General features: G+C 43.5%; 2 protein-coding genes across 3 annotated transcripts; one reads left to right on the plus strand and one right to left on the minus strand.

Annotated features, from left to right (window-relative positions):
- The first annotated feature begins 17,677 nt into the window (after nt 1–17,677).
- Nucleotides 17,678–101,529, plus strand: DNAAF9 (dynein axonemal assembly factor 9). 2 transcript variants are annotated; one of them, XM_074904261.1, is made up of 37 exons: nt 17,678–17,776; nt 28,405–28,484; nt 35,059–35,178; nt 36,786–36,910; nt 40,512–40,608; nt 41,839–41,945; nt 44,407–44,484; nt 46,677–46,775; nt 47,419–47,474; nt 48,636–48,771; nt 50,427–50,508; nt 51,555–51,591; nt 54,231–54,318; nt 54,726–54,802; nt 55,095–55,139; nt 55,608–55,653; nt 55,987–56,098; nt 56,983–57,053; nt 57,830–57,880; nt 58,704–58,791; nt 62,667–62,770; nt 66,185–66,331; nt 70,141–70,229; nt 70,456–70,554; nt 70,821–70,938; nt 76,192–76,280; nt 77,574–77,732; nt 82,784–82,909; nt 84,881–84,918; nt 89,809–89,944; nt 90,306–90,392; nt 91,512–91,618; nt 92,311–92,385; nt 92,547–92,749; nt 94,426–94,491; nt 95,084–95,177; nt 96,710–101,529. In XM_074904261.1, exons 1-37 carry the CDS (start codon nt 17,691–17,693, stop codon nt 96,820–96,822), a joined length of 3,531 nt encoding a protein of 1,176 aa, XP_074760362.1. In that variant the 5' UTR covers nt 17,678–17,690; the 3' UTR covers nt 96,823–101,529. The 2 variants fall into 2 exon arrangements, 1 of the variants encoding a protein (XP_074760362.1); XR_012633522.1 differs by lacking the exons at nt 94,426–94,491; nt 95,084–95,177; nt 96,710–101,529 and adding an exon at nt 92,053–92,093 and having other exon boundaries at nt 92,547–92,579.
- A 14,887-nt stretch (nt 101,530–116,416) lies between these two features.
- LOC141959891 (kyphoscoliosis peptidase-like) lies at nt 116,417–135,516 on the minus strand. The gene is made up of 7 exons (XM_074904262.1): nt 135,494–135,516; nt 131,747–132,423; nt 128,889–129,006; nt 128,101–128,218; nt 127,513–127,704; nt 126,045–126,235; nt 116,417–121,349 (listed from the first exon to the last, which is right to left on the minus strand). The coding sequence occupies exons 2-7, from the start codon at nt 132,383–132,385 to the stop codon at nt 120,031–120,033; spliced, it is 2,577 nt and encodes an 858-aa protein (XP_074760363.1). The 5' UTR covers nt 132,386–132,423; nt 135,494–135,516; the 3' UTR covers nt 116,417–120,030.
- Nucleotides 135,517–137,710: the final 2,194 nt, after the last annotated feature.

Genomic DNA, 137,710 nt, shown 5'->3' on the forward strand with positions numbered 1-137,710 from the left:
TCTCATCCAGGTTTGTGACACCCCGTTTTGGCTGGGATTGCCCTTTCTCCATGCAGGTGGAGACCCCCATCACAAATGCGGTGATCACTCCCCGGGGATCCCAGCCCAAGGACCCCAGCCCAGCACCCAGACCTGCAGCACGAGAGTTCATGCTGCAGGCAACACGTGGCACAAGGCATCGTCGTATGGCTCCTGCTGCATGACCAGCCCTTCCAGAGGAGAGAGCCTCATTAAATATGCACCTCGAAATAAATACAAGAACCAAACTCAGTGTAGCCACCTCCTTTTGTAAGTCCCAGATTTCACCAGTGGTTCAGAAACAACCTTGGAAGTCGAGCTGAACTTACAGTGATGTCTGCCTGCAGACTGAGGGAGGTCACCTCTTGGCTTTCACGTTTGCCGCTTTGCCTTACCAAGGACAAGCTGTTTCCCACCCAGAAATATGGCAAACATCAGATTATGTCCATCCAGCACCACGTTTCTGGACATCTAGCTGAGATGCAAAGGTGTGCATTCCTCTAGAAGCTCCGCTCACTGATTATCAAACCACTGTGATCATTTCTGGAGAGGGTGGTCACCACATCATGATGTTGAATTTTGATGTGCAAATGGGACGGCTCAGTTATATCTATTCCAGTGACAAATTTTAGGACTAACTGCGTGCCAGAGGAGCATCCTAGAGAATCTTGTCAGCCCCGACACCTCGGAGGTCTGTCCAGAAGGGTATGACACAATAGGGACACTGGAGAAGCAATAAAAACATAGATAAGCTGATTTATTGTGACATTTCAGGGGGCATAGCTGTTTTCCTGCATCATTTTCAAATCCAGCCAAGCCATGAAATATCCACAGCGGGTTTTCTTGGTCAATAAGAGAAGAGGCTGCAAGGCTGGAAGCACTGTGCGCATCTCGGTGACCTTCTGCACCAGACCCGGGGGTGAGAGCCCTCCACCAACTGCAGGGACAGGCGGTGGAACTGGAGAACCTGTGGTTGGAGGCATCTCAGTGCACAGAACCGGTGCTGCAATATCCCCGCCTACCCCTCAGCAACATGTTCAGGTAGTGAATCTGCTTTGCTGTTTAAAAAAAAAAAAATAAAAATTAAACCCCCTTTTTATTTCCCATGTAAATATTGCTTCATTAATTTCTGACTATCGAGTGTTGGTGGTCTCTTTCTCTGGCATATGGAAGAGCTGTGTAGTTCAAAGATCTGCTGTGCAGGTAATCCATACGCCTGATCCAACGCAGCATTTCTGCAGTGCCTGGGTCTGCCGTACCAAAATTTATATCCCTTATGAGGAAGTTTTGAAGAAAATAATCTGGCGGTGTAAGTGAGTTCACTCTGCTGAAGATGGGCATGCCTTTTCTCTATGGCAGTCTCTCAAGAATCCTGTTTTGCCAGCCGGGTTCAGATTCGCCCTTTTGGTTTTTCACTACAACTGGGTGATTCTTTGGCATGGGGAGGAGGCAGGAAAAATGTTTTCCCGACGTAGCAGAGAGAATTAATCACTGAGTCCCCACAGTGTTGCCACCCTCCAGAAACGACCACGTCTTGCTTTGCGGATGCAGCCGTCACAGGAAGGTGATTTGGCCCCAGGGATTTCTCCTGCTGCACCCGTATTTTGCTGGCCCTGGTGATTCCTTTGCACAGACTCCTTATCCCTTGACTTTAGGACAAGAGGGAATGGCCTCAAGCTGCCCAGGGCAGGGTCAGGCTGGCTCTGAGGAAGGATTTCTGTGCAGAAGGGGCTGTTGGGCGTTGGAATGGGCTGCCCAGGGCAGGGGGGAGTCCCCGGGATCCCTGGAGGGGTTGAAGAGTCGGGCTGAGCCAGCGCTGAGGGATCTGGGGGAGTTGGGAACGGTCAGGGGGAGGGTCATGCTTGGGCTGGAGGAGCTGCAAGGGCTTTTCCAACCAAGACAATTATGTGATTCTGTGATACTGTGACTTGATTTGGGTGTTTCTCCTCTGTGATTGCCCGCTCTGGAATTTTCGAGGATGGCACTGGTATTTGTCTGCTCAGCCCAGAGAGAGCTCTTCAGCCCGTTTCCAAGCACCCGCTGGCAGGAGGCTTTGGGAGAAAGAAGGGCACTTTGTGTGTGCCTGTTGCAGACGGACACTGGCTGATGGGACCTTCCCCAGTCCAGTGCAGCCATTCTTGCATTCCTAAGAGAAAATCACAGACCCCACAGTACACCAAATCCCCACATTTTAAGGCACTGAGTGACACAACAGCCACTGTATTTGGTACCCCCAGAAGCGAGCTCCATGTCTGTGCAGGAGCCAGGAGGGCAATTACTTTCCTGAAGAGTTTCCAGCCCTGGCACCAAGGTGCAGGCTCCTGTCAGGATGTGGCTGCCAGTAAAAACAAATGTCAGCTTTTGCCTGGAGGTAAAGGGAAAGGACAGGGTGAGCCAGCAAAACTCTGCAGGCCCAGAAAGAAGAAGCTGCTGCAATTAAAACCAGGAACGTGGAGGTGGCGCATTTTGCTACTTCCCCAGCTGTGCAACAGCGATAGGAGGCAAAGAGACAGCCAAGATATATTTTGGGTTTGGCTTTGCACCTTTATTGTGTATTTGCTGCCTCCTGGTGCCTGCAAAGCAATGAGCCAGAGCAGCACTTCTCTGCACAGGCAGTTCTGGCACCACGGCAGCCAAGGCAAGAGGCACGAAGCTGCTGGAGATACAGAAACATCAGCTCATGAACCAACGCGCAACCAGCCTCAAACGTTTTATGCTATTTGATAGCAAATTTGGGCCAGTCTCCACTGTGGGTGTTCCCAGAAGAAGGGAGCGTACCCACCCGTGTACGTATTGGTGCACCTACAGAGAGAGAGGATTTTTTTATAAATTCAAAAAGTGGGAGGCAAAACCTTCCCAGTGCTGAGAAGTTCCTGTATGAGCAAAGTTTTCTCAGGTGTGTAAAAAATTCTGTGGTGTTATTTAAGTTAATAATAATGTGATATATTTAAGTTAGTTTGAATGTTAATTCCAGCAGCCTTTAGTAGATCATCTAATGGGAGCCCTCATCCCTCTCTGCAGCTCCTGCCAGGACATTGCAGAGAGGCTGGGGCTGGGCTCTGCTCCCAGGGGATCAGGGACAGGACAAGAGGGAACCGCTGGAAACTGCCACAGGGGAGGGTCAGGCTGGGCAGGAGGAGAAAATGTTTCCCAGCAAGAGTGGTCCGAGAGTGGAAGAGGCTGCCCAGGGAGGGGGGAGTCCCCATCCCTGGGGGGGTTTCAGGGCCGTTGGGATGAGCTGTGGGGGATGTGGGGTAGGGGAGAACTTTGCAGAGTCGGGCTGAGGGTTGGACTCGGTGATCCCAAGGGGCTTTTCCAACCTGAGTGATTCTGTGATCTAGGGAGAAAATACACCCAGCTCAAGGGAGGGTTTTGCACGTGAAATGGGCGCTCAAGTCTCACCCTGCTGACTTGTCATCTGCCCTTTCCTATGCTTTGGCTCAATCTTCTTCAGATCATAAACATGGTCAAGAAATGACCACTCACCGGCTTCAAAACTCCTGATATTTAAAGGCACATCCCCCAGAGGTGTGGGGTTTGTGCGTGACATTTATGTCTGTGCTCGAGCGGACGGGCACCGACTGCTGGGCTCGTGTTGCAGCAGCGTTAACAGAGAGACCTCATGCACTGCAGAAGGGGAAATGTAAATTTAGAGAGACAAGAAATCTTGCTTCCTGTTACATGGAGGAACAGCCAGCCAGTGTAATCTGCTCCTGAAAGCCTCTCTGCATCCTCTGTGTCTGCTCTCAGACGCCCCATTGTGCCACCAGCTTGTCCTCACCTCTCACTGCTGTAATCCCCTCTCTGTTGTTCATGGTTTCTCTTGGGACTTCTTCCTAAGAAAATCCTTAAAAGTATAAAACATTTTTTCCTTTTTTTTTTTAATTAAAGGAGAGTTTTCTAACTATTTTGATTACCAGGAGGAATTAGAAGGTGCTGTTTGTGGCTGTTTGATTTCAGGAAGATTTATGATGCAATGGCAAAGCTAGTGACGTTGCCCTTGAATAGTTTTAACTCATCTGCATCAGGAGTTTTACAAAGGCTGACAAGTCTTCTTTGCATTTTATGATGGGATAAGCGAGGTGTGGTGATTTCATGGCTTTTTCCCTGAAATGAGATGTTAGGGGTGAAATCCCATCCCCTTTGGACCTGCTCCTCTGCCTGAGCTCAGCAATAGCAGTGAGATCTTCCAATATGAAAGGAAGACTAGATTTAAGGAAGAATTTTTTTACAATGAGGGTGGTGAAACACTGGCACAGGCTGCCCAGAGAGGTGGTAGATGCCCCCTCCCTGGAAGGGTTCAAGGCCAGGTTGGACGGGGCTTTGGGCAACCTGGGCTAGTGGAAGGTGGCCCTGCCCGGGGCAGGGGGGTGGGACCAGATGACCTTTAAAGGTCCCTTCCAGCCCAAACTATTCCCTGAATTCTATGGATTCGATGAAACTATGGATTCTTTTTCTCTTTCTGGTTCATTTCTTAAACCCATGACAGTAAAGTTATCTTGACCAACTCTGGCAAAGGTTTATTCCAGGATGGCACAGCAAAGGCAAAGCTCCAGGCCTTAAAAACCTCAAAGGGTTTTCTAAGTGAGTGGATATTTTTGCACCAAGTGACCTCACTTGCTCCCACTAGCTCATCCTAAAGCTCTCATGGAGACATGGCCACTGCCTTCTCCTTCATGGAGAAGGTCAGTTCCAATGACATGGTTGAAGCCTGCTTGGCTCTAGTTGTCACAAGGAGACACGGGATGATGCGGAGCTCACTCCTACTGCCCGTGGAGGTGCTGCAGAGGTAAGTGTAAGGTTTGTGTTAAAAATTAAATGAGTTTCATGAAATGTCCCCTTTCCCAAGCTATTATCTAGAGTACATCTCGCGGGCTTTTGGTTTCATAGTGAGTTTTGAGCTGCTGGGGTTTTGTAGCAAGCTAGAATTTCAACACAGGTTTCCTAGATGTTGTCATAGTTTTAATGAAAGGGGAAAAAAATGCTGTGATTTGTACTGAAAGGAGACATAAAGTCCCAGTGGAGGCAGGGCAGAGGCAGGTACCTCTGCACCGAACATCAGTGTGACGTGAATGTTGGTCTTCCTCACCCATGGGGCTATACACAGCTCTGTGATGATAGAAGCTAACTCCAATGAGCCATCTGATTGGAAAAACACCCCCTTTGACAAAAAAATAGGATATTTGGCCTTTGCAAGATTCTATATTGTTTGCCTTCAGAGTGTCTCCGTGCCGTCAGGCGGTGGCAGACAAAGGGCTGTGCCTTTTGAGCACGTTTGCTAATGAGATCAGTGGTTTGTTTTCATTTAAGGGGCAGCAAGAGAGCACTTTGCTGAAGGGCTGTGCTTGAAATTAGTGTTGCCAGGAGGCCGTTGTGTAAAAGGCGAACTCTTTTGTTTCCGATGTGGGTGACAGCTATAAATTGCCATTGAACTTGACGGCTCTGTTCCTATTGTTCCTTTTTAAAGATCAAGCAAGGTAAAGCCCTAGATGAAAAGCTCAGGATAACACAAGGGAGAAGGCAGACAAGGTCAAAGTCAAGGTCAAAGATGGGAGATTCCTCACGCCCTTCTCTTGACAATGGGGAAATTTTATTTCTGTGCTGTCAGAGGAGGACACTGGTTTATATCCTAATTTTAGCTTCCCTTTAGCTAGTAAACAGTGAATATTATCGTGCTGGCTAAATAGGAATTGTATTCACACAAATCCCGCTTGCATTTTGCAGATACTTCCTATTCAATGCACAATCCTGTTTCCTCATGTTATTATTTTGCAGTTGGGAAAACAAGCAGCAGTGAAATCTCATTTTGTATCACCGGACCTCAGACCTTCTCTTGTTTTATTATATTGCCAGCACAGCACAGAGGAGCATCATGCTGTTTGCTCCCAAGTGTGGAAAAAAAGGACAGAGCATCAACACCAAGGGCTTTGCAGACGCTTCCGCAGATGCTATGGCAGCAGTGATCCCCCCTCCTCCCTTTTAGCTCTCGTCTTGCTTTTAGGCAGTCCCCTCCTTGGCATAAAGCCCTTCTCGACTTGAAATCTCTCCCAGCTGGTCAAGGAATAGTTTCTGATCATTGTCCCCAGATCTGTCATGCAAACACAGCGTCTGTGCCATGCCAGGCGAGCAGCACGCTCCTCCTTCCCCTCGCCCAGTGCTCTCCAGAAAAACAGAGAATATTTTGAAGGTATTTCAAAGACAATAATCTGGCCATTTTCCTGACTCTGGGGCCAGAATGGACCATTTGTAATTATCCGTGATTGCATCTTAAGTGTCCCGTTTCGTGCAGGACGACATCAGATTTCCTCAATTTTTGCTGTTTAGGAAAAAAGCTTTTCCTTTGTCTCCCATAGAACAAAGAAATGCGAACAAGCCATTTAAACAGTGAGGGCTAAGCCCATCCCCAGGGTAAAGGCGCTGCCTTAATGGGGTTACATGCAGAAGAAATTTGGCTTGGAGTGTGTAATCACTGCCTGAATTAATGAAAAAAGGGTTTCTTTGGAGTAGGCTGAATAGCCCAGCTGCAGCAATTATCTCGTCACTCATCAGAATGACGACAAAATTAGTTCCAGATATAAAACCGGACAAGGGAGGCGAGACACCTAGTGTGTATTTATTTTCCCAGTTAATGACACTTGAGGTTGTTTTTCTGTCCCCATGTTTTGGGCAGCCTGTGCCGCACGCCTGCGGCTCGCAGCAAAGCGCTGGGGGTTCACGCAAGGTGAGACGGGGACCTGGACGTGGGGTTGTGCAAAAATGGGCTCCTTTTTCAGGAATCTGCGATCTGCGGCAGCTCCATCTCAGCTGTCCTGGCCTGTCCCCAGCTCATGACCTCTGCAGGCAGGTCCCACCTTTAAAGCGGAGATCCCAGTCTGGCTGAGCCCCGTCGCTGGGGATACAGGGAGCAGCATCGCCAAACCAGATGTGCACAGGTTTTCTCCATCAGTCAGGGGCCCACATCTCTCTTGTGGCTTCTAGGTGCCACCACAGTGCCAGTAACAGCCAAGATGGGCAACTGGGGAAGCCAAACAGGGGACTTTCCTCTCTGGACCTGAGGGGGTTGAGCCTGCTGCTTTGGTTATCATCTCTTCCTAAAAATCTGGGACTCAGCCAGTTCACATGGCTGTGATTCATGTCTTGTGGTGAGTGTTGAAGCAAAGAAGTCCAGTTTAGGGTGAAGAGGAAACAGGGACATCATTTGCTAATAGCTCTGTGGCTTACGGTTGCTGCCCAACCTCCCCGTGGGTCTCGGGGCCAGCAGACATTCGCAAAGGACTCGTGTTCCACCTCTTGTGAGTGCGGAAGGAGAAAAACAGAAAGACTAAGAAATTTCATTACATATTTCACAGGATTACGGACTAAACAACCCTTCAGTGCTGCCTGCTGAGGGCTATTGGCAAGAAGGTTTATTGCTGAGGGAACTGGCAGCAAAGCTGGAAAGACAGGAGCTTCAAAAAGCTGTTTTTGACTCAAGGGAGCAAGCTACAGAGGTCCAACAGGGAAACATAGTGTATGGGGGTATTGTTTTCCACCCAAAACCTGTTACCAGCCCCTCTGCTTGAGCATCCAGAGTCTTTTGCATAAGAGCATCAGGACTCTCACATCCCTGCTGTGCTCTCACGATGGATTTTGCTTCTTGACCCACCTGATGTTGTGTCTGTGATCTGGCACACAGGCATCTTCTTTCTATCTTCCCACCCTGTCTTTAACATGTCCGCATAATCTTGGCCAGGTTTTCCCACGGGGTCAGTGCAGGGTGACCCCCATAGGTGCTTTCGCAGCACAAGTCTCCCTTATGTATTCAGTACTTGCATAGGCAGCTCCAAGCCTAAAATTGCTAATAAAGGCTTTATTCTGCGTTTTGGGGGGACTTTTCACTGGTGCACGCACGCTGGCATGTTACACCTTAGATACAGCAGCACTGGATGGTGGAAAAAACCCAAAGACTGGTAGATTAACTTTGTTTTTTCATTTAAAATATCTGCAGAAATGAAAGTTTTTACGTGAGGAAAGATTATAACAGCCGCAGTTGACTCGCTGCACTCTCCCATTGAAGGAAGCTCCTGACACGCTGGAAAGAAAAGCATGTGATTTTTTTTTAAAAGAGGATGGTTTTGTTTTTTGTTTCTCTCCTGTCATTTGGAGGCATGCACAGCCCTTGCTTAAACGGGAGCTGTGACTTCAGTTTTGCTTGTGTGCCCTGCATCCCTGCGCGAGCAGCTACTTAGAGACCATTTTGTGTATTGTATTTCCAGCTGACAAGCAGAGCTACATAAATAACGCAGCTGCTGCTACCGGGTGTCACACATGACTTCCAGGAAAGGGGCTGACAATGCCCCTTCCCCGAGGAAAGCTGGCAAGTGTGAGCCGAAGCGGTGGGAAAACCCCTTGGGAAGAGGCTGCCCAGCTGGCTCAGCGCTGCGTTTCTCGGGGAACAGGAAAACCAGCCGCCTCCTTTCCACGCCGCCCGTCAAACCCAGTGACCTTAGGTGAGAGCGACAAGCGTAGGCGCTCCCTGGGATGGAACCAGCCCTCTCAGACCGCATGTGGGCGATGAGATGGATGCGGTCTTTGGGGTGAAGTACAAAGAGACATCACCGTGTGGTTAAAGAACTGGTGACACCACTTCTCAGCGAGCCTGTTAGCCATTCGCCAGCTGACTGAGCTCTGGGAAGCTTTCTCTGCCTGTGCACTGGGTGTTTTAATCTCTCTGCTGTTGTATTACTACTATTACTACTAATGATAATCAATAAATTATGGCCTATGGGATTCCCCACTGAGATACCACTCCGTTGCATCTAGCACTTTACAAACACCCGCTGAGAAAGTTGTTCCTGCTCAAATCGCTGTTGTGCCGGCTGGGACAGCCCTCAGGGTAGATAGAAAGTTATAAATCATGGTCTTGTAGAGGCTGGTGTCGGTTTAGTGCAAGGGATAAAGAGCCCACAAAGGCTTTTGTGCTCTGGGTTAGTGACACAGTTTCTGCCTGTGCCTGGGGATGAGAAATCAGGGCTGCTGTCCCTATGGAATCAGAGTTTTTTTTCTTGTTGAAGACACAGGTTTGATCTTTGAACTTGGCCCACGGTGTGTTCAACAACATGGTGAGGTTGGCAAAGGTGAAACAAGCTGAAATAATCCTCTGCCCGAGTGCTTCACGTGTGTCCTGCAGCACGGACCAGCAGCTCTCCCTGCAGTAATTTGGGTAGAAAACTGATGGGCACTGCTGAAGGAAGGTGGGGTGATGCAAGACCAAAAGGTTCTTGAGTCATGAGGAAGTCAGCTCCAGCAAATCCCAACCTCTCCAACACTCAGTGTTCAGCCCTGCAGTGGAGACCAGCCAAAAATCAGATTTTTGGGCCGTTATTCCCTAAAACGTGGGGCCAAAGCATAGCTAATAGCAACTGCCTGTGCATAATGTCAATGCTGTGTCTTCCCCGTAAGCTCTTTGCAGCTGGGTCTTACTTCTAGATGCTTTCCCTTAAGTCTCTTAAGATTCTTTAGCTCATAAAACACAATAAAGGTTGCTCGCTGGTGTTGGAAGAGAGTTTCTCTGAAGCCTGCCTGCCAGCTCTGATTTTCAGTGGAGATTTTCCCAGCATGTTAATCAACAGGCTGTAGCGTCTCACTTTCCAGCTGTAACTGTCCTAGAGGTAGGGAGAGATAAGTTTATTAGTAAACCAAGATTTATGGCTGGTTATGCCTTTGTGCTTTCCCAAGCTGTGTGTTTCACAAGAATAATTGGGAATGGGGAAGCTCTCAGCAGCTTTCCTTCCCAAGGCTGGGTTTTAGACTCTGCTTGTTTCGTAAATGAGTGGTTTTGTTTTTCTTGCTTGCCGATGTGAAAATGCTGCACTCCAAAGGGCAGCAAATTGACCGAATACTACATTTTTCCCTTCGCGTTTCCTTCCAAATCTCTGTAATCATGTATTTGATTTGCAAAGGATCCTTTTACTAGTGGCTTCAAAGCTGACCCAGTCAGGGCAAGCCATAAAATGAACTGTATTCCTCTAATTTGTCTTGGTAACAGAGGGACATGACGGCTCGTGAGCCCTGAATGCTGCCACGCAGAGATGCTTGCTGAGCCCAGCCCAGCCTGCCGACGGCGTGCGCCCGGTAGAGCACCAGGATCCGTGCCGAACATCAAATCCATGAATAAACGGCTCGAGAGGACAATGCCTTCATCCCCATCCGTCACTGAACAAAACCTGGGAGCTGAGCCCGGAGCCGTGCTTCGGCTGCTGGCTTTGTCCCACCCGCGGGTCCCCGACGGTTCCCACGGCCCCTTCACCAAACGGGGCTGTGCCTGCCAGCTCAGCCTTCCTCCCTCTGGACTGCGGCGGGATGGAGGAGGAGGATGGAGTGCTGCTGGTTTTAATTATCACCTTCGTTTCCATGGATGAGCGCAAATCAGTTCAATTTCTCACAGAGAGTGAAGGCGACTGCCGTTCGGTGTTTGCTGATCGGGCTCCTGGCTTTCCGCTGGGCAAGCCAAATCAGAATAAAACAGCTTTCCAAATGATGTCACGGCTGTCTCCTTCCGCTGGATCCAACAAGCAGAGTGTACAGTGAAGTAGTCAGCAAGGTAAAGCTTCATCAGAGATCCAGGAATCTCTGCAGGAAACTTGGCCAGGAGCTGCATTTTGCCATGAAAAAGGTTCAAAAGGAGATTGAAGGCAGCGATCACTCCATGGCATAGAAATTAGTGAAGGAGTCTGAGGACATAAATGTCATTCTGTGGAGAAAAAGGAGGGAAATGGGTTAAGAGGAGTTAGGTCCCTATTCCCACTGCACCCTTGGTGGTTCCTCCTCTTGCAAAAGGAGGTGAAGAGCGCTGGGCTGAGCATGGAGGAGGGTGGGAGCTGTTGAAGATGTTGGCATCGGCAGCATGAATATCTCACTTGAAGGAAAAGGCAAAAGAAGATGAAAAACTTAGGTGGATTTTCTCTCCCTGACATCCGCAGCCTTGTTAGCTCACAACCTTCCTGAGCCAGAAACCACTGCAAGCTGGAAACAGGGAATCCAAGACTGCAAACCTCCAGATAAGGAAAACATCTTGTGGGTTTCTGGGAAAAGTGGTGGGCGAAAGATGGAGAGAGAGAAACAGATTCTGGAAGTCTGCTTAGGAGAGGAAAACTGAGAGGAGAGGTGCACCAGCACAGCACGGCTCATTCATATCTTCACAGAGCCTCTAAAAATTGTCCAGTGTGATGCAATGGAGTTAAAGTGAATATATGCGGGCTGGCAAATTTGCTTTCTTAGTCACCTTCTGTGCTCCCCTTTGGAGGGGCCCAGAGCTCTCCAGGACCACCAGCTGAGGAGCCATGGCAAATGTGAAGAGGCTCAGAGATGCTCTTCACTTACACATCCAGCCTTTGAAGATGTTGCATTGCCTGAAGTTGCAGCCTCTCCCCAGCCTGATGGTTGAATCCAGCAGGTAGAGACTTGAGAGTGAGCTGGAGAGCTGTAAAATCAGATGCTGTTGGCTTAACTCCTGTTTTAAGAAGTGTATCCCCAGGCAGCATTGAGAGGAGGCTCCTGGAAGACTGGAGTACAGTGAGGGGAGGGATTTGAGCCCCGGAGGAAGTGAGATGGGAGAGGTGGGAGGCTGTTTCTGGAGATAACAAGACACAGGGGAGGCCACACAGCAAGCACTGTAGGTCCTGGATTCCTCTTTTCATCTGAGGCTGAAACAACTATGTCAAAGGGAGGGAAAAAAGATGGGTGTAGGGCTGGTTGCCTTCAAGAGTTGGTGGCCACCCAGTGGGAGGACAGCTGTAGAGCTGAGGGTGGGTAGGTGGTGGCTGTGGGCAAGCACTGGAGAGGGGCAGGTCCCAGGGAAATCTTTGAGGTTTGGGGTACAGGGCCCAGGGAGGTTGCACTGTCTCCATCCTTGGAGGACCCTGAGCAACCTGGTCTGACCTCATGGCTGACCCTGCTTTGAGCAGGAGATTGGAGTAGAGACCTCCTGAGGTTCCTTCCAACCTGAACTTCCCTAGATTCCTAAGACATATCCAGACTTTTGCCCCTTGGAAGAGCCTCTCCAGAGCATCCAGGGGGTTAGAGGAGAGATGCCAGCACATCACTCCAGACAACTATTTCCTGTCTTTCATCGGACAAAATCCCACACTCGTAAATGTGATGTTGCCAAACGGCTTTAGAAAATGCTGCTTTAACCTCCAGGGTCACACTGTGAGTGGGTAGCTGAGCTCTGAGTTTTATTCCATGGAGGCAGAGTAACACCATGGAAATGATTCCAGGCAGAAGTTTAGAAAATAATGTTTCTTTTTTCATCAAGGAGTGTTATACCTAGAGATGTTTAAGACCATGTTGGGATTAAGAAGCCGGACATTAAATTATCCTCAGGAATGGCGGTTCCTCCATCTGGCAGCAAACACCTCTCTGCTGCAATCACCACTGAAGAAGTCAACGGCAACTTCAACAATGACCACCAACAGCACCAAATTCCCTGCTTGCATGGAGGAACTTTTGCAGACAGAACGTCTAATAAACCCCTTCTCGTTCATCATCACCCTCAGCCTCATCTCTTAGCTAAACTCTTAATTTACAAAGAGCAGTGACTATAAGAAAAAAAAATAATCTCTGGGTAGCTCCGGGTCAGCACTGCTATTTTTGTGATGTTTCCTGTGCTTGCAGAATCTCAGTGTGTCGTGTGTCCGTCCTCTCCTGCATCTCCACCCACCCTCTGTTTCACAGGTGCACGGTGCTGGATTCATGGTGGTATAAACATGCAGACCTCAGCTTGATGGAGAGCTAACTTGTCTTTTTATTTTCTTTGACTTGGGGGCTGCCTTTTGCAATGAGAATAAAGCAATAATTTAAAGGTAGAGGAAATCTTAATATTTCTCCTCCCAAAATAGCACTTGAGAAGAAGTAAACTTTTTAGCCCGAAGAACTTGGATAAATGAGTAGGAGGTTTTTTTTTTTTTTATCACCATCATAACTTACTATTTAATTTTTCCTCCCAAGGTAAAAAGTGGGAAACTTTTGTTACAGCCTTGTTTTATCCCTGTCTGGTGCTATTCATAAATTTTGCTTGAAGAGCTCTGTAGGCAGCAAGTTTGTTCTTGGTATGAACATTCGCTGCTCTCAGGGTGCTGCCTGGAGGGTGGACTCTGCTGAAACATTTATGGGATCCCATAAATGCATCAGGGTCCCATAAATCTGAACAGAAGGGAGGAAAAACAAGTCTTATGAAACACAGCTGAGGACTGCCTTGCTTGTTTACCACGCAAGTGTGGCACGCTTCATTTTTTTTCTCTCTGAGAAATCTGAATTATTTCCTTAAAAGCGCTGTTTCAGTGGGGAAATGGCTCCTTGTATTCTTGATGCTGCACGGGGATAAGAAAAGAAAATAAATTTGAAAGCCCCGAAAGATGGACCCTTGGCTCATAGGAAGCTGGAAGCTGACTCTGGGATTTGTGTGAGCCATAGAACTTTTCTGTTTGTTTTTATTTGTAGCTGTTGTGCTGTGGCTGCTCCCAGTTCCCACCCGCACCTCAGCTGTGCCTGGCACCATCACGAGAGCAGGAGCTGGAGCTGTGACCTCTGGTTCTAGTTCTGGGGTTGCCTCTGCCCGATTGAACACAAGGCATGGAGACACAGGTTTTCCTGCTGGTAAACTGGGGTTCCACCATCCTGGAAAATCCTCCGGGATGGCTCGTGGATGGCTCCTTGGCAAGAACCAGGACATTAAAGCCTTCCTGCAGGCGACAAACCCAGCAGCCCACGCCTTTTGCAGGGAAGGGTCGTGCACGTGTCGGTAGTGTGAGATATATGAATTAATTTTTAAATAAAATGCAGCCTCCAGCCTCCCGAGCAGCCACCAGCCCGGGGTGAGAAGTTTAGGCATTCCTCATGGGCGGGGGAATGGAGAACCTCTCCAGGTGCATGTCTCGGGGTGAACAACAGCTATTTTTGGCCTCTCTATATCCAACATTGTTTTCTCTGTTGGTGCAGCAGGGATTTACTAAAAATAAACGGGTATTCATGGGAGAGGGTGCGAAGGCAGCTGTTGCCATAGGCAGATGCCAGTGTTGAGGTACCCAAGCTGAACGCACAGCGAGAGAGAGCCCTGTCAGGTCAAGTGAACAGAGACTTAACCCAGATTTGGTGGTTTACTGTTGGACAAGATCTAGGTCAGGAGGACCCACCAAGGAACATCATCATCAGCTTTCCCCCTTTTCCAAAGCACTCTGCTTTCCTCTTCCTTTCTTTGGCAATTGTTATGGATTTCATTCAGCTTTTTCAGCCTTCAAACCATGGAACAATAGTGGGACAGTGAAGCTCAGGAAGCTGGGGAGCAGGAACAATAGTTGACGTCCTTTCCCAGCCGTGCTGCCAGACACCCCTTCCCCTTCCACATCACTCCTTCGCCAGGAAGTCTGACCTCCCTGTCGAGTCTTTTCCAGATGTTGATCTGCTTTTGTGTCGCCCTGCACCCAAGGGAAATGCAAGGCTGCAGGTAACAGCCTGGTGCAATGCACCAGTGGTGTATTGTGTCTTCCTTTGTTGGGTGAAAGAAGAGCCTTGGGAGCAGAACTGCATTAACCTCTGTCCTGAGGAGGTCCCTGTCCCCTCTCCTCTCCTCCCTCACCAAGGTCGTGCTGTGTTTCTGGGGCTCTGGAGCTCTGCACGCCCCTGAGCAGGCACGTGAACACCCCTATGGTGATGGGTCAAGGCCATCAGGGTCTTGGTTGCCTGGCAAGAAGATGGAGGGAGCCAACACAGCACCCACATGTTAAGGACGGTGCTTGTTGCAGGGAAAGGCCAGCAAGGACGCACTGTTAGGACATGTCCCCTTCCTCACAGGAGCTCTGGATGTGGAGGCAGCCTGGGGAACACTTTTGGAGACTGGGGGTCCACAGACTAGGATGGGGAAAACCAGCAGGAGCTCTGCAGGAGACTGTCCCATTCATACCATGAGAGAGACAGGAGGGACGCGGTTTAGGGGCTTTCTGGAGGGAAGCCAAAGGGGTTTTAGAAACGCTGGCAAACAGCAAAATATCTGTTTTACCTTGCAGTGCTTCAGTTCCCACTGCTGATGTTGCCGTAGCATGCTCATTTCAAAGGGAGAGCTGAGGATGGAGATGATGGCAACTCCCCTTCAGCACACAAGCCAGGGCTGGGTGGTGTGACCCATAGCTTCGGGACATCTGTACATCGAACCCACCCGAGCTTTATCCGTGAGGCCAGCTAAAACGCTTCCCAGTTGCCCCAGGGCAGCTGGGTCATGGCCCAGCATATTTATCTTGTCTGTTCTGTTCCACGGCAGTGAGCAAAGTCCGATTTGGTTTCGGGAGGGGAAAAAAGAAATAACACTATGGAACGTGTTCTCACCTGAGTTAAGAGCGAGGTGTTCATGGGGCGCAGAGCCCTCGGTCGCTCCCTGTGTGCTCCCCATTTTCACTGGGGTCCCGTTGCCCAGGGCAGGGGGGAGTCCCCGGGATCCCTGGAGGGGTTGAAGAGTCGGGCTGAGCCAGCGCTGAGGGATCTGGGGGAGTTGGGAACGGTCAGGGGGAGGGTCATGGTTGGGCTGGAGGAGCTGCAAGGGCTTTTCCAACCCAGATGATTCTGGGATTCTGTGGAAAAGGAGTTCGCTCTTAGCAGCCTGCGTCTCCATCCCACCCAACGGCTGCAGATTTAGGGCTTTACGCTCCGCAAATAACTAGCACAATGAAAACACGACGCAGACGAGTGGTCTTATCTCGCTCTCCACCGGGGATGAGGATCCGGGGTGATTAACAAGGAGCACGGAGAGCTCAGCCCTCGCAGATTAACGCTGGGCTTTCTCAGGGGCTGGGCGAGGGGGAAGCACCACATGGGGGGATGAGAGCAGCGACAGCAAATTCAGTTTTCCTTAATGCTTACTCAACCCCTTGTCATGCCATGGGGCGGCTTTCCTCTCCTCCAGGCTACGATGACGAGGCAGGAGGGTGCAGGATTTGTCCCCCGCAGCCTGAGGATGCGTGATGAATAGGTTTCATGCCACGCACGCTGCACAGGTCGTTAAACCCCAGCTCCAAATCCTTCCCCGCATCACGTTGACCTCAGTCCTTTCATTATAGATACTTGGGGGTGTCTGTGTGCGGGACCTAAAATCCGGCAGCACGGTGCTGGATCTGCTGTTTTTTTGTGTTGTTTTTTTTTGGTTTTTTTTTTTTTTTTTTTTTTTTTTTATTTTGTGTTGGTTTTTTGTTTGGTTGGTTGGTTTTTTTGGCGATGATGCAACACACAAGCCCAAGGGCCGGTGGAAAGACGCAGTAACAGTAAAATGGGAAAGACTGGGGAAGAGGGGGGGGTGTCAAAGTCCAGAGCCTGTGGCGAGGCTGGCAGCTCTGAGCGGGGCAGGACAAGGCAGGATGGAGGGAGGTTAAGCTAGGCTTTGTTTGGGGGCGGAGGCTGGGGGTCTGCTCTCCTCACCCCCCGAATTTCTGGTGTAAAGCAATAAAAGGTGTCAGTGAGGGCGCTTGTGCTGGTACCAGGACCTGGCCAGCACAGACAGGGCCTTGTGCACATGATGCTGCTTGGCAAGGGGGGGTATTTTTTTGGGGGGGGGGAACAAGAGAGGGACTGTGGGAGACAGTGGGAGTGCTGGTGACTCACCCCAGAGGGTGCCCGGGTGGGGCTGATGCAGTTTTGGGTGTGGAAATGGGGAGTGGGGGGGGTTTCATGGGGTGCTGCAGGCGGGGGGGGCAATGCTTTGGGGGAGGTCAAGGCACATCACCACACGGGGCTCTGTGGGGTCCGTGTCACACCACCCCACGGGCCTCTGGGGGGTCCGAGGGGTCCATGTCACCATCCCGTGGGGCTCCGTGGGGGGGTCTGTGCCACACGGCCCCTCGGGGCTCCAGGGGGTCCGTGTCAGATCGCCCCGTGGAATTCCGGGGGGTCCTTGTCACCGCCCTTCAGAGCTCGGGGGGGTCCGTGGGGTCCGTGTCACCGCCCCCATAGATCGGGGGGGTCCGTGGGGTCACTGTCACCACCCCCATAGATCGGGGGGGTCCGTAGGGTCTGTGTCACCGCCCCCCATAGCTCGGGGGGGTCCGTGGGGTCCGTGTCACCGCCCCCCATATCTCGGGGGGGTCCGTGGGGTCCCTGTCACCGCCCCCCATAGCTCGGGGGGGTCCGTGGGGTCCGTGTCACCGCCCCCCATATCTCGGGGGGGTCCGTGGGGTCCCTGTCACCGCCCCCCATAGCTCGGGGGGGTCCGTGGGGTCCCTGTCACCGCCCCGCTGGGCTCCGGGGGGTCGGATGAGCCCACGCCACAGCAGGGGGGTGTCTGTGGTGGGGTCGGGCGCTCCCACGAGCGGTGGGGGGGTGCAACGAGCGCAGGGAGGAGGGTGGGGGTGCGGGCAGGAGTCGGACGATCCCATTCCTGGCAGGGGGGGACGACACCCCCCCCATCCCCGCTGTATTTACACCCCGCCATTTGCCGGCGGTCCAATCCTCCCCGCCGCGGCTCCGTGTGAATAGAGGAGCCATTCGGGCTGGGGGAGGCGACAGGAGATGCAGGGGGGGTGTTTGGGGACACACGGTGGCGCCCGTGGTCCCCCCCCCCGCGGCGGGGGGCGCAGTGGTGCGCGCGGGGCGGGGCGGGGCGCAGCGGCCGCGCTGTACCGGCCGCCTCGTCCGCCGGGCGCGTCGCCGTCGCCATGGCGCTGTGCGGCCGCTCCGCGCTCCTCCTGCCGCCTCCGCGCCCCGCACCGCGCCGCGCCCGCGCCGCCGGGGCCTTCGTCAGGTAACCGGGGCTTGGGGGGGGGAAACCGGCGGGGAAGGGCCTTGAGAGTGAAGGGGGGCGGTGGTGAGGAGCTGACAGGGCGGGGCCGGGGTTCGGGCTGCGCTGCGGGGGGTGGCGCGGTGGGGCCGGGTGTTGGGGGGCTCTGAGGGGCCGGGGGTGTTGGGGGGCTCTGAGGGGACGGGGGTGTTGGGGGGGCTGGCCGGAGCCGGGGGTGGGGTGTTAAGGGCGAGTGGTGCGGAGGTTTTGGGGGGAGGTGCTGGGGAGGGGTTGGGGGCGTTAAGGAGTCTGGTGGAGGGGGGGGGGGGGTGTTCAGGGAGCTGGGGGGCTGCCTGGGGAGAAAATAGGGTGTTAAGGGTGTTGGGGTGGGTTGGTGGAAGGATGAGGGGGGGTTAAAGGGTTTGGGGAGGGCTGAGGTCGGCCAGAATGGAGGGGGTGGGGACACTGAGGTGAGGTTTTGTGGCCTTGGGGAGGGGGTGTCAAGGAGTTTTGGGGGGTGTTGCAGGGGGGTTCGGAGCCGTGAGGGAGGCTGAGGTGACTGGGGGGGGCTGGAGCGTTAGGAGCAGCGTTTGAGGGGCTGGGGCTATGGGGAGAAGGAAGGGGGCGTCCTGGGGGGGGGGCAGGCGAATTTTGCAGGTGGCTACTGGGAGAGAGGCGTTGATGGCCTTGACAGGATGGCAGGCAGGGGCCTCACTTGACCTTGTGGGTGCGGGGACTGGCAAATCCTGACCCCCGCCGGAGGAGGGGCTGTGGGGTGGGCTGGGGGCAGGGGGACAAAGAGGGGGGTTTGGGGGAACTCGCAGAGGGGCTGGATGGGAGAGAGGGGGCTTGGGGCTGTGGGGACCTGAGCCTGGGTCTGGTCTGGGAGGGGATGGCTGTGGGGCTGCCGTGGAAGTAGGAAAGAAAGGCCTGTCAGAGGTAGGAAAGGGGAATTAGGATGGGGATAGCAGAGATGTGGGAGGGGCCGCGGGACTGTGTATTTGTGGGGGCACTTGCTGGGTGGCTTGTGGACACCCGCTTGAGGGTGCGAAGGCGACAACATGCTCTGAGCTTCAGAAATAGGGGGGATAGAGCTTGGCAAGAGATGGGGTGTGGGGACATGTTAGATGATCACGTTGGCTCCGTGGGAGCTCGGGTGTCGGCTCAGCTTTGTTAGGTTGCTAGAGCTCTGTTTCCTCTTGAAGATTTAAGGAGCACTCCTCTGTGTGTGTTAGGCCACAGTGTATTGTCTGAATGCATCTGCAGAGAGGAAACGGCCTCAAGTTGCACCAGGGGAGGTTTAGGTTGGATATTAAGAAGAGTTTCTTCACAGAAAAGGTTGTCAAGCACTGGAAGAGGCTGCCCAGGGAAGCAGTGGAGTCACCAACCCTGTGGGTATTTAAAAGACGTGTAGATGTGGCACTGAGGGAAATGGTTTAGTGGTGGCCTGGGCAGCGTTGGGGTAACGGTTGGACTCGATGATCTTAAGGGTCTTTTCCAACCTGAACGATTCTGTGATTCTGTTATCAGAAAGAGCAACCCAGGAACTGAAGTGCTTGATGCTTTCAGTACTCACAGCACAATACATGGAAGTATTCACCAGTGTGGAGGCAGATAATAGAGGAACTGGGACACTGCACGCAAATGGCAGACAAACAGCTGGTCAAGCTACCTGAGTATTACAGTGGGTCTATGTTTGCTGTAGATTTTCAATTAAAAAAAAAATAAAATTAAATCTTCTGTGCGAGAAAGGAGTGAAAGTGTTGCCACTTCTCAGACAATATGCCTGTGAAATGAGAAATTCTGCACTGTGAGAGAGAAATGGAGGTCGTTCTGCTTGTTTGAAATACATGAACATGGCTGTTCTCTGATGGTTATGTTCCCTCTCTGCCTGCAGTTAGAAACTGAATTAATCATGAGGAAGGGAAAAGTGACCTTTACAAATATTTTTTTTTTTCACTGAATGAATTCATCTTATTTGTTTAGAAAGGGCTTAGTATTTGTTTATAGCTGGAAAATATCTAAACATTCATGATCAGCAACACAATACCAAGATGGTAGAAAAAAAAAAAAAAGCAAGCTGAAAGAGAAAATGGTTTCCACCGAAGCCTCTCTCTTTATGAGTGATTTTTGTAATCTGAGATCCTGTTTTAGAGTTGTCATGAGAACATTCAGGCTCTCTGTGAACATCTGCAAGCTTTTGAGCTCCACTGGGAGATCCAGACAGCATCTGTAATTTGGCGTGTTTGTAGGAGGCGTGTCATCCGTTAATTTTTTTCCTCTTCAACATTTGTTCTTGTGCAGCTTTTTTTTTTTTTTTTTTTCAGGCCAGATGGAGGCAGGGAGGCCAGTGTTTGCAATAAATTTCCCAAGCAGTCACCAGATACTAGGCAGTTAATAAAAATAACTTAAAACAATCCGTTACCCTCCTCCCTCCTGCCCCCAAGTCCCAAACAGGAATGGAAAAATTCTTAAGACTATATAAAGAATAGAGAAACGGCCAGAGATAATTCTTGGAGTTCTTCCACATACTTCAGAGTTTTGGTTTGCAGTATGGTGTGTTGGCAGCTGGCATTTACCACGGCGACCCTCGGCGTTGTAACAACAAAAGCAAGTAAAGAATGGTTTTGTAAATAAAAAGGAAAAAAAAAATAAATCCATTAGCTAAGAGTATTGCCCAAAAAAGTGTTTGTCGTTTTAGAAGGTGATGTCATGTTTTCCTTAAGAATACATGAGTTTATGAACAAAATTTGTATTAAATGCTTTTGTTAAATATCACCCTCTAAAATCAGTGCAAATTTGTTGTATTTGGTAGTGCTCTGGACCCACCCAGTTTTGCATTAACTTTATGTAAAACAGAGTGGGCAAATCCTCGTTATTAACTACCCATGTTTGTAACATAATACAGATTGCTTCTCGCTGTGTCTATGTGGGGAAATGCAAAATGAGTACTTGGATTAATTTTTTACATTCTCTGTGCCTATATGCCTACTACTATCACCCTCTAAAACCATTCTGGTTTTAATTGCATCATGGTTTAGTATGCGGCTTTTTTTCCTACAGCTTCAGAGGAGCAGTCAGTGGGGTGTTTGGGAGCGTGGCGGTGTGGGGATGGAAGAGTTGTTGTGGTTTCCCAACCAGTTTTAGCAGGGGATGTGTGTGTTGAAAGATTTAGCAGTTTGTATCCATGTGCTCCTTATGTAATTATGCTGAGGTTCAGGATTTTGTAATAGCACTGTTTCACCATTTTTTTTTTTTTTTTTTTTAAGGAATGCACTGTATTTTAGCTATGTGAAGAGGCAGCTCATTTAACTTGCTGAAGTACAGGAGGAAGAAAAAAAAAAAAAGAGAGAGAAACAAACCCCATTCCTTGCATATGGATGGGTTTCTACCAGGTTAGGGAAGGTGGCTTGGGGTCTGCTGAGTGCTGAGCTGCAGCCAAAGTTAAGAGGGATGTGGGACTGTGTGGTTGATATGGACAGGAAGATAGAATCAGTGCTTGGGAAGGAAAAAGTTGCCAAGGAGGGGAGCAGAGCTGTTGCGTTAACTTGGCTGCCTGTGGAGATTCAGCCAAAGTTACCCCTTTGTGCTTGTTCAGCTTGAACTGGTGGCAAAGCATCTGGCTTGGTGCTTTGTGGCTGCAGTGCTTGTGGCCCAGGAATGGGCTCTGAAAGTCCGTTTAGTCTTAAGGCACTGTCCCTTAACTTCTGATTTCTGCTGAAGGGCTGGACGCTTGCCTTGTCCTTCTGATCAGAGATTAACTGATGGCAGAAGAATTACAACGGAGCTGCTCATCTTTCCTACTTCTTCAAATATTGTCATTTTGTCAGGTGACAGTGTCTTTTCAGGGGGAATAGTTGGTGTCCTCGATAACACGCTGCAATGTAAGAAAGTGAAAATACAGACTTGGTGTTCGTATATCAGCCCATTCAACACAGAATGAATCAAGGCTGGATGTCTAACTGGCTTGGATGTGTGTGTAGGTGATGGGCAACTTGCCATTTGATTGCACCCATGGAAGAACATCCCTTCGTTTCCAGCCCTTGAGCTGATGTTGAGTTCCAACCTGTGAGTTGCTGACAGTAAACAAGTATGTCAGCAGGCTGCACTGTCCTGTGTGCTCACAGAAAATACCACTATGAATTCTGATGTGCTTTCTTAATAAATAGTGTTCCTGTTCAGGTGTGCTGAAGTGCCAAAGATCCTGAACAAGCTTGTCACTTGTAAATGGCATCAGGTAGTGCCAAACGCTTGGTAAGGAGAGATTCATGCTTGTTCCTCGGTGCTTTGAGGTCTCTGAATTACAGAATTGAATATTACTGTCCATTTAAAGTCAAGAAGCAGGGGAATTGGTCCTGTAAAATGCACACAGTTGAAATTTCTTTCTTTACGTCTAATTTTAACATTTGCTCCTTGCTCAACATGCAGAGTGTTTTTAAAGTTGCTAGGCATCCTATTTACAGTCAAGTTCCCTGTGTTTGTTGAGGGGAAATTTTGAAAATAGATGGAAAGTTGTCATGTATTTTAGGGTGGGTGAATGCCATTGTCTTTTGCCGAGCAGTAAAACAGAGTTATTTTGTTGAGCTAAGAATAAAACAGCGGAGAAGTCATATTATTGTTGAACTAGATGGCAAATTTCAAATGCACTGCTTTGGAAATTAATGAAATTCTGGGAGTATTTGACTCAGTCTGACTTCTGGATTCTGTTTGCACAAATATATTTGAGCTGGTCATAATGTCAGACTGTGGGAAATCCAGGGAAATCTTGTACTGTGATATAAGCAGACAATAATAATATTTCTGGTAGAAATTGTGAGGTCAACAAAAGACCCATGAAAAAGAAACTTGATTATTTTTTTTTTTTTGGGGGGGGGGGGGGTAGAGTGGAAACAGATGGTGGTAGCAGCAAGTTAACAAGATTTGGAAAACAATAAACTGCTTTATCTTTCCATTTCATTTATTTATTTATTTTAAATCAAGTATTTAAGGTTAAAACCGGAGTCTGTCTTAGGTAGACAACGTGAATCTTTTCAAGCCATTCCCTGAAGATGAGCCTTGCTAACGTGATTTGCGGGAGCTTGCCAGGCGTGTCTCGGTTTTTCCCCCGTTGTTCGCTGCTATCTTAAAAACCACGTGTGGCTTTTTAGGACTGCCCGGCCTTTGTGGGGGAGGAGCGTAACATCTGCCAATATGAAGCAAAACATACCGAACACGGTGAAATCACATCCTTTGTCAGCTGAATTTGCACGTTGATCACAGCTGTGGCTGTCCCAGCCGTATGGAAAACCAGCCTCTGGGAATCAATCAGGGATCAATGCTAAGATCCTTGCTGCACTAGTAGCACTGGATTACAAGGTCAAGAAAAGGAAGCTTGAGCGTAGAATAAATCCAGCCAGCAGCAAGGGGCGCAGAAAAAAAAGGAACGCGTTGTGGAAACATAAATAAAATACTGTCAGGCATTACTTAAAAAAATCTATTTGTTCCTTCTGATGGAGAAAGGCACCGTTGTTAATATTCTCTTTATTTGCCAACATTCATGGCTTGCAGCGCCGTGTCTGTTACCAAGTTGTGACAGGCTAGACTGTTGTAAAGCAAGGTACTTTGCATAATTAGTATGAAGACATGTGAACAGATGAGCACTAATTCTTAGAAGTTAATGATTGTCAATTATCTTCCCCTTTTTTATTTGGATCTAGTCCAAGATTAGCAGAATATCAAGTACCTCAACGCATAGTTTCTTAATTGGCCCAAGTGTACTTTATTGCCAGATGCCACACCAAAATGTGGCTTTGCCTTCTGACCTGCTTCCAGCAGCAGTCAGATCAGCTTGTTGATGTTTGAAAGTTGTTTTGATTTTTTTTTTTTTTTTTAAAATTCCCGGGATGGAGTTTGTTTGGATCTGTAAACCAACCCGACTTGACTCGTGGCTTCAAGATTGTTAGTGTAGATACAAAGGCGGTGAGAAGGGCGAGACCATCCCTTGCAGCACCGTGGGCTCTTATACTGGCTTAAGAGGATGTCGAAATCGCACCTTCTGTTCACAGGAAAAACTCTCAGTTCACCTACTTCAACTTCTTATCCACTTCTAAAGCAACCTGGTTATCTGTGGTTGTCTCAGATGAGCTTGCTTGCAGCTCATGTCTCATTCAAGTCACCCCAAAGTCCATGAATTTGGGGTTTTCTTAGAAGGGCTTCATGGAGTTGTGCTGTTGAACGCACCTAATGCTGATTTTTTTTGAGCAGCAAGCTACTGTAAAATTTAGTTGTGGTTATGTACGTGGGTGGATCCAGAACCACCATCTTCCAGGAGATCATCCAGAAGCCCAGAGGGTTACGCCGTTGTGCGGAGGTTGTTCTTCGTTCTTTTTGTTTGAAATTGTGTTACTGGGGTAAACTAAAAAGGAGCAAAAAGTCAGTACCCTTGCTAGGGCGCTCGCTTTGGAAGCGGGAAAAGTCATGGATTTTTGTTCCCAGGACAGTTTCTTTGTTTTTGTCAGATGATTTGTTTAATGTGAAATGCAAGAAAACTCTTATTTTCTTGCTCTGACTTGATACACAGTTTAGCCTGTATTGTTTAAAAGCATGTAGTAAGAATTCTAATTATTCTCTTCACTATTTCTGAATAACCTCTTTCTTCAGACACAGAAGTCTTCTGTTTTTAATGTCAGGCTGTGAATGTAATGATTTATACACACTTGAAATGCCACTGAAAATATTTCTGTGAAGAACCTTTTTCAAAGATTTCTTTCATAGAAACCACTTCTTTAAATGAGGCAAGGGAAAATATCCTGCTGAAGGCTGTTTAATATTAAGATCGAAATAAACATCTTTATGGTCATACATCTTATTAGGAAATAATGAACATAGAATTTTCCCTACGCTTTTTCCTATTATGTCAGGACTATCTCCTGAAGGAAATGTAGTGCTGACGTTCAACTTTACTTGGCAGAAATTTTTTGGCAGCTTAATCTCAGAACTTTACAATTTTTAAGGAGTGCACCAAAGTCATAATTTCTGTGAAAAACACTGAAAGTCATTCTAGGAGAGTAAAATCCTAACTCTAAATCAAAACTTAAGGAGGGAAAGAAATAGCCAACCCAGCACAAACATGCAGGAACATTCTTCCCCCAGTTCCTCTTCTCCTTTTCCTCCCATCGCAGAACATATCAGAAAATACTTTCACAGAGCTCAAAAAGAGGAAAAACGTGATGTATTTTGCTTTGCTCTGCTCTGGCCTCGTTGCACAGGCTCCTAACCCGACTTTTTCTTTATCATTTAAAACATGTTTGATCAGGTTTCCCTTTTGTTGAAGCTGTTAGTGGGAAATTAAAATTTAAAGGTCTTAGGAATAACTTGCCTTGTATCATGTAATGATGTTTCTTAATAAATGGGGGTATCTTTCCCCACGAGTTTCGTACAAGGAGTTTCCATACTTGTGTTTTGTCAAATTGAGTTCTAACCGTTTCTGTCTTTTAGAAGTGGTCAGTATAGGGGGAAATATGATTGTAAAATCAAGGTATGTATTCATGCTATGTTTAGAATGTATAAAAGGTTTTTAAAGTATTTCACGATCCTGCAAAACCTGTCTTTGGAGAATTACTTAAATTTGCCATGAGAGCGAATGTTGAACACAAATAGAGGGATTTTTGCATCTTATTTCTGAGAGAAGTTGACTGAAAATCTACCTCTTGTGCCTTCTGATTGGAAGCATTCCTAATATTTTTTTTCTGATGACAGTTTCTTTTCTCACTCTGAGGAGAAGCAGGAAGATGCATCCTCTGATATGGTAAATATTTTTAATAAAAGCCAGCCTGGAAGCTGCTTTTTGTGTCATTGCAGAAGCCCTTGAGCATGCTTTCTCACGGTCCTTTCCATCTGTCCTTCAGAGTCTCCGGAGCTTGGGTTTCTCTTAGACCGTCCTTTGCAAATAGGTTGAGAAACATTTTTGTTCTCATGTGGACTTTATACATAAAGTTGCTTCCATTTTCTTGTGTTTTACAGAGGCGCTAGCAAGTCTGCTTGCAGCTTGTCCTTAAATGATTGCTAGACTTATTGCTGTGGGTACAGTTGTGTTGTTTTTTTTTTTTTGATCTTGTGACATGGGAAGTATAAAAATGCGAGCACTGTATAGTGTGTCACAGCGGATCATCTTTCACCTAGTGGGTCTGGGGTCCTGTTTAATGATGGGATGAAAATCTTCCAGAATAAGATACAAAACTTTAAGCTTGGATAGCTGTGAAATTCTGTTTTAGGTTAGGTTTCAAAGAACTAATAATTAGAAGTTACTAAAATGTGCAGCATCAAGTTCCGTGTTTCTGTTGTGGACAAACTGCGCCAGGGCAGGGTCAGGCTGGCTCTGAGGAAGGATTTCTGTGCAGAAGGGGCTGTTGGGCGTTGGAATGGGCTGCCCAGGGCAGGGGGGAGTCCCCGGGATCCCTGGAGGGGTTGAAGAGTCGGGCTGAGCCAGCGCTGAGGGATCTGGGGGAGTTGGGAACTGTCAGGGGGAGGGTCATGGTTGGGCTGGAGGAGCTGCAAGGGCTTTTCCAACCAAGATGATTCTGCGTGTGATTTTGTAGCATCACCTACGTGGGCAACAGGATCTCATAGTACCCGATGAGGTGTCTTTTTGGTGTCATCAGTGGCTCTAATTTCTGTTTCAGCATCTACAAGTGGATCATAATCTCTATTCATACACACAGCGGACTGTGATACAGTACAGCATATAGTCTGAATTGGGCAGTTTCAGGCAGAAAGAAAAGTTAGGGGATTCGGAACTCAAATAGGGAACCTAAAAAGGGGAAAAAAAAACCCTGCAGTTGTTTGCACTGATTTTGAACTCACGAAAGTGTCTTCAACTGTTGTCTGTCCTTCACTGTGGGTGTTCGAATTGCGCTTAGATTAGCTATATTGTAAACTTTGCATGTCCGTTCCGTCTTTCAGAGAAAGTAGAGCATGAGAATTGTAGTATTACTGAAAAAAATCTGTTTGCTTTTTACTTGGCTTGAAATACTATGAAAACACAAATATTTGACCTTACTTTCTTGTTTATTTGAGCTGATTGTAAATTTAGCTCGAAGTGTTTCTGTAAGAGACATTTGTTTCCTAGAGCTGAGCAGCTCAGAGTTACATAAACAAGACTATAAACAAGAAAACACATCCAGTAATATCAGCAGTGAAATTTCTTGCCTTCTATCTGTATTAAAACAAGCTCACAAAATGTTGCCTAGAAGCACAATTTATGTTGCTTTCTGCCTTTTGTAGCTGAATTTTTTTGCCTGACTTAAAGATGCATAGTGGACAACCAAATTAATTATATAAACACTTTGTTTTAATTATGAAAATCTTGGCAAGACTTGGTGTTGTTTGATTTCCTTTTAATGTGGATTATAAAGGATTATACTTTAGGCTTATAATTTTCCCTAACTTCATTTTTAGAGAAATTTCATGGTTTTAATACAGCAGTGGTGAGAGAGGTAACATGCATCTTCTGAAAATGATCTAGATATTTCTTTGGGTTAGAAGAGAAGTTCCAGCTTCTGTGACTGCATGAAGTATTATTCATCTGGAGTTGTTCTGAGTGGTGGTTTGCTTTCTGACTGGAAACCCACTAGTACGAGTTCAATTTGTTAATTTGTTTGGCAGAAAAAAAAATCCTACTTAAAAAGTGACAGTCATCTGGAGCTCAGCTTTTGTTATCTTAAACGAGAGTATTTGCTGTATATTTTTCCATTTACTGACTAAATAAAATTATAGAGAGTAATGCCAGATGCAAGGCAGAACTGTAGCACCTGAAGCTTATTAAGAGAAAATCCCCTGGTCAGGAGCTGTCGAGAATGCTCACTAAAATTGCTTTCTCTTTTCTGTCTGAAAGTTCCCTTGGTTCCACATTTCTGCTTATGCGTGTGCTTGTAAGAATGACTGGGTGACCCGTTTGAGTCTTCGTGACAGCCATAAGCAAAAGCATCACCAGGACACGGCAGCTGGCGTGATGCTGATTATTTTATTAACAGAGGACATGAATGAGGCCCTGCAGGTCTGTGAGCGGAGGCAGAGTTCTCTGTGCCTTCCTCCCTTCTCCCCCACACAAATATCATGCTGTTGGATCTTGTGAGAAGTCTGGGACGTGTCCGTGTTACGTAGTTACACAGAGTGGAAGCGATGTGATGGTGCTGGAGGTGCTGAAACTCAGCTTTTGCCAACTCCTCTTGAGGTGACGGAGCTACTGCAGTCCCTTCCTTTATCAGCTTCCCACTTAGGCATCACCTGCCCCATGTTGCTTGGCTCCGTGTTGCTTTGCTCTCTACTTCTTTGGTAGAGAAAGGAGTGTTGCTGGCTTAGTGAGAGGAAACTTGAGCAAAAATTTTCACTAGAGGTTATAGAGGTTAACAGGGCGCTTGGTTAGAAGGGTTAGTTACGGGTTCTAGTCCTCTATCAGGGCTGTGTACTTCATCTTTTAGTGGAAGACAAAAATTAATAATCCGGGGATAGCTTGATATGAGGTCTAAATGTATTTCAAACAAAAGATACCCAAGCTGAAGCATGTCCACTTAGCTTTTTTTCTTTATTATAGAAGCTATGTCAACTCTTTAGCCCACCAAATTTGAGCACTTCAAAACACTGACCTTAAAGACGAATTCTCTTTTCTTTTGCAGCTGCAGCCGCCTTCGAAACATTCAGAGCATCCTGACACAGAGCAGCAAATCTCAGCCTGATGGAATCCTTTGCATTTTAGGTTAGTTTTATTTTTTTTTTCCTCTCCTCTTTTTTTCTCACTGTACTGTTAAAGATACCATGAGTTTCAGGAAGGTGAAGATGTTCCTTTCCCAAGCCCCAGCCCTGCTTCCCAGTCAAAGCACAGCGGTCTGATTATTACACTCTTTTCTCCCTAAGTAATTCTTAAACTTGTTTACTAATTTTAGGCAAACTTGCTACAAAAGTAATAATATCAACGTTCTTGCAAGTCTTATGGAAATTTGGTGGCTGGAGGGAAGAGAGAGTCTTTGTTAATGTCCAAATTGAAGGAAGGGTGGAAAGAATTTAATCCGTATGTATATGGAGTGAACATTCAGCTGTCCAGGCAGTGCTGGTGCTTGGCTTAAAAGCTCGAGTTTGTGTGTTGTGGCTGATTTCTCTGTGGAGGGGGGTAAGTGGAAGGGATTAGGAGGTGCTGAGGTTAAGGGAGTGGAGAAGAGCAGAGGAGCACCAAGGTTGGGGATTGTGATATGCAGAGCGATGACGGGTGGTGGTTGAGACTTGGCTTAGAGATGTGGGGAGAATAATCAGAAAACTGACAGAATTAATAAAACCTGAATTTAGGAGGAGGGAGGTCTTGCCTCAGGTGAAGTAATTCAAAATGCATTTAAAGAGTCGCATGAGAAACCCGGGAAGCAGTTACGACTTAATTGGTGGCATATAAACAGCATGTAGTTTCAGTGCTTTATTTCTTCTGGGGTTGGGAGAAAAGAGCGATAGGAAATAAAGCTGCATGTGCAAGTATGCTGTAGGAGAGTAACAGGGTTTTTGTAGTGCTTTAACATAATTTCTGTACGTAATCATATCAAGATCTTAAAGGAAACATTGCGGAATGATGATCGAAATTCCTTAGAGAAAAGGCCTAAGGAATGGTTGATTAAATAATGTATTGCAGTTAAAGATGGAGAAATCTAATGTAGCCCTAAAGAAGTTATGTGTAGTAATGGGATTGCATTAAGAAATGATACAACAGTCTGGTTCTTTAGGGTTTTATTTTGGTTTTGGCGTTATTTTTTTTTTAACAATGTAGCAAGAAAACTTGAAGAAGCTCATTCTCCCAACAATCGCAAAAAGTTGTAAATTGTATAAGCTAGTTCTCTTTTGGTCTGTTGCTGGCTGTGTAACATGACTCTTCCTACTCATTCTCTACGGTAACAGTGTAAGAATTCTTTGGCTAAGTAGTAACTGTACAGCTACAAGGTCTGTAAGGTTACTGTGTCAACCTTCAATGAAACTTAATCATACAGGATAAAGTAGTTATTTTTTGCCTTTGATGCTAGTCTAATTTCGTGAAATATGTCACTGTGCCACCTCACCATTAACACTGTAGTATTTCTTAACTGTGTTGGCTCTGAAGCTGCAGTAAGTCCCAAGCAAATAATAGTCACTCAAACATTGTAGGGCTTTAGGGAAAGCATTACAGGCAAAAGAAATTGCTTTGTGTAATCCTCAGTGTCATGTGAAGTAGTTAAGTCCATGCATAAGACCATGCCTCTTAATAAATAAGCATTTCTGCTATGGAAATATAGGAAGTGTGCTTTGTTACTGGACTTGTGCTTTGCACTAATCTCTTTCAGCACCCACAATGGGACCTGTTGTCTCATGTGACCTGTCTAAGGTAGCCTGCAGGATTTCTCTCATAACTTCTGACTAAGTAGGCATGTCACTCTGTTATAAATGTGTTAAATCTGTCTTCAAATACATGCTTCAGATGACAAAAAATATATAGTCTTACATTTTGAGTACTGTTGACGTCTGTGGCAAGCAGATGCTCATAACAATGTTTTTTTTACGGTCAGTTCATGTTATATTTCACTTGGCTGTCTTTAATGACCTAGAGTTAATGCATTTCCCTCACCCCAACTTTAATTTACATACTGGGTTGTGAGGTAAAAATAATAGAAATTTCATATTTACATATAGAAGTTTATATAATATATAAATAGAAGCAATACAGACTTCACGTAGATTAGTATTTATACTGACATTAAAACCAGCATTGTGAGATTCCAAAGAGGGATGTGAACTGACTGATTATTGACACAATTATTTAAATATAGGTACAGCTGATTTTTTTTTTAAAAAAAGAATCCTGTCATCTTATTTTCAAGTAGTTGAACGGTAGCATTCCTGCAACGTTTGCTGTGGAGAAGAGGCATCACAGCTGACAGGAAAAAGGAATTTGGAGGTTGACATGTCATCTTTAAAAAGCTGTGATGTCTCAGCTGGAGTGTGTTGCTGTTAAAGTTGCTAAGAAAACAGTATATCAAACTCCTTAAATTATACTCTGAACTATTTTTTTTTTTTTAACAGTGGTGTTTCTTGTGTCTTACCTTTCAAGAGAGATTTTCAGCTCATGGTTAAGTTGATCTGATTTCTGAGGAGATGTGTTTAGATTCGGGAGGGTATGTCTGTAAACCTGACTGTGGTTGTAGCTGTTTTGATTGTAGATCAAACTGCTTCACAGTTCAGCACAGCTAACCTAAATTTTTAGACTTTGATATTTACTTTTTATCCTTCCTGAAGAGGATAGGAATACTTCAGAGGCTGTACCAGTAAATCTTTAAGTTTATTTTAGCTTGGTTCTGTTCATGTATTACTACTTCTTTAGATTTTTTTTTTTTTTTTTTCCCATTATGTCCATCCTACACAGAGCTCTTGCTCTTAGGACATGGGAGACACCTTCCCAGCATTTAGTACATTGCACTGATAGTTCATCCCATTCCTTTTCCAAATAGAGACTCTTTTAATGATGATTGGAACTGCTGTCAGAAGTGGCACACAACTGTGTGTTGGTTTTGGGTGAATGTCTAAACGTGATCTCTTCATTCTCTCCAGCCTCATCTGGAAGGTTTAGACTAGATGTTAGGAAGGATTTCTGTGCAGAAGGGGCTGTTGGGCGTTGGAATGGGCTGCCCAGGGCAGGGGGGAGTCCCCGGGATCCCTGGAGGGGTTGAAGAGTCGGGCTGAGCCAGCGCTGAGGGATCTGGGGGAGTTGGGAACGGTCAGGGGGAGGGTCATGGTTGGACTGGAGGAGCTGCAAGGGCTTTTCCAACCTAGACAATTCTGTGATTCCTGCTGCCTCCCTGGTGTCCCTAGAGCTCACGGGGCAATTTAACATGTTATGGAGCAACCATTTATTTTGATACGCAAAGATATGTCAGAAATACATGTCTGGGATAAAAAGCAGGACTTTTTTTACCTGTAGGCCATGTTTGTGTCAGCTTAGCAACTGTAAAATCAGATATGGATGATGCCTTAGCTGAATATTTTTTGCTGTGCAGAAGGGGACTCTGCCTGCCCCTGGACTGCTTCTCTTTCCTTTCCTCCCCACATGTGTTTGGGGTCAGTGCTGGTGGTTGTTTGATATCTTCAACCTGCTTCATCTTACTGAGCAGACAGATATTTTTTTTTTTTTTTATTTCCCCTTCACCCTGTATTTGCCCAGACTAGTTTTCTGCCAATTTAGCAAACTGAATCGGCGTGCTCCGAGGTCAGATGAGCACTGGCTGCAGGAGAAGGAGCAGGACTGGCTCTTTGGGCAGCAGTGAGCTGTTAGACTGAGTCATTGTCTAACTGCACCCTTGTGATGAGTTGGGAACAGGCTGGGAGTTACTGAACTCCCAGCTCAGCTGGAGACAGGCGTGGGGGTTTCCTAATTAATAGCTTGCCCCATTGTTCTGTCGAGGACTCCTAATATGCTTTCTGGAGGTATCTTATCTTTGTCATTGTTTCATTTCCTGTTTATTTTCCGCCAGCTATATCGGTTCATTTAACTCCATATGTTTCTGTAGAATAGTATTAAAGCCCCAGTATGAAAGCTTCTGTCTGTACTGGATACTAAAACCAAGACCAAAACCACCAAAAACAATTATTCTGCAGAGTTAATTCTTTTATGGTAAGCTAATTTCTTCCCTGCTAGCCTGTCAGTGTTCTGCAAGCAATAAATTCACCCTTGTCCTCTATTATAAGAGTTAAGCTTATCAGCTGCCCCTCTCATTAACATCTTTTTTGTCTGCTCTTCTCCTCCTCCTGTCATTAACCGAAAAAACAGGGGTTTGGTCTTTAGCTTTGAAGATCTTCAAGCCTGGAGAAGAGCTGATGTACCCAGATAAAACCTCAAACTCTTCAAGTGATGGCAACATCTTAACTTTTAATGAGGATGGTTTCTCTCTTTTTTTTTTTTTTTTTTTTTTTTTTTTTTTCCCCCTGACCTTCCAGACTTTATAATCATCTGTTCCGTTTTCTGCTTTACTAAATGTTAAGTCTGTTAGCCAGCCCCTGAGCACACCACCTTGGCTGGTTAGCCTTTGGAAACCCTGGCAATGAGCCTGATAGGAAAAAGTGCAAATGCCACGGCCGCTTGCAGCCATGCTCTCGGGCCTGTAGTTGTACCTCCCTACATTACCATTTGATGGGATAGGGGATGTTTGCTTGTGAAACATCAGTAATGCTGCTTACAGAACTACTGATCTAACAGCTTGCTGCCACCGAAAGGGGCTACCCTAACTCCTACTATTGCTCAATCTGATCGCCTTCAAAAGTTGCCTCAGTTAGGCAAGTAATCAGGAAAACAGCTTATCTTCAGGACATTGTGTGTGCTAGCTGCCTAAGGCCACAGCTGATTTCAAGGAGACTGATTATATTTAAATGGGGTGCCCTAGAACAATGGGACCCTTGCTTCATGGAAGAACAGAGTCTCCCACTTGATTATAACTAAAATCCCACCTAAAGACAGGGGCTTCAGCATGGTAGTGTGTTGAGTCTCACCGAATTCTAGATTACATTGGTACGGCTGCTTTCGTGGGGCTGGAAATGTAAATAAAAGAAAAGGAAGCATGCCTTCTCCTTCTTCTTTTGTGCTCGCTCTCTGAGTTCTCAGATCTGGGGCAGTCTGGGTGTGCAGAAAATTATTGGCACAGCAAAGACGGAACATTGCAGCGGAGGTGTAAATGAGTAACCGTGTCTGAGCATCCTTTAGCTGAATCTTATCGATGCCATGACTTGAGCTCCAGATTGACTGCTAAGGCTCTTGATACTCCCTTTGTCACGGGATGCCTCTGAACACACGAAGTTGTGACTCGTTTTAAAAAGAGCACGCTTCAAGGATGCACGTAAATGAATGGGAGCTGGGTAGCAGTGGCATGAGGATGCAAAGATTGCATCAAGAAGGGTTTTTTGAGGGCTGAGAAAGCTGGGACAGGTGTGATGCAGGTTCCCCCCTTCCCAGCACAGTTCAGGGAATGCTGTAGTCCGTTACTGGCGCTGATGACCATGAAGCCATGAACAAGGAGCAGGACTACAGAGGTTCAGAGCTTCAGCAAGATTTGAAGGGATTGAATTTGTCTCTTCTGTAGCCATAAACCAAATACCTGATACCTCGGAATATACGTGAGCTATCCAAAGGCCATTTACTAAACAGACAAGGGGGTTTATTAAGATGTGGGATTCAGTAGCTGGATGTGGGCATGGCATCTGGTTAGTGCTTTAAAGCTGAAGCATAACATTAAAAAAAAGGAACATAACTAGGAGAACCAAGGGTTTATTGCACTTTCTGGTAAGTTCATGAGACTCTTCAGTTTGGTTTCCAGTGCGAGTCCTGAAAGCCAGACATCCAGGCTGTGTTGTTATGTTATCAGTGTACAGATCTGTCCTTTGGACAGTGGTAACAATCTTGATTTGTTGGCAGGCACCCTAGTGTATCCTAATATAACTTGGTAGGAAAGCTTGACATTGGTGTTTGTGAAAAATTTTGTAGCAGTCAAGATGGGTGACCTCTATCAAGTGTGGATGTTCAGGATGCTGCTTCATGCATGATTTTACTTGTGGAGAAATCTTGATTTATTACAGTAGAATTAAGAATTATGAAAGACTCTGATTGTCTTCCAGAGAGATGAAAATAATTCCTACATCTGTGGCCTGTTTCCTTTCCTCTTGTATTTATCTTTTATCTCTTCATGCTCCAGATCTTCAATTGTTTTATTTTCCCAAGGACCAGAAAAGGCTTTCTTTGGAAGCAGTTTGTATACCATATGTTTTGTCAAAATATCTTCACGATTTGTCAGAAGTCCACACTGTCTTTTTGGTGACTCAGGGATTGCACTATAATACTGACAAGATAACATTTAATCATGTATTCTAAAGCAGGAGATTTAGGTCACAGGATTAGTTTGTTAGGAAGCTTCAATCAAGAACATACTAATTAGAAAGCATACTGCATCCGGACAGATGTTTAAGTTCAGTTACTGGTTAAAATTGAACTTTTGTTGATGCAGAGCACTACTGAAAATTAGAGTGACTTCAATTTTTTTTGAGCAATGCCTGTGGATTTAAGTCAAGAGTGGAATGTCAGTATGTAGCAATGAACTTGTGAAACTCCTTTTTCCCTACCCTGTGTTCCCAGTATGTTCAATGGGCATAAGTGCCCACTGACTGTGTGAGGGAGTTGAGTTAATACTCCTGTTTTAAAGTTTTCTTACTAGGGAAGAAGACAGCCTTTTCAGGTGTACAGTATCACGACACATAACCCTTTGCATATGGTTTTGCTTTTGCAGGAATAGATAGTCGATACAATGAAGGTTGCCGGGAACTGGCAAACTATCTGCTTTTTGGCTTGTATAACCAGAGTAACAACGACTTTGAAAGAACTGGGTTTCCTGAAGAAGTTCTTGATGGTGAGTAGCGTCTTCCAACATTTTTACCTATTCTGCAGTCTTTCTGGAGCCAGAAAAAGGGGCATACTTCAAAAAACCAGAAAGGCAGTAAATGTCTAATCGTGTATGTACGCCTGAAAAACTGCTCTTAAAAAAAATCTGCTGGAGAACTCTTGTTTTTAAACACGTCCCCTCCGTACATTCCCTGAGTGTTCTAAACCTGGACAAACACAGCCCGTTATAAGAAGTCCTAGTTCAGTCATGGTACGTATGTCAATGTGTTAATTGTTGTGTTATTAATTATTGTGTGATCACACCTCCGGAGTCGTAAAACTTGAGTTCTGTTTTACTTTAACGTATTAACTCACTTCTGTAATATTTGAAAGGTGGCCAGTCGCCATGATTGTAGATTATTATTCCTTTATTTGCATGAAACTTTGCGTATCTACCCCATAGGCTGTAGTGCTGTAGTTTTTCTTTGGAGCAACCTTCTGATGTAATATTAGGCAAGAGCAGCTGTAGTTTACAGTTCTGTAAGTGCTCTGCTGGGACTCATCACTGACACTCTTGGCTTTTCAGAGGACGGGCTGATGCAAGTTCTGTGCAAGACTTCAGAATAAACCCACAATTGTTCTGAAATGTCTAAACACTAAGAAGTACTATATATGGCTGTCAACTGTTTCTTTTTTAAAGAAGCAGGGAATGATTTTGTGTTCAAATAGTTTAAAAATTTTCTTTTAATGAGGTACATAGAATCTCAGACTGGTTTGGGTTGGAAGGGACTTTAAAGATCACCCAGTGCCACCCCCCTGCCCTGGGCAGGGCCACCTTCCACTAGACCAGGTTGCCCAAAGCCCCGTCCAACCTGGCCTTGAACCCTTCCAGGGAGGGGGCAGCCACAGCTTCTCTGGGCAGCCTGTGCCAGGGCCTCACCCCCCTCACAGGGAACAATTTCTGCCTTAGATCTGATCTAAATCTCCCCTCTGTCAGTTTAACCCGTTCCCCGTCCTGTCCCTCCCCCCTTTCCCGCAGCCCCTTTCAGCCCTGGGGGGCCGCTCTAAGGTCTCCCCGGAGCCTTCTCTTCTCCAGCTGAACCCCCCAACTCTCCCAGCCTGTCCTCACAGGGGGGCTCCAGCCCCCCCAGCATCTCCGTGGCCTCCTCTGGCCCCACTCCAGCAGGTCCGTGTCCTTCTGCTGTTGGTGCCCCAGAGCTGGACCCAGCCCTGCAGGGGGGTCTCAGGAGAGCAGAGTACAGGGGGAGAATCCCTCCCCTCCCCCTGCTGCCCACCCTGCTCGGGGTGCAGCCAGCACATGGGTGGCTTTCTGGGCACATTGCTGGCTCACAGTCAGTTTTCCATCCACCAACAGCCCCAAGTCCTTCTCCTTGGGGCTGCTCTCAACCCACTCCTCGCCCAGCCTGGATTTGTGCCTGGGATTGCCCCAGCCCATGTGCAGGACCTTGCCCTTGGCCTTGCTGAACTCCGTGAGGTTTGCATGAGCTCATCTCTTTCCCATTATAGGAAAAATATTTTCTGTTCAGTTTCAGTGGGAGGGGTGGTTTGTGCCCATAGAGGTCTTCTGTGTATGGAGTCTTGGTGGTAGAATAATATTTGTTGTGCTTATTGCAGATATAATCATATTAATAAAACCTGACAGTGTCCATCTGTACTGTAACCCTGTGAATTATAATCATCTTCTGCCGTATGTGGCATACTGGAGGAACTTGCATTTTCACTGTCTAACTGAAAATGAGGTAAGTGGAAAAAGAATGGAGATGAGAATTGCAAATGAGCTGATATTCAAAGTGGAACTTTTTTTTTTTTTAACGTTCCTTCCAGAAGTCTTTTTTTCTTTTTCAGACTCAGCAGGGGTACGATCTGCATATATATGGGTATTAATAATTTTGCTAATGTGTGCAAGGAGAATATGTTTTCAATACTTTGTATTTATTGGAGCGTGAAGACAAATTGCTCCTTTCTCCTGCTAATTATTATTGTTTTGACATGAGTCAATGATCTTTTAATGAAGAAAAACATGTGGGTTGTGAAAAATGCAGAATCTGAATCAAGGACCACAGTCGGCACTGAGATTTTTAGTGATAGCCTTATTTTCTACCAAAGCAGGGTAGGCCAGTAGTTTTAGAATATTAGAAGAGATTGGCTTATTAAGCCATTTAAAACCAAGAGATTTTATTATGTGTTTTCATTTCAACTTTAAACTTTTCCTTTCAAGAGTCATTACCCTCACTTTCACTGGGCTATGAGTTTCACCTTGTATTTACACGTCAAGGTGTCCTTAGGAAAGTTATGTTTGTCATACTGAAGCACTGTTAGAGGAGTAAAAAATGAAAATACTGTTTGTCTACACGTAGAAGAACCACCTTTTTATGCCAGTTGAGACTGGAAGTGCTTCTTCTTAAACGCCATCATGGGAAGCTTCCCCCCAGTTCGGTTCTGTGTGGTTCCTTTTCTTAATTAGAATTGTGCTGAAATCTGAAGGGAGCGGGTTCGGAGCCTGTGTTGTCAGTGGGTGACGCTGGAGGAAGAATGGATGGGGAGGTCAGGGAGAGAAACCTTTTGTTCCCTTGAGTTTCCAGCTTGAAAGTGATGGCGCTTATGATAGATGGTGTTTTTACGTGGCTGGCCCGTAGTTTAGATCACAGAATTATGAAATAATTCAGGTTAGAAGGGACCTCTGGAGATCACCGCGTTCAGCCTCCTGCTTCAGGCAGGGTTAGCGATGAGATCAGGTTACTCAAGGGGTTTTTTTTGCAGTTGGATGTTGAAAGCATCCAAGGATGCTGACTGCAGAACTTCTCTTGGTTGTGTGCTCCATTACCTGACTGTCGTAACGGTGAAAAGGTGTTTCCTTTTATCCAGTCTGAACCTCTTTTGATTTTTTGCATCCTGCAACTGCAGACCGCTGCTAACTGGCTTCACCACCTCAAGAAGGTTTTTTTGTGCGTGTTGGAAGGCAGCAGTGAGCTCCAGCCCATTGCTCCTCTGGGCTCAATGAGCCTGGGACGTTCCTTGTGGGACAACTGCTCCAACCCATGGATCACCGTGGTGGCCCACCACTGAACTTGCTTCAGTTTGTCCATGTCTTTCTTGTACGGGTCCCAAAACTGGACGCAGCGTTCTGGATGGAGTCCCCCGAGTGCTGCATGGAGGGGATAACTACTACTTGTTAAGATGTAAACAGCTGAGCTACAGGTTAAAGCATGCCATAACAAAATCTAAAGCCTGACAGAAAGGGCAAATTTTGAAGCATACCTGATGGTGGTAAAACATGTGCATTTTTGGAATTAGGAATGGAGAAATTTTTGAAGTTTTTAACACACTGTTGTTAGCACAACTGCAATCTCAGCTATGGAATTTTAAGCTGCATCTACTTATGGGCTTTTATGTGATTTATTGTGCTAAGTAGTAACCTTAATCACACAGTACCGGCTTGAAATAATGGTGGAACTAGAAAGGTAAACCATATGCCTTGCTATTTGTGGAAATGAATGCAGAAGTTTGATTTCTGAGGCTGCAAATGCCAAGTTTACTTCATTGCTGTTTCATGCGAATGAGCTGAGCGATGCACTTCCAGTCACATTTCTGATGTATAAGAATTGCCAGTTTCCTAGATTACTTCTGAAAGAGAAACACAAAAACGTTGCTGTGTCAGGCTTTAAGTGCATCCTGTTTACAGGAGGAATGCCTGTAGTACAGGCTTTTAAGCATTTTTTCTTTCAGCGACAGAAATAACTTCTGCTTGCTTTTATAAAAATGAAACCAAAAAAAGAAAAAAACCAACCCTCAGGAGTTTTAGAAGTAAAGAAAGCAATGCTGTGCCTGCGTCTGTGCAGCTCTTGATGAATCTGACAAAACCTATAGGCTCTCCTTCCTTTCTTCCTTCCTCCTTGCTGTTAACGAGACCATAGGAATTTAAGTGAATATCCTAGTTAGTGGAAGTAAAAATGTATTATTAAAGAATGCCCATTTTCAAAGTGGCCAAATAAGATAAAGTACTGAAACCTGATGCGTGCTGTATAAGCTTTCTGGGTGTCATGACTGGACAGTTTCTGGAATGGGCTGTTATTTATACGTGCAATAGCAGAGAGCGAGCAAACCTTTAGCACCCTGCCAAAACCCAAGTTCTTACTCTAACGGCGTTTTCAGTCTTGAGAAACTGGCAGTTGTTTGGGGCTTGGCTTTGAACTGAAACTTTGATCTGCTTTCCTGGGATTGAAGAAAGAACACATCGTGGAGGAACTTGGGCTGCATCTTAAATTCAGGCTTGTTTTAAAAGAACTTGTTCTTAAAATAAATTTGTTGGGTGTAGCCTGAAGCTCACAAGAGCTTTATACAAAAAGTTCATAATTATGTAATTTGCCTTGATATCAAGTTCAGAGCACTGTACATTAAAAAAAAAAATAAAAATAGTCAAAACACTACTGCCTTCTGATCTTGCTCCAGAAAGCAAGTGACTCTTGAAGTACCCAGCAGGGCTAGGCCTGTTGGTTTCAGGTTTGCTGCTAAACTGAACTTTTTCAGATAAAAATCAGCTTTTTAATGGTTTTGTTCTGTTCTAAAAATGATTATTTTTTTGGCGTGATTGGTCTCTTCAGTCTAGTTTTTATGCTTTTCTGAGCCGTAAGTATGATATTTGTTCTTCACTCCGCTTCTCGAGTCTGCTGAAGTCTTCAGACAGCTTCAGTCTGCTACTAGTGCGAAACAGCAGGAGTGTGGCATGCTGGTGTCTCCTCTTCTTTCCTCCCCTCTCCTTTTCTTACATACACCTCTCCTGCAGACAGCAGGTGGTTCTCAGTGCTTGTTCTGTGACCTGAGACATATCTGGTCAGTTGGCTTTCCTGGTTTAGTGTTGTTAAGCTGGTAATACTCTTTTTTTTTTTTTTATTTTTTTTTTTTTTACCCCCTCACTGGCATGTTTGTTTGTTTTTTGAGAATACCAACATCAGTTGGTACTCTCAAAATATCTTTTATTGTTTAAAAATTGTCCAGAATCTAGTAGATAATATTGAAAGACTTCACTGAAAGCTGAAAACAAAGTATATCATTATGTCTTCATATAACTTTATTAAAACCTTGTTTTGAAGTTTGATTTTTTTTTTTTTTTTTTTTTAAATAATTTCCATTGGGTTGAATACATCACTGCCATGATAGAATTTTCAAAATATAGAGACTAAGAGGTTCTTTAACTTTTGGAAGCTGTAGGTAATATTTCAGTGCTTACATGATATTTTTGCTATGGAATTAAAACAGTAGAATACATACCCTCTTTAGTGCAAAACGAACAACAGAATTAGGCATGCCTAATCAGATTTTATTTTAAATGATTTCTTTCAGTATGAAGATGAAGAAGCTGCAGAGGAATTCAAAATTTCCAGCTTTGTAGACATGGTTCGAGATTGCAGTCGCATTGGTATTCCGTACAGCTGCCAAGGTAGGTTAGCTTGTTTTGTGCTTACAGCCTAAGTGTTTTGCAGCATGCAAGTCATGCACTTCAGGGAATGAAGATTTCCTTGCCCTTGGTAAGAAATAAGGATTATTATGTCAATAGTTTCCTTTTAGCCTCTTTTTACTTGAGATTTCTTTCTGAAAAATGTAAGCCCTTAGACTTCATCTGAAGAGTGAATGCTCACAGCGTGAGGCAAAGAAATAATTTGCATTCAGAGAAGTGGGTTCTGCTGCCACAGAAGTTCTCTGTTCAGATGGGAGCTCCAGATAAATACTTCTTTATGTAAGGAAAGAATAAACATTTCGTTATGCAAGTTTCCTTTTTTAGCACTGAAAAAAACCTGGGCTGCATGACTTCCTGTTATGATCTGTAGCCCTGAACAGTGTAATCTTACTTTATTCAGCGAAGTGTCCTCTGCAGTGTCCCCAGCAGTGAATAATGCAAAAGCAACACAGTGCACATACCTCCCTCCGTACCATGAACATGGGGGGGGGGTTGATCCATACTACAGTAGGTGAGAAGCATACAAAAAATAACTGCTTTCTCTTTTTGAACCATGTAAGCTCAAACCTAGAGAATTCAGATTTGTTTTGTTGAGGTTTTTTCATTTATTCCTAATTCTTCGTTGCTTGTCTTGAGAGAGGATGATATGCTCTGACTACCTGCAGAACCATTAATGGGTCAGGGTACGGGGGGAGGATGGCAGTTCTTTGTTGGGACGTATCTAAAGGATAAAGGTGTGTAGCTTAAGGATAATAATCACACTTCAAGTCAGATGGCTTATAGCTTCACTGATGAGTACCAGGCTGATTAGTCTTCCTCTCCCCTGACTTAAAAATCTGATTAATAGGGGGCTGATGTTGACAGTGTTTTACTTAAGGCCAAATATTTGTGGAAATTGAAGTAGGCAAAACTCCCTTTTTAATTATCTCAAATTTTAACGGACACAGTTTTGCTAATGCTCTTGGAATGAAAGGAGACATAATACCTATTACTGGACCGATAGCTGGAAAAAAGGGACCAAATTCGGGCTGTAGAGAAAGAAGTTTCTCAAAGCTTCGCAAAAAACCATTTTTCAATTACAGATTTTCAATTGTACAAAGGCAGGATCGTTGAGGTCCTTTATTAGAACCTCAGAACAATTCTTAGATCTCACAGGAAGTTAAGCTGCCGGTATTTGTGAGAAAATGTTTCTGTGAAACATTTCTTTTGCAGGTCATCTACAGATATTTGATATGTTCATTGTTGAAAAGTGGCCAATAGTGCAGGCTTTTGCACTGGAAGGAATTGGGGGTGATGGCTTCTTTACAATGAAATATGAAGTGAGTAGTTACATTTCTCTTTTTTTTTTTTTTTTTTTCCACTTTCATTCTGAAGCAGAAATTGAATCATGGAATTACTTCAGTTAGTAAGTACCTTTTGAGATCATCTAGTCCTGACTCACCACTCAAGGGAGCTTGTAAGCTGGATGAAGCTTTTGAGGGTCTTGTGAAGCCGAGTTTTGAATGTGCAAGGGTGGTGACACCACAGCTACACAGCTCACTGTCCTGGATAAACCATGATTGTTTGGTGCCCTCCTAGCTCCCTGTTGTGATTTAGAACTTTTTTTCCTTATCTTCTAGAACTGCTTCTACCAATAATAGAAAACACTTTTTTAAACTCTGCTAGGTGGATACAGATCTCCAAGAGCAGTGCAAGAGAAACTGGTTAGTGACAAATGGCTTGAAATGAACTGGGAAAATAAGAAGTGACTGTATTTCTTAGATCACTGGTTTTGACACAAGAGATGCATCTACTTTTCTCACCAACATAATATAATCTTGGGTCATCATAGCCTGCTGAATAGGGTAACAGTCAAGTTTTAATAATGATTTGCTGTTCCACTCTGAGTAACGTGTCATTTGATTTGCCTGTTTATTAAATATACTCTAACAGCGTCTTCAGAGGACAGCTTTGTGTTTATGTACTTATTTAAGCTTCTTTTATTTAATTTTCTTGGACCTCTGCCACAGAAATGCAGATGTCCTATTTTTCTTGTCACTCCTCCGTTTTTACAGCCAGAATGTTCTTTGTCTGATTTCTGACAACTGGAAAACCCCAAGGAATTAGTAGTACCATTGTTAAAGTCTAGTCACATGTAGTATTGTACACGCTTGCTCAAAAATCTATTATGTAAGTTCAAGTGTGGCTTTCTCTGAGCACTGTACTCTCCGCTGACACCTTTCTTCATGCTCTTTTTTTTTTTTTTTTACTTGATTCCATCACTAGTACTGTAATCATCTTGTTGTGTGAAGCTGTCAAAACCATTAAATACGAAGTGCAAATAGATGAGCATCCTTGTGGAGGTCTGCCTAAGTATCAATAGCCCTTCTTGGTGTCTGAAATCAGTCAATGAAAATTTGACTGTGAATTCAGGAGGCTTTTTTTGGCCTTCAATTACCCTTGCCAATTCGTTTAATCAATTTGGAGAGGCTTTGAGAAAACTTGGAGACACGGCGTGGCAGTGACTTTGTAAAGACAGAGCCTCTGCTGTTTCATTGTGGGAGTTGATACTGTCTTTACAGTGCTCCTACAGACTTAAATAGGAGCAATGAAAATTCTCAGTATCTCTTTTAGAGTGTGTTATCTCTGGTGGTTCAGCCAGTTGCAGCTTGAGTTCTTGCTTTCTTCCTCCTTGAAGTCATAAGGGGATTTCAAGTGGGAAGTGGCATTCTTAACTTTTTACGTAGCTGTTTATGCATGGTTATCTGTTAGGCAGCTGCTGTCTGTCACAGACGGGTAGGAAAAACCAATCTATGGGAGGAAGTCCATTTGGGATCGCTGTAAATGATCTATAAATCATCTAAGTACTTCTACCATTATTAAAAGGGGGGGGGGCTCTAGGTGTATTTTTAGCTTCTCAGACTGACTTTCCCTCTGTTCATTCTATGCTGTTAGATTTGAAGATAATCTAATGATGATAATTTAGTCATTTTTTTTCTCAGTATTTCAAGGGCAGTTGCTTTTTTACTACAGAAATCAGAGTTGCTCAAGATGCTGTAATCCAGAGAATTTACTGTACATACAGGTGAATGGAAGTGATGTCATTATTGCCATATCTAAATACTATAAGTAACTGGAATAACTGTAACACAGTGGTTTAAGAAAATTCCAGTCAGTGTTGCATTTCTAAAGAAGTGGGTGGTGGGAAACCACCTCCATGCAGCAATTATTTGGTTACATTCAGTATTCGGTAAGTGCAGAAGTTATTCAGTTACAAGTGTCCCTTAAGAATATATTTTTGAATAGCGTTCTCATACCCGTCACCTTACTACTTGGACAAAGTTATTGCTAATTGTGAAGTTAAATAAGCTGAGCCTAAATTTACATTATGTTTACAGCAGGAATGGGCTGGTGAGTAGGATGAGTAACTTTGGAATCTGCTTCTTGTCTGTCTTGTCTCAGAAGACTGATCTTTCCCTTTTACTTACATCAGCTGATGGGAATCTTTGCTATTAGGTCAGTTTGAAAAGGTTTGTCAAATAATTTGTTTGAAAGACAAGCAAAACTTTGTCCATACTTTAAACCATCACTTGAGGAGATAAGTCTCTGAAGCATCCAGAACAACATGCATCTAGTAAATTCTTTTGTAACCAGGAGTGTAAAAATACTTCTGACTTCAGAGTTAAGGAGGACTGTTAGACTGGGCAGCATGCTGCAAGTCTGTTTCAGTGCAGCTCAAACCTGAATCAGTGGCATTCTTCATGGTGTTCTTCACAGAAGTGTGTTTAAAATCTTTTTCAGTTGATGGATGTCAGTGTTGATTTGTGGAAGACATACAGTAAAATGGATCCCGTTTCCTTGGAGGACTTGCTCTTTGAGGTAATGCAGGTGAAATATTCTGAATCGACTAGTCTGTTAGTGTAGCCGCAGAACAAAATTATTATTATTTTCGTTTTTATAGTGCTTATGGACTTAATCTGCTGGCCCTGTTGTTCGCAGAGTCTCTTTCCTTTCCTCAAATCTACCGCAAAGTCCCCAAAACATTAAAATAGCTTGTCTTGGGTTCCTTAAATTTCTTCATTTGCCTAAAATTCTCTTAAAAGTTTTTCTGAATGGTGTGACTATTCTTCAAGTCATAGGATGATGTACAAAGTACAGAAAGTTGGTAAGTTTGTGTGTGTTAATCCTCCTTTTTCAGCAAGGAGAGGACAAAAGAAAAATAAACATCCACTTTTAACGTACAGCCATTCTTGCAGGAAAAAACACTTTCAGGATTGCTTTGTAACTATTTTAAGTGGGTAACAGTGACACACAGTGGTGGCCCTGATGCTTTATGAATCACAAATATACAGTGTGAAGTGATTCCTCATTTCAGGGTGATCTCAATGCTGGAGAAGAGGGCAATGTAGGAGTATTAGTATATATTATTTTGTGGTTCATTTTTTATCAGTTTCTAGCTTGGCAGCAAAGTAGGCTTTTAATATGTAGCAAGTTCAGCAATAAGTATCATTTGTTAATAAAGTATTGGTAGTTCACACCAGTTTGGTTGTTTAATCAACTGCTATAATGAAAATTAAATGTCATATGGTTGTCATCAGTCTAAAGTGTCACTCCCTGATATTTTACTTTCCCTTTCCGTGGAAGTGAGATAAATGTTTGGGGCTTTTCTTGTACCTGGTAAGTCTACCCTGAAACAGACTTATTTATCCTATTTTGAAGTTTTAAAGCTGAAAGTTGTTAAATTGACTTCACGTTTTCTGAAGAAAAAAAAAAAAGTGTTCATACAACTCTGGTTGCATGGAAACTGGTGATTTAAAAAATGATGAATTTTCTCAGGATGAAATTTAGATAATCTTAAAGAGCATTTGAAGCTGGGATATGCTTATACTTGTTTAAGTTTTTGTTAACACAGCTTTGAATTCATAAAGTTCTAATTTGACATCTACTTGGGATTTAAAAGAATGTTCTGTACAATATTGGCATGTTCCAAAAAACTGACAAAAGCACTTTTTGGTTCTTAGCTTCTATAAAAAGCTTATTTAATACTGGAATGTTCTCCAACGATAGTTTCTCCCTCTAAATGTAAAGCTTCATTTTAAACCTATTACAGTCTGTATTAGTATTTTGGAAGGCTGGTAAGATTTCATCAATGTTCACTCCCTAAATTTCAGTCATTGCTGCATTAATGAAGTGGCTGAAGTAAAATACTGTATAATGCTTATAGCACTACTGAAATTATAGTTCTGGTTTTGCCCGTTACATACCTGAAATACTCCACTTTCTACAGTCGGGACGTCTCTCATCTTCCAAGTTAGTATGTGGCAAGTAACTAGAAGTAATAATTTTAAAATTGCCTAATTCTGTAAGGTTCCTGCTTTACCAGCATGGCACACACTTTTCTTTTTATTGATTCTCTGACTTTTTTAATTAATTTGAATGCAGCACTTTAAGTCAAGTGTCACTTCAAAGTCGTAATTTTCCTTTTTTATTCTGCTTTAGTGAGGTGTTACTGATACTTCCTTTTCCACTTACCTTTTTTTTTTTTTACAAATGTAGATAAATAAATGTCTGCCACTTGCCTATCATGAACTTCCCAAATTCCCCACCCTGTTCTTCATTTTCTACCCATAAGCTTACTTAGTGTCAGATACAAATTACTGCAGAACCATTTACCGATTTAAAAACTGAAAATTAGATCTGTCCAAGTGTTCTTTTTGGATGTCTTAGGGGAAATAGGAGGTCTGAGTTATGAGTGACCTCAAACCAGCATATTTGCCTAGGTTAAAAGCAGATAATGCCAGGCTCTGGTGCTTTTCCCTCTCCTGCATCTTCTCTCTCCGAAAAAAACCCAACAAACATAAAACCACACACCCAAGAAAGATCCCCTAAAATCCAGCAGAAAGTTTGTATCTTTTATTTTCTTTGTTTCATTGGGCAGGCTGTATTATATACTGCATCATGAAATGTAATCCTTGTTGTTCTGAAGTGATTTGGGTTCATTTGGTACAATCCGTGACTTCCTTTCTCTGGTATAATACTCGCCTTAGTAACGTTAAATATTTTTCTTCTAGGATTTAATGATTTTTGAACACCAGTGGACCAACTTTTTTGCCAATTTTGATACTGAAATTCCCTTCATTCTGGAACTATCAGAATCTCAGGCAGGGGAGGTATGCCTGCTTCTGTAGTCCTTTGAAATGCTAGTGTCATCCATGCAGAAGTAATAAGTATTCAGCATTGTTTTTTGGTTTTGTGCGTTCTTCTTTGGTTGGTTGGTTGTTTTTTTTTCCCCTATGTTGTCCCACCTTTCATGTTTGGGGAGTAGAAACCTATTGGTTATTTTTTTTTTTTAAGTTCACCACCCACCTTACCTATCCATGGTATGAGGGCTTAGGACTGCCTGGTGTCATTCAGTTGAGTGTTTCTTCCCTGATAAATGAGCTTAGTTGATTTATGTCTGCACAGCAGGTCCCAGTTTGCAGGTAGATTGACTTCCATTTTGGTGGGAGCTCCAGGATGTGCCCTTCCTCACAAGCTGAGGTCCCACATGTCGGATCTCAGACGTAACTGATGGTAACATACAGCACGGGTGAAAATAGCATGCTACATTCTGATAGTGGCTGTTGTTTTTCAAGCATGTTTCAGACTTAACGGTGTTTGGCTTTGTTTATGGAGGTTGGAAGTAGTTTTTGAGGAGTTTGAGATGGATAAGTCACATTTGCTCGTAATGATAGTGAGGATATATCACCCTTTTTGTTCATTTACTTGTTAAAAAGGTGGTTTGCTTTTTTTTTTTTTTTTAATTCTTCACAGCCTTTCAGAAGTTACTTCAGTCATGGAATGATCTCAAGCCATATAACAGATAACAGGTATTACTCATTATTCCCCGTGACACTGTGGTGTCACTAGTACTTGAATATGTTATTTCCATACCTCTGATGCCATAATGCTTATAATCCCTTTTGGGACCATCTCAATATATCACACCTCATCTTGGCACATTTAAAAAAAAACGTGCAAAAGCTCTTCTGAGATGACTAAGCCAAATTTTCAGGGAATTTAATGCTGTAGTTATTACATATACAGTGTCAATATGTTTGAAACCATCCACTTTATGCATTCTATCATAACTAATTTCTTTACGGTCAGATACCTAAACAAATTCATGAACCTATTCATGAACCTAGCACAGCTATGATTGAAAATGTTGGTCCTATTTATATGATACTCAAAACCAATTACAACATGGAGGTTGAAGAAGTCAGTATAATTTTGTGAGTCACAACATGTACAAGGACATTTAAAGCAGGACAGTTAAAACCCCAAATCTTAGCCAATATAAGCTGGGCAATACAGGCCAGCTTTGCTTTATTTCGGTGCAGAATTTTAACTGAGAGAGGAAGGTTGTTTGTCATGTGTTGCAAAACCAAGCCTTCTGCTGTTTTGAGCTAAATAAAGGTTGCTTAGCTACTTGAATGTCTCTGCAGCTTCTTTATTTGGAATTAAACAGTGGAGTTCAATGTCCTTTATTGTTTTCAGCATCCTATGTTGTTTGCATTTAAATAATGAAAAGAAAACCCTTGACCTTTCCAGTTGAGTCTTGGGCCCAAAGCCAGAACTAAAACCAAAATAGTTTTTGTTTAATTTCAATACAGTAATTTTGGAATTTTCAAGACGGTAAATTTTAAACTAGTCAGCTTTTCAAGGCAATTTACTTTTAAAAAGAGGAAAAAAAAAAAAAGCCTAATAGCATTTGGGAAACAGCCATGAGATATGTTGTTGTATACGAAAGAAATTATAGTCTTGTTAATTCAAGTAAGTTTTGGGTTGGTGGTTTGGTTTGGTTTTTTTTGAACTTGGTCTTTTCAATGGGAAGCTTTCTGCAGCTGTAGTAAATTTTATTTTTTGTCCTACTCTTTTAGTGAGAAATTCAATAGTTGGTCCATCAGACTTGAAAGGTTTGATTTCGTTTGTTGTTTGTTTGTTGTTGTTTCAAGTATTTTGGTGCTGATACCCTCTTTTCTCCTTAGCCCAAGCCGGCAGCCCTTTGTTCTCTTCGGGAGCCACTCAACTAAGGAAAACTTGAACTCGGGTAACTTTAATTTTCCATCAGAAGGACATCTTGTTCGAAACACTGGCCTTGGTGGAAGCACTGCTAAGCATATGGTAAGGCTTTTAAGAAATTATCTGATATTGTGAAGCTGTTTATATTTTCTTTGTATATTATTTTTTGTGCCCTTAAAATGCTTACCTTCCATGAGGTAAATACCCAATTCTCTTAACATATAAAAACATATGTTACCTTAACAATCAGCCACTTTAAGTAACAAATTTCCTTTTTCTTTCTCTTTCCAAGTCAAACTATACTGGATATTTAATCAGGGACTGCTGAATGGCTTAAAATGTGTTTTCCCCTCTAAAAAGACAATTTTTTAAACAGTTGTGGTGCTGTAAATGTGTGGGGTGGGGAAGAGGGAAACGCTTTTTGTGAGGACATTTGTCTTAGCCATGAAGTGAAAATCTTCCCGATGGTAGCATATGATGTACTTAACCGACACACAGATTTTGTTTTAATCGGAATTGTTTAGCCATTTCTTAAAAAAAAAAAAAAAAAAAAAAAAGGAAAGACACCTTTTTTTTGATAATGACTTTGTGCATAGACACAGGATACTTAACGCGTATCCAAATTTCAGTGTATGCTTCAGCAGCTGAACAGTTCGTGAAACTCTGAAAAATCTTTCTGGTGTTCAAAGAATGTTAAGATCAAGTTGTAAGATTAACTTGTTTCCATTTTCAAGTAAAAGCTTAGTTTTAAAACATATGATGAGGTCGATGGCTTGTTGCACCGCCGCGCAGGGGACGTAACTGGGGAAGCGACCCCAGGGAATTCAGATCCTCTGCCTGGCTGGGCTGGGTGCATCAAGAAGGTAACTCACAGCGGAGGAGGAGAGGTAGAGTGCAGCTTGCGTTGTGTAGTTCTCCCTGCTGGCCCATTCCCGTGGGCTCAGGGAGTGTCCGTCAGTGGTGCGAGTCCAGAGTCTGTGCTGCTGAGGAGATGATGGATGTGTTGGAGTACAGGTCATCGTGGAGTGAAAGTATGACTGAGGGAATGAGTTGGAGCTTGTCATGACAACATTTCATGCATAAGTTGCCTTAGGGATGGATGGACGTGGGTATTCTGGACACGCTGCGTATGTGTCAAAAGCCTGAGAAAGGATTGTTTTAGCCTCCCGGTGAAATCTCATCCTCCGTTTGCTACTCTGTCTAACCCTATTTCTGTAAAAAACACTTCCAATTTTGTTTTTTCTTCCCTTGTTATCGTTCCCATTGAGCCCATTCGGTATCTTTCGAAAGACAAGTACGATTTTGTTCTGCTGTACTTGCTCCATCTGTTGTCCTCAGATTCTGACATTGTTCTTAAAAAGGTGGTTTATTTACAGGTACAGGTGATACTGTTTTAATAGGGTGTCATGAAAATAGTAAATAAGACCAAGTGCAAGCATAGTTATGGGAACCTGACACACTTTCCTCTTCATGAAAAGAGCAGTTGACATAGGAAATTGAAAACAGATGCTTAACGCTTATGGAAGTCAGAGCTCGTCTCCTTTCCAAAGTCTTTCAACCATTCAGGTCAAGTCAAAAGTGAAATATACCTTTGAAAACGTAAGTTGCTCTTTTAAAATCCAGTTAAGTCTGTGTTGTACACTTCCTGTAGTACGTCAGTGGTTAGAAGGCTTAAGGGGAACTTAGCTTATTGTTAATTATTGCACCTGTATTTTTTTACTAAGGTCTTTTTGTATCTCATTAATACTGACAACTAGGTAGTGCAGTGTGTGTCTCCAAAGGGACCTCTGGCTTGTTCAAGGACCTATTTTTTTGGAACCACTCACATTCCTTTCCTGGGTAAGTTTATTAAAAATACCAAGCAGTAATTTAAGGCAGTTATTCTCTTAGATTATTTAAAACTTGTAGTGATTTAAAAGATGGCTTTGATTCCTTTATAAGAATTAGGCTATGGAGGGGTAGATACTGTGTACTTCTGTAGCCACGAAGTCATAGCAGAATATTGTTCTGTTACACATCCTGCCTTCACGTGTGAAAACCTGTCAGATATTTGCAAAGGATGATTCAAACGTCGACAGGTATATTTGTGTTTGCATCAGAATGCAGTGTGAAGGTAGAGGCACCTGAGTGTGCAGGCCTTTGCAAGTTTTAGATAAATATTTAAGTCTGTTCCGTACAAATTGATAGAAAAACAGTCCCCAAAAATATAGTCATTCAAAGTGGTAGTTTTCAAATAAACAAAGTGGTAGTTTTCAAATAAACCTGCTTTGCTTTTTTTTAACGAATAATTGAGGGTTTTTGAAAGGATAGAGAAAATTATCTGACTTTCATCCTTTATCCTCTGGTCGGGGTCCAATATAGTGTACTGCAACAGCTGTATTCCCTGACAAAACCAAGCCACGTGTGTTTTTTTTTTTTTCAAAACAATTTTCTTAACCTATTTTCAATGGCCGCATGAGTCCGTGGATAAAATCATTCTCCTCAAGGTTACTATATTACCTTGAAACTATATTCAGCTCAGAAATATATCTGAAGAGGAGATGGTTTGAGTCTTGCAAAATGGAAGCAATTATAGCATATGTTTGTTCCTGGTTGTGCCTTTTCCTGGGCATCTGGGGGTGGCCACTTTGGGACACAGGATACAGTGGGAGAGGGGTCTTTGTTCTGACCCGACGCAGGTCTTAGTCTTGGCTGTAGATTATACTGGCTGTACTGATACCAGTTAACCTGTGATTTCCTCTTTATTAAATCTGCAAGCAAACCACAGTTATATAAAATACTAGATAAATGTCATGTAAGATACGCAGCAGTAATGTTATGCCCAAGAAGTTCTGTGTGAATGCTCCTGAAAGTGCTTAAAACAAACATTTTTGTTTTTAATCCAGGAAATGACAATGAGATGCACAAGCAAGCTGAACAAGTGTAAGCTGTCAACTTTTTATTATTCCTTAACCCCTCACTCCTTCTACCTTGTGGCAGTAGGTCAAAACCCCTTTTAGTCAGCAGTGGCTGTTGAATTTGCAGAGCTACATTTTTATTTAGAATAACGTGAATGTGAGAGGGTTTCATGCAAATTGCTCATCGAGCAATTGAGTTTCAGTGGGCAAACTAGGAATTGTTAGTGTGACATCCATTCTGCTGTACCCCGAAGTATGAGAGGAAGTATTAGTACGTTTTGCTTAAATTTTAATAAAACTTTTTTTATCTTAACGCTTATTTGAATTGCTTTAAAACGTAATTCATGTACACTGTCAGGGAAAGTATCTATGACTGAATGGGAGCCTGTTCCACAGGTAGAAGTAAAAGTAATTCTTAGATTAGTTTCATGATATTAAACAATACATAAGACTTACACTACTTAGTGAAAATGCCAACAGGGAGCACTCAGACTTGCAAAGAAATTTAACTATGCGAAATGATAGATGAAAGTTCACTTCTGAATTGTTTTGTTAGTAAGCTACAAAGCTTCTGCACATTTTGACCTTCACAAAATAAGACTTTGTTTATCCACGTTGATCTCCCCTTCTCTGCATGTTGTAGATACCTGTCAAGCTTTTAAGTACATGGTAGATAATCTGCTTTGGTACTGCTCTCACTCTTGGTAAACCAGACCTTTCTGTAGAGATTTTGTCCTCCTTGCTAGTTAGGATAATTTTAAGACGCTGTTCTTGCTTGTGCAGCAGAGCAGTTTGCAAGCCTGTGCAACATGTTAGCAAGATACTGAAGATGTGTCAGAGGAGCCAGTAGTGGTGACCTTTTATGTGAAATACTGTTGACTTTTGGTAGCTGTGATATGGTCCTCAAAGACCTAAAAGTGAAGTTACTAGACTGAGCAGCAGATTTTCTTATTATTTTTTTTTTTTATAGTAAAGTTAACTTTGACAAGTAATTTTGCTTATATAGATGTTCTGCTCAAACATACAAAATATTTCTTGTCCTACTTCTGAAAGACTTTGTACTAAATACAGTTCTAACTGAGATGGCTAGAGAAGCTCTAAGCAAAGCAGGGTCAGTTGATAGAGGCAGTATTTTTTTATAAGAACATATTTTTCTTGGAAGTGTCCCTGTATTGGATCAAATAATGTAGTTTCAACAACAGCAGCAAAATTAGCTTTTCTGGCAAACCTGACCTCATGATTTTAGAATAAGTTTGCAGGAGTCCTGTAACTGGTTCTTATATCTGTCAGTGTTTTCTAATGAAATAAAAAGTGGAAAAAAACTATTTTGTAAGCACTTTTCAGTTCAAATGTGGCTGTATTTAGGAAGCGGAACTGCAGCTGAGAGTACAGATTGGCTGGAGTGCATAAACTTGACTGTGTAACTTCAAGTATCCATGGGATAGACTTTGTATTTTTATTTTCTGAAGAAGATGCCATTTTCTGTTTTGCCTTGTTAGTGTTAAAATTTTAAATGGGAGGAGTAGAAAGGTAACTATAGCATTTTAGTGTAAAGCACAGCCCCCTGTGAGGTGGTTTTTTGTTGGGTTTTTTTTGGCAAATATATGTGAATTTGAAAATAAGAATGGTTACAGAGTTAGGAAGAATTACACACGTTTCCTGTAATGAAGGTGTACTGAAAAGATAAGTTAAATGCTTGTGTTAGTACATGAAATAACATCAAAGACACCTCAAAAAGTAGTAAGAAGGTTCGATATTAAAATCTTACTGCTACTGGGGATGAAGTCCAAAGACAAGCATTGGTGCACTTTGAGGTTCCTCCGCGTTGGGCCGTATTGGGGAGTTTCAGATGCTTTTTTTTCCCATCCTTCGGGAATGCTCTGCCTATAGCTTAAATGCTGTAGCCTTCTCTATCCTCCCCTCTTCCCTCCCTCAACATCTAGCAGTTGCAGAGGAGTAAGGAGAGGAATGAGTTTGGGGAAACAGGACTGTTTTGTCAATCAGCTTACCTTTCTGTTCCAGCTGAGCAGGAAGACAGAGGCCGATGTTTCATAGTTGGGCACAGTTGGGTGGATTTTTACAATAGTTCTGGAGCTGTCAGTAGCTGTAAGTTGCTTCTGGCTTATTTTATTCCTGTACAATTTTTTCAGTTCCCTTCTAAGAAGGGAATTGGAGTAAGCTGTGATGTAGATGTGCTCAAAAGGTTGTGGTGTTTGGTTTGGTTTTGTATCTTTTTTCTTTTTTTTTCCTCCAGAACAAGTCAGTCTCAGAAGTCGGTTCACTCTGTTTTCCAGTTTTGCTTTGGCAGAACATGGGGCTGCTGTTCTCTTCTTGTTGAGATATTTAGGATGTGATCCTTAACACAACTGCAGTGGAAGTCAATAAAACTTTTTTTGTTTTTTTTCTTCCTTGACTGATGAGAGCAGGGATACATTTGTGCCAAGTGGTTTCTTCCCAAGACAGACTGTAATTCGAGCAACTGACTTGCTCTAATTTATTTTTATAAACTGAAAGGTTAAATATAAAGCTATTTCTACACTTATTTGACCAAGGACCCTTTTCATCTGAGGGAGTTGTATTACGAGTGGAAAAACTGCTCCTTTAAACAGAGGAGGAAGAAAACTCTATCTGTCTAGTAAATGTTGTGTTTGTATTTCTCTTCAGTACGCTGTTGTCGCAAATATATACTGCTGTTGTAGAGGCTGTGCTTGCTGGCATTGAGTGCTATGCTAAAACTTCCACTGAATCCAAGGTAAATGAAGCACCGATTCTGCACGCTGTAATTGTTGATTTGGATTGCTTGCAATGTAAGATTACACGCAAACCAAAATGAAAAAAAAATAAATGTTTCGGTCAACTGCGTAACGTAATGAAGTTAACACCGTGGCCTCCAACCAGTCGCTCTGAATTCTGTTTAAAAAAAGAGAAATTTCAGAGTAGATCTAATCTCACCCATCTACCAATGTTTTTCCATCTTTCATGAATTTTCCTAAACCTCATAGTAAGGAAAATCAAATATGCGAAAGAACAAATTTTAGCCTGGTGCATCAGTGTGTTATTGTTTAGTGTATGGTCTCTTGTTTATCTCGTGGGTGCTGCTGTAGTTGCTGGGATTTGTAAGTATGGAAGAAGATAATTTCTTCTCTTCTCCTTTTTCAGGCAAAGGAGGTAGCAGAGCAGGTGCTCATGTCTGCATTAGACACCCTTCATTTAACACAGCTTAAAACTGCATTACGGTATGTGTTTCAAATACTTACTGGTTGGTGTGTTGTGTCAACGCATGAGCTGCTTTGGGGAGAAAATAGGTCAAATGTTAATTTTCAAATGAACTTGCATAACTGCCAGATTCCAAGACTTCATAATGCATTCAGACTTTTAAAATCATCATCATTATTTCATTTTTCTTTTCCTGCTTTTGTTTTTTTTAAATCACTTGAGCAGATATTTTGCTTTAAATCTATGATTGTTTCCTTTTTACATGTAGAAGTATAAACCCCGTTTTTCACCAGTACAATTTCTGTTCTACAGCTCCAGAATTGCTTTTCAAATCCAGGCTGTGAATAATCATGGAAGGTTTGTATCACTGTCTTTACATTAATTAATAAAAAGAAGTGTATCTAATACACTACTAAGTTTATTTCTCTTGTCTTGGAACTTCTGAGAGAACACTGCCTTTGATTATTTCATACAAGATACGTTAAATGCTTCTGTGTACGTGACAGTTTTAATGATTTCATATCTGTAATTCTGTGGAATCTTAAAAACATTTTTAAAAAAATCTAAAAGAACTGGCCAGACCAATTTTATTAACTGTTAGTGAATAGAAACAGCATGAGACCATTAAGAGTTTCCTTTTAAAACTGTGCTTTTAACTTAGTTGATATCACAAGCTCGTGCTTTTCTAATTCCCATGCTGTCTAATTGACTGAAATGGTCTACACAAATAAAGGTTTATTTTAAAATTAAATAGCTTTTTTGGCTGCTATGAAGTCACTCAAAATGATCTAACCTTTAAATTTTTAATTACAATTGTTGTTCTAGAATTACTCCATTAGATAATGAGGATAGCCTGAGTTTGATTAAAACGGTAAGTAAGCTCTTCAGTATTCTGATTCTATTTTCTAATAAAATGTATAGCTAGAGGGCTGCTTTATCTGTGGGGCGTGCTGAGATTTTTATTTATGTGAAAACAAATGTAAGGGGAGAGATGAGATAGATTTCAGTTGCTGAAAGCGAGGTAAGATTGACTTTTAACATGAAGTCCGACAGTGGAATTTGGGATAAAACATTGAGTTACAATCTCAGACTTGCCACCACAAGACAGAAGCGTTGTTTTAGGAGGTTTAAAACATACAGATTTTGCTGCTTCCATTAAAATGTCTCAACTTCTGCTTTCTCTTTGTCCAACTGTTTGCTGTAGGCATCTATGATGGTATTTGACATTCCAGACTTGCTCACAGGAAGAGGATGCTTGGGATCTGTTGTCTTTTCAGAGTCCTTTCTAACATCACAGATACAAGTAAAAGAAAAAGGTAACTTTTAAATTCTAAGGCCAACGTTGTTGTTCTGTTAGCTTTGGTGTCATGGAAGAACAAAAGGGCTTCCAATGGATGTTATTACTATTACTGTTTTTAAGCTTTTGGGTTAATTAAGACCTAAATGTTTTAGTTTGCTAGTAATGAATACCTTAAGTGTCAAGTTACTTTAATCTCACTAAAAAGACTTTGGGTTTTATGACTGCCTTGTGATACAGCAGGGCTGAGGCATAAAAAAAATCAAGTGTAATAGTCCCCTTCCTAAATTTTCTTCAATCTTAGTGAGTGTTTTCTATTGTATGAGGAAATTCGGACAGCTCTGTTCCATCGCTTTCGTAACACACATTTTATACAATATGTTTTAATTTCAGTTGCTCTTTGGGAGAGATGAAACGAAACTCAAAAAGGATATGATTTTTAGAAAGCTTGTTTTTGGAACAGTCTTACATTTAAAATACAGGATACGGGGTAATTTCCATAACTTTAGAGAAGTGCATATTTTCCAGATTGTTTACATGTGACAAAGATAGATGGTTATTGAGGTTGTCTGAACAATATTTATGAACTCGTCTATCCAGACAGGCTGTGGGTTTTTAACCGTGGGAGTTGGAACACTTTTGGTGGGGAGGAGAGCAAAGGAAGAAGCCATGTACTAAGACCAGAATAAAAGCAGGGTTTCTTTGGCATTGTATAGCAGCTCTGTCTGTGCTACAGCACAAGAAGACTGGGAGCTAGTCTGCTGTGAAAGCTTCACTTAAACACTAATAAGTCCTTAAAATAATTTCCTGAAGAAATTTCAAGTCATAAAAGTAACTTATTGAACAGTCTGAAGTATAATGGATGGTATTACACTGCTTTGCTTTCCATTTACTTCCCTGCAGATGGCAGCATTAATTCAGAAACCAGCCACATAATACTGACTGCAGCTATCCCAAGATACACTTCTTGGCTGGTTAGTACACAAAAACTTATTTGAGTTTTTCCTATACATACAGATTCACCATGAAAACTTGTAAAAATATGGATGCATGAGGAAAAAGTATGGAACTTGGATATTGAAACAATATTAATATATTAATACTCTTCTGGTTTGTTTTTTTTTTTTAATTTGGACACGAAGTGAAAAAAATTAGTAAGTGAAAATGCTGATGGTTCCGTTCAAAACACGAGTTTTAAATTATTTAATTTTCACTGCTTCAGTTTTTAGCTGTGTAAAGGCCTGGCTGTTTTTCAAGTACAAAGCATGACTTTTGAAAATTCTGTCTGTGGTGGGGCACTTCAGACCAGTTGGACATCCACCCTGACAGAAAGAAAGGTCTGCTTCCAGACCTCTGATGTACTGCTCTGTGTTAGAGGTATAATTCTAATGAGTGTTAAGAATTTGGACAACGCTATGCCCTTTGGCAATCCATACTTCTTAAACACTTTAACGATAATAAACAGTAAGACTGAATGGGATACACTAGTTTGTGTCTATACAATACTATTTTAGTCTATAAAACAAATTAATGGGGAGTATACCCTTGAACGTGTTTCAGGGAACTCTTTCAGTCCCATGGTAACACAGTATTGAAGGGCACAAAGCTGTCCTTGAAGTACTCTGCTCTCAGGACTTTATCTGTGATACCTGAGTTCTTTTTTGCCTTCTATCTTCTTTAATGATTTTTATTTAATGTTAGACTTGCTTTATCTACTAACAATACAAATGGAAACTGTTTCTGGCTACAGGTTGAAGATAGTGATGTGAAACTGTCTGAAAAGGCACAGCATATATTGAAGGTAAAATTAAATGTTTTTGTTAAAAGTATAGAAGTCTCTAAAACCAGTATTCAAAAAAATCTTAACTGCTAGTAAAACTGGCTTTTATTATGTTTGTTACTCCTCTTCTATGAAAGACTTGCTTGTTCTACCCTGTCTCTTTCAAACTTTGACCTACAAAAAAACCTACATTGTGTGAAATAAAGAAAGCCTCAAACTTTTACGAAGAACAACAGGACCCAAGAGCAAAAAGAGTTCTAATAAAGCTACAATTTCATGGAAGTCTCACTATGTATTACCCATGGAGCTTATGTGTTTCAAAAAAACCCCCCAAAACTCAATGCCACTCTACATGCAACTTTCTTTTAACTTAATTAGCATGCTAAATGTCTAAAGGAAAACACTTCAAGCACTGTGAAAAAGAAAAGAATTTGGGATCTGGGAACATCTTAAACCACATGAGTTTCACATTTGTGGTTTAATTTGTGGTTACCAGAAATCTTCATTATAAATAGATTTATTTTCCTGTAATATACTTTTAGTTCAGTAGATTGACAATCTAAAACCAAAAAGCTATGCCTTGCGGTTGTGACAATAACTTGTAATTTAATAGCTGCTGGCAAAACCAAAATGGGGGAGAAGTGCTTTAAAAATTTATACCCTTGTCATGCTGTCTTTCACTAGTTCTTCTGTATAAATGCAGTTTAAAATTCTTCAAAGTTCTGACAGATACTGTTAAAAAAAAAAAATCTATTGTCTTGAAGCAAAAGCATGAGAAAATAGCCTTGCCTGGATTACAGTCCTTGATCCAGTCTGTGATCTACTGTTTGTTTTTCCTGTTTAGGAAGACAAATCTTTTCTGGGCACTTTACTCACTGGAGGCGATGGAGCGTATATTTATTCTAGCAGTCCACAGGCCATGCCTACAGAAGGTGAGATGTGGTTTGTTTTTTTTTTTCATTTGCTTATAGATTTGGTCCACTTCTTGGGGGGTTTTTTGTTTGGTTTTTAAACATGAGATGCACGGTTTCTGGGGTTTACACATTTGGTGAGCCTACCTATACTGTTACCTGAAGCTTTCTTTCCATTTGCCTTTACAACTCTATCTTCTTAAACTCCATGCCTTTGTTTTGTTTTTTTTGTCCCCAACCTCTGCTGGAAACTCCTGGTCCTAGAAGAATGATTCCTACCAGAGCCATAAGCTTGCTTTTGAGGCACGCGGGACTCATATTGACAGTGAGGCTTTGCAGACCCGGGAGGTGGCTTTTTTTCCTTAGTTAACGTTCAAAAGCTGCTTCTGTCCTTTAAGAGATGATGTGCCATACGTCTTCTGCCTTTTCTGTATCTCTATGAACATTAGGTTGGAAAGATTGGGCATTACGGTAGTGACAGGATGCAATGGGCTTCCAGCTCAAGAACTGAAGGCAAATATGCACCTTTTGGGTGATGTGATGTGCTTCCTTTGATGTAGGAGGGGATTGGAATGGTTTGCTTCTAAATTTATTTACAGCCTTGTGTTCTTTGCGCCTACTGAAGCCTCCTCCTGGAGTTGACATGCCGTTCCAGTTTTTTTCCATTGTCATTTTCACTCAGGAACTTCAATGCTCTTTATTTTAGCATGGATACTCACTGTATTACAGAAAGGTGCTCGATCTTTTCAGATTCAGTCAAATTACTGATTTCTGACATGAGATTACGAGCAGTAATCTTAGATCATTCCTCCTCGTTTTCCTTCAAGAACTTAAGTAATGTGAATATCCCATTAAAACAACAAAGAGCACCTGGGAGGACTGTTGGGAGGGGTTTCCCTCACTCCACAGCCATGCGTTAACATGCCTTCATTTGCCTCGGACTGATAGATACTTCTTAAGGCATAACATTTTTATATTCCACTGTACAGAGAAGGCACTGTTGTCACAGTACTGCTGTGCAACAGAGGATATCTAATATCTGACATCCAAGTGCTTAGAATAAGATGAGGATCTTTAGAGGAAAATCTTTAGCTCTTTTGTTCTTGAGTTATGCAATCTAGTGTTGAGGATTAAGAATGATGTAGGCAGCAGTTAAACAGCAGTCATCGCATCACGGAATTTGCTTTTGCTCTAACTGAACAGATTTTAAAGAAAGAAGGTAAATGCAGAAAAACATATTTCACTTATTTCGCAGTACAGTGCTGTGGGCACATGTTAACTCAGTAAATAACTAGAGAATGGTAAATTTTAACTTTTTTTTTTTTTTTTTTTTGGCTTTGTGAAAACTGGCTCTGCGTGCCCCAATGGAGCAATTTACTTTTTCCCTTTTTTGGGGAGATTTGTGAAGTTCAATGTTTTGATAACTCTCGGGATGGAGAGTTGTAAGTAGGTGGTATAAGGACTATTATGTAACACGTCAACGAGCGAGATATTTTCTTAGGTGTCAAGTGAAAATGAACTTGATCTCGTTCCCGCTCATGTACACTGCGAGACAGTTTGCTGTGCTCTAATTTGGGCTCTACCGAGGTTGCTGCTCTGTTGTGTGGCAAGACTAGGTGCAAAAGGTGCTGCCAGGCACTCATCTTCTTCTCTGTCACTTGTGTCTTACCGTAATAAGGTATGCATTTATGACTAAAATGCATCAAAAAACATCAGAAAACTGTTAAACCTTTCCGTTTGTCTGCTAATGCATCTGCTGTGTTATGGATTTTTGTAGGATGAACTGAGTCAATCAGTCTTGCCAATTAAACTCTCTTCTGTGATTAATCACTCGTGGAAAATATACAAGTAGTATGTAAAGTTGTTTGTGATGTAATTCACTGATTTCCACATTAAAAGAAGCCGTTTTAGTTTGGATTAATTAATATTCTTTTTGGCTTTCTTTTCTGTTACAAAAGAACATCTTTGATATCCTTTCCCCATTAACCCATTCTCTGTGAAGTGTGATATTCTGAGAGATTTGACAGAAATGTACTTCAAGAATGGTATTTTCTGTTTTTCTCCCTCAACCACTCAACAGAAGGCACATACCTGTGCCGTGGCTTGGATTTTGTGAGCGCTGGAAGCATCAGCAATGAATATTTTGCACGTAAACTCTTTAACCTATAACGATGTATCAGTCTCCATTCTACTTGCTCTGAATTTGGACTTTGAATTTGTGATTGTAGTGTTTCCCAGTTTAACAGTTGCTGTCTCTCCAGTGCAATTTTTGTGTTAACTAGAAGCTTGTCTTAAACAGGTACGTTCAGAGTTAGCAGAGCCTGTATGGTTTTTAAGTAACTGTTGAAATTGTGTATCTAGCTGTGGTGATTTGATTTCATATCAAGCTCTTTTTTTATTAAAACGAAGCCTTAACACTGAATGGTTTTGAAGTTGTCATTTCAAAGAGGAAAATGTCTTGGTTTCTTCATTATTTCTTCCAAGCACTGATAGATTGGGTTAGATGTGCAGTCAGTTTGGCTGTATGTTTTAGTTATTTTGCTGCTCGGCTTTGCATTTTTTGAAACAGAACTCTTGAGTAATGCCAGGGTGTTTTTTTTTTCCTTTTTATCTTTTTATTTTTTTTTGTTTCCTTTAAGAAAATATTTACCCTTTCTCTTTTGCTGACTCACATGCTTCCCTGTATGGGATGTGATCCCACTTTTAATGCGTGGTCCAGCTGGCAGCCCCTGCTCAGTCATTTGTTCATGGCTTTCTCATGACTGTTGGAAATTAAAAAAACCTTTTTGCTGATGTCAGTTACTAAGCGCTTCGGTGGAATTTTGTTTTTATCCAATATACCATCTAGCCTTGCTGTTTTTCATTTTCCAGCTGCTTTCCCTGGTCGTGCAGGTTTGTTAAGACCCAAAGTGTCTGTAAGATGGCAAGAAAAATAGGGATAGAATGAACGCCATGACTCTCTTGGCTGTCACTAGACTGTTAGCTTCCAGGGAAATTGCTAGCACAGTAACAGTTGTCTCTAGGTGCAAAAGAAAATGCAAGTCTTCAGGTAAAGGGCTTTTCTGTTTTAAACTTTGTCTTGGTCAGGAAGCAGAAAAAACCCTCTGTTCTTTTATATATAGATATATATTTTTTTTACTATCTGCATGGTATGTGTTAGTATATTGATATTTTGCTGAAAATCTGAACAACTTGTTAGGTTGTTTAAATTTCCAGTTGTTTTGGAGGTAAGCTTTTTTATAAGTTCTTGTTTTGTCAGTTTTACATTTCTGGAAGTTTGCAATTCAACATGATGGAGATATTTTTGCCTTTAAAGGAAAAAAAAAAAAAGCTACAGAATATTTATGATAAGGGGGCTCCAGGGAATAAGATTAAGTCAAATGCGATTATAGTCGTGATTCCTGCCCTTGAGAGAGACCCAGGCTCTGAATGTTGTCTAGATACCATCCCAAATCTTTACTCAAATGTACGGCATGTTCAATATAACAAAATTCTGCAGGAACATCGAGCTGTTTCACAGAATCCTAGAATCACTCAGGTTGGAAAAGCCCCTCAGGATCACCGAGTCCAACCCTCAGCCCGACTCTGCAAAGTTCTCCCCTACCCCACATCCCCCACAGCTCATCCCAACGGCCCTGAAACCCCCCCAGGGATGGGGACTCCCCCCTCCCTGGGCAGCCTCTTCCACTCTCGGACCACTCTTGCTGGGAAACATTTTCTCCTCCTGCCCAGCCTGAGCCTCCCCTGGGGCAGTTTCCAGCCGTTCCCTCTTGTCCTGTCCCTGATCCTCTGGGAGCAGAGCCCAGCCCCAGCCTCTCTGCAATGTCCTTTCGTTTGTCACATGATGCTCAAATATTCATATATCCCTAATAGAATTTTCTTCTTTCGAATTCTAGGCAAATTGTACTTCTTCTCAGATGGCATTCTCTTTTCTGATCCCCACCATGGCAGCATTTCCATTTCAAAGAACCATATGAGTTCCATTTCTCTCTATGATGGGGTGAGTACTTGGTTTGTTCCTGCTGTCATAAACTTTTTTCCCAATTTTTAACAATACTTCTATAGGGTACTAGTACAAAATTTTTCTTTCAGTTGCAGTTTTACAAGTGTGTGCGTAAAAGCTGTAATAACTGATGCTAATCTCTATGCTTTCGGTATCGGTTAGCTTAACCAATTACTGATGAGCTAAACTATAAGGAGGAGAGAATTTTGTATTAGACTGAGTTATCAATGCGGTCTTTAATAGTGTGGAAAATTGCTTTTTATTAAAAGAAAAATTGCAGAACATAGCATTCATAAAACATCTAGCAGTCTTAAGTGACGGACAGAGAAAAGTTGAAGGCATTGTGAAGTCATATTGGTGTATTGGAGGGTGGAGTGCTGCTTTCTATCCAAAATATATTTAACTTCCAGTCAAATGTTCATGGCAGTGTACTGCTTATCTCTGGAGAGGTCACGAGCAGTGTCTGCCTACTGTCGCGGGGTGTTGTGTAACTGACAGGGTGAAGGGGATGACCGGTTCGTGTTTCCCAAGCTGAGAAATGAGAAAGAAAGGCCTGTTGCATGTAATTACACATATTCTGAGTAATTACAATAAAAGACACAGTGTCAGGCGTAGACTTTTGCCATTCCTGTGATCAATTTGTATCACTTCACTTGCCCAACTTCCCACACTAATAGTTTGGTCTTCTGCCTTAGTAGGAATTAAGAGTTAGTTTAATGATGGCAACTCAGCTTTTTTTTTTTTTTTTTTTTTTCCCCTCTTTAAGGCAGGCATGCTGGGTTAACTATCACTTTTTCAGAATGGAAAAGAGATTATTTTGGTTGTTTATTGTTTCCTAAGTACTGGAAAAAAAGAAAAAAATCTGTTTCCTTTAGTTTCTATTTTCTTCAGGTACAGTATTACACATTTGTTTGGTGACCTCCAGAAAGCATTGTGTTGCTATGATTTCATCATATAATGGAGGAAACCAGTAAAATACAATAAAAGTGTGTGATTCAATTGAGATGAAAACACAACAGTGAAGAGAATCTTACCTTAGCTGCCTTTTCTTCTATATCATATTGATTGCCCTTTGGTAGTTTCAGAAGTTATTTTAACGCTGACCTTCCTTCTATTGTTTGAGTCAAGACACTCACTTTCATGAAAGCAGCTATTTATGGGACCTGGCTGTCATTCTTGAACTGATGCCAGATTTTTTTGTGTAAAGCTAAACCTTGACAGAGAGCATTTTATTGTTCAACTGACTTGGCATAATACAAGGGTGGAGAGCTTAAAACGTTAAGAAGTGACAGAAGAAGGGTAATTGTTAGTACGCTTTTTCTGAAAGTTATTGCAACAACGCTTTGATGGAAAAGAAAAGATAATTTAATGCTAGGATTAAAGTAAAAGACACAAATAATCTAAGTGATGCAAAGTACAGTTACTTATCAGCTCTATCACCACACCTGCTAGATGCTTCTCTTTTTGACTTGAAAGCATCTGCACTTCTGCCTCCAGCACGTGCTGAGAAGCCGGACACCTGCCTGCCACCTAAGCTCCTGAAGTCCTTGAGGCTCACAAACATCAAGTACATGGAGGACAGGGTAGATTCCTCACAAAACTGTACCATGAAGGTCTAAAGCAGAAACCATCCCAGTCTTAGCAGAGTCCTCCATCTCATAAGGCAGCACTATTTTGGCTTACTACCAGCCATCCTGGGAGTAAAAGGAAAACCAACCAGCTACTCAGTCACCCAGTCTCCAGAATTTCTTCTGTAGCTGTTCAGTGTCTCAGTAAACTGTATCATCTTTTCATTTTCTGTATAGAAGTCTTTACTGTATAAAGCTTAAGATAACTGTGTGCTTGGTTTTAAGGTTTTATTTAAGACCAAGTCTTTTAGCTTATAAGTACCTGAATCCAGCATTTATTTTGGCCATTAATCAATCGAACAAATATTACTAAGTAATACTTTACTCTCACAACATTAACATCTTGTAAAACTTTGAACTGCATTCATTTAACCTAATGTCTGTGGGGATTATTGCATCTTTTTTCCAATTGTGGAACCCTAAACATTTTCCAGGAGGAGGAGCGTGTTTTGCTGGACACTTCACATGCAGATTGCAGCATGTATGAGTTGGCCTTGTAGTTGCTTCTCATGAAATCTGTAAGCTATCCTGTAGTAATCAGGATTGTGGACCATGTTCCAAAAATCATTTTCTCTTAAGAGAAATTGTTCTCTTTTAGGAGAACGTTTTTGTATGTTCTTCAGTAACCTCAATGACTTTGAGAGGATTACTTTTATAATTAATCCCTCAGTCGGCAAAGGACAGGGATTCTGCTTGCAAATGTCTCTGAATTGATACTGAATTGATACTGATTCTTAAATAAGTTTCCCCAACTTGAGGTTTTTCTTGAAAATAGTAGAGTTCTTTGCCTACTTCTCCTGTTGAAAGGGAGATAGTGTTCAAATCAGAAATTTAGTGTTATCCAAGTAATGGAATCCTCATTTTCCGGGGATGTTTCACATTGCTGAATTGTACTGTTTTACTAATACTTTGGTGTGAGGAGAGTTAGAAGTCAACGCTTGAGCATAAAAACTCTTCAGCATCTGGCCAAGTTGTACGTAAATAATGAAATAATAATAAATGTATGTAATAATGAAATCCAGAAAACAAAGGGTGAGTGGTGTTTTATTAGAACAAGAATTGGACAACCTGAGTTCAGTGTTACTGAGGGAGACCAATGTTGAGCTTCCTGTTGGTGAAGACATAATTCAGGTGAAGAAGTGATAGATTTAGTAGAACTTGTGCTCATTGAAGAATCCGAGAGAAACGGGACACTTCCAGCATGCGAGTGACCTGCACTTTAAATCACAGGCCTGATAGTTCTATCTAATTGCAACGTGGTTCCTTTCAGGTCAAAAACTCAAGAGTGTGGTATAAAAATAAAAAGTTTGCAATAGCACCATGCTATCCTTCTAATCTTTTTAGCTGACATTGAATTCATTCTTCCAGGGTATCTGTGTCAGAGGGGATCTGTGGGTATAGATGAAGGTGACTTTGTCATGAAGCTTTAGCACAGGAAGGGGCTAAAGGTCTAGTTTTTCGTGTAGGGAAAAGAGTAGATACTGAATTGCAAGCTTTCCTTTTCAAGACAAGACAGGGCTTAGGTGATTAGAACAATCTCAGATGCTTTCTTTAAAGCTTGACACCTCTAATAGCTGCAGAGTAGAAACTGAGGAGTATCGTGAGTGGCTCCAGTTGATCCTTCTGCTCCATACCTGCACTGTGCAAGCTAATGAACATTCAGATCTTCATGCCTGCCTAGCTACGACTAGTAGTTCTCTTGTGGTCTCTGCTATTTAATGTATTAAGCCTTTTTTCACTTTCAATAACTGTTAATTATTTGTCCGGTTTCTTCCTTTTCTAGGATTCAACCAGTATTGTTGCTGCTCTCTTCATAGACGTCAAAAGTTCCTTGCTTGCTCATCTACCAATTGAATTCCATACCCAAGACAACTTTTTGATGATTGCACTTTTCCCCAAAACAAAGATTTATAAAGCTTTTTATTCACAGGTAAAGTAAAAAAAAATAAAAATAAATAATGTTTGGGTGAGGGGGAAAAGCACACAGTTAATCTTTGTGTTTCAGATGAGAGGCAAGGATGAATTTGTGGATGTCTGTCTTAATAAAATTTGGAAAGAAGGGGTTTATTTCTCGAGTTAGTTGAGCCACTAAAGCTTGTCATCTGGTAAATAAATGCAGGAAGGGCTAAAGTTCAAGGTCTTTCTTGCATCAGTCTTCACAAGCGAAACCTTTTCCTATGTCTCAGTGAACAAGCACCGTTTGGAAAGGAGAAGGGGCAGTTAATACTGAGGGAGCATCACGTTAGGAAGAATGTTGAAAGCCTGTTCTACAAAGCTGGATGGGATTCACAGAGGGTATTGAGAGAGGTGGCTGATGTGATTTTTTTGAGGCTGCTTATCTTTTATATAAAATTGGTGGTTGCAGGAGGAAGGACTGTTACAGATAGCTCTGTCAGTAGTGGCAGGTAACATAACAAGGAGCAGTAACGACGGATTGCAGCTTTGAGGATTCAGACTGAACGTTAGGAGGAGGTTGGTGCAGTGACTGGAGCAGGACACCCAGAGAGTGAATCTCCACTTGGAAGATTTTTGAAAACTTGGCTGCCTAAAGTCATGGCTGAGCTGATCTTCATGCCAGCAATAGCCCTGCTTTGAGCAGGAGATGGGTCTGGAGACCTCCAGAAGCTCTCTTCCAACCAGAAACTCTGATTCTCTGGGTCATCTGTGGCATCTGCCTCACAAACTCAAAATTCTTGTGGGCTGCCCTGCCATGTCGCCCTTCCCAGGAGAATTATTGCTCCTGATCTTAGGAACTTGCATGTGTGAGAAACTTTAACTTGTGCATGCATTTCTAGTGATTGTGTTGCTCGTTAAGTTTAATGCTCACCATGTGCTTTCAGTTTGTCTTCTGAAGCCAGTGAGTGCTCTAAAAGCTTGTTTTCTAGTAGTTGCATTTTAAATGTAGCACTGGTGTATAATTGGCTACAGCAATTGTATGTAGTGGCAGAGGTTCTATTGTGTTTTTTTTGTGGTTAGACACATTTGGATCACGATCCTTAGGGAAGTTTTGTTAAAGTCTTTAAGTGTCCCATATGGCGTTGTATTATTCTCTGAGTAGATTGGCTTCATGCATTGTAATGCAGAGGCTTTTAATAAACAAAACTTTATAACAATAGCACTTTTGAGGAAATGAGCCTGGAGATTTTAGGACTTCACAAGGGTTTTAGTGTGTGATCATAACACTGGACTGGAAAAGACCACCTAGCTCAGTGAGTAGTCCCCACTGGTAATATTAATGTTACCATAAAATTGCTCCTTCTTTTAGCTTAAGTCTTTAGATTCTTCCCACTGTTCTGCTATTTGAGTGGTTGGGATTATTTTGTTCGGGTTTGCATTTTCAGCCTATTTTATTAGGTCTCCTTTTATATCTGTTCGTTTTTTTTCTTTTGCTCTACCAGCGGACGTCCTTGAGGTATTCAGAAATTTCAGACCTGTTCTTTCTGGCTTGTCTAGCCTAATAAAATAAAACCAGATCCTTTTTAATCTATCTTTATAAAAAGTTCTCTTCTGATCATTGCAATACTTTTCTTTTGATCTGTTTTTTGGCTGTAGATATCCAAACTGTGTGTAGTATCGGAGATGAGGGTGTTTGGTTATTGTACAGAGGCAGTAATAGTTCTCTCTTGTGAGAATATTCAGAGGTGCCCTCGGTTTGCCTTTGCTATCCATTTGAATTAATAAATCATGCTCATTTTTTGAAAAACTCCTTCAGGTTCATTCTCTTTTGCTACCCACTGATACTCCATCTGATTCCTGAAATGTTTCTGTGCTCATTCTTGCTTTCATACGTAACTTCCTCCTATTTTTCTTTCTGTTTCTTCTGTACTTACAGTTTTTCTGTTTTTCTATGAAGCATCTCAGTGCTGTGTAGACTGTCTCCCAACTTAGTTCCCTAAAATGCTGTCAATTCACTTCAATTTATGCCAAATTCATCACAAAGGGTGTCACGGAGCATTCCCTCAGCAACTCTGTTGATTAATTTCCCCAACCTTCTGCTTTTTTTTTTTTTTTTGTGCTATTTATTCCGGTCTTCCTTTGAGTTAGCTTTTTACTGTACAGCTCTACACTGAGGTTCATCTTCTGCAGTTTAAGTTTCTCATCTGGCACCGTAGCAGTTGCTTTGCTCGAGTTCAAGTAGATGAAACCTGTCTTTTGTCTTGAAGATGTTATCTCATGAATGGAAACTATTCATAAGATCAAGTGTACCTGACTGTGTAAGCCACGGAAATGTATTATTGTAGTTTGTTAGTATTTACCTTCAGGTATTTATTGATTTCCTCCAAAATTTTTTTCTACAAGTCTGCATGCCACTGAAGTTGTACAGACATAGTAGTCGTTCTGCGGACCTCTAGTTACAAAGATTGACTAAAATACACTAGTTTTACCCTTCTACAATCATATGACATAGCACCTCACTTATTGGACCTATGCTTTAATTATTCCAAGCCTCCCTGAAATGTGGCGATTGACCTTTCCTCCAGATCTCAGTGTATTAAATTCCGTGTAACTGAGACAGTTGCAAGATTTTGAGCACACGGGACTGGAATGTGGTTTGCAGGTCCTATGAAGACAGGACAGTACATTTCACATCCTCACTCGAATTGGTAGGGGAGGAAAGTTTGCTTACGCTTTGGGTTGTATTGATTTCCTCTGGGTTTTTTTTTATCTTCTCTAATGCTGTAGCAGCTCTTTTTTTAAACGTTCATTAAGTTTTACAAAAAGGACCGATTTATTTCCATTGAGTTCTGTCTCAGTCTGACCTGTGTTTTCACTTTATCCCTAGCCCTTCGACTGCTAAAGAACACAATTTTCTGTTGACCTATCCTTCTTTCCATCCTTTGTAGGCTTTTTCCTTAGTCTCTTATACATGTTTTGAAGTGGTTATTTGTTTGATTGCATGAATCCTTCTACATAAGCAATATTGTCTTTGTTAATATCAAAAGTTTATTTTATTTTGATGGTTTTTATCTCTGTACCCTTGTGTTTAGGATGCCGATTTGTTAATGGAAAGCAGTCTTCCCCCCCCTCCCCCGAGTTGTTTTGTCTTGCAGCAAATTATTGTGAAAAATGACAATGGCTGTTGCCTTTACTTATTAAAAGAAGGGAAATACCGAACACTTAAATGACTCTGTGATTCATCTGAATCTGATTTCTAGGTTCAGAGTGCCATTCATATTAATGTGACTTGGCTAGAGCAGTAGGATGCGAGCCAAAACACTGTTCCCTAGAGAAACAAAGGGCTCTCTTTTCTTCTGCAAAGGAAGAGAGTTTTTCTTAAATTTCTAGAAATGATTGCTGCAATCTTACCTCATGAAAATTACACTACTACTTCAAGGAGACTTATATTAATGCAGTACCTGCTGTAGAGCAGTTGCACTATTAATACCTAGTAGTTTTATCAGTAAAGCATGCTACGACTAAAAGATACACGGGAATGGTGCTCCTACTTCAGTGGGTAAATTTTTTTCCTAGGATTGTTTTTTCCCAGCTATGAAGATGGGGGGAAAACTAGACCGTTTCAATAAAGTCTTTTCTAAAAGCAGTTGCAGTCTAGCCAAAGAGAACCTTACAAAATCTGATCTGTGGAGACTTTCTCCATATTTTGAATTCTTGCAGCAAAACCGGTGTTGTGAAATGTTTAATAGCTAGTTATAAATGCATGTAACTTATTAGGTGAACAAAACCGGTTCCTAAAGACATTTTGTAAAATAGCGATGCTTATGTTCTGGTTTGTTCCAGGTTTTCTCTTCATGGCAAAACCCCACAAACTCAGGATTATCTTTAAGGGTTGTTCAGGAAGAATTTCTGTCTGTGGAACAAAAAAGTCTGTAAGTTCACGTCACCTACTCTGGTGCGATTACTCATTATCTGTGTGCTACAATCTTCTGCCCTTTGGAGATCTTGATAATGATTCAAAAAGGAATTTTTGTATTTTTAGTGCAACGCTCACTTTATTTTTTTTGTACTAGTTAATATGTAGCCATCTGGTTTACAGAATATAAATTTCTAGGTTTCTCCTTTTAACTAACCATTTAATTAATTTGCTTGTTTTAGGCATTCCAGTGTTCAGAAGCTATTTAATGCCGTGTCTTCTCCTTCTGGGGAAAGATGCAGGGAGCTGAAAATATCTGCTGCCCTTCCAGAATTAGAGAGGTGAGAAATTATTTTTGTTTTCAAGGAATCGGTTTTGTCAGAAATAATACAAAAATACGTTGGTATATGTAATAATCATCTAAAAATCACTTATTGAATAGCTCTGTCTTCACACTGGGTATTTTTATTCTGAGATTAGTTATTTCCTCTCTAGGAAGCCTCTTTTTAACCCTGTAACAATCTTATTTTAGTAATTTCCCAACTATTTATATGAATGAAATCTTTTGGTCTTGACTGTAGGAAAATAAAACTTCTATTTTTGGCAGGTTTGTGCAACATTTTACAGTCAGCAGTGTCAGTCACGAGCCAGTAATGAGAGCACATCTTCCTGTTTTATTGCAACAGTCAGAAATTATTCCTGACAGCAAAGCAGAAAGCGATAAGGTAAGGAAGCAACTCAACCATCCTTCCTACCCCTAACAATCTTTAGCAAATATTCTGTCTGGCATTGGTTCTGTTGCAGGGAATGTAGTAAAGTACTGATGTGTGTTTAGCCATGCTCTCTGCCTCCTTCTGCAGTGCCACCAGTTCACACTGAACTTGCTTCAAGTCTGTTTCTTGGAATAAATTGCTCTGCCCTGTTTTCCTGATTACATTACTTTTTTTTTTTTTTTTTTTTCATTTAAACAGTCTTTTGGAAGTGCTAATGGCCCTTCAGCCTGATAAAATAGAGGCAGAAAATGAGGCAGAGATCTTCAAGTGAACGGTTTTCTCTAATGTCCAGAGAGAGTTAGCCCTAAAGCAGTAGCTTGTTTTTATGAATTGCTGAATAATTTAACTGAATTGTTCTCTGGAACATAAAAGTCCTTTAAATAGCATAGAGGTAGCACATGATATTTAACATTTGCTGATATTATCTGTAGAACACTCGGTTCTCTATAGGGGCAGTGACAATTGTCAAACTGAAGGAGTGCTTTAAATAGCATTTTCAGGGAAAATATTTCCTTGTAACTTTCCAGCATTTGAAATCTGCACTAAGCAAGAAAATCAAAGCAGCAGGAATAAAGTCTTTCTCTTTGAATACTGCAATATGGTGGCAGGCTGATTTCCTGGGATCTGGTTCAGAGACCATACTGACACTTCAGAATTAATAAACCCTTATGAAAGTTTTTAAATATGGTTTTAACATTGGTGTACCTGTCTCTGTGTATGTTTAAAAAAAGAAAACTCTTTTTGCAATGTTCATACCGAATTCTATAAAATGTGAAAACTTAGTACCTCTGAATTTTCTGAGTGGCTTCCCTTTATTATGACTACTCGCTTCCTGTGAGCATCCCAAAGTGATTTTGAGGGTAGGATACAAATAGTCTGCTGATGGCTATCTCCAAATATCATGTAGTTAGAAACGGGAAGAGGTAGTATGTCTGCTAGTAGCAGGACGATATGCTGGGTGACGACTGGTTATCAGGTATAATGGTCCAGTGAAACCATACTGAATGTCTCAAACGTTCAGTAAAGAACTTTGGTGAAGGAAACGGTTTCTGTGGAAACTCCAGGAGTGTGCAGTAATGGCAGGGAGATGAGGGGGTCCCACAGAGGTGGGACCACACTTTTCTGGGGTTGAGCTTCCCTATCTTGAGTGACTCTCCCATGAAGGGTCAATAGAGAAGCCCTTTTCACACTGCACACGCCAAAAGGAAATGTCAGACAATGATCACACCTGCAGGGAGGGGGGAGTAGCTCCTCAGTGACCCCCAAGCCCACTGACCCATTTCCAAAGGAATCTGTAGGTACAAACTACACACGCACCAAAACAAGGAGAATTCTAGAAGCATGAACTGCACGTGATGCCTAATTAGCCTAACGAGTCCAAGTGCCCATCCCGAGGAGGGGCAAGGAATTATGAAAGGACACGAGTCAAAGCCCTGGGTGGCTGCACCCCACCAGAACTGGACCCCTGGGCTGGCTGGACTAACACTAGAACGAGGACTAGTGAAATCTTTCTTTTTTTTGTCTTTCTCTCTTGTTCTCTTTTTCCTCTTATTCTCTATCCCTGTGTATAAGGCAAGGTTGTCAGAGCATGTTTAAGTCTTGTCCTGGCACGTTGTAGGACCTGTCAGTTTATGTTTTAAGGTTTGTCAGTGTATGTCATGAGGTTTACCACTTGTTGCAGAGGTTGCAAGGCTTACTGACAAAGTTGCATGCCAATCTCTGTTGTAACCAAAAAAAATATTGAGTTTTGTGATTTGAACAATCCTTGGTGTGGTTTCACCTTTGAATCCTGACCTGGGAATTGGGGAATCTTGAGTCGTGGTCCTAAGAAATTGGGACGTGATGTTTTAATTGGCGTAGTTGGCAGGATTCCCTGAGTCAAGGAGGATTCAGTTGGAATACACATTCTCCATCTGATAAACACGGATGAGGAGAATTGGGAAGTGACCCCTCAGCTATAAGCCAGGAGAGGGTCGAGCAGTGGCAAGCCCTGACTGCCTGGGAAATGTCAGTGCTTGACTGCTTCCTGATTTCTGAAAAACTGAAAGCGTGCCTCACCCTACCGGGGGTGATACGGACTCACAGTAGTTGGCATGATCCTAAATCAGTGATAGAAAGGACAGCGTCAGCAGAAGGGCAAAAAAGGAGGACAAGAAAAGGAAAGACACTGGCATGTGGGGTATTGGGAGCTGCTCTGATGGCAGCCCAGCAGTATAGGAGTGTACACGAACCTGCTGAGGGAGAAAACATAAAACCTCTCTAAGATTTAGTGAAGGAACTGCAAAATCAGTTGGTGGAAGAAAAGGCTAAAAGGGAAAGGTCAGAGAGACCCTGTTAGATATGCAGTGCGAGGTGAATCACCGACCTCGTACTGATCTGCTTGACTCAAAAGATCAGAAAAAAGTCCTGAGGGAGTCACCTGAGTGGAGCAGAGCGGGAGACTCTGGTTCCAAAAGTGAAACTGTTTTTTTCCTCCCTGTCGAAGAAGGTGGAATGGGAATCCCAAATCACTTTATCCTTTAGAGGATCTGGAAATAACGCAGTATTGCGCCCTTTGATTAAAAACTGAAATAATAGGAGCTGGGGAGGGAAATTCAGAGGTTGTGACAGAACAGATGCTTTGCTCAGCCTTGGACCTGTCTAAGTTCCAGGAGGAGTTTAGCTGCTTAGTGGAGGAGACTGAGACTGGGTAGAGGGTGTTGTTAACGGGGGACAGCGGGTGGATCTGTTTAAGGCTCACAGAAAACAACCAAGGGCATTTAATGATCGCTTGCCCCCTCGGCCCCCTTAAAACACCCATCACATTATTAGTAGACACCAGGACTCAAATGTTATCACTTGGCAGTGGTATAGTTACTGGTAGGAGGCAGAGCTGGGTTACAGATGTTTTTGGAGGCTCTAAACAACAGGCAACTGCTTGGTGAAATGTTGGTTACCTGGGAATGAAACTGCAACTGAGGCACCTTGCAACTCCCCGGCGTGGCTGGTCTGCAAACCAAACAAAAATTGGCGATTAACAGTTGATTTATCGGTGCCTGAATGTCCATCCAGGTCCTTCAGCAGTGGCAGTGCCTGGTGTGGCTGGGTGGGTGCAGCCCTGCAGGAGGACACCCACTGTGGGACGCGGGGGATGTTTTCTTCGTGGTCCCTTTGCAGGAAGCAAACAGAGATCGCTTTGCCCTCCCGTGGGAAGGCATCCAATTTACATTCACAGGTCTTCCCCAGGGATATTGGCACTCCTTGACAGTGGCTCACTATGCATTGGCTCAAGAGCTCCCCAAAACCATTCTTGGAGGAGGGGTTATGATATCTAGAACCCCCCTCTCCTGTGGGAGTCACGAAGGAAGAAGCAGTAAGGAAGGGGAATATGCAGTTAGATCATTATTGCTGCACCACGCAGATAGAGGAGGGAACACCCGAAGTGCTCCAAAGACAAGATCCACCCTCTGATCACCGTGACACACCACCTTCTTCCTCATGCATAAAACCTGCTCCTCCTTTCTAGCCCAATCTTAAAAACATGTGGTTCACCACTGCATCCTCTAGGATACAGGCGAAAGTGTGGAAGTATTGAAGCCCTGCACATGGATTCAGGGGGCAGAATGGTGACAGAAGGGGGAGAAAAAAGTGCTCGGGTGGACGAGTTGGTTCCTGTGTGGTATGTATTTATAAAGGAAACAGAGAAATGGGAGCACTTCTTAGAGTGGTTGCCCAAAAAACAAAGTCACTCAGGGAGCAAAGATTTATTTAAAGAGGCAATGAGCAGGATGGTCTGTAGGCAGGGAATTGTGCAACCCCAGTGTTTCATGCATGTGGCTTATGTTGCACTCGATTAGGAGAACATAACCCTCTCAAGGATCAACCCCTACACTTAAGGACTTTCTTATGGGCTGAGGGAATCAAAAAAGGGATTCCCTGGGATTTGCTAGTCTGGATGCCTACTGTGGCCTTGGAAAGCTCATCTGAGCGTGGAAAGCCGCTGACACACAGGGGAAGGCTCACTGAATTCGTACCCAGTGAATTGTCCCATCCTATTAATCGTTGTTTGTCTTTCATTGTGATATTTTTCAGGTTTTCAGCAGCTCACCATGGGATTTATGTTTTTGGCTGTTGAGCGGGTCATTATGTGTATTGATCTCATTAGGTCTGTTCTGTTCTTTACTAGGGAGAATACAGGGAAGGGGTTAAGGTGATGGTTTAGCTACCTGCCCACACCCAAATCGATTCAGTCACTTAACAAGAGCCACCTTACTGCCGGGGTGCTCCAGGAGCAGGCACACGGTGAAGGAATACAGTGTTTCCCACACCCCCATGCTACCACCAAGGAAATGGAGTAGCAGAGCGAAGTAAGGGAGTTCTGAAGCAAACCCTGACACCCCAGGAACCAGGATGGCCACAACGAGTGCCAGACACGGTGGCAAAAGTAAAGAGCTGCTGGGGGGTAAATGGATGCCTTAGGCTGACTGCATTTTGCCCAAAGCCCCCCTCCCTACTTCCAGGAAGATCCAGTACACCCACCTCACTATCCTGGGCAACCTGTTTTGGTAGATCTACCTCTTGTAGGGGAAGTAGCTGTGACATCGAAAACCCCTTTGAATTTGTACGCATAGGTGACAACTGACGCACGTGGAAAAGGCCATCAAATCTCCACACAGTTGATAATACCCTCATTTTAACTTCCATATGCTCTATAGTTGTGCTTTATGACACCAAGGTGACATAATTTCTTAACCTAGAGCTGCTCGTTGTGTTTGACAAGACTGTTTGATGTACACCATCCCTTTTTGAACTATTTTGCTCGAATACTGTTGTATGTTTTGGAATGTACCCTGGTCAACATAGGAAACGTAACCTTTTTGGTGTTTCTTGTGGTGTTTTGACTGACTTTTGCATTAATACTGCAGACTAGATTTTAATGCAAAAGTTTTGATAATACTGTTTGATGTATTTATTAATTATCCTTTCACAGTATTTAAGGTATGAAAACCAAGGGAAAACGTGTCTTTCTAAAATTACTCATATCGGTAACTGCATAAACACAGTTAGAGTTCTACACTATCTCGCTGTTTCTGTGGTTAGCGTTACTTAATTTTGCGTTTAGACTTAAGATTTTTATCAAGATAGAAGCCTTAAGACTGTGTAATTGTTGTAGCTCATTTCAAGTCTTCAGGTTGCCCCACTTCTTACCTGTTCCCTGTGTTTTAGGTGGTTATCACCATCATTACGGGTCTGCCAGGATGTCGTTGCAGCGATCTCTGTGCTTTTCTTGTAACTTTTAACAAGGAGCGTGGAAGGTTTGTACAGTTCTGGTTTTACAGTCCAAAGCAGTGGTCATACTAATCACCAAAGACCTACTCGGCGTGAAGGAAACGAATCTGTCAATGTTGCACTTCATTTATTTATTTATTTTTATGTCCCAGTTTTTAATTTCTAAACAGATGTGTTATAATATTTACTGAATTTATTCTTATGTGGCCCCTTAACTAGTTCTACATAGCACACCATAGGGTTAGGGGACATCAGTTCTATTACTCCAGGTATCTCTTTTAACTGTGTTATGCCTGGTAGGTTTCCTCTTAGATTTTAGACATTTAGACAAGAATGATAGTGCGGAAGATTTCATTGTTGATGTTCCATATGAAGAACACCACAGGTATCACTGTAGATCTATCACGTGTGTCTGGAACGTTCACTGATGCTACAGTTCAGACTAAGAAGGGCCAAATGAATCCTGCCTTAAGCAAGTCTGGATGTTGTCACAACTTGAAGGAAAGGGGTGAAGAGCTTCTGTTTGTTGACTTGTAGCGAGTCTAAAATGCATTTTTCTTGGAGAAAAGTCTATACTAGCAGTCCTTGCAACAGCATTGCTTTTAATCCAACCTGGTTTCTATTCTACAGTAGCAGGAGATATATTCATGTACATCTATTGTATGGCAAAAAGATAAATCTGTTGTAGGAATTTGCCATTCTCTGTCATGATATAGCTTCTGCAATATCAAAAAAAAAAAATCCTTTTAAATCTTACAGTCAAACATCTTAGCATTTAATCTTAGCAATGCTCTGGACTGGGTTTTTTTTGTATTACTTTTAACTGAGTGTCTTGATATTAGCGAGTTGATTCAGAACAGTTTTGTGGTTCTGTTTATAAGGCAAACACATAAGGTGACTTTTGAATGTTCTGTAATAATGCATTTCATCATGTTTTCCTGCAAATGCCATCGTTACTCTTTATTTTTGCAGTGTTTTCATGTCCATTGTCTTTTGAATTGGATTCATAAAACTTTTGTTTACTGCATCACTAGCAAAGATCAGAATTACTCATATGATGTGCTGCTTTGAAGAAGCTGTTGAACGTTATATTATTAAAAAATAACAAACCCCCACAAAACCTTTTGGCAGTAATGTAAAGAATGTGCTTACGCTGGAAATGATAGAAGGCCAAGTAAATTGCTCTTTCCCATGTGGTATGAGAGATGTGGAATCTTAGGGCTTGTCAAATTTATTTTTGGTCGGCAGGTTCAAAATCAAAAGAAAACAAATATTATGTCGTAGAGCATTAACTTCTTTCCTTGTTTTCTGTTGTTTAGGTGGATAGTTTATCGGCAAACTCTGGATAGTCCTGAATGTTTCAGTGCAACCCACTTCCAGCGTTACCTCTCCGGTGTCCTGGAGGCTCAGCAAAACCACAGCGTCCGTCAGTCCACTTATGCTAAAAAGAACAAGCGTCTCTTAGTGGTCTTGCAAGGGTAAATGTTGGAAAATGTTTAAACTGTTGCACAGAATGAGGGATTTTCTGTTCCCTTCCTTTTTCTAAGGCATTTAAAAATTTTTCCCATCAGTCTGAAGCAGGCAAATTTCTCTGCTAAATTCTGTTTTACATTCTGTGAATTGTTTTACATAGGCACTAAACTCAGCTTTTCTACAGTCCGTTAAGTTTATTGCTTCTTACTCCATGAGGAAAAAAAAGGTGTCCGTCGTTTTCCTTCAATCATTTGGAAGGAATGACTACATTTGATGGCTCTTCCTTTTTTAGGAGATTGACTGTGATTTGTGGCTTCTCAAAAGAAATTTTCCTGCCCTTTCCAGCTCTGTCTTAGACTGTTGTTAAATGGCACTTTATTTATCGGTGTGGCACTGTGTGGTTTGGTTTTGGTTTTTGTTCCACCCTCCCCGGAGGTTCTAGATTGAGGTATTTGCCCTTCAAAGCTGGTGAGACTTCATGCTGGTTATCTGTCTTTAAAGCCTGCTGGAGTGCTGGCCAGCTTTAAAGCCACAGATTTAGATGAGGGTGACAGAGCAGAGAGATCTTGAGATTTTGTTGCAAGTTGCACTCCAGAGCTTCAGGTGAATATTACTGAATATTACCTGCTACAGCATTATCTTAATATTTAGAGGGAGTGTTGCATGTTGTAGTCCCTGTTAATACACAAGTGAATTACTGCTTTTTTTTTTCCCAGCAGACCTGTATTTTACTGATAACAAAACAAAAAATAACCATGGGGTAAATGCACAAACTTACAGAATGCTGGAAAGCATGTTAGCTGATTACTTGCCCTACCTTTCCTACATAATTTCCTTTAAAATTTTGCTGAAATGGTTTTGATGAAAAATGGGGGTGGAGCACCTCCCTATTTCTTTCAGAGGAAGATCTATTGTCTTTAAGGCATTAGATGAGCACATTTTGGTAAAATTTAATTTGAGTTGCTGTGGAATAGAAATTAAATTTAGGAGGTGTGATATGGTGTGACATAAAGACTATAATTACACCTGTCAAGGGCTTACAGTACCTAGAACTTTTGAAAGACCGGTGAGTGCTAGAGAATCTTTAATAAATAAATTCATAGTTTCCAGAATTAAATGGTCCATTCAGTTTGCAGGATTTTTTTTTTTTTTCCTCTAAGTACAAACTTTAAAATGTAAGCTACTGTGACTTTTGCTGAAGTTTTTAAACAGAGAACAGGTGTGTTACAGTAAGCATAAGAACCACTCTTTGCTTTTTTGCAACTATTTAGTGTGCACAGATGCTTGCTTTTCCTTTGCATTCCTAGTAGTCCTTGCTTGGATTCTTTGGCAGTATTAGCTACAAAAAATCTGACACAAACTTTCAAAGTTCCGGCTGATAAAAGATAAGAGAGGCAATACTGTGCGTGAGTTGCAATCCAAATAAATTTTTGTGTAATTTTTGCACATCACTTCTGTGATGGTATGTTCTGAGCCTCCGTAGTTCAGAACGAGCAGCTCCATAAAGAGCTCACAGGCTCTTGTCCTGCTGGGGGACGTCAGCCACCTCGACATCTGCTACAAAAGTAGCACAGCGAGCTGTAGGCGATCCAGGAGACTCCTGGAATGCTTTGGGAATAACTTCTTAAGCCAAGCAGTAGACAGCCCTACCAGAGGGGATGTGATACTGGATCTGAATTCACCTACACAAGTGAGCTAATCGGTGGTGTCAGGATTGGAGGCAGCCTGGGCTGCAGTGGTCACACACTGGTGGAGTTTGCAGTCCTGAGGGATATGGAGCAGGCAAAAAGTAAAGTCAGGACCCTGAATTTTAGGAAAGCAAACTTCCAGCTGTTCAAGGAATTAGCAGGACCCCCTGGGAAACTGCCCTCAGGGACAAGGGAGCAAACCAGAGCTGGCAGAACTTTAAAGATGCTTTTGATAAAGTGTAAGAGCTCTCGATCCCCAGGTGTAAGGAATCAGGAAAGGAAGGCACGAGACTGGCATGGCTGAGTCGAGACCTGCTGGTCAAACCAGAGGGCAAGAAGGAAATGCACAGGCAGTGGAAGCAGGGACAGGTATTCTGGGAAGACTATAGGGATGCTGCCTGGTCGTGTAGGGATGGAGTCAGGAACGCCAAGGCACAGCAGGAGCTGAGCTTGGTAAGAGATGCAAAGAACAATAAGAAGGGCTTCTACAAATGTCAACCCAGAAAAGGAAAGTGAAAGACGGTGAATCCCTGTCAATGAGCAAGACTGGCAAACTGGTAACAAATGAGGAGAAGGCTGAGGTACTCAACAGCTTTTTTGCCTCAGTCTTCACTGGCAGCCTCTCTTCCCACACTTCTCAAGTGGGTGGACCACGAGACAGGGGGAGCAAAGTCCCTCCCACTGTAAGAGAAGATCATGTTCATGACCACTTGAGGAACCTGAATATACAAAAGTCTATGGGACCTGATGAGATGCTTCCCAGAGTCCTGAGGGAATTGGCTGATGTAGTTGCCAAGCCACTCTCCAGGATATCTGAAAAGTCATGGCAGTCAGGTGAGGTCGCCAGTGACTGGAAAAAGGGAAACATTGCACCTGTTTTTATAAAGGGTAGAAAGAAGGACCCTGGGAACTACTGACCTGTCAGTCTCACCTCTGTGCCTGGGAGGATCATGGAAAGGATCCTCCTGGAAGCTGTGCTAAGGCACATGGAGAACAGGGAGGTGTTTTGAGACATCCAGCACGGCTTCACCGAGGGCAAGTCCTGCCTGATCAACCTCATGGCCTTCTAGGATGGAGTGACTACATCAGTGGACAAAGGAAGAGCTACACATGTCAGCTGTCTGGACATCTGTAAGGCCTTTGGCACAGTCCTCCACAACATCCTTCTCCCTAAATTGGAGAGAAATGGATTTGGTGGGTGGCCTGTTGGGTGGATGAGAAATTGGTTGGATGGTCACATCCAGAGGGTCGTGGTCCATAGCTCAGTGTCCAGATTAGAGAATGGTGACAAGTGGTGTCCCTCAGGGGCTTGTACTAGAACCAGTACTGTTTAATATCTTCATCTGTGGCATAGACAGTGGGATCAAGTGCACTCTCAGCAAGCTTGCTGACAACACCAAGCTGTGTGGTGAAGGGAAGGGATCCATCCAGAGGGACCTGGACAGGGTGGAGAGGTGGCACGTGCAAACCTCATGGAGTTCAATGAGGTCAAGGGCAAGGTCCTGCTCGTAGGGACAAGGCCCAGTATCAGTACAGGCTGGGGAATGAAGGACTTGAGAGCAGCCCCAGGGAGAAGGGCTTGGGGGTACTGATGGATGAAACATGGGGCAGCAATGTGTGCTGGCAGCCCAGAAAGCCACCCGTGTGCTGGGCTGCACCCCGAGCAGGGTGGGCACAGGGTGAGGGGGGATTCTTCCTCTCTGCTCCGCTCTGGGAGACCCCCCTGCAGGGCTGGGTCCAGCTCTGGGGCACCAACAGCAGAAGGACACGGACCTGCTCCAGCGGGGCCAGAGGAGGCCACGGAGATGCTGGGGGGGCTGGAGCCCCCCTGTGAGGACAGGCTGGGAGAGTTGGGGGGTTCAGCTGGAGAAGAGAAGGCTCTGGGGAGACCTTAGAGCGGCCCCCCAGGGCTGAAAGGGGCTGCGGGAACGGGGGGAGGGACTCGTCATCAGGGGGAGGGATAGGACGAGGGGGAACGGGGTTAAACGGACAGAGGGGAGATTTAGATCAGATCTGAGGCAGAAATTGTTCCCTGTGAGGGGGGTGAGGCCCTGGCACAGGCTGCCCAGAGAAGCTGTGGCTGCCCCCTCCCTGGAAGGGTTCAAGGCCAGGTTGGACGGGGCTTTGGGCAACCTGGGCTGGTGGAAGGTGGCCCTGCCCGGGGCAGGGGGTGGCACTGGAGGGGATTTAAGGTCCCTTCAACCCAACCTATTCTATGGGTCTGTGATTATGACCTGAGACTCCTAGCCGAAAGCAGGCTGTTAGAAATACGCTCTTCACTCGATACAGCAGGTGATATTGAAGCAAGACGGATTAACATGTTTCCGATAAATACCAGTTTTCTTGTGGAATAAATGTGACGACTCTGAGCCGCCTCTGTTTGACATTTCCATTTCAAGTGTAGCATCTGAGAACAAATATCAGCTGCAGTATGTTTGCCCACTCTGTTTCTGAGTCATTAGCAGTTACATGAACTAGCCTGAGGGAAGTGCTACCCTAACCTGGCTGGAATGGTTTTGATTCCCAGGCTCCCAAGTGTTCACCTTTTTCACTAAGAGCATAAATAAGGATCTTAGGATTTTCTTAATTATGGTCATTCTGATGGTGCTAAAAAAATTTTTTTTTTTTTTTTTATATTAAAGTCAGATACTTACTGAGTGGTATAAAGTCCAGGGATGTGCAAAATAACGGATATTCTGGTAGCAGCGCTGGCTTCAGGAACAGCTAATTACAGGTTTTCCGTTCTGCCTAGGTAGTTGAGTGTTGGTGTAGACAGCTGTAAAGTAGCTGGAGTTCTCTAAATAATCCATCAACTCGATAACTGACAGTGCAGTTTTGAGAGAAGATTGTAATTGACTGAGAAATAAATACTTCAGATAAAAACGCCACTTCACCTAAGCTTTGTTATCATACAGAAATATAATGCAGCAGTGGCTGGAGTACTGATAAAAAAAATGCACAAGTTAATTATAGAAGCACGCTTAAATTGGAGTGCTGATAAGTGAGAGGTGTTGCTTTTTAATTTCTTTTTTCGTTTTTGCTTGAATCATATTTGGAGCTTAATATGCTTGGCAGCAGGCGTAACATATTTGTATGACGTTGTGCTTTTTGTGCTTACTGAAAGCCAGACTTGTTGTTCAGTGCAAAATTTATACTGCTTTTCTCTGTTGTTGTCAAGAATTTATTTCTAATGTTACTTGGAGTCGGCTTAATTTGTCTGGATTTGCCAAGTTTTGATCTGCTTTATAACTGTTTTTGGTAGGCTTTTTTAGAAATCTAACCTTCTTGCAAGCAATTGATTTCTTACTAGATGTTGAGATGTGTCGTTCTGTTTCTCTGAAACCATATTCTGTTTTGTTTTCTTACAGATATACCGATGTCATTGATGTCGTGCAGGCTCTGCAAACTCATCCTGACCCAGATGTGAAGTCGTCTTTCATCATTGGAGCGGTTAATACTTGTGTAGAGCCTCTGAGTTGCTATATGGAACATAGGTATACTTTAAGATTATTTTTTTTTTTTACTAGTTTGAAAATAGGTATGTAAGTTTATGAGCTAACTTTTATAATAATTAGATCTATATCATGGTTAATTGTCATTAAACTATCTTAAATTTCATATAAAACTGCTAGGTAATCCATCTTGGATGATCTTTGAAGTGCTGTTTGGTTTATAATGATGACACTTGGTTTCCACTACATATATAATTATATATAATATTAATAAAAGTTTAGCTTGTGGAAGAATAAACAAATACTACTTAAATACATATACTCGGACTAAAGACTTCATAAAATCTGGGCGGTGAACTGTCCTGTCGCACATGCTTTTTAAATCACTCTTTTTCTCACAATCTTTCGGTGAGTCTTTAAAATTGAGACGTGCATCTCAGTTTGGGTTATGATTGTATCACTGCTTTTGAACATTCAGTGGAGACTTTACAGATTTAAAATACAGAACTTACGGGAAGCAGTCCCAAATTTTGTTGAAGAGACTGACAAAGCACGGAAGCAAAAGCATCGCAAGTATTAAAATCTGATATCCTGGGTTACTGCAGCGGCAGGGTGGGGAGGAAACAGTAGCAAAGCCAAGTCGCTGACATTTTAAAATAGTGCGGTATGGTTGCTGTTTCATAGTTTATCTATGTGCTCTGCACTTCAAACATGGAACTAATTGCATAGACCGGTCTGTAAAATTGTAAAACTTAAATTTTGCAATTATGCCTTGCAGTGGGTTTGTTAAAAGTCAGGGAAAGCAGTTAACAGTCGTCAGAGTTCTTAGCATTGCTGCTAGTTGTGATAAAACTTTGTACATCAGTTTAGAGGTGAACTGCCCAATCGTTTTAGAAAAAAAAAGTGCATTCCTTAAACTTCCTAGCTGTTTTTAAGACACTAAACAATAAGCTTCTTGTGCTTTGCACGAGTCAATAAGTAGACATTACCTTACTGCTGCTTTTTGTCTCCGTGACAAAGAGTGTAAATAAATAATAAAGGCTACATAAAATATTGGTGAATTGATGCTGGAGTGCTGTTTCAACTTGTTTTTTCCATAATTATAGGAAAGACAATTAGGGGTTTTTTTTAAACTTACTAACGTGTTACTGCTCATGGTACTGAGTTGTATTTATAGCAGCAGTAGCCTGCAATCCTTTGACTAACATTGTTTGTCTCCTGAAGTGCAGTAGCAATTGAAGGAAGAGGCTTAGCCTATGCTGTAGACTATTTGTGTCTCGCTTTGAAGTTTCTTCTGATAAGAACTTACCGAGTAGCCATGTACTGCCCGTGACAAATCTTTCAGTTGGGAAACTTTGGTGATTTCGCTGTGCGAATCGAGCAGAGTGATTTTTATGTATCTGACTTGAAACTTTTGCAGTCAAGAAAATAAAAGCCTTTTCCTGTCTCAGAGATCATTACTGTAGAGATCTAGCTCTTTCACGAGCCTAGCATGAATCTCTTCCCTGTGTTGAACAGTAAGCCAGGGCAGGGGAGAGGTACTTGAAGGGAAACAGATAAAGTACTAAATTCCTCTGGAGCTTTTTTTAATAGTCCCTTGTCTCACACAGTAGCAAAAAATGGTATGATATGTACAGAAAGCATTATGTACATACAACCCTTCCATGAAGAGTTCCCCCACTGTGTTCTTTAGGGCAAGCTTTAAAATTCCCGTTGTTTAAATAGGAATTAAAGTAATATTGAGGCCTTTCTGATCTCCTAGAATAGGTTGTGTGGTTGGAATTGGCTCTCAAATCCATTAAAGAATTAAAACCATCTACAAAAGTAATTCTTGGGGAAGAACTCCTGAAAGACATAACCTACAGGGAAGTTCCAGTTACATGGCTTGAAGAAAGGAAACACGAAAATGGGTTGGATAGTAAGACTCTAGCTGTCGGTGTCCAAATGAATGTAAATGCTGTACTTAAATAATAATATCCATTCTTGATATACAAACATTTTTCTTTTTTTTAGGCTTCTTTTTCCCAAGTTCTTGGACCAGTGTTCACAAGGTACGTGTCACTTCTCTTGACTTTAAGCTCTGCAGAACAAGTAGCTGACCCATATGGCCAAATAAATACACTGTAAATGCATGTCGTCAGAGGATCATGATAAACTCTTAGAGATAAGAACCATCTGTGCAGAGCAGACGTTACTTTATTTAACACCATAGGCACCTGAAGAAAACGTCCAGGTATGGAGCATGGTGCGTTCTGGTTGTCCTCAGCTGGAGGAAGGGTGTCTGAGGACCATGAGTTAAACTGCTTACCTTGAACTGCTGTAACTTGTGCTGTTTTGTTAATCTAGGAGCAAAATGGATTGGACTTGAGTTCCATCCCCTTTTGGGGAGGCATGAGGAAAGGAGCTCTCCTTTCTGCTATTTTAAAAAAGGCAAAAACAAGCTGATTACCTCATTCCCCATATCCTCCTCTTAAAGCAGCATGGAGGATCCTTGCAGGGTTCATTTGACACTGCAGCAGGCAAAAAAGCTCACTTGCAAAAGAACTGTTTCTTGCCTCCATTCAGTTTTATATCCTGACTCTGAAATGTCCTCCTTGTTGGGCTTGGAACTTAGAGCAGCTGTGGGCATAAATGGGATACGATCCTTCCTGACCTACCATCAAATAAGTTCTTTAAGTTTCAAGAGCAGAAACAAATGGGGCTATAGCACCTTTGCAGTTGTTATTAACAGTTATAAAGCAGGTTTACAACATTAACACCAGTACATGTGATGTGTATGTATATATGAGAACAGATCTCTCCAGTCAGGTAGTCTTTGTTGTAGGAAGACTATAAGCTCAGCCTGAAATTGAGTAGACTAATGATAGTTAGAATTTTTTTTTTTTTTTTTTTTTTTTTTTTTTTTTTACGTCGCTGTCGGACTGCAGCGTGACTTTCTGTTCTTACGCTCACGTCTTCCCAAGTGAACTGCAGGATGGTAGTTTCTTGTATTTAAATGCAGTTGTCAGAGTAGGATGCTGCACTCTTCTTGAGGCTGTTTAGACTCTGTAGAGCTCTGTTTTGCTGCTGGAATTATGTCACCTCTTATTCATATGTGAAGGGAGCCCAAAAGAATGAAATGCAAAAGAACTCGAAAGAATGAACAAGCTAGAAATTATGTAGGTGCTATTATAGAAATCAGTACTTTTTTCTTATTTGGACAAAAAATGTTGATGCTACAAATTGGGGAACTGGCTAACAGATGAGCATCATGGTTATAGTCATGGTTGAAATTGAGGAGAGCAGGAGAGTTAAGAATATAACGAAGTATCAATAACTACTAAGAGTGCAATGCCTTTTTGTTCTCGGACAGAGTGAAAAAAAAGAATAAATACTTAAAGCTATCTTTTTTTATTTTTTTAAGTGCAATTGTACAGACCTGATTGGGTGAGAATTTGTCATTGTTCAGGGAAGAACTAAAAAATGCTTAGGACAAGCATAGCTAATTTTCTTCTGGTCCAAACACTGAAAGAAGGAAAAATACCGGAGGTTAGAAGAATGTTCTTCTGGCAGCAAATTATTTCTGCATGTTGCAAGGTTTTGTCATCTAGTTTTCAGATACAAAATGTGACATTAGATAGCCTAGAGGTCTATTCCTGTAAAGCAAATTGTTTCACATGAATAGGAGCAATTTTTGTGTAAAAAGTTTTAAGAGGAAAAGTATGCTTTGAACTGAGATGTGGTACACTCTTAAACTTTCCAGACAAATGCAGAATTGTATCACATGTATAGCAGAGAATTTACTTTGGCATAATTGAGAAATCATTTCTGGTGCAACAATAGGAATATTTAATGAGACATCCACTTTGAGAGATATTCGTCCTATTTTGTGTCACTGTACTGTCAGTGGGCCAAGACAGTGTCATACTGGATGTTGTATCAGTCTGAAAACTTGCCGTGAGGGTGTAAGAAAAGACAAGTGTGGGTGTAGGCAAGCAGGAATTAATTAGACCTTTGGATACTTACCTTGTCCACGTTATATCTTGCTATTTTGGGAGGGAGTGGGGTTAGCCTTCTGCTGCTGCTTTCCAGGTCTCCTCTGTGGTGTGGCTTTCTCTGTAATGAAGGGGTACCTATGCATGTGAGCAGCAGGACATCGTTTTATGTGACATCACGTTCTGTTTGGGAGGCCACAAGTCTAACAAATGGGTGAGAATCAGAGAGAACTGATAAAGCCTTGAGCAGAGGGACCAACGTTAGCAGTTTTGCTTTGTCTCTCCCTTGCGTACTTGTTTAAACTTTTCCAAAAAAACTTCGCCACCATCTGTGTGCTGTAATTTCCTTTTGTCTCACTCCTTCCCAATATGCCGCCTCTTTCTTTTTTTCTTCTTCCCCCCTTCTTGCACAGAAGCTGTAAGATGACGCTTCACTAGTCTAAGGGCACGCTGGCATCCCTGGTGTTGTTTGTGAAGTTGTTTTACAGATTAAGACATCACCATTGTACATTTGGGAGTAAAGAGGATCCATTATTTTTGTAAAGCATAGATATTTTTAATCCATCCCTCCTGTTTCTTTACTGCTTCTATTGAATGTGCTATTCCCCAGGCTGCAAAGATTTTTTTTTTTTAATTTTTTTTTCCTCTAATAAGGAATTATACAAAACTGAATGGTCTTCAAAATGCAGTAGCAACAGAGAGGGCAGTGGCAATTTTAAATAGACAAGATCAAAATTAATTGTTGCTAGAGCTGAGTAGGCATCTCCCACTTCTCAGCTATTTTTCTTCTGGATTATACCACTTGTCAGTCAGTTCAGTGTCGCAGACCGTTGCCTACTAACCCAGGACCGATTTCTGTGGGATACTGGCACCTACAAGACTTACGCATCCATGTGTGCAGAGCCAAAGCCTGCAGGTTCCCCAGGCTCTGAGCAGTCTCCTGTTACTTCCAAGGTGGCGAAGGAGTTTACAGCTGAGAATGACAGCTAGTGCCCAAAAGCTGTTCCCCTTCGGCAAGCACAAATGAAATGGGGAGTGACAGAGAAAGAGTGTGGGTGAGGAGCATGAGACAAGATGCACAGGCTTCTGATTTGCTAGATTTTTTTTTTATTCCTTTTCTTTTTCTTAACTTTCAACTTTGCCAGCTTAGTCTTGACAATTCCCTATTCTCTCCAAGGCACAGTGCTTCTGACTGTGATGGATGCTTCATAGCATTTATGTTCTGCAGCCTCCTTATTGTTCTGTGCCAACTTCACAGAAAGTATAACTATGCTTTTAATTAAACTTGACTTTTAAATTAATATCAAGTTTGGCGATATTAAGGAAAAAAAAAACCACTGTGCATAGCACGCTCATAATGTGGTGGTTGTCGATTAGCTTATTCATACTTTTCATCTTAATTACATGATCTACATAATAATTTCAAGCATGCGTGTGACTTGAATTTCTAAGCGTGCTTGCTGTTCTCCCACCACCCCCCCATCTTTCTCAAAAGCAGTGTTGGAGAAGACTTAGATGTTTCTGAAATTGGAGTGGAAACTTCTGCGGGAGATTTAAAAAAAGAGAAATACTGATGATGGAAATTTTCTTGGCTTATTATTCAAATTCTTGCCTGAAAGGGTCAGTGATGCGAGTAAGAGTGACTGGGAGCATATGGTATAATGCAAGTACCCCAGAAACATTTGGTGTAGGAATTTGTGTGTAAAGAAGCCTCTCTGCAAGGGTTGGTGGACTTCAAGAACTTCTGTGAAGATCAGGAATAACTGTAGGCAGCAGATCACAGTGTGAGCTTCTTTACATATTCTGCTTTAAATAGTGATGAGTTGGGGGCAGGAGACATGTGTCCTGGTTCAATTCTTCATGGATATTTGAGAATTTACAGTTCTGTCTTACACTCTACTTGTACTTACAGGGAAGTGTCTGAAATGAGCTGCCCACATTGAGCAGAGAAAAATAGCATTCCTTACACGTTCTGGCCAATACTGACATCCTAGGGAGTCCCAAGGAGTTGGCACTGCAATCTCTTTGAGGAATTGGGCTGAAATTTGTTCTGATGCAACACCTTCTTGATATAATTGGAATATTCTTGATATAATTGCGATATGTCATCTCTCGTTTTTTCCTTAATGAGAATCCCTTCCAGGGCCCAGGGCTTGATGGCTGTGATTGCTGTGTGTTATTTCTGATTGCCTTCAGAGACATCCGCAGTAGCAGGGGTTGGCTCTCATTTAACATGAAACTTGCCTTATACCTGGCAAGACTGCAGGTATAACGTGAAGACTGTGTTGCCATCTTCAAATCTGGGAAAGTTTTTCCTTAGCAGAGTCACCATTTCATCAGTGAAATCACTGGCACTAGGTGCAAGGTGAAGGAGATACTGTGAAGTCTGGAAAAGGAATTGCTTTTCTGGTGACACAGCTGAGTCTTTTAGGGAACTGGGGCTCAGGACAAATAGTTTTTCTTTTTTTTTTTTTTTTTTTTTTTTCCCTCTGTTATCTTTTTTTTGCTGCCTTCTGGGTTCAGACCTGCTGTCTGAATACCATTTCAGGGTCTTTCTTTAAAAACTGATCCAAAAAACCCCTTCTCTTGTTTTTTGAAAGTGGCAACTGTCAAAGTCCAAAACACTGATTTTTTTTTTTTTTTTTTTTAGCTGTTTAACCTCTCTTCCTACACATTGAATTTGCCAAAAGGCTTTAAATGTTACTCTTTTTATTAAACTAGTTCTCAAATTGATTCTTGTATGAATTGATTCTTTTAATTGATTCTTTTGATTAATTGAGTTTAAATTATTTCTGTGAGATGAAAGATTCCTTGCTTTTTTTGTTGTGTGGTGGTTTTTTTTTTTCTCTTCAGTGTAGTAAGATGGAAGGAAAATGAGAGAAGAATGGCTGTTATGTTGCTTAATTGTTTTTTAGTCACTGTTGCATACCTGACTTCTGTATACTATCCTCTGATTTCCTTACACAGGACTAGTGAGTACCGTGATTTTCACAAGTCATGCTACAGAGCAGAAGCATCCACTCCTTATGCAACTGCAGAGCCTTATCCGAGCAGCAAATCCTGCTGTTTCATTCATCTTGGCAGAAAATGGAGTTGTAACTAGGTAACGTTAATCACTGCCCAGTATTTGTCACTTTTGGCGGAAGGGATACATGCACTTAGAAACTTGAATTCTCTTGTTTTACTCGGGTAACTTATACAAAGGAAATGCAGATTTCTCTTAATTATTTCTCATGCAAAAGGCATCTTTCCTTTACATTTATGGTCATGTAAGTCTAGGGACTAGCAGATGTATGTTTTTGTTTGCAGAGTATGACTTGCATTACTGTTACTGTCACACTAAGGGAAAAATACTCTTAATTTTACTGTGACTAACACGTTCTGTTTTATATAAGTAGCATACAGATAGTGGCCATTTTATTGAACTTATAAAACTAAAAATCTTGATCTTCATCTCTTTATAGGAATGAGGATATTGAATTAATTCTCTCGGAAAGCAGTTTTTCAAATCCTCAGATGATGAGAGCTCGGTATTTAATGTATCCTGGCTGGCAAGTATCTAGACTGAGAAATATTAAAACTATTTTTCTAATTAACTTGAAGATTAAAAAATCTCGCTAACATTTTTTTTTTTTTTTCAAGACTACTCATTTGGAACAGGCATTGGCTTTGTAAATCATTTTAAAAAGGGAGCTGATGAGTATGCTTAGTAGATACATGATTGCTGTCCTTTTATGGGGTAAAGGATCCTTTCTGGACACCATTTAAATCAATGGCAAGATTGCTGTTGCTTTTCAGAAGAATAGAAAAGAACCCTCTGGGAATAAGCTGGGAAGGATTAGGAGGGGTGAGGTCAATAATGACTAGAGTAATTTCATTCTGACAGCTATTCAGCCTTACTGGAATGAACTTGCTGTGTCAGTCTAGCTATTAGCAGAACAATTATTTATAAAAACCAGCAACCTTATTGACAGTCTTGGCAGAGGCTAAGGGCACACTAATACATGGTACCAAGCTTTCCATTTCATACTGAGTGGTATTTTTCATGGTTCAGGGTTCTTTACACATCTTGTTGCAGTTATCCATGCTGCACCTATTTGGCAGAAAACATAAACCTGTCAGCCATTATAACTCTTGGCTAACTGTTTTCTAGTTAAGTTTATAGAGCTGGAAGCACAATTTATTTGCCATACCTTGCCAGTCTTGTATGTAGGTATATGTTTTTATTCCTAATTCTTGCTCTAAATTGGATGCAAATGAAGCTCCTAAAGTAAACAGGAACAGAGTTTGGGATGTCAGAACTGCTGGGGATTGAATGGAGCCGAAGGGAAAGAGAGAACGTGGGGAAAGAAAGTGTTTAAAACTTTTGAACAACTGTTAATCTATGTGATGATAGTATAGCAAGAATAGTACGTAGACAGTATGTGAGAACAAAAGAAATTACAGTGGGAAGAGCATCAAAAGGAGTTCTGAGTGCTTTGAACAACCTAATGCTGTTAATATTACATTTTCATGGATGGCGTAGAGAAGAAATCTTATTTTTCTTCCTATGAGCAAGGCTAACCTGTGGTGAAATAATAAATGTTCCTTTTAAGAAGTTTGTTAGGTGAAGAGAACAAGCATGTGTGTTTTTCTGTAAGCTGAAGCTGTGTGTTTGTTTTTGTCTTCAGGTATGAAGGCAAATACGGAGCTGGGTCTGTCTTCCCTCCGATGGTTCAGATCTGTGTGTGGTTTAATCGTCCTCTAGAAAAAACACGATTTGTGACCAAATGTAAAGGTACAAATGAACTTTGACTGACTTGATTTAAATCCAAATTTGGAATACTGAGGAATAGAAGGGAATGAAGGCACTGATGTAGCACAGTTATTTAATTACTGCTGGAGTAAACTTTTAAATTGAAAATTCAGCTTTCCTTCCTTAAAGTACAGTAAATTATCTTCTTTGGTGTCTGCTCTGGAAATTTTTGTTCCAATGAAAATCTAATTTCTTCAGAAATTTTTTGGTTTCTAGAGACTGAGACACTTATCTTCGTATGTTTGCTTTTTATTTTATGTTTAATTTTATTTAGTAGTGTTGAAATAACCTTTTCTAAGCGATCATCAGCTTCTACTTTTTATGCCAAATAATTCTTTGTAGTTACTAGAAAATAGGCATAACCCTGTCAGGCTACTAGAGTAGCTATATAATCATGCCTTTCGTTCTTTCCTTAGCAAAACAATGTTAAGGAGCACCATTTTACTTTCCACACACTGTAAGCGTTTGTTCTGCCAAACATGTAATTTCCCACCATAGCAAAGAAATGAGAACGTAGAGAAATGTTACGTAGTGGGGCTCCGGGGGACACTGCAGCTTCTTCCCCTCAAGCAGTAGGATGTGGATTAGAGACCTGTAGCATAGGTCTGACCAAAAGCTACACTGAGGAGGAGAAAAATAAGTGAGATAATCTATTTGTCTTCTGTTTCAAACAGCGATTAAGTCATTGCTCAAGCCAAGTCCTTTTTCTGGAAACATTTATCACATCATGGGCAAAGTTAAGTTTTCAGGTAAGGGCAAATGACTATTTAATGTGTTGTCTTGTGATCGCACTGCATGTAAATGCATTTGAAAACTTTTAGGGACTGTATTCTGTCCACACCAATGTGTTGACGTTAAGCTTAGATAAGCAATTATGAGTATGCTTTTTTTCCTTCCATCTTCTTGATAGATGCTGATAAAGTGATTGAGGTGTGCCACAACACATCATCTAATTCACTAAGCCTTGTGCCTGTTCAGGAGGGGCCGACTCCTCCTGATTCACGAAGCGATAACAGAGATTGCAGCAGTCAACAGGAGTGCTTCCTTGTGTTCATTGGCTGCTCTCTCAAGGAAGAGGATATAAAAGACTGGCTCAGAGAAACTGCAAAACAGGTTTGTAGGCACATTTACTAATGTTCAGCGTGATCTGTTTGGCATTTCTTAACAACAAAAGGAGGAATCTAAGGTTCCTTGATAAAACAAATTATTTTTTTTTTTCATCTCCTTTCTCTTCTACCAAAGTATTAGCATTCCAGGGTGTAAACGTCTTTCAGAAAGAGGACTAACAGTTTGCAAATGTGTATTGCAATTTGTGTATTGTTTTAATATCTGCTCCAGCTAAGTCATGGATTGAGCTGCTCTTGAACACTTGAGCAAATGGACAACGTCCAAAATAAACACAAAATGGTTTAGTTGAGACATGGTTGCCAAAAGCTAAAGTGTAGTATGAAATAAATCTTCTTGAAGTATCTGAATGCTGCAAAGCTGAAAACCTGTTTTGATTCACTAAATTAAACCTCCTTGGAAGTAATCCATTGAAACGGAGGGTATAGGGTGGGGTGGGTTTTTTTTTTGTGTTTTGCTTAATTTGTCGTGTGCAGCTCTGTAAGACTTCATGGATTTCTGCATGGCCAGTGTACCTGTGCGACAGAAGTTGGAGCAGGGAGCAGGGAATATGCACATCACAAAGCCTAGAAGGCACTTTTTGCAGTGGTGATGTGTTGCCACTTTGCACAGGGACGGACACGACCTGGCGAGGAGTGCAGGACAAGATGGTTCACTGCTACTTAAGGAGTAATACCAACAGGTTTTACTTTTGCCAGGCTGCACATGAATGTCTTAAGAAGTGAGTCCTGAGGCTTGATTCGGACATACACTTGGACAGAAATTGTTCAACCATACAGATTTCCTATTTTAGCACTCTAGTTGGAACCTGAGCCTACAGTCCCAACTGTGCCCTTTTGCGATGCCCGTTTTGAAACATTTGTTAGTTAAATACTCACGGTTACTTCTTTATGGTTTAGGATTTACAGAGTAACTCTAAAAAGCTGCGTAGGAAGGGAAAAAAAGTTTCCTGCAGACCATTGTGGGAGCTGTTTCTAAGGATCTTCAGATTCCCAGCTCTGTTCTAGCAGGTTGTGTTACTTCAGGGAAATAAACGTTTTCTGTGAGGGGATCTCACACTCTGTATGTAATCACATGGGTAATAACGTGGAGCTTGGAACTGAAATGCTATCTCAGGTGTGAAGTGCTTCCTCTTTAAGCAGTTCAAGACTACAAATAGTAGGGTTTCGGGTAGTTCTGAGATATACTGCGTGCTGCATAAAAGAAACGAATTATAAAACTTTTCAGACCAAAAACTAGATTGTTTTTCTGTTCCTGTGCCAGTCGTCTTCTTTTTTTGCAGTAAAGCTCTATTTAAATTGTATTGTTAAAATACTTTTAGAATTTGTCATTTCTACCGGTGCTTGATGTAAGATCACTTAATTTGCACCTTTGTTTCCAGACCATAGTTGCAAGTGCCTTAATATAGTTGAATAATTCTGTCTAAAAATTGATTTTGAAAATCCATGCTTCTAAAATAAGTACTTCTATGCTGGGCTTGAGCACGATAGCATGTGATCATAGATTTCACTACCGTTATCCACATTTTCAAGGAAGAACTTTATGTTTTGTGGTTTGGGTTATTTGGGTTGGGTTTTTTTGTTTGGTTGGTTTTTTTCTTAACTGAACTGTAGTATCACACTGTTGCTCAGTAGTACATAACCGGGGTCTTATTTTTCATACAGAAACCTCAGAGGAAAGCCCTGAAAACCAGAGGAATGCTAACCCTTCAGGAAATAAAAAACATTCATGTAAGTAGGAGCAATTAATAACAAACCCTTCTTTTGACTGATTTTCTTAAATATCCAGTTGTATGACGGAGCACCTCCCATACCTGCCGTAACAAGCTTGCTGAGCACTAAATTATCATGGTGTTTACTGTCTTTTGATATACCTGAAACACAGCTGAGGCTATCCAGGAGGGATATGAGATAGAAATCTTGGTGTTATCTCAGAGCTTAAGTTAGCTCTGAAAAGTAGGGTGAGGTGTAAGACGTTGGACGAGCTTACGCTTTTGGTTACTGTAATGGCCTTTCCCCATCTTTTCTCCCTGTGCTGTGCAGGTTGTCGCTTGCAAATTAGGATCCCAAATGCCTCATCCTGCCCTCATCAACTACATTTAGGTTGCAAGTGCCATCTCTGGAGTTGGGTTCCTAAGAGTTTGGCATGACTGTGGTTAGTGTCTCTAACTCCCCTAGTCCATATGGAGCCATACCTTCCTCCCTGGCTGTGAAGTTCAACAATAGGAATTTTTCTTTTCATCTATTTAAGTTTTTTAGGATTGTCTCTAAGCAGTTTTGAGTTTTAAGTGTTTAAGGTACGGTATATTCTTTCTGAATGTAGGTGAAACGCCACTTGGATCCACTTCCAGCTGGTTATTTTTACAACGGGACTCAATTTGTGAATTTTTTTGGTGACAAAATGGACTACCATCCATGTATCCTTTCAAATCTAGGGGTTTTTTTTTCTGAAGGTTTTAGGTAGGCAACAGGCTGTGCAAATCTAAAACGTATACTGTCAAAGCTGGAGAGCCAGTTTGATTTGTAGGTGGTAATATGAAGTGAAAAGTTTTCTTCCTTGAATCTGTGCGTGGCTACTTGCCATTTGAAGCTTGCTGTTAAAACACTTTTTCAGAGATATGATCTAAGAAACAGAATAGAACCAACAAAACAATCCCCAAACTGTATGTGAGCCTGCGCAGAGAATAATTTATGGACCACAGCTTGTCAAAGAAACATTTTTCAAACCAGATAGTGCTGTAATATTGCTTAATGCCTGGTCACGACTGATAAAACTTCCAAATGAATATAATTTTGTGTGCGTGCATGTGCGTGCGCACGCTCAAGTAAAAACCATCAGGGCTGGTTTAGGTTTTACTGCAGCATCCTTTTCTGTGCCACATATTCTTTGGTGAAGCTGATATTAGATGATTGCTCTCATTTTGCAACTGGGTACAAGAAAACCCTTTATTGAATGCAATGCAGTAATATGAACAGGGTGTTCAGAATTAGGTGTGGAGTTGCATTTTTTTTTTTTTTTAAATTCACGTAAGCAAGTAAAACCTTATTTTAAAACTACTTCAGCGTACAAGCAGTATGATTTACATAACAAATTCTGGCATATACACCTTTGTAAATGCACTGTCCTTCCTCGTCTTGTTTGGTGTCAGTTTACAGAATATAAACTAAGCAGAGTCCTCTGGATTTCTTTCCAGAAATTATTTTTATTTTTAAATTTAAACCTGATCATATTTTTGGCAAGAATATGCCAGACTAATACTAATGTTCCAGTGTGTTCCTGTTCTTCTTTCTTGTTTTCATAACTTTCTATTGCTTTGGTCTTGGTTTTATTATCGAAATTTTAAATTTGGTTTTGTATTCCCCGTTTACTTTTCACTTTAACTTCAGCAGACTTTACAAAAATCCAAGTGGGCTCTGTGATTCTGTTTTGGAATAAGAAAAAGCAGTTATTTTCTGTGCCCCGTGGGACAATTTTAAACCAGCAGACTTCTGTCTGCAGGGTAAGCTCCTGGTTACGGTATACAGGCAGAAAATAGCTTAACAGCAAAGTTGGACTTCAATATTCCCTGGGCTTTTACTCCATCACCATCTTGGTGTTCGGCAATAAAAGCTACAGGCCGTGGTTAACCACTTCGGGATGATGTAAATTCGGGGCAGTTTTTGAGACTTTCACTTAACCAAAACAGCTGTAAACATCTGCAGACCTGCTGTAGGGTTGCTGTTCTTACATTCTTCCTCTTGATTGGGAAATGTCTATTGTGCAACTCCTTTATTCCCCAGTAATACTGAGTAGTTGTGGTTAGGCCTGGCTGCAGGACTCACGGAAGGTAATACCTTGAATTTCTGCTTTCAGTAAGTGTCCCTGAACTGGCACATCCTTCAAGCCTGCATATTCTTTTCTAACGAACTCTATTCGCGCAAATGTTTTTCCTTAGTTTTTCAAAATCAGTAATGGACCAATTCATGAACGATTACTTGGAAGAAGCCAACAGGGAAATAGAGAAGTACAACAGAGAACTAGAAGAACAAGAGTATCACGATCTCTTTGAGCAGAAGACATAAGCACATGCATTCTGTGCATTTCTGAACCACCTAGTGTAAGTAACCAAAAATGCTGTTGTCCTTGCTGGTTAACTAGAAAATTAAGTGAAATGTCAGTTTTCAGCACTCCTTTTAAAACTTAAGAGATCATTCCTGTAAGGTTGGCATTTTAATATGGTAACTGCTTAGCTGTTTGTACTGTCAGGTTTGCTTCCACTTCACCTTAATTCCAGAATGTAAAAAGCATCACGTGGAATCTCTGGCTAGTAGTGGAAACTTATTTAAAAGAAGAAGAAAAGAAGCGGAACTGTATGTCCTAGTAGGTCAGAATGTAATCATGGAATTGGTCTGTCATGCAGATAATCAAACCACTTTAATCTCTGGGTGTCCCTTGAAACTTGTTGCACAGGAGCGTTGATGAGCAGTGGTGCACGTCAGCATGTGGGACTGGGGGATGTTCCCAAAGCGAGAAATGGGGGAACATTTAAAATCTCAGAAGAGCACCTGATCCTGTAGTTTTTAGGGTGTTCCCAAAGCGAGAAATGGGGGAACATTTAAAATCTCAGAAGAGCACCTGATCCTGTAGTTTTTAGGGTGTTCCCAAAGCGAGAAATGGGGGAACATTTAAAATCTCAGAAGAGCACCTGATCCTGCAGCTTTTAGGGTGTTCCCAAAGCGAGAAATGGGGGAACGCTTCAAAAACTAAACTCAGAAGAGCCCCTGATCCTGTAGTTTTTAGGGTGTTCCCAAAGCGAGAAATGGGGGAACGCTTCAAAAACTAAACTCAGAAGAGCACCTGATCCTGCAGCTTTTAGGGTGTTCCCAAAGCGAGAAATGGGGGAACGCTTCAAAAACTAAACTCAGAAGAGCCCCTGATCCTGTAGTTTTTAGGGTGTTCCCAAAGCGAGAAATGGGGGAACGCTTCAAAAACTAAACTCAGAAGAGCACCTGATCCTGCAGCTTTTACGATGTTCCCAAAGCGAGAAATGGGGGAACATTTAAAATATCAGAAGAGCCCCTGATCCTGCAGCTTTTAGGGTGTTCCCAAAGCGAGAAATGGGGGAGCACTTAGGCATCAACATTTTTCTGAGGGGACAGCATGTCTCATAATCTCTGCACAGTTTGAATCTGCATTCAAAATTGTGGCTTTTCTTTAGAAAAGGTGTTTATACATTTCAGGGTGAAATGAGATAAGTGGAGGTACCTTGCTTTCTTCACAGTCTTGTTATTGGTGTTGTAGAAAATATATATGAAATTAATGGCAGTAATCTGCAACTTGCTGCTGCTTAGAAGGTTATCTCTGAAGGGTTCTTATTTCACTGCTAAAAACTAAGTAAAGCAAGAGAAGAGGGAGATTCTTTAGTAAAGAATTCCTTTTCATGAAAACGACTTATTTCCAAAGGTAAAAAATATCTTAAGATACACTTGAAATATGAAAGAACTCGGTTTTGAAACTTTTAGAAGAATTTGCATGCCGTAACATTTCATTAAACTGAAACACCGGGTTTTAAGTACTTGCAACAAAACCTTTACTCAGCATTACTAAATGATATAGTAACAGGAATTCTGGCCACTTGTCCTTTAATTTAATTTAGTACCATTTTAAGTGAGACTTCATAGATCACGGATTGAAGTATCAGAAGGTACCCCAGCAGCTACTTAAAGGTCATTATTGAAGCTTATTTGAATAAGCAGATTATTGTAGAATGCTGTGTGTTCAGAATTTAGTCAAGTGAAAACAGTCCAGGAGGAAATTTTAATTTCTTATTCCTTTGCCTTAGGAAGAGTTCAACCTTTTAATACAACTGCAACTTTATTTTTGGACAGGTGTGTGTAATGCAGTAAGAAATGGAATGAATAATTTCTTACAGCACATTTAAAATACTTACAACGTGTCCATGCAGTCTCTTTTTGTGGCAGAAAAAAAATGAGATTTAACTCCTGCTGTCAAACCTAAGGCTAGATACAGTTTTATGCCTTACTTAAATTTTTTTATATTTTTTTTTTTTACCTTTGGAATATGAAATGGCTGAAATTTCAATAAGCCTGTCAAAAACTGAACCACCTTTTAGGGAGATGTTCGGTACACATTGCTACTAGCTGGCTGGGTGCCTGTGCTGTGGGGGTTACACGGTGCAGAGGTGAAATTCCAGGTGCTGCAGATTGGGATATAGATGTTGTAAGGTTTCGTGACTAGCTTTCCTACTAGATTTTAAAAGCTGTTTGAATTTAAGAAATTTTTTTTTTTTTTTTTTTTTTTTGCACACCACGAGACTTTATAAACTCCTTGTATCCTGTTAAAGTACAGTAAAAGCCAGTGATTAGTTTGTTTCTAGGCTTTCTGGGGCAACCCCTGTTACAGGTATAGAGCATCATGATAAGGCTCGTGAGTTTATCTATGCATGGCTATACTTTAGTCTTAATATACTGTAGTGCCTGGTAGAGTAAATGTAGCTAGCAGTGAATTCGGGGGGCTAGCGGGTGTTGACAAACTAAGTACAGTTGGTTGCATGAAGCTATTTATCAAGCCAGGATTATTAGAGTACAAAATCCTGGTTGTAACACTGCAATAAAAAGGGGCATTAGAAAATTCGTTACAAATTCTAGTTCTTTGCCAAGAAACTTAGTTTAAACCCAGTGTGCTCCTTTTCAGTACGAGTTATCTAATCTGCAAAGCCATATTTCTAGAATAGTGGTATGACTGTGTAATGCCGGAGGAAATACCAGTGGTTGGGACAGCAGGCACTTGGCTGGTGCTTTGTCTCAGCGCGTCAGTCAATAACGGAGTAGGTTTAAGTGCAATTGATTGAGCGATAGATGAAGATGCTGTAGCTTATTTTGCTCTGCTGAACTCTTTTAAGAACTCCCAATTTGTGCAGCTCTCAAAACTAAATGTCGATGGGGCTAATTCATCTGGGGTTGGCGTCGCCAGTTGTAATTGCGAGCGAGATGCCCCGTGAACAAAAAGGAAATCAGTCTTTAAAATGGGCGTGCTACTGTGCAAATTGAGCCGTTCCTTAAAAAACTGAAGCAGAAGAGCTCGGAACAAAGGCCTAGTATACTTATATACTGCATGCTATATGGTAATAGCTGTGTATTATGAAGACCTTTCACCATACTGGTACTATTTCAATTAATATATTTTGGTATTGAAATAAATTGATTACCTCAATCTTTTTTTTTTTCTTTTTTTTTTCTTTTTTTAAACTGTGACTTTAAAACAGAGGAAAAAAAAAAAATAAAAAATACCGAAATAGTGAAACTGTGACAGCGGTATCCTTTAAACATAGTAGTGCCTTGCAGATGACACCATTTATTCACAAAGCATAAAATAAATGGATGTCATGGGTTGTATTGTTTGCACCCTCTTTTTTTTTTTAAAAAAAGGAAATACGGTTTTGGTGAAAGGACTTAAAATTAACCTAGTGAAGAATATTAGCACAAATGGTTAAACTGTTTAAAAGAAAACTCTTTGAGGACTAAAATGTGTAAATGCCTGATGCTGCTGATAGTTTAATAGCAGTTGCTGATTATTTTGGAGTTACTTCTAACAATCAGCAGCACTTTTTTTTTTAGAAGAGCGTAACTTTTGTACTCTGGTCAGAGATGTTTATACTGTATCAAACCCCATCTGTAGGGTAATCTGGTTTCCTCACTCTTTTGAAGTTGAGGTGAGGGTTGAGATGCTCGTAAGGATCTAGTTTTGAAAATTTTTTTAGCTACTGTAAAACTTTAAAAAAAAAAAAAAAAAAAAAAAAAAGCACCATTTCTAAACCACAAATGTTTGGATACAGCAAAAGTGCCATTACACTGTTCCTTTATCTTTTACTGTATTTTGAAAATTGGTAACAGTAACTGTGTGTCCAGGCATTTCTGATAGTGTGAAGAAGTGCTGAGAGTCCTCAAGGGGTTTACATGCTTTGCTGACCTCCATGTTAGCAGCTTGTGGTGGTGTTTTTTTTTTTTTTTTCCTTCACCGAGAATGAGTGTGATCAGAAGTTACTGAAGTTATAGGGAGAAAAATGTGATAAACTTAAGAGAGGAACGCTTGCAACTTGAACTGCCCTGCAATCTGGGAGTATTTTATATTAAGCTGTGCAATTTGGGATTAGTCCAATTTTACACTTTGCAATTAACAGAAGCGATTGCGGGGAGGAGTTAAGTTGCATGTAAAAGTTCCCTAATAAGTTTTTATTATTATTATTTTTTAATTGAAACTTTTCCGAATTTGCACAGATTTAAGCTCTGGAATACTTTGGTATTCTTAAAAGGGAAAAATTGTAACTAGTATAGTGAATTGTAAACTGTGAGTTGTTAGAACCGCATCGTTGATCTAATTTTAGATTGTTTAAAAAAAAAAAAAAAATGTACCTCAGAAAGCTAGTGAGAAATTGCTTCATTTTTACACAACAGTCAGATACTAATGTAACACTTCTCACTTTACAATGTGCCAAAATTCACTTTTATACTAGTTCTCAATGCTTTAATATTTGCGACTTTAAGTTAAAAACTTGTATTTACAAACACTACTGTAACTTCAGTTAAACTGAATTGTGTGATTGAAGCTTTTTGCCTATTGTATTTATTACACAACTTGATTCAGTAAATATAAAATTACCTTTCCATTTATTTTTGTATTGTTTTACATGTTTATACCTGCAGTTTGTGTGACTTTTGCACCTGTAACTCAGATGTGATGGAAAGAACCAATAAACAGTATCCATCTGCTGTCTGTCTGTGACCTCTTTAATAAACACGCTGTCTCCTAAACTTGAATTTTTAAGCTTTGAGCAGTTTTCTTTTAAAATCTGTTAGTTGTTTAAGCTGGTAGAAAAGTGTAAAGACTACAATGTAAAGCTTTGAGGTTTGGGGGGTTTTAAACTGCTATTTTAAGTTTGGATCTTTTTGTTTGGGCTTCTGATTGGGTAAAATTTAAAACTTGTTGCAGGGTGATGGGTATTAATCCAGGTCTTGCCTGCTGTCTCTGCCTTTCAGCAGCTGTGTGTAAGGATGATAGTTGCACGTGCACAAATCCTGCTCCTTGTATTTGTCTAAATGAGGGTGAAGTTTCAGGATCAGCTTCTGCTGATCTAAAACCAGGCTGCTACGGAGAGGGCGATTCCATCTTACCCTCCTTTTCTGCCTCGGTTGCTGAGTGGGAGGCTCTGCATGAGTCAGATCAGTTTGCTGATGAAATGGAATCTGCAAATGGTTTCTGTCTGTTTGACAACACTTGCACTTTTTTTTTTTTTTTGTAGGAAGGTTTTAAGCTCGCTTTTTTTTTTTTTTATGAACTGTTTATGTGTTGTGGTTTGAGCTTGGAGGACAACTGAGCACCACGCAGCTGCTCACTCCCCCCTTCTTCCCCAGAAGGGAAAAATAAGCCAAGATGCTGCTCACACCCCCCCCCCCCCCCCCCACTTCTCCCCCAGTGCTGGGAAAGAGGAAAGCAAAGGGCCCAGGAACTTGAGATATGACAGGGGGGGTTGATCTCATCCTTTAAGGTCCAGGCAAAAGACAGACTTGTTAGGGGAGGAAAAAATCCAATCAATTTAATACAGATGCTAACAACAACAGACAGAGTAGGACTGTGAGAAGCATTATCACATCTTGAAAACGCCTCCCCCCCCTTCCTGGGCTCAGCTTTGCTCCCTTCCTGGGCAGGGAATGGAGCGTGCAGTCAGTCCTGCTGCTTCTTCCACCTCGGTGGGGAAAGAACTTCTGGCATTTCTCCTCCCAGGAGACAGACCTCCACAAACCAACTCTGAGTCGTCCCCTCGGGGGTGTGGGTCACCCCCGCGTGTTGCAATCCTCCCAGCACCCAACTACACCCATGGGACCTTCTTCCCACGGCGTCCCAGCCTTCTTTGGGTCCAGTCACTTGCTCCAGCGTGGGGCCCCCACATGCTGCCAATGGGCATCTGTACCTCCAGCGACCCCCTTGGGGCTCACGGGGATATGGGAGAGTCTCTGCTCTGCTGCACCTCTCCCCCTTCTCCTCCTTTCTTCCACTGACATCAGTGTTCACACAAATATTCTCCTCACGACTTCTTCTCACAACTCCTCCCAGGTTCCCTTTCTTAAATATGTTATCACAGAGGTGCAGCTACTTGGCCCGACCTTGGTGCAAAGGTGAGTCCCACTTGTTGCCGGGGGAGCTTCAGGAAGCTTCTCACAGGAGCCACCGCTGTAGCCCCCTCCCCTGCTACCAAAAAACCCCCACCACTCCTTCAAACCAGGACATTCTGTAAAAACAGTATGTTAAATGCAGCCTGGTTTGCATACTTCAAATATGCACAGAAGAAATGGCAGCTTCTGATGCACGGACCGTGCCTGGGGGGGTTTCAGGGCCGTTGGGATGAGCTGTGGGGGATGTGGGGTAGGGGAGAACTTTGCAGAGTCGGGCTGAGGGTTGGCCTCAGTGATCCCGAGGGGCTTTTCCAACCTGAGTGATTCTGTGACTTCTGACAAATCCAGGAATTTTCCCTTGCTGTGCAGCTGGTTTTGGAAAGCATCTTCCACCTGTAAATGCACTTGGGCTGTATGCGCTGCTTTTGAGCTGCTGAGTAGGAGCAGTTCCCTTTGATTTTGTGGGACGTGCTCTCAACACAACACTGAACAACCTTCCATGACGCCATAGGGTGATTGTCTGACAGAAGCAGCTAGTTACTGCTTCAGTATTAGACTACACACCCCACAAAATGCTTCACGTGTCAGCTTTGCCAACAGCATTCAGGTCCTGTTATGACTCAGGGGTGGACACATTCTCAGCACAAGCCTTTGGGCTAGATCTTGGTGTTGGCCAAGTAATGTGGAGGGTTTCCACCATCCCTCCGGTGCTTGAGTAGAGAAATCTAGTCTTGGCCGTGGCTTTAGTCATGCCTTACCCTGTGGTTGTTCTTAAGATGCTCTACAAATGCAGCTAAGTTGCTGAAGGCCAATGAAAGAAAAGCAACTTTATCAGGTTTTTTTAAGCCTGCCTGGATTATCTTTCCAGTGAGAATTTCGCTCTTCCCTCTGGTGCCTAACTCTGCCCGCTGCCTTTGTGCCCTGGTTTCTGCATCTTCCGTTCGCTTTGGATTTTCAAGATTTAACCTGAGATCAGTTTGTGGTTGATTATTAAAAACGAAAAGTTGTCGTCTTTAGGATTTTAACAGATGGGTTTTTGCAAAGAAATGCCTTCACAGAACTGCTACAGAAATTAGACTGTCAGCCCAGTACATGTAGCTCTTTGCAGCTCTGCCATCTCTAGAGCTCTGTTCCTAACAGCCCTTTAGCTTGAGTGTAAAGAGAAAAACTCTGTTACCAGTGATGAGCTGTTTGTGATTTGGGGATTTCTAGAAACTATTCCAGTACTGAAGTGTTGGGATATTTTTCTAGAAGTGAGGAATGTCCCTTTCTTACCTGACTGTGGAGTATCTGCTGGTGGAGACCTACTGGCTTAACTATCATCCCCTCCATGAACACGGTGTAGTGTTAATTTTGGCCTGAATTCAGGATGTTTTCATCCACAAAACCACAAATGACAGGTTTCTTGTGCACTCGTGCGGTACTAGGCACAGGTTTGTTGTACCTGGAGGCGTAGTAGCTGTGTGGGGGGCTTAACAAAGTTGGCAGCTCAAATCTTTTGCTCTCATGCTTCTGCCTAAGTCCGTGTTGCAGATACCAGCCCTGGGCTTAGCAAAGGCGTATTGCAATGGAATCATCTGGAGGACTGAAAAGGAGGAAACATAGTCTACAAATACCAAAAAAAAAAAAAAAAAAGATTTTTTTTTTTTTCTTCCCAGATACCGACTTCTGTCTTTACCGTTTTGTTAGCTGTATGCACTTGTAATATACCATCAGATTATTGGTGTTGCCTCTTTACATGCTCTACTCGCTGCTGATCCCCTTCTCTGTGCTTCTTTGACTCTTCCAGGTGACACAGACGTGCCTTTCCACCTGCTGCTTTTACCCCCTGCATTATAATCCTGGAGTGCTCCATTCTATTAGATTGTTTCTACGTAGTAAAAAATGAGGGAAAATCATTTTTCTCCAGTCCAAGAATACTTAGCTTAAAACTTTCTGGAAGTGGTGGTCATAATCGATAAGCTTTGAGTTGAGTGGCCACTGAGTGATCACGGAGCAGTGATTCCTCCGTGGAGACTCAAGTTTGATTCTGCTCCCGCTGGCCTCAGTTTTGTGACCATTTACTTACCCAGCTCCTGCAACGCAGAGGGGTTTAAGGTACCTGTGAATGTATGAAGTTGCATCAACAAATCTTTGAAAAAAAAACAGTGTTTGGGGGAAAACTCTTGTGTTACAGGATTAGAGGAAATATCCTTACATTTGTGCGTTCGCAGAAAAATAAAAAGCAATAAAAGCTTTGAGCAGGAGAGTACACAGAGTGTGATTGTTTTATCTGCTCCCATTTTTAAAACCTTTGGCTGTTCTTTGAGCGGGCCGGCAGTGCTGACTCGGTGCTGGATCTCACCCGCTGCAGTTTCCACTCACTGTCCAGCCCCCTTGCCCTCACCTTGGGCTCTAACCTACAGCTTGCTTCTTCGGGCTGAGCCTGTCGAAATGTCAATTTATTTTTAGGAGCCAAAACTTTAAAAGGAGAGTGTGCAACACGTTTAAGAAATTGTGAGCACACTTAAAAGCTTGTAATTTTTACGATCTCCTTTTTTAGGAACAAAATATAAAAGTCGAAGATCTTCTCTGACTAAACTCCTGTGTAGGTGCATCCTTTTTTTTACTAGTTTTGAGTGGCTTATTCTCCTCTCTCTCATTCTCTACTTACTGTGGAGCAGAATCAAACTTTCCAGCTAACGTATATTTACTCTTCTCACATTGCCATTTAGCTTCAAAGGTATGGGTCTCATTTCCCCCCCCAATCCTTGTTCCAGTCCCCTTGAACTTGAGGACTTTCTTCTTTCCTCCTCATCAAAGGAGGACATTCAGGTATATTGTGCATCTCCCTGCTTCCACCTCTGTCCTTCTGTTTCCCCTTTCAGATCAGTCATCTCATCCGATGGGACCCCCGCAGGTAGAGCTAAGGTGGAGCTTGGGTTCCCTCATCCTTAGCGTGGATGCCAGAAGCAGAGCCCCAAGCTCCTGCGCTTCAGCTGCTTCCACGTTTGACCAACTGAATAATGTTTATTTACATAATGTCTCTTGTACTCTTGTTGCAGTGCTGACACAGGGAACAGAACAGGTAAAACCTCTTGTGGCAAGTCAGGCAAGACCAAGCAGAGACTCTCAAGGTCTTTTTGGTCTTAAAAATCTTAAAAATTTAGTTTGGGTTGGGTTTTTTTTTCTAGTCCAAAATAATTTCTTACAGTCTACAAGCATGGATGGAAGGGACGCACTGGTGGGTGTCCTAGGAGCTGCAGAATCAGTTGGGAAGGACCTCATGTCCCCCTTATCACTCACTGTTCCCTTTCAACTTGATGTTCTCCTTCAGTGACTCCTTTTCTAGGTAAAGGAAATGTGGAAGATCTCACCCACCTGGCCTTGGACAGCTTATTTGGCATACATGTTTTCAAGATGGGAAGCTGTTAATCTGGAGATTGAGGGCGTTGGTAGAAGGATCATGAGGTCAGTCAGGAATTGGCTGAAGGTTTGATGAGAGTGGTCAGTGTTGCAAGGAGAATTGGGCTGATGGAAGGTTATTTTGTGGAGCTCATGAGGAATGTGCACAGTGAAGGTTTTATGTAAAAAACCTTAACCACAAGAATTTTTGTACAGGAAATTCACTGAGGATGTAGAGGAGCGTTAAATGCAGAGGAGGGTCAAGAAATGGTGGAGAACAAAGTGCAGGACCTAGGGGTAGCACTGGAAATCTAATAATGAAGATATCGGTAGAGGGATTTGAGCTCATGTCACTTGAAGAACCGATGAAGAAAAGCTGAATGTGAGGCTGCTGCAAACGCATCTCTGAAAAATCAAAAAAACTTCGGAGATGTGAATGGTATCAGTTTTCCAGCGTGGTAGGAGATGACCTAGAGTCTTGTAGGATAACTTGTACTTTTTTAGTCACTTGTGCCCAGAAAATAAATGCTCCAAAAACATGTAAGCAAGAGTGATCCAGGTAGATGGAGATCCTGTCTCATCTGGGGACGCTAGAAATGAGCCGTGGTTTGGCCTGACAACAAAGGGGGCACACAGTGGCCAAGGGTAATCACGGAGTAGATGCTGGGAGGAAGGTCTCAAATGGCCGGCGGGAGCATCGTGCTCCCTTACTAATAGGAGTCGGTGGAGAGCAAAACCCTTAAAAGCTTAAAGTGCTTTGAAAGAGAATAGATAATGCGGATGCCTGCTATGAGTTTCATTTCCTAAGAGAGATGAGTCAGGTTTTCCTAGATGAATCTGAACATTTCCCTTGAGTCAGGGTTCTCAGTCCTGTTCCTGGCTTTCCATTATCTCTTTCATTTTGGTGAGTTTGGTAGTATCTGCAGAGGTTTCCAGCTCTGCTTTGCTTTTCGTGAGGTCCTCTGCCTTCCAATGTCAATTGATCTCGAATTTCTTCGCCTACGTGTTGGCAGACAAATGGTGCCTTGTTAGCTTCATAAATTGCTAGCCTAATTAAAGTGATGAATTCACAACAGGAATTGCATGAAAATGGAGCACTTGTTAATTGAATAGCCCTGGGTTCGGCTCCCATTGTACACTTTCAACAAGGTGCTTGTGTGATCCCTCCTATTGAATTTTGCTTAAAATAAACCTTCAGGGTAGTTTGATGTCTTGGTAGGAAAGAAAACACCCAATGGGCAAGGCCTGGAGGATTTCAATAGCTTTATTGCTTCAGGACAGACAAAAAAAAAAAAAAAAAAAGCATGGAAAGTAAAATCTGAGTGACCCATTCATGGCTAGGAAATCATTAGGCACACAATGTATTGTATAGATCACTGTAAAACCGCCCGACACGAGTTAAACAGGAAATTTATAATAGTTAAAATTGAGCCTTCGGTTAACCCCACCAAAAATCTTCTATTTTTCTGTGTTATCAAAGTTAGTTCAATATTTGCTTTATATACATCCTGTTCCGGACTTTGATTCCTCTATATAGCACACCTTCCTGCCTTCTAATATCTGATTTATTACATAACCGTTTTTCTTCCAAAGCTTTTGCTTTGCCTGCTTTAACTCTTTATCTTGTCAGTCTAAGAGCTGTTTTTATCCACCGTCTTCCTTTGCACCTCTGCTTGCTTTGTGAAGCCCCGGAGAAAGAAAAACTGTGGAGCTGGCAAAGAGGGGAGTCTGCAGGGGACGTAAGGTAAGGATGGGTTGCAGGATCTTCTGGAGAGGGATGCAAGAATATCTAAGGTGGCTTGTGTGCATCAAATCAGAGGTTGGGTGGGTTTGTCCAGGTTGTCTCTGAAGTCAGAGGGTTGCAAACGTGCGGGATGTCCTCAGCGTGGAGCTTGGGCTGTACGAGCACAGGAAGGAAAGCAGGTCCTAACCCCGTGTGCCCACCCTCTACATCAGCCTCCTCTTTCCTAAAGCCCGGCCTAGGGTGTGGAGGCTTCGCGCGCCCTCCCGGCTGTGGCGCTGGGTTGGGGGTCGCTGCCCTCCCAGTGCTCGGGGGCGGTTCGCAAGCTTCGCCCCGTCGCGGGGACGCGGGGAGGAAGCGCTTTGCTCGGGGTCAGCAGGGATGTCACCAGCAGACGGGGAAGGTCCCAGAGGCAGGTTTGATGCCGAAGACTGTTGAAAGATGTGTTTCCTGTGCAACAATAGAGAATTTTGTTGTATTTCCCTGTGGAACCTCTTGAGATAAGGGCTGAAGTTCATCCTGTACCAGCAGACACATCCCCTCTCCCTTTGTTGGCACGAAGAAGAACACAAAGGCAGAATTAAAAATTATGGTGCCTCTTACATGCCTTGTGCTGTCAGAGGTGACCTGCCCCTATTCAGTGTGTTCCATCCTGAAGGGACCACCAAGATGACATGCATCTACCTAACACACATCTTCTTTTAGGAAGAAAATGAAGACATTGCATGCTGTTCCTGGACTTAGCTGGCCCTGAGTACAGCAGAAAGAGGAGGCAGCAGCCATCCCACTCACAGGGAAGCATCTCTACATCCTCCCATGCCTCTTAGCTGCTGGTCCAGCCTGGGGCAAGGACACAAGAGTGGCTGGCTCCAGCTGTCTGCTGTTTAGGGACCATCCCCAGTGGTGGGCACGGCCTAGCTCTTTCCTCTGCATAAATGGCTTAGCTATTTGAGCCCGGAGTCCTTCCTTCCAGCCCAGTTCAGGTTGGCCAGGAGCTCAGAAAGTGTTAATGGAGAGTGGGAAAAGTACAAACCACTCCATTTCTTCAAAGAAGAAACCTTTTATGAGGTTGCCCAGAGAAGCTGTGGCTGCCCCCTCCCTGGAAGGGTTCAAGGCCAGGTTGGACGGGGCTTTGGGCAACCTGGGCTAGTGGAAGGTGGCCCTGCCCGGGGCAGGGGGGTGGGACTGGGTGATCTTTAAGCTCCCTTCAACCCAAACTATTCTATGGTTCTATGATCCCCTGCAGTCCCTACAGCTTTGTTTCTTGAGGAGATGGGATTAAAAAGCTCCTTGAATTATGCCTCTTTTTTTTTTTTTTTTCCCCCCAGAAATAAATCTGCTAAAAGGCCATTTTGTCCCCCTGCCCAAGGACCTGCTCCCTGGCAGTGGATGTGGTCATGACACAGTAGGGCTGGTAAGAGATTTCTCAAAGCAAAGGCCTTTCTTCTCGTTCTGGCTGCAAGACTGGACAAATAACTAAAAACCCTACATTCCCCTCCCTAAAATGGGAGAGGGAAGCAAGGAAGGGATGACTGCACTTGCTTGGTCTTTGCTGCAGATTAAAATCACTGCTGCAAAGCAAATGAAACACAAACATTTTAGGTTTGGCTTGGTGTGGGAAGGGTGTCCCTTCCGCTCGCGGCGGTTTGTTTGGTTAGGTTAGGTGGGTGCAAGCTCTGATAATAAACTTTCCTGGGAACATGAGGGCTCACAGAGAGGTCAAAGCAAAGGAACAGGCCAGCACCGGTGGATGGGCTGCTGTGGGGAATGTGAGAGGATGGGGTGGGCACAGAAAGAAATGCGGTGTGCTCCTTCCCATTGCCCCTGTGCACTCTGTCGTCTTACCCGTGCTGCAGGCAGTGGTGGGCACGGCTTTAGCTCTTGAGTTCTTTCAGCCTCTTCTCCCAAGCTGAGTGGTCATTAAAGGGCTTAAAGCAGTGTAGAGGGAGAGGAGAAGGATGAAGAGAAAGGTGGGAAGACCCATGAAAAGCCATCTTGTTTATGCCCGTTGCCCCAAGAGACGGTCACTGCTGCTCCTTGGGGCGTCCAACCCTGAAGTCTTCACCTGAACTGAGTATTGGCTTATACCTCCTGAAAAAGGCTTTTCTTGGTGTCTGACTCACCTCGTTCTTGAATGGTAGAGCTGAATGGGAACCCCTGGAGGAAGAGGAGAAGGAAGAGGAAGGGCGGGCCTTTGGGCACAACCAAGCAGTTTGACTCTGAGCCACACCATACGCAGCAGCGCAGTCCCTGCATGCTAATAACAAACCCTTTGTTCCACTGCTCGAAAAAAACCTGTAGAGGAGTGCTGGGGTGGTATCACCTGTGTAGGCTGGGGAAGGGTGGTGTGATCCCTGTGAGCCCCCAGTGATGGAGCTGTCTCTGAGGTTTTGCTGTCCTTGCTGGGGACCCTGAGGAGCACCGTGCTCCTGCTTCCCGCCAACATTGGCATGAACAAGCAAACTATTGTCTGATTCAGTAACGAAGTGGAAATATGCTCCAGATGTGAGAACATGGTTGGTGCAGCTCTGCCAAAAGTGGACGGAAGATGAGAGCAGCATCGCTAGAGTGAAGAGGGGAAGGCTGGCCGTGGTAAGTCAGGTATGGCAAATTGCTGAGATCCACTGGAGTAATGTGAGATATGGGGGACCAGTGTTAATCACGGTCTCATCTGGTTTGGGTTGGAAGGGAATTTTAAAGAGCACCCCATGGACATGACTGTCTCATAACTGCATATACCCAGCACCTTGCCACGTTGTTAGCGTGAGGCCAAGCCCAGATCATGCGCCCAAGCAAGGAAAGTCTCTGCCTTGATTCCCCTTGCAAGAAAACCCAATGGGGTTGCTTTTCTAGGTTTGGGGAGGAAAGGGATTCTCGATGCTAGAAACCTTGAGCTGTGCAGCATCACCCTGGTGGCAGCCTCCTTTGGTGGTGCCTTGTTGGGATGGATGTGGTATCCCGAAAGGGGGAAGAGCAGAGCTCATCTTCAGTAGGAGGAAGAGAAAAAACAGAAATGTAAGCCTAGGGTGTTGATATCTAGGAAGGGATTACATCACTGAGAAGCAGGGTGAATGTCTTTTCATGTGGCTAGAGCCATGGGGTTTCTTTCTCCCGGCTTCAACCAAACTCAAACTGCAATTTTTCTTCCTTGCAGATGTAGATGGCAGCCCCCTGCTCGGTGCCGTGGGACATGGTAGCAGAGGAGGAACACACCAGCATCATCCAGGGTACGTTAAACTCTGTCCTGAACTCGTGGGTCCCTTTGGGACACACGGAGGAGTTCACTTCTCGGAGAGCTTCTGATTCAGCTGGCTCGCAGGCAGCGCTGAGTTCACCCATCTGCCGCTTCCTTGGCAGCCGGTGCGGAGAGGAAAATAATGATCGTTTTCAATCAAAGTTTAATGTGTACAAAAAGCAGCCCGGAGGATTCCTTTGGCAAAGCCTGCCACAGGGGAAGACAGCTGCTGGAGTGGGCCAGGAAGGCATTTTCCCCCTGCTCTGGGTCAACCTCTTTGTTGTAAACAAACATTTCTGATTGTCTGCAGCAAGTCGGCTGTGGCCAAGTGTCTCCTGCTCACCACAGAAGTGCTCTCATCCCTTTTCTGCCTTCAGTAGTCCTGACCAACTGACATTTCAAGGACAATCTGTGCACTGTTGCAGACAGCCTTCAAAGCTTGAGCCTTGAAGATGCTGGTGTGGGGGCTTGTGGTTCTTCTGCCTGGTCTTCTCCTGGCAGCTTTCCCACTGCTGTCCAGGCTAGTGATTTACATTCATATCCTGTTTACAGGATGATGAGGAGAAAAAAAAAAATCAATATTTTCTTTATGATCTGGACATCTGAGAGGTTTTTGTAATTGTTTAATTTCCTGGTTTTCTGCTCTGGACATGCAGTTGTCCATGCAATACTACCCCTACCCCTGTTGTCCTTCCTAAGCGTTGCCCCCAAAATCCCCTGCCGTGAAGCACGGGGGTTGCTGGAAGCTGCTGTGCTTGAAGGCAAAGGGGAAGCTCAGTATAAAAAGGATGCTCTTGGCTTCACCTGAGGAAGGCATTCCTCAGGGCAGCAAGCCTTGAGGCTGTTAGACAGCCTGTGAAGAGTTAACCAATACCTGAACAAGACTTAAGCTCACAGAAAGTTGGCCTCAACCTGTCAACCAGGGCATCACGCCACAGATTAATTTTTGTAACTTAATTGAACTGGCTTTTTTTTTTTTTTTTTTCTTTCTTTTGTCTCTGTAAGTCAGAGTCTTTCAATTAATTACATATCATATGCAGCCAGATTTCCTCTTTCATTTCCAATGGAAGAAAAGGGTGAACCCTGTGCAGAAAGAAAAGCTGCTGGGGCTTGGGGGAAATGATGGTTGCTGATTCAAAGTACAACCCTGGTGCCAAGTTGTGGGACCTTTTCTTCGTGCCTGGTTCACACAGTTTGTCTTGTAGCACCAGGGCTGCTGAAGGCTGCCCTGAGCTCGCATGGCTTTGCCCCCCTCTGGGTTCGTCCTTCCCTCTCTGCTTCTCCCCATCTGCGGTGCGTGTGAAGACTCGTCCTTCTTTCCATGGGTGTGTTCGGACTGCTGTGCCTCACAGAGGTGGCCTTCATCACTTCTGCTGTGTTAGAAATGCTCTCTTAGCCTCAGTGCTGCCATAGAGCTGCCTCCCGTAGGAGGAAAGCAGGAAAAAAAGCAAAATAATGAGGATATTGAGTAAATCTCCTCTCTGGCTTGACAAAAAAAGCTCAGCTACAGAAGACTCCGAGCACCAAACCCCTTCTACCAGATTCTGTTTTCTAGTTGACCCTACAGATGATATAAGGAGGGGGACAGCCTTGATTCAGTGTGATAAATTCAGGACAAAGCGTTTGAGAGACCCCAGCGTGTGTCTGGAGTTCACATGGGGCTGCAGAACCCTGCCTGGAGCCTTTCCCCCAGATTAGCAGAGTGTTGCAAGGCAAGGAGCAGAGGTTACTCCGTTCTCCTCCCAAGTGAAGATAAAAAGAATGTAGGAGAAAGAAAACAAAGTGCACAGCTGTTTCCTTGCTTCTGTGTTGCCTCTTTGATGGGAGCTATTTTGGGGATCTGAGCTATGTTTTGTTCCCGTTTTGAGATACCTGAAATGTTCAGTTGAGACTGTCTTTGGGGAAAGCTTCAGAAAAAAAAAAAAAAGAAGAAGAAGAAAAAAAAAGAGCAGTTAGAGCAGTTTAAGCACATTTCTAGCAAAGAAATACTGAAATAAACCCAAAACTTACACAGGACCTGGGACTGTGACAATAACATGACCTGAAAAGGAACCTCGAGCCTGACTGTCCCATCTTGCCTTGACCACACACAACAAAGTTCTCCAAGGAACATAATATTTCTGGAGAATAAAAAACCTAAGAAACATAGTATTTCTGGGGAATAAAAACCTAACAGCAGTGATAAAATAAATACTGTTTCTGCTATGTCTATAAAGCATAGGTGAACAAAAGGTCTGCGTGCAGAAGCTGGGTGTTCCCTCATATCCTCTTGAAACATATCTTGGCAGTGGGAAAGCAGAGATATGCTTGGTTGTACCTGGAACTTAAGGAAGGGTCAGTCAGCGTTAAGGAGCCAAAGGAGGAGGTTTGTTCACCACTGGGCTCCCCTGGCACCAGCCTCTTCCCAACAGGTTTATGGGTGCTTGGTCCTTACTCGCTAGATCGTACTTGGCTGTGTAGATCTGAGCTCAATGTTATGCTGAGTAATGAGAAGGCAACACACTCTCCTCCAGCCAGACGGGCAGTATTGTCATTAATCCAGCGTTACATGCAAAGAGCAAGTCAGTTCTTACTGTTCCTTGCAGCAGGCAGTGCCTTGAGATCAGAAGACGTCGCTGTGGTTGACCTGCAGAAGCAATGCGGTATTTCTCAGCAGGGCTGGGTTTAGCTACCAGGACCCTCTTTGGGATCTCAACCTGCAGTTCAGCCCAGGAACTCCTTGCTACGTTACACAAAAGTGTAACTAGGACCAGAAAACCCATTTTGCAGGAGAAATGTTTCACCAAGAGCCAGTAAGCAGAATAACGGAGAGGGAAACTTGGTGTCTGCCAGGGTGGGGACTGCAGGTTGCTGGAGACTAGAAGGGTTGAGGCAAGGTGGCCATCGCCGTATGGCTGTGGTCCTTCCCCTAGGACTGGGTCTAGCTCCTGCTCAGCCTTGGTGGACCCTTGGTTTGATTCAAGACGGCTATTGCACCACACTCCCCTCAAGACAAAGCTAATTAGCGATACGGCCGTAACAGCCCAGGTGTCCTTCTGTACATGCAGGTCCTGGGAAGAACTGAGAGGACTCTCCCAGGGCTGTGACACCATTCCTGGAGACATTGCAGCAAGGTCTAGGGGACAGCTTAGCTTGGCCTCCACAGCCACCATGTGAAGGCTGTCACCTCCGGGGGCATCTCCCCTCAGGGTACCTACTTCTTTCTTGGCTGCAAGGTCTGTTGGGGGGACCCCATCTTCCTGCGCTCAGAGTTCAGTACAACAGAGTCCTGTTTCATCCAGGGAGCTGCTGGCAGTGCACCTCCTAAAGAAGGAGGGGGAATAGTGTTTTTTCTGGGAACAAAAAATCACAGGAGCAAAACCCAAGTAACCTTGGTTACCACGCTTTTATCCGTGGTAAACAGAATGGTTGATAGCAGAAGTCCTTTTCTTATGTATGTGCTGAGTACGCCGTGTACCCACGGATGGAAAACAGCAGGGCCGGGGCAGTGAAGACTTTGGTAATACAAGCAAAATGTTGTAAATGTGATGTCATGGTTTTCTCATCACTCCAGTGCTCTTGGCAAGTCTCTCCTAAGGAGGATGACTCTTTGATACAATGGGAAGTTGTTCCTTCTCTCTCTTGTTCTTGCCCAACTTATGTCCTGTGGTGATTTGTTTTTGCGGCTCCTAGAGATGAAACATCTTTGGCTGCAGTCACAAAAACGCTAACGAGGTGTCCATGGTTGGGTAGCTTTGTAAAATGGCTTTGAAGCTTAAATCCTTAATAACGTGGGATTGGGGAGATGTGTTTGCCTGGTGCTTAGCCTACCCAGGAGCTAATCTCTCAGTTCTGTTGTTACAGAAATGCCTTTTGTGGCTTTCCCACCGGCCTTTGGCTCTGGAAGGTCTCTCCCTGGCTGTGTGTAGAAATGCCTGCTCATCATTTCCTCCCTTTTTCTGTGGAAAGTGAGACTTCCACAACCAGAGTCACTTGTGCTATATCCTCATACTCCTCTTCAGGGATTTTCCAGATTCATCTTTTTCTGTGTTATCAAGACTACGTTGCCAGACTGGAGAGGAGGAGAGGTACTTCCAGCAGCATTCTGTTTATCTCCAGTCCCCCTCCTATGCCAGCCTGCGGAGATGTAAAGCAGCAGCCAAGCTTTCTTTGAAAATTATTTTTAACCCTTCCTCCCTCCCACTTGTCTTTCCAGCCAGATCCCCAGGGACTTGCTGAACAAGATTGTTCTCACTTACATGTCTCTTGTGACTGTATGAAACAGCTCAGCTCTGAGAAACACACTTCTTACATATATTATTCTTGTCTATACTCATTTTTTTTCTTGCATCTTTGCCATGAAATCCCAGTTGTCAGGCCAAAGAGGAAAAGTTGGAAATCGACTTGATTTTTTTCTTGAAATAGATTTTTTTTTTTTTTCTTTCTTTTGTCTTTCCATATTTTGAAGATATTTGGGCGATGTAAGGCCTGTTTTTCCTGGCATATTCTCTGGCTTGATTGACCAAAGTACAGTAGTTTTTGTGTTCTTCTCATAGTCATTGTGGGACTTACCTGATTGTGTGCAGGCATTTAATCTGGTCTGATCTTTCAAAGTCAGTGAATCCCACCCCAGTGCAGGTATCCCCACAGCTGGATCCTACCCTTGATACCTGAGCTCTAAGAGCAGCACACGATGCTGGGACATCCACACGGGAGCTGAGCCAGGCTGGTTCATGACGTGCACAACCATGCAGTGCACATGTTGGCGTACGTATACAGCCAAGACCTGCTCCAAGGGTGGAAGAAGCATCGCCGTGTTGCCGTGCCAGCTTGCAGTACTGCAGCCTTGGCGTGACCTCCTGGTGTGGAAAACCCATGCACATGTACAGACAGGGCTGTACTCTGAGCATACAACACCCTCCAGCTGTAGCATGCAAACAGGAAGACTTTGACTCGTGTCCTACTGTCCTGCTGTTCATTTGCTGCAGCCTGATGGCTACGCATCTCTGTTTGTTTCTGTAAACCCCAACAACTCCCCACCCAACACGCTCAGTGAAGCCCAACGTTGGAAGGGATGGCCATCTCGGGTTTTAATAGCACTGAAGTGAAGAAGCACAAGAAGTCAAAGAAAACACAATTTGCGTGGATGCCTCAATGGTACAGCCTCATTGGATAACTTCTGCCTCAACAAGTATTAACATAATTTACACTAATGACAACATGCACACAGGCACCTCACAGGGAAATCTGTAAAGCCAAGGATGCCGGGCACAGCATGGTGGACATTGCATATGGGTCCATGGAGGAAGATAAAACCTCAGTCCGTGTGGGGACTGCCGTCTTACTGTACGTAGGAAAGGCTCACGTTTCAGTATGCAGGTTTCTGGTTCAGCCCTTCCTGGTCTCACCTGCTTTGGCTTTTGCTGTAATGGAATCTCTCAACCAAGATGGCTTGTAGAGTTGGGTGCTACCTCCTTGTATTGGGTTTGCGGGGCAAGGTTTTGGCAGCAGGGGGGCACAGGGGTGGCTGCTGTGAGAGGCTGCTGAAGCTTCCCCCATGTCCGACAGAGCCAACGCCGGCCGGCTCCAGGATGGACCCAGCACTGGCCAAGGCCGAGCCCGTCAGCGAGGGTGGCAGCGCCTCCGGGAGAATGTATTTAAGGAAGATAAAGGGAAAATTGGAACAGTAACAGAGAGAGGAGTGCGAATGTGTGAGAGCAGCATCTCCGCAGCCCCGGTCAGTGCAGGAGGAGGGCAGGAGGTGCTCCAGGCCCGGAGCAGAGGTTCCCCTGCAGCCCGTGGGGCAGCCCATGGGGAGGCAGCTGTGCCCTGCGCCCAGGGAGGCCACGGGGGAGCAGAGACCCACCTGCAGCCCGGGGGGACCCCACGCTGGGGCAGGGGAGGAGTGTGAGGAGTCCTCCCCTGAGGAGGAAGGGGAGGCAGAGACAAGGGGTGATGAACTGACCGCAACCCCCATCCCCTGCCATCCGTGCTGCTCGGGGAGAAAGTGAAGAAAATCAGGAGTAAAGTTAAGCCCAGGAAGAAGGGAGGGGTGGGAGGAAGGTGTTTTAAGATTTGGTTTTATTTCTCATTATCCTACTCGGATTTGATTGGTAATAAATTAAACTAATTTCCTCAAGTCGAGTGTTTTACCCGTGACAGTAACTGGTGAGTGATCTCTCCCCGTCCTTAACTCGACCCACAAGGTTTTAATTATATTTTCTCTCCTTTGTCCAGCTGAGGAGGGGAGTGACAAAGCAGCTTTGGTGGACGCCTGGCGTCCAGCCAGAATCAACCCACCACACTCCTGTTCAGTTTTGGGCTGTCCACAGCTCGATGCATGCCTGGAGGCCTCCCAATGACTTTTTGAACTAGGTTTGCTCAGAACTAGGTGTGTTTTATAACTGCAGGTAGGTGTTGTAATCTATCTTTACCTAACTTAATCTTGCTGGGCAGAGGGTGCAAGAGGAGGAGAGACATGCAGGTTTGTTCTTTTGCTTATCATTGTTTTTTCATGAGTGGCGCTTGCCCCAGGGCTGTTATTTTTGCTGGGTTGGTGCTCATGTTTATTGCGAAGGCTCCTAGAGCTCTAGGCGCAGGCTTTGAGGTATGTAAATCTAAATAAGAATGACATTTAAAATAGGCTACATGCTATACCCGAGTGTGCACAGTGAGGAAATATGAGTAGATTGCCTTCAGATCCTTGAAGTAAAAAATCCCCCGTGGGAGTATCATTAAAGTTCTCAGCACCTCCAGGTAATTATATTCTGACATAAGTTGTTTGGAGCCCAATTCAAGGTAACTCTAATCTGGACCTCATTACGATGCATAAAGAGGAATTAATCACTGAGCTGGAAGCTGGATTTTCCCTGGAGGCACGTGATCATGACCTGCCGGCTTAAACTTGGGCAAAGATGGGACAGTTCCAGCTAACAACGTGTGTGTACACACAGATACATAGAGAGGTTCAGGAGGGTCAGAGGGGCACAGCTCACAAACGGTAACAGCAAAACTGACTGGAGAGGGAAAGGACATGGAGAGGAAGCTGGCAGTGGGAACTGAGAGTCATTTCACTTGCCATTTTTGTTCACCAAGCCACAAAACAAGCAAAAATGCAGTTTTTGGGAGCCTGCTGGGTCTGCAGATATAATTTCACTGCTGGTGCTGTCTGTGGACAACGCACAGGTTGGGAAGTACCGAGGGGGTCTGGAGAGTTGCACAGGAGCATCCCCAGTGCTCAGGGAGCGCAGCGTGGTCAGACCATTGGTCATGGAAGGTGCACGCAAAGGTATTCGGCTGGTGGGGGCAGTTTGGAGGGCAGTACTGATGACCAGCAGCTTTCCAAGCTCTGAATTTTGAGGCTGGGCTCTGGATCGTCTGTTCAGCCTCACAGGGAGCAGATTTTATTTTTTTTTTGCCTATGGTTATTCTGCAAGACAGACAAGGGAGCTGAGTCACACTGTGCTTCGCTTTCCCTTATCCATCCAAGCGGATGGCCCAATATGGAGTGGCCAGAACATGAGTCAGGAGAGAATGATCCAGGGATCTGTACTTCTTAAATTGTTGTCTAGCACCACAGGCAAGAGTTCAGCCTATGTCTACCATCGCAAGTCCTTCCCCTAGTTCAAAGTAGTCCTTGTACTTTGTTCTTCAGAGAAATCTTCCAACACATCAGCGTGGTTCCAGCATGTTTGGTGTGAAAAGTGGATCCTGATACATTATCTGCATTAACTGATTCCCAGGCCCAAAAAAGTTCAAATCTACATAAACTTTTGCTAAAAAGTCAAGTTTTAATTGCCAAACCTGAAGAAAGCAAACCGTGTTCCCCAATATCTTTTGCGCAGCATCTAAAAATAACCCAGTTCTTGTTCTTCATCATCAGAACCCCTTTCAAGCATCAACCCAGTGCAGACATGGAGAAGTATTTCCACTGTGTCCCTTCTAGCCCACCTAAGTATGAAAATCGAGTCGGCTTTCAGTAAGTCGGTGTTTGTGGTGCCTTGCAGCATGTGTCAGAGTTGAAGAGCAGAGCTGCCTGTGCTTTCCACTCCGTGATTAGACACTTTGGCTAGAGAGCTGCTTCCTTGCCTGTTCCCTCTCTTTGTTTCAAGCCCTCAATGCTCTTAAGTATATATCTACATGTCATCCTTGATAATGAAGACCTGGAAGATATTTTAAAGACGTAGATGATAAAATACCGAATCTCTTTGCTTCCTTTCCCCTGCCCAAGCACAGAGTCCCTCTGCAAAGAGGTCTTACTCGCTTTACTATATATTTACTTTTTAGAAATCTTGCTACCCATCCGAAGCTGTTGCCTCCAGTTTGAGCTTTTTTTTGGTTGTTTTTTGTTGTTGTTATCCTCTCAAGAGAAGGAAACTATGTGGGTTTCCAAGTTCTTGAATAAATGTCAAATAAACCATTCCAAACAATTATTCAAGCTGGTAATAAGCAGTGAGACATCCTTCCTGTAGAGAAGCTGAACAATGGTTTCCTCTGACAGAAGCAAAATATTAGGAGCCTTCCATATGTTGGTGCTGATTTAAATGGTGGCAACATCTCTGAGTGGGATAGGAGGCCCCAGCAAGTATCTGGATATCCTGCGGGAAGAAAAGCTCTGTGGGTAACACCCAGACTCCCCCCAACATGCCATAAAGTTCTGGGAGTTTTCTCCATGTCTCCTCGACATCCTTCAATTTTGAGAGTGTTTTCTTCCTTCCCTGGCTTCTTTAATCCTTCCCAGCACATCCAGCATTTCTGTGGCTTACCCCGAACACCCCAGGGAAGCAGGTGAGCCACCCTCCACCTCAAACGCCAGGATGACCTCCAGGGAGGAGCAGTGCTGGCTGAACTTGGCCACCAGTTTGACCTGCGTCCCCACAGCCCCGGTGAACACATCGCCTTCCCAGATTGCGTTCGGGGTCTGCTGCAGCACCGTCTTCTCTTGACCGAGCACGACAGCTTGGTAGGCTTTTGGCACCTTCACCCTGAACCGGACCCAGCTCTGCTCTTGGAGCATCCCCGTGCGTGGCTCTAGCAACACGCACCCTCTCCTCCATGGGCTGTACACCCTCGGGAAGGGAGGCCAGCTGGGACTGGAGAAGCAGCGTATAATATAGTCACAAATATGGACAAAGTCCCTGTGGTCTTTGTTTCTCCCAAAAAGCCCCAGTTTGTAGACGCCCGACTCGGGGAGCACAACGCACACGCTGACTTTAGTCCTCAGGTGGGTGACCAGGACGTACCTCTCCAGGGGGTACTTGGCACTGGTGACTTTGTCCTTATTCAAGCTGGCGGTCACCTCGACGTCGGCGGGTGTGTGGAAAGTGATGTTGCATTTCCCGACCTTGGTGGTGATGATGGGGCCAGAGTGGCTGGGGTTGGAGAGGCCGTGGCTGCTGGAGCTGATCCCGCTCCCACAGTGCATGCTCAGTCCCGAGGGGAAGAGTTTGTTCTGGTTGATGGGCCTCAAGCAATGGATAAGGAAATTGGCCACGTTCCTGAACGTGGTACCTCCTAAATCTTTCACAAACACAGAGAGCCGGTAGTAGCCCTGGAAAGGGCAGAGCACATGGCAACTCAGTTTCTCCTCCTCAGCTTGTGCAGCCAGGCATTTCTTGCTCATTGCAGCATCTAAATCTTTATTAACCAGCTCATACACAGCAAGCAAGGGTCGGGATATCTGGAGAGTCAAGAGAAAAGTTCCCTGTGGAGCAACGAGCAGCTCCTCTTTGTGGCTGCTCTCCTTGATGCCAAAATCTCTTGCTTTTTGGTGAAAACCCCAGAAATGGAAAGGGTTTTCAGGCATTTTCTCTCCGTTAAGTGGCTCCATGCATTGGATCTGATAGGAGCACACCCAGTTGTAAGGGTCCTGAGAGTCAGCGTGACGTGCGAAGATCATGAGGTTGAACAAGCCCTTGGCTGGGGGAGTCACCTTGAGAGTCATGTTGTTCTCAGACACTGTCATCCTCCCGTGAGCTGCACCTACATCCTCTCCGTTTGTGGTGCCCTGGAGTTTGGAGAGCTGGTAGGTGAACTCTGTTGGGTGGGTGCTCTCCAGCATCACTGACACCTCCCCATGGGCTGTAGAAGGGTGAATAAAGACACCGTTTACAACCCCTTCATCAACAGTGTAACACATTCACTTTTGCAGTGTTGAACCAAATCATCTGCACAGGAGGCAGAGATTCTCCTTCTCTTTTTGATTCTACCTGCTGAAGGACCTTAGCAAGACTCTTCTTCACCTTTTACCATTTTTCTCCCCTTGCTGAAAGAGAAATGATGATGCCACTAGGTCTGGAGATGAAGGGGACAGGTACAAATAGTTATCCTTTGGGCCCTGCGATACCCAAAACTAAGATAACGATGTCCCATAGAGGTGAAGTCCTGCATGGCTTCTTGAGCTGGAGTAATTTCTCTAAGCTGCAGGTCTCACACTGTGGTGTCAAACCAACAAAGCAGCTGGGAGAATCAAAATATGTCAGCCTGGCTGGTAGGAGAGCCCACATCACTGTCACATTTTAGGAATTAATTCATTTTTTCCTATTATAATTATTATTAAAACATTTTTTCTGAATTTTGGCATCACCAAATCACAAAAATCCGCAAGTTCTGGCTTGGAGCGTGCCCTAGCCAGGGAGGAGAGGAGAGCAGGAGGTCCAAAGGAGAGGTGCGTTGGTACGGGTACCTGGTGGTGGTACCACGGTTGGTGGGTACGTGCTGGGGCTCTTTCCCAATGCCTTTTGTTCCTTGGGTGGACATAAACAATCTCCTGCTCAGGGCCACCACAAACCACCCACCGCCTCCCCAGCATCAAACCAACCTGCTCCCCCAGACAGAGGAGAGCAGGAGGCTTTAAAACCAATCTGAACCCACCTTCCCACCCAGAAACGAGGCACCTCCAGGGGAGGTCACCATGCAGGACAACAGTCGCGGTGGCCTTGGTTTCACTCCCACCTTCCACGTGCCACGTCTTGCTGCTTGTAAACCCGTATGGCAGTGAGAGCGAGCACTTCCCAGTGCAGCAAGCCCTCCCGAGGGATTTCCCTCTGCTCCTGGGCAGAAGGGGCGGTTGGTTGGTTTTGCAATGGAGGCAGGGCGAGGTTTCGCAAGCCCCGAAGTCTTGGCCCTGAAGAAGACGGGGCTGTCTAACCAGCAGACAGCAGGCTGCTTTCAGCACGTGGCGAGCTACATCGTCCCACGTGAAGCAACAGGTACTGGGGAAGCCTGGCTGGAAAACTCTGGTTTAATGGTATTTTATACCTTTTTTTTTTTTTTTTTTTTTTCTCTCCAAGTATAGATGAAAACAGGAGAAAAATGGCCACAGAGAACTAGACTTGGAGTCCTTTTGCCCTTGGAGGATCCCAGAGCGCTTCACAGAGCCTGGTACTGGCACACAGACATACTGAAGCGTGTGCTTAAACCCACCACCCTCAAGGTCTGTGGAAATTAAGCCTGCTCTTCGTTACCCAGGGTCCCGAAGTGCCCAGGGATGGCTTGTCTCACGTCCAGAGCGCGGCTGCTCTGCATCATCCCATCCTCACCACGTTTGTCCTGGAGAGAGGGGAGTACGGAGCAATGGCACTGCGGGAGCCCACGGCTGGTATCAGCACCCGTGCTGTGCACAATGTTCATTTGTTTTGGGTGCTAACACGAAGTGACAAAAGACTCCAGATTCATGCTGAAAAAATTGTCTCTTGCTAATTATTAGATTATGAAACGTGTTTCATAATCTAATGAATAATGGGGGAGGGGGGGGGGGGACACGACACACACAACTTTTTTTTTTTTTTTTTTCCTGTTTGAATCTGGATATTTTCATTGTTTGCCCCACAGTTTTTGTTGGTAGGTTGAAACAGAGATGTGAAAAGAATGGGAAGGCTGGGTTTTATTTGTGCCTTGCCTGTTAAAGCTGTGACTTGGCTCACACAGTAAGTGCAAACAATTCTCTCCTGGCAAGTGTTCAGTGGAGACATTACTGATGACAGACTTTATTAACTGCAGGTTTGCTTGTTATTAAATTCGCTCTATGCTAGTTTCCGAAGCTGCTGGCCTGGCCGGCTGCATCATATTAGGATCTTTAGGAAGAAAGAAAAGAACAGAACATTGTATGTAGCGGAGCCAGCGATGATGAGATAGGGAAGCCAGCAATGTATTTTGCTTTGGAAAGGAGACCCAAGGAGATAATTAATGGCTACGTTTAAAACAAACATTTGTTTGTTTTATTGAGTTAATTCAAGCCATGCACTAGAGGTTCCTGGTTTCCAGGGAGGCCAGGTGAAGCTAGGCATGTGTTCCCATGTCAGCACGCTCAGTGCTGCAGGAGGCCAATGTATGTTGCATTAATTGTTTGGGGGGAAAAACCACCATTAAAGTACAGGCATGTTTTTAATTTCTCAAAGCCTTCTTTCAAAGGCTTCCCTTCCCCTCTCCCAGTCTAGCTATTGTATCTACAGCATGCCACCAATGACCGCCTTTCTGTAAGAAAATTAAAATTATCTTATGAAGTCTTAATTCCATAAGACTGAATGCCCTTCATCGCTGCCGTTACCAACCCTCACAGCCTGGGCAACGTTCACAAATAAAAAGGTTGGGTTTTCAGAGGGGGGAAGACGGGTATTTCCTGAGAATCAGGTCCCTTTGCGAGATGTCCCACCTTCAGCTCCCATGAGACAGGGATTTGTGGGAGGAATCTTGGCTGAAAGCTTTTAAGCATTTTAAACAGAGAGCTGCTCAGATAGAATAGATCAGGAATTGATCTACAGTAGCCAAAGCGGGAAAAGAGGCTGATTTTGCACCAAAGACCTCTAGAATTTTTACACTGAGATTGCCTGAGATACTTAAGTGTGCCCTTTAAGGTGATGGCTTACTGCCATCAATTTCATATAACCATAATTTTGCATCAACAAAAGCAGACATCTGGTTTGGTTCACAATCTGGGTTTGCAATTTGGTGTCTTAAGCACAATTCTGATAAGAGGCTGGCTGATGAGACTAATGGCAATAATTAATCTGTTCAGGTTAGACCCAGTAATACAGTTCTTTCCCTCCACAAGATGAGAAATTCATGGGGCGGGGGGATGGAAGAGTTGGCATATTTTTCCTGTTCTAATGGGAAAATCTTCTTTCCTCTCAGTTTTGGAGGAAAAAAGACTGTGCCTGTAGTGCAGATCACCCAGTAAGTTTTGTGGTTGAGGGACAGGAGTTCCTCCAGCCAAGGGGGTGATGTAGGCAGTGATGTAGCTGGGATGTGCCAGGCAGGTTTTCTTCCCTGACATCTCTCCCCAGGTCCGTGGTGGCTCATGGTAGCTATTGGCCAGTGTTCAGTGAGGATCCAGCAGCCCTGAGCTGCTTCTGGGCTCCATCCCTATGACTTTTGGCCACCAAAAACTTGTGGAGGGAAGGTAGAGAATCATGAAATACTCATTTTCCCTCATTCTTCCCTTTGGGATTTTGTATCACCTCTAATGATATTTGGTGGGGGTCTATGTTTTGCTATTTGTCGCTTTGGCGCACAGATGAAGGGACTGGTTGCACTATTAATCTCCTATTTTTCCCCTGAGACAGCGAAAGTTGTGTTGTTTGGTTTTACGCCTTGGACCCTCCCTGGTGCCTGGACCTGAAAGGGGTTTCTCCAAGTCCCCAAAGATCTCGTGGTGCTTCTCCACCACAGAACCTCAGAGCATCCCAGGGAGGGAACTTTTTTGTCTACCTCTACCCAAGGTCACACAGCACCTACGTGGCAAAGTCCCCATAATGCTGCATAAAAGGCAGCATCGGCCTTTCAGCTGTTCCAAACTTAATTTGATTTGCACAGACCAGTCGCTGCTCAAAAGGTGAGTGATAGCCCATGTCGGCAAAGCCCCAGCATCCTGGAAATACTGGAGGAGTTTGATTTCTGGGTGAGTAATAACCTCTCTCAGTCAAAAGCTTTACAGTGTGCATTGTCTGCTGTACGTTTGTTTTCTGTAAGCCTGACAACTCCCCTCAATGTGAGATTGCTCTATCTCCTAGCTTGCTTATCTTGATAAAATAAATTGTGGGAAAAAAATCCATATGCTCTTGGGACCATCCAGGGGAATGGATGTACAAAGGGTGTCTAAGTAAAAAGATCATGTTGCATCCAGCTGAAAAATGGTCATAAAACTACAGTCAAGGAAAACCAACTCCATCCCCCTCCCTTCATTTTGAAAAAATGGGACACAAATGTGTCAGGTCATGTTTTATGTGTGAGTCTTCCTCTCCGGTTCATGAACACAATGAGGACTGTCTCTGAGGTACGTTGAAGGTATTTTGCTACCGTTGGTGAATTTAGATAGGAAAAGCCAGGCACAAGAGGGTTTAAGTGATTTGGCTCAATTAACTATAATTTATGAATCCTAATTCCCAGTTTACTAATCACAGTATCACACAATGTCCGTGATTTCAGAAACTGATTAAATATGTGTCTCTGCTCTGCTAGATGTTAAACACGTGCATAAAAATAGACAGATGGGTCATTTCTGAAGGAGAAATGTTTTCCTTAACCCAAACTTATTTCTTAGAAGCAAATGAACTTTTATATTTAGCCCCTGCTTTACATTTCACAGAATCACAGAATGGTCTAGGTTGGAAAAGCCCTTGCAGCTCCTCCAGCCCAACCATGACCCTCCCCCTGACCGTTCCCAACTCCCCCAGATCCCTCAGCGCTGGCTCAGCCCGACTCTTCAACCCCTCCAGGGATCCCGGGGACTCCCCCTTGCCCTGGGCAGCCCATTCCAACAACCCCTTCTGAATTTACCTGTTTTGAGGAGGGAAGTGTTTGGAGAAAGGAGGGACAACTGAAGTCTGAAAAACTCTGAAGTTTTAAAAACTCTCCGCTCAAAGTCTTCCCGCACGACGGGGGGCTGCAGAAGCTGCCATTGGGGGTCCTCTGGCCAGTGGGTCTCAATGAAGTGCTCAGGGTCAGTAAGGAAGAAAAAATCGTCATGCCTGCAAGGTGAGAGAAGAAGACACCATGGAAGGAGCAAAAAAACCCTTGGCATCCCGACTGGTCATGAGGCACCACTGTAAGGGAAGGGAACTTCTTCCACACCGTCAGAGCTGCACCAACTTCAGTAAGGGAGGACCAAGCTCTCATTTGGCATTTCATTTTCTGCTGCCGTTATTTTCTTTCTGTTTTCCCTGTGGAGATGCCCAAAGCTGAAACTGCAGTTCCCAGCCCTGTAACAGACCTCTTCCAGCAGCCAGTTAAGATGACCCTACAACCTGCAGAAGAGATAATTTAACTGAGTGATTCCTCTACTAAGGCCTGTTACTTGAGGATATATTTCAATATGACATCTGATTTTGGTTTAAAGCTCTTCCAAGAATTTACGTATGATTTAAGGATTTAAGGAAGGAAAAAAAAAAAAAAAAAAGCATCTTGGTTCCAATTTGCATATGCCTAACATGACTTTCCAAACATCATCCCTGCTTAGGTGCATGCATTGGGGTCATCCTGTGAATCCCTGTTGCATCTGTTGACCTGAAGGTTTTGAGGACACTGTGTTGGACCCAGAAGAAGCTATTAGCTCTGCCTATTGCTCTAGGTGATGTTTGATTCTCCTTCTTCTCTTTTCCTCATGATCAGCTAAAAACAGCCCACACTCACTGGTGTTTTAAACTGTTCTCAGCAAGATAATTACCTATCAGAAATTACACAATTATTTCATTATGCATTATTAGAGGAAAAAAAAAATGCAATCCCATAATACAGTTAATGGAAATTATTAAATTGTACAAATAACTTCCATGAGAGTCGTTATTTGCTTAGCATGGGCTGAGAAATCTCAAGTAATTACATATGGAACCACATAAGAGCAAAGTTGCTGTGAAAATGAGGATTTGTTACTTGGTAAGCTGCACTCACTGCAGATTAAAAACAAGTCACAGGGGGAAGTTATCATTTGAAAAGTTACTGCCCCAGCTCAGGGAATAAGGCACTTAAGGTAGATGTTTACGTGTAGATGGCCCACGTTTGTGTGAGGTCTCTGAGCACCCACCGTAGTTGAGGATGAGCAGAACAGCTCTGTGGACCCTCTGAGAGCAGCCTCTGGGGAGGTACCTGAAAACAGGAGCTCAAGGCCTGGTGAACCCAGACTTTAAGGAGTATATTGGAAGGGTTGGGATGGCCATTCCTGGGCATATCCAAAGTCAGGTTGAGCCTAATCCATTGATTTGTGTTGGGGGCCATGTCTCCAGTGATGGCAGGGGAAGAGGTGTCTCACCTGGGTATGAACAACCTGCTCTCTGCATCCACGGTCCCTGCGCCCCAGCAAGCATCCAGGAGGCACCACTGTCCTTCCAGCTCCACTGCATTCCACATGTGGCTGCTCTTCTGCTGCTCGCACCATCGGCCTCTGTGGGAACCCAGGCTCCGGCCAAACCCCGTGACCTCCACGCAGCTCAAACCTGCCTCCCTGTCCAGCGAGAGCCATCAAGGGAGATAACCACAGACCAGACACTGCTTTGGACTCGCTTTCTTGGAGAGCAGCCCAACCTGCATGGTAAGTACAACCTCCTTCTTAAAGCCAGGGCCCCGCTCGTGCAAGCTGGTGGCCAAATATAGGTTATATCCAGCCTCCTGCTTTCCCCACCGCTACTCCCAACCCTTATCCCTCATATTTCTGGTTCTGGTTAATCTGTCAAAGCCATATATACTCCCCTATACAAACAGAGGAGGAGGGAGGCAGCTGCTGTGCCCAGGGACCTGGTGGGTGAATGATGCTGGTTGTGTGGCAAGCCCCATGCCAGATGTATGTCCATGGCTCAGATCTTCAAGGGGGCAGGAGAAGAAAGCCCAAAGTGAGTTTTACCTGCACATTTCCTGGCATAAATGGGCATAACCAGAACACACAGCTCTTCCCGTTTGCAGGACCTGCTCTGGCACGTGGATCTTCGGAGACAGCCCCAAGAAGCCATCCACATCATATTCTAGGAAAGGGAGAATACCGTGCAATTTCAGGCCAACATAAGGGCTCATTCCTTCTCCTGCCCAACCCTATTTCTCTGCTAACCCACCCTGGAAGCCATGACGGCTCTTCTATCCATCATTATTCAAGAGTTTGACAATTGCCCATATGAGCGAAGAGTTGCCAAAGCCTTGGGGGTGTTGGGTTCCCAGGGTATGTAAACAGCCGTTGTGCCATCGAAGTGAGGTACAGTGACAATCACGTTGTCTCGCACGCATGGATGTGGTAGGATAAAGTAGCACGAAGCGCTTGCATTGTGCTGAGATTCCTGTGTCTCCAGATGACTGCTGCCAGGCACAGCTCAGCCTCATCGAATTTGTATTATCAGGGAAACGGCCTCTGATGTGGTGAAGCGGAGTGCACTGGAGGCAGGTGGGCCTTACTGGTGTCACTGGGGTCTGGCACTCGAGTGCCAGTGAGGCGGGTGTCATTTCCAGGGTGGAAGGTGCCGTGGTGGGAACCAGGTCCTACTCCAGGCACTTTCCTGAATTCAGGAAGGGAACATTTCAACTCACAACTGCAAGACACAGCTGTGGAGACTATTCTGCAGGGCATGAAGAGACAAAAGCCAGGAGGCGGCGTATGAAGAAAGAGCTTTTCATGTCTCTGCAAAAGAGTGGGACCAGACTTACCGATGTTGTGGCAGAGCCAGACCCATATTGCCCTCACCATCTCCAGTTTGCTCTGGGACTTGGCAGTGATCAGGGGAACGATGGCCTGGATGGACAAGCTGGCATGCCCAGACTTCAGCTGTAACGGAGAGGACGGGGGAGTTAAAGGGAATCTGGGTGTCACTAAGAAAATGTACACCACAAAAACCCCAAAGCTGCTTCTTTTTTTTTTTTTTTTTTTTTTTTTTCCCCCCCCGAAGTTAAAATGCAAAAATACTGTTTGTGGTAGAATAGAGTGTTTCCCCTGTTTTCCTAGGCATGGTTTTATAAAAGCCTGAGGGCTGGAGTTGCAGGCTGAAGGAAATGAAGGTGGCATTTCCCATTTCTTCAGAGCAGCTGGTTGGGACGTACAGTGTCATTGCTCTGGTGCCCTCTCTGTCCAATCCACTGTGTCCTCTGACCCAGAAGATCTTGTCCCAGAGGTGGGTCTCTCCAGCGATGCTTCTCTGCAACACTTAACTAGGGACAGCAGGTTTTCAGCCCCGCACTGATTAACATCTCAGTGTATTTATGCAGCAGAGGACAGGACTTGTGGCTCAGATGCTCTTCCTGAGGCTGTGAAACCTCACTCCAACCCATGCACCAAAATGAGTGGAAACAAGATTTTTTTTCCCCTACCACTAACATTTCACTAACTTTTTAATCCATACCTGACCCTATAGAAAGCCTTTCTGTCCCTTTCCTCCCATTCACACACTCACATTCCTGGGCTCTTCCCTCCTTTGTGATAGCACAAGCATTTTTAGCAGCAGGCTTTTCTTCCAGAGTTAAATTTAGTCCAGCTCATTTCTTCAACGTCCTGCCCCTGCTATTTCATTGCTCAATGACTTTCCTGCCCCAACCATCTGTAAGATAGTTTCACATAGATAGAAATTTCAGGGTGGTTTTGGTTTTTGTTTTTGTTTTTTTTTTTTTTGTTTGTTTGTTTTTTTTTGCTTGTGGCAAACGTTGCTTTTGTAATGGCCAAAAATTTTCCTTGGGATGCAGGTTTAAAAATTATAGTGCAGCCAGGAGAGCACCTATGTCAAAATGAAGCTGCTCCTGATGGTGCCTTACATTTCTGTCATGAGGTTGTTATGAGCGTGCAGCTGCTAAACAAACAAATAATATGAATTATTCCCAAGGAAAAATAAAATAGTACTCAGCCATTAAATATCTAGCTACCTGCTTCTCTCTCGGCACATCTTGGTGCAGATTCAGCCACGTGCTATTCTTTGTTTCAGACAGAGATAGTGAAAAGTAGGTCCTAGGCTGAGAGTTCCAGTGTTCCCAAGTAATCCTGGTCCTGACTGTGCCTGAAGACCCTGAAGAAATGGGTCAGACCCTGAAGAAATGGGACAGAGCATCTCGTGTTGCAGTAGCTGGGGGCTCCGCCGGAGTGTTTGGAGCTGAAGGATGGAGATGTTTTCTCCAAAACCAGGCAGGCAATGATCCTGCCAAGACTTTTTCATATGGTTGAGACAGATACGTGCAAGCAGTCCGCAGGCTACTCCTAAATGGCCAGGAAACAGGTTTAGCTTTGTGCCTGCACTGCCTGGGGCTCTCCCACCAACCTTCTCCCTGCCAGATGTCAGCAGAGCTTGGTGCACAGGGAGAGGGGACAGTCCTGCATCCCCATGGCACGACTGGCTAAGCCATCACCAGAGGTGCAACATCTTACTCGTAGCTGGTCAGTAAACTGCTCTACTGCTGCTCTTGGCACAAATAATTCACAGTTGAGAGGAAGAGACAAAGTGCACCAGGTTTTAGTGCAGCTGGCACTTTGAATAAACAGGGAAACAAGTTGTTCCCATGACTCCCCACTGTCTTGGAGGTATTTTTGGTTGTTTATTACCCTCTTTTTCCTATCTTCCAACTCCCTCCCCCTCTCTTCTCTTTTTAACAGACTAGGTAGACTCTGAAATCCTCTAGCATCCTTCTTCCCAAGGGAGATTAGCCTCAGGCTAGGTACAAATTACAGGTTTCAACAATAACAGAGAGCACAATTATTCCTTGTGCCTCTTGGCTCTCGCTAACAAGTTGACGTATAAGCTGCAAATGCTGCATTGGTTCGGCATTCGCTGCTTGGGCAAACTGTGCTGACCCTGGGGGAGAGATTACACTGACAGCACGTGGTTCGTGTAACAGGAAGGAATTACAAAATTCATCGCTCCTTTTTTGAGCTCCTGAGCATCCAGAAAGTGGGAGCATCGTATAACGGCAGACAGCCTGGAAAGAGGACACAACCAATGCCTCCTGCTTGAGAAAAAGCAGAACTTGGGTTGCCACAGGTACGAAGGGGATAGTGGATGTGGTCAGACCAAGGGGTTATTGCTGGCTCTGTGTGCTTTTCATGCAGGAAGGATGTGGGCTCACCAGCTCTCAGGGTACCTAAGCTCAGCTTGCGCTGCCTCGGGGTATCCTGTGGTCTGAGTCCCTTCCTGTCACCCTGGCACTCTTCCTAGAAGGGTTTCTAGAATCCCTCTTCCCCACTGCAATCCTGTATGGGATCCTGAAAACATCCTGCCCCGTGATGAAACCAGCCTTTCTTCCCAATTTGGCATGGTGAGCTGCAGCAAGCGCTGGCTGGAAACAGGCAGCAGCGGGCCCTGGGCAGGCAGCAGATCTTCAGAGGTAGCACAGCAATCTTTGGCCATGGTTAGGACAAACTCACAGCCCAGGGCCTTGTGAGATCTCCTAGTTTTGCTCTAAGGCACTACCTTGTCACTGCTGTCATCAGAGCATATGGTGAAAAGTTGAACGTTAGGATGCGGATCTGCTGGTGGCACCATCTGCTGGTGGCACCATCTGTGTTCCTCCTGAAGGACACCAGGACCTACCTGCTGGCTCACGTGTAGGACGTGGGTGTCTATGTAGCTGAAAACTTGCAGGTCAGAGAATAGATCTCTCCTGGTCTTTCTCTGAGGAATTTTAACCTGCTTCTCTCCTCTGAGGCTGCTAAGCCCTTCCTTGGGAAGGAGGGATGGAGAGCAGCTTCCCCCAGTCACAGATGACTTCTGCAGTAGCTTTTGGAACTTAGTTGTTTTGCTGCTGTTGTTAACTTTGTTGGCCCAAAACATGAAAACCGCCTTGGAGGGGGAATCCTTGGGCTCATCTCTAACTTTTTGTGTAGTTGAGTCTTTCTTTAGCATGCCCTTCTTGCTCCTGTTCATGCTGGTGACTCGGTGAGGGAGATTCTCCGAGGTCTTGCAGCTGATCTCTTCAGAAATGTGTCCCAGGGGGAAGTTGCCATTACAGACATCTGACATCTGAGCTTCCCTCCAGCCAGGCAAGATGTTTTCTGCCCAGGATGGCATCACATTTTCTCCACGATTCCTGGGATGGGCCTGTCTTGATGTGCTTTGGGTGCTTTGCTTTTCATGGCGGTTGCCATTCCTGGAGTGATGGGAGGGAATCGTCTCGCTTGCTTTGATAGTCTGGGATTTGGATGACTTGCCTCTGTCATAGCTGGTCTTCATCCGTGCAGTGGGTAAGGAGGTGAAGAAACCACAGAGCTCTGTGGATGGAAAGACAGATGATTTTTTTCAAAAGAAGAATGTGCTCCGCACTGATTCCTTCAGAGCCTGCCTGTCTATAGGGTTAATTACAGAAAACCAGGATTTGGTCAGATGGGCTTAGCCAAAAGTACTGAGTTTTTCCTAATTCCAGAAATAAGGTGGGATGGCAATGCTACAGAGAAGGCCTTGGCTCATTTCCAAGTGCAAATACGTTATATTTTTTCTTTCTGGATAGTTGGAGATCCAGGGGTGGGTTACCAGCAGTTACATCTCTGCACTGGAAGGGAATGGAAAAATCAGGATTATTCCTTTCATAGAGAAATGGCAAGGAGACATTTATGTGTGTTGGAAGGGTCTGCAAGTTGGTGCAGGAATAGGGTGTGGGTGTGTGTGTGTGCCTCAGTTTCCCTACATGAAGCTAGGACTAATCAAGTAGCATTTCTCCTTTCCCCCAGAATCAGGAATCAAGGAGAACAAAGCATTTCTATAATTAGTGTTTTGGTGCTCCAGAGAGGTACATCTGCCAGAAAATCTTTCCTTTAGGAGGATCTCCACCTCAGTATGTTATCGTTTTGCTCAGACTCACTTCTGCCATTCAGGTTCTGCAGAAAAATGTCATTCTTTGTATTATTGCTTTGCACTTGAAATGTGGGTGTGTTGAGTGAGAAGTCTGCGGGAGAAAACATGAAAAAGTGGAAGGAAAGGTGCAATCCAGGATTGATGAGGTTTTTGGGTTAAAGCTGTGGGTAGAGCCAGTTCTTGCATGCCCACAACATCTGCACAGCACTCGCTAGTTTTATCTTGGTTTAGCTTGTATTTGCTGTTGTTGTTTTTAATCATAAAATGACTATTTGTGCAATGCAAATAGCAGAGCCTGCTGTGAGCCACTCAGCGTAGCCCAGAAATGTCACTCTCCGTATTCATCCAGCCTCTCCCATGTGGAAGCAGACTGGGCTTTCAACAGCTACACTGGGGTGCTGGCCTCACTCTTCCAGGAAAGCAGGATGTCACCCATCTGCTACCCTGGTTCTCCCCTCCCTGCTTGGGACCGAGGCTTGCAGAGGTAGGACGGCCTTGTCCAGAAGGGGTGAGAGATCGTGAGCGCTCCAGGCTTGCCAAATTTTGTTCTTATTAATGCATGCGTGCATGTGCAAACATTGAGAGGATGCAAACTGCACCAATGAGTTGACCAAGCGCTGGATGCTCAACCAGAGGATGCCCCAGTGGGAGATGTCCCCTAGGTAGCTCCTCAGTGCATGAGATCTTTTTGTTTGCAGGACTAGCCGTACAGGAGCCCAAACAACCCCTCTGCCGTGGCGTGTTTGCACGGCCCAGTGAGGCCGTACGTTCTCTATTTCCTCCCGGACCACATCTGAGCCCAAAGAGACGAATTGTTCGTGCCCAGCTGTTGACACGTTCAAGTTGTCCTTGTGCGTGTGAGCTGCGGTCGCTGCTGGGCTGCTCTCCCGTCCCAGACACAGACACCCACTGCCACAGGCGGAGAGGGATTTTGCCTGCCACTTTCTAAGTGAGCAACAACAGCCTACTTCTTAATCCTTCATGGTTGTTACCTGACATGAACCGGGCATGGTAACTCAAAAAAACAAATCCCAGCAGATGCCAGGAGCCCCAGCCTTCTCCATTTGCTCTGGCAGGGCTTGCTTCTGCAAAGTGTACCCTACATCGGGGGGACTGGGGGGGCTCTAAGCCCAATTTTTCCACAGCTGTGCTTTCTGAGCACGAGTCTCTGTGCTGCCTTCCTGCATGGCATTTGGGAGGGGAGTAGCTTGGGACTAGGGTGGAGGATTCCCCCTCAGCACTTAGCCACAGTCTCAGAAATACTGGAAAAACTGGATTCTCTCCAGATGACTGAAAATGTGAAAATCCTCATTTGCCCAGTTTTATTTTTTTCATCTGAACACTTTTTCTTGGGTTCAACCCAAATGTTTTATTTCAATTCCATGTCAATTCTGACTTCAAAAGAAATTTAAGCAAAACACCACTTTGATACTAGCCTAAACAGTCTCCTCTCTCCATGCCTTAAACACGATGCTTCACACACAGCCCCTATCTCAGAAATCCCTAAACCATTGCTTGCCAACAGTCAGAGAAGAGGATAACAGGGGATTGCTGCTTTCTTACTTTCCCCACGGATTTAATCTGGAGTTAGAGAGGACGGGTCTTAGAGATCATTGATTTTAGTTCAACTTCTGCTTGCACCTGCAGGGTGGCCAGCCCCTTCCCCATGTGCCCGTAGTGACCTGGAGATGAAAACACGTTAATCCATGAAACATCAGCCTCAGAGGGGATGTTTCAGCCCGGAGGTGTCATTGCAGAGGGCTTGAGGAGAGGTGAGAGAAGGGCTGGCTGCTGCTGGAGTTTGAAGAGAAGCACCCTGTGCCTTCCCAGGGACGGTTGTGCTATCAGCAGGCTCTTGACTTGCATTCCCAGGCAGGCATTTCGATCTGCCCTGAGCACGCTACGAGCAGATAAATGCAATTTTAAAGTACATGGGGCAACAGTATCGCTGGCAGCTGTGCGGTTTTAATGTCGGGAGTACAAGAATGGCTTTGCCTTTATGAGCTGTAATGGCAGAAGCTTAGAGGTATGATGGGTCGAGTGGAAAACCTCCACAAGACAAACAGAGAGAGACTGTCTGACAGCTCTGCAGCATCCCTCCAGTGGTAACCAGCCTGGCGAGGGGTGGAGAAGGGAAGGGAAGCGCCTTGGGGAGTGATGAATTGGCAAAATAGCTGTTGAGGTGTGGAGGGTTTGGGGCGAGGAGGGTGGAGATGGTCAGGAGACAGGGGGAGGACCATAAAGGGGCCACCAAAGCAGAGCCACGGCAGAGCCCGGCCACTCCACGTGAGGATGTGGCACTTTGTCCTGCTCTGGTACAGGCAAGGGAATGGATGGAGCCAAGGGAATAAATGCAGAGAGGTGACAAAACCCTGGGAAATGATCTCCAGTGGGTCTGTGCGGTGGCGGGTGGAGAGACCCAGAGCAGAGTGCGGGGGGCTAACGGCAGAGCCAGCAAAGCTCTGGGAGAACAAATAAGTTCCTACTCACCCTGCCCGCGACACAGCCATGGCTCCCCGACGTTTGCAAAAGGCAGGCAACTCCCGACAGCCCCCTATTCCTTTTATACACGTGCCAAATCAGGACTGGCTCTTTTTTTTTTTTTTTTTTTTATTTTATTTTTGTACCTTGCTAATGTCAGGAGGGCTAAAAATACTGTAAAGCGCCAGCAATCATGCTGACATTGCTGCTGCCAAGCGAAGCCTCTGCAGGCCTGGCACTTCTGCAGCGCGTAGGGGCTGGGGTGTATTTACAGGAGGGGTAGGGGAGAGATAAGAGGCTTTCTTCTATCAGCAGCCAGGCTTTGGCAGGGCAGCAGTGGCTGGCATCCCTCCTGCCTGGGGAGAGCAGCTGCCTGAGGGAGGCAACGCAGGTATCGGTTTGGGTATTTCTGCAGGGTTGCTCCTGTCTTGGGGTTTTTTTGTTTGTTTTTTTTTTGTTTGTTTGTTTGTTTTCTGGGCACCTTTCACTGTGTTCTTATAGTGCTTTGAATATCACCATCCTGGATTTACCCTGGTGTAGGGATCTGAGGACAGCCAAGAGCAGATTTATCCAGCGAAGCGGCGGGTTTGTTCTCTTGTCCCCTCTGCTTGTTAGCACGGCTTGGAAAGATCTGTCTTGCAAGATGTTCATGGAGCAACTCACACCACGTTTGCAATCATCTGCATCTGCCCTGAACTTATTGCACCACTTATTTTCCCTCTCTTCTGCAAAATTTCCTGTGCCATTGAGCTGCATCTGCAGGACTGGAAGGGGAACTTTTTATTTTAGCTTTGAACAGCAAAGGCTTTGCAGCCCTTGTCTTTAGCTTGGTACCCTGAGAAGTCTCCAGTGCATGTCATCTTATAGATGTGACCAAAAATTTGAAACATGGCTGTTGGAATATTGTTCTTTAATATTATCTAACTATGTTCCACTAAGTGGCATCATATCCCTTGTTTCTGTTCACCCATCTTAACTCTGTCTCCAAATATTGAAAATTTTCTGCATCAAACAGACAGGAAATAATAGGGGAGGGAAAATATTTGCCAAATGAATGGAAATGCAGTTTTGGAAGAATTTTTCCCAGGTTTTGGCCAAAAATATGGAGGGAAAAAAAAAAGAAAAATAATAGGAAAGAGGAGAAATATTTCATTTAAGCTCCCTGCAGATCTTAGCCTCACAAGCTCACTCCCTTTACCTGGGGTCCGGATCCCGCAGCCCCCCGATGCTGCAGGTTCTCCCCAGCTCCCCTCTCGGTGCGCGGCTGGCTCTGTTTTGGATGCAGTGGACACCACACCCGGCTGCTGGAGAGCACAACGTGTCATTTGGGTCCCAGCAACGAGACCTTTCTAATTTGCAGAGAATGGTTTCAAAATGGAATTTTCACAGCGAGTGGGTTTTGGCAGCAGGCGGCTGGCAAGGGAAGGTCCTGGGTCTTTGGGAAGAGAGCACGAGAAGCCATAGCTCAAAGATGTTTCCAGTTACATGTGGCCGTTAATCCATCTGTTTTGCAACCAATGACCCTGCGTTGGACTCTACCCAATCCAGAGACCTACTGAAACTCTGCAAAAATCTCCATAAGGCATTTACACCCCCCTGGCTAAGGTAGTTTTGGAGCCAAGGTATGAGTTCAGGGCCTTAGGCAGACCCATGGACAGAAGTTTGGCCATGGCGGAGCCCACTGTCAATGGGACCCCTCTTCTTTCATGTGGGAAATCAGCGGTGTTCCATCTGGGTGCTGGCCATGTCCTTCCCTTGGCTACAGAAGCAGATTCGGCTCATCCGTGCTCACCAGACAGCTAAGGTGAGGCTGAACTTTGGTCTCTGATGTGCAGCAAGTTGTCACTGTCCTTGCTGTGGGACTACTGGGAGATGATGTCCAAAGGGTGAGTTAAAACTTTTGTAATTGAAATGGGAGTTAAAAACCTACACCGGGCAGACCAAGGGGTTCATCAAAAAGTGATGAGCCAGTATGAGTCGCCATGGCTGGGCAGCTCTATTGACCAGCTAACAGAGGCAAAGGGGTTTTGCAGGTGTTGCAGGAAAAGGGGAGCTTGCAGGGAGGGTTTGAAGCAGAGGGACGAGGCGTTGCTGTGATTGTGTTTGTGGGCTTTTCTCAGCATGCAGACAGTCAGGAAAAATACCACAAGGCTGCTTGTTTGGAGATTCAGCAGAGGATGAACCACATGAGCATAGAGATGGAGCTGGGATCACAGGTGAGACGGG

This window comes from Athene noctua, chromosome 4, assembly GCF_965140245.1.
Source record: "Athene noctua chromosome 4, bAthNoc1.hap1.1, whole genome shotgun sequence".
Taxonomy (NCBI): Eukaryota; Metazoa; Chordata; class Aves; order Strigiformes; family Strigidae; genus Athene; species Athene noctua.

What these genes read in the sequence shown, in the direction of transcription:
- DNAAF9 (XM_074904261.1), top strand. Translation starts at nt 17,691, where the DNA reads ATGGCGCTGTGCGGCCGCTCCGCGCTCCTCCTGCCGCCTCCGCGCCCC. An exon ending in TGGAATCCTTTGCATTTTAG is followed by an intron (nt 28,485 to 35,058) that starts GTTAGTTTTATT and finishes TTGCTTTTGCAG; the next exon opens with GAATAGATAGTCGATACAAT. An exon ending in ATAAAGCTTTTTATTCACAG is followed by an intron (nt 66,332 to 70,140) that starts GTAAAGTAAAAA and finishes GGTTTGTTCCAG; the next exon opens with GTTTTCTCTTCATGGCAAAA.
- LOC141959891 (XM_074904262.1), bottom strand. Translation starts at nt 132,385, where the DNA reads ATGAAGACCAGCTATGACAGAGGCAAGTCATCCAAATCCCAGACTATC. An exon ending in TCCTACACGTGAGCCAGCAG is followed by an intron (nt 129,007 to 131,746) that starts GTAGGTCCTGGT and finishes TCTCCGTTACAG; the next exon opens with CTGAAGTCTGGGCATGCCAG. An exon ending in AGCAGGTTGTTCATACCCAG is followed by an intron (nt 126,236 to 127,512) that starts GTGAGACACCTC and finishes CTCACCTTGCAG; the next exon opens with GCATGACGATTTTTTCTTCC.